A 121,896-nucleotide genomic window follows, 5' to 3' on the forward strand; every position below is an offset into this window, starting at 1 on the left:
AGTTTTTTTAAAATTAAAGACAAATGGCAAACTGTCCCCCAACATCTTCCACGACAACGTGAGTCATGTGACACCTGCACTGGTGCTGTGCTCTGGATTTGGGTCATTGTAATGGCTTTGCAGTGCTAAGTCATGGCTAGGTCATGGCTATGTCATGGCTAGGTCATGACTAGGTCATGGCTAGGTCATGGCTTGCATCCCCCAAGGCTGTACAATGGAGGGCACATTTTCATTTGCTTGCCTGCTGCTCATCTTCCTTGTTGAGGTATTGTTCTGTCTTTTGCTTGATTTTTAAATTGGGTCATTCATCTCCTCAGTGTTAATTTGTATACATTGTGTGTTTTGGATAAAGTTATTTCCCATGAGCATCATTTGTATCTAACACAGTTTTACTCTTTGGGTGTTATACTTAAAAGCTCATCCCTGTGCCCGTGGTCATATACCCCGGGAGTTTTGTAATATCGCATCTTATATTACCTCTGTGATCCATTTTGATAAGATCTGTGTCTAAATTGATTTTTTTTAACATGGATACACAGGTGTCTCAGAGCCACTTCTGAAAGCTAATCTCTCCATCCTCTTGGTTTTGCTCCATTTTCGGGCTTTGTGGTTGATATGCAGGTGAGGGCAGGCACAAGATAAGGCAAGGTCTATCATTGGGCAGTGAACAAGATAGGTGGGAAGAGAGTTTTGGAAAGGAGGAGAGAAGCCAAGAGAGGAAGAGAAGTCAAGATGGAGGAAGAAGAGGATGACCCATCTCCACGTGGCTTTAAATAGCCACAGGTAACTAAGAATATCTGATAATGGATGGCTTATTACAGGACAATTTGTCTTACCTAGGTGGGCAGTTTGTATCAATATCAGTTGGCTCTGAGTTTATTGTGTGGACATTTTGTAGATCGAGAATTTACTGATATAAATCTGATTGATAAATTACAAGCCTCTAGAGTTTTGATTTTACTGGGTTTTTGGGAATGTGAGCAGAGTCCAGCCGTGGCTGGGACCAGAGAGTAGCTGGCAATCGACCTGGATGGAAATCTGGAGCTTAGCGAGTTGGGTAGAGAGGTTTCGAGAGCTCTGGGCCAGAATCTGTGAGTCCAGACTGAGGTGAGGTGAGAACATCCCGTAAATGCCACGTGGCTTTGTTGATTCCTCTTTTTAATATTTACTGCAACAAGGCTTTCTGTCCTGTCAAGATGATTTATCCTCTTTTCTTTCAGTTTAGTGTCACGGTGACAATAGCTTTATAATCAGACTTGAAGCTGGGCAGGGTTCGTTTTCCAACCTGTTAGGGTTAGGGTGAGGATTGTTCTGAGCTCGCAGATCAAGCTACAAAGCACCCACGCCTTGACATCATTGCCTCTCCCCATCTCTAAAAAGAGTGACTGTTTACGCTTATTTTTCTTTCATTAGGGTTCCGTAGTTGTGTTCATATAAAACTTGTATGGATTTTATTAGATTTATGCCAAGGTAGGATAAATGGTTCTGTGTTTTAAATTTCAAATTTCTTGTTTGCTGCTGGTATGTGAAAGAGCAATGTTGTGTGTGTGTGTGTGTGTGTGTGTGTGTGTGTGTGTGTGTGTGTGTGTGTGAATATACCGATGCAGATGTGCACATGTGGAGGTCAGAGGTCAACTTCCAGTGTCATCCCCTCAGGTACCTTCCATCTTTTGTTTGAGACAGAGTCTTATTGCCTAGAACCTTGCAGTATAGCTCAGGACAGCTGGTCTAGAACCTTCCAGAGATCTGACAGGATGTGCCTCCCTTCTAGCCTTCTCTGTGATTGCAGGATATACCACACCTGGGTACAGGATTGTAGGAATCCAACCTCAGGTCTCTGAGATTCCCCAGGTGAACAGTTTTACCAATTAGTCCATCGTGCTGATCTGACACAAGCTAGGGTCATCAAACAGGAGGGAACATCATAGAGTAAATGCCTCTCTAACATCTGGCTGTGAGTAGGCATCTAGGGATTTTCCTTAATTGGTGATTCATGTGGGAGAACACAGCCCATTGTGGGTGGTGCCACCCGTGGGCTGGATTGAGCCAGTAACCAGCACCATTCCATGGTCTCTGCATCAGCTCCTGCCTCCAGACTCCTGTGCTAATTTCCTTCCATGATGGTAAGCCAGGTCATAGTCATAGTAACCCTACCTAAAAGAGCCACCCCCACAGCCTAATGAAGAACTTTATAGACTGCAACTTCTGAGAACAGAGGCCGTTTTCTTCATTCCTAGTCTGTGTGCATTTTACTTCCTTTGAAAGCTGGGCTCCCAGTACCTGGTGAAACAGAAGAGGAAGTTGAGACATCTGCGTCTTCCTCCTGAGATCTATGGGAAGCCTTATACTTGCTCACCATTAAATGTGGTGTTAACTGGCAGGTTTAGTGGGACTTTTTTTTATTGTTGTTGTTTTTAATCAGAGGGACCTTCCTAGTTTATCAAAGATTTTTTTTTTATTGTGAGTGGGTTATCAAGTGCTGTTCTGAATCTTTGACAGGCTGCTGTGTTGTTGTTGTTTTTAATTTCAGCTTCATAGGTTATGTTACATCAATTAATTTTGAGGTCAACTTCATACAACCAGGTTAAATGCTTTTTGCTTCGGTCTCACTCCTTACACATTGATAAATCCAGTTTGCCAGTTGTGGTAAGGGTTTTCTACATCTCTATTCATTAGAAATATCAGTGTGCCATTTTCCTATAAGAATTATTGTGTGGTTTTATAACAGATTGGTGCTCATGAACCGGGTTAGGAAACTCCTTCTGCCTGTCCTCTGGAAGGGACTGGAGAGAATGGTGACCATTTCCTTACCAACACTGACCACAGATGTCTGGTGCTCTTTGTTTTGGGAAGTTCTTCATTAACAGACACAACTCTATCACTCTGTCTGTCTCCTCTCTGTGTGTTCTGACAGGTTTTGTTACTCTGGGGATTGGTTTGGTGCATCTAAAGTACCAGTTTCTTTGGCTCTCCAGATCGACCACTGTGATGCAGATGCAGTTATAGAGAAATTCCACATCTGACTTTAGGAGGATGATTCAAAAGCTACATAATCACCCATAAGGGATGTGGGAAAGTCTGCAGGAGCAGGGTTCAGCTGAGTTATCCACAGATCAGAAAACTGTAAGCTTATGTTGCAGTGTACTTGTTTTATAAAGTGAGGTTATATAACTTATTTATGAGTGTTTCCCTCTATTACATTGAGTAGTTGATCTAAAGTGAAAATTTCATGCCCATGCATATTAAAAATGTTTTTGTGATGTCTAAGAAAATGTTAGTATTATATATGTACAGATGTGTATTCTTTTTTTTAAGATTTATTTATTCTTTTACATTATGAGTACACTGTAGCTGTCTTCAGACACACTAGAAGAGGGCATCGGATCCTATTACAGATGGTTGTGAGCCACCATGTGGTTGCTGGGAATTGAACTCAGGACCTTCGGAAGAGTAGTCAATGCTCATAACTGCTGAGCCATCTCTCCAGCACGCAGATGTGTATTCTTGCTTGAACTCTATTAATGAACTTGATTGAGGAACTTCTTAATAAATACTTACATAAAAACATACACAGAAAAAAATGTCAATAATGGATTTAATCATAAGGAAGAAACTTGTCATGAACCTCATTTGTCTCAGCCTGGATTGTACTTGGTTGTAGAGTAAAAACTCCAGGCTGGATAGTGGGGAAACAGTTTGCAATGGGGTGGTTTAACTATATTCACCGTTGACTCTGAGTTTAAAACAATTGTTTTATTTAATTGCTTATTTTAATTGTTTTGAAGTTTTAAACTTCTTAAAGTTATTAAGGGTTATGATTAGAAAAACTTCACATCTATAGATAGTCTTAACATGGGGATATGGTTAAGGGTTGTCTTTCTCCTTCTCCACTGGCTGTTTTGTGATTGTTTGTTTGTTTTCAGAGCTACAGATTTAACCCAGGGCCTTTCATGTCTAGCCCTTCATTTTTATAGTATTCTTTAATTGTTTTGAAATATTTTACTTATAAAATCAGGCATGCCATTTTACGAGCAGTCCCATTCTGCAGACCTTGGCAGGTGCTACTTTGTGGCTGCTTGTTTGCTGCGGTTGTTACAAGGTATAAACTCAGGAGTCCTGATTGCTCTATGTATAGGTCACAGCCCACAGGAACACATCCTAGGTTCTGATGAAACATGGAGCTCCTGTGGGTTTGCTTTGATTTGTAGTACTGAGGACTCATCCTAGGGCTCTGAGGATGCCAGACAATCGATCTGCTAAAGCAGCTGCAGTCACAACTCCCCCACCCCCTTCTTGTTTGTTCCTGAGCAAAGATGCTGTGGGTTGCCAGGACTGACTCTGAATTCACTATACAGCCCAGGCCTTAAGCCCGGAAGCCCCCCACACTGCTGGTGTTACAGGACGAGCCACCAGCGTCTCATCTGGCCTCCAACAGTTTGGTAAAGTGACATGAAGAAATCCAGCACTACTCAGAAGAGCGGAGGAGAGGCTGGTTGGAGCTGACCTAGAGGGAAGTGTTCTGCTTCGTGTGTGCACAGGACTCCTCAGATACCTACTTCACAGTATTTGCTGGCCTTGGACATCCCATGGCCCTTGAAAGAGTGATCTCTGGTTCTGAAAACTTAGATATAACATAGATCTGTTCTTCTTTGGGTGCCTCTTAAATCTAAGTTATCCTTACGCTCTCTACTCAGTTGTATACCTAAATGGGAAACTTCTCTTCAGGACATCTGATTCAAATCGGGCTCCCTTCTCTTGTTGAGCTATATCCCTGTGGACCAAACACACCCTGAACTTCCATACTTCTCCCTGAGTGCCAATCAACAACATACACACACACACACACACACACACACACACACACACACCTAAGAAGAGAACTGCTTCGAGTACCGATCCCCAAAATGATCTGTCTTCAAAGAATTGAGTTGCAGTTGGCAGTTTATTTGATTGGCATTCGCCTGGCCATTTAGTTCATTTGATAGTCATTTTAGAAAGATGCTAATAAAAAACAGTTTGGAGGGCAGCAAAAGCATCAGTTAACTACTGAGCGATGGGAGGTTTTGTGCTGAACGTGAATTCTGGCCTGAATAGTTGCACATGTATACCTGGCAGCCACTGGGGCATGGTAATCATACTTCTTCTCTTCCTTTAGTGTCTGTCCTTTCCTCCCAAATGACAGTCTCTCTGTATCTGACGGGCTCTCCCAGAGCCTCACAGCTACATTATTTATGAACCAAAAATAATTCGCAAACCTTTTGTCATGGAGTTGATAGTAGATAGCAAGCCAGGAGAGTGGAGCATTGACTCCCTCCCCCCCCCCCCCAAGCCTCCACACTGGGCCAGTGTGGTGGAGAAATGCCCTGAGCCCAAGGCTCGAGGTTACTGGTTCTTCTGACTGACGGCATGGCTGGCCTCTGAGTGTGGCTGTCCTTCTTGGAGTGTTAAGAAGACGCCCCTGCCTCAGCACAGTTCCTGATCCACAGCATCTAATTATGCTGTTTTGTTTCTTGAGGACAAAAAAAAAAAAAAAAGATCTGTGAGGGATTCTTGCCTACAGCTCTGTTCTTAGGATATACTAGGACATGAGTGCTGTGGGTCTGAAGGTAAGGGAGAGAATTTTACACATCTTGCAGAATGATGCCTGTTATTCCTGCTAATTAGTAGCAAGTTTTCCTGAAGCACCAAAACCCAGGCTCCTTTAAGATCCATCCCACGCTGTACTGCAAATACCTTTCAGCCAGGGTTTATATTTTATTCATCTTATGATACAATCCCTTTCTGTCTGGTCCAGAGACAAGCTCTCATAAATTTTAAATGCTTGAATGGCCCTTGAATAAACAGTGTCAAAAAAAAAAATCCATCTATATCCTAAAAGTTGATTTTTTTCAAAATGCTTTTTTATGTATCCCTTCTGTGAAAAATAGGTTTGTTCCAGAATAATACTGGAAATAAAAATACATTGAAACTAAATATACAGTGAATCGTTTCAGCAAGTTGAAGTGTGTGTTCTTCAAACTGAATGCAGCATAGGAACAATTTAGAAAACAGACACTTTAAAAGAGCTACGTCAGCTCAACTCAGGTGCACAGACTTGAAATCTCAGCTACTCAAGAGGAGGGCTGTAAATTCAGTCCATTTCAAAAGCCAAAACTCAACTTTGAGGATATTCGCTGCACAGTGGCTAGCACATGCAAGAGGGGATGACAAATTGTGACTTTCTGTCTTAAGGGAGGTGAAACAAGGGCCACCAAGGCTGATGATAGTCCCATTGGTAGAAGAAATATATATATATATATGTATATATATATATATATATACACACACACATATATATATACATACATATATATATATGTATGTATATCAAACTAACTTAGAGATATAATATTATGCAGATAGTCCATGGGTGAGGGTGACCAGGCCAGCCTTTAAGCAGCTTGCTCTTTTGAAATTGAACTTGGTTTTATGTAAGAACTGCCCTTATGTTTTGGAATGAATTTTGTGCTTCAGGTTCTAATAGACACGTAGTAGTTTACACAAGGGTTCGAGGCACCTGAGAACACTATGTTCTTAGTGTTCAAATGTGACTGACATTGCCTAAGGAAAAACTTTTAGTAAAGCCAAGTTGTTTTATCAGCCTAACCCCTTCTGGGATTTCAAAGCAGAAAAGCAAAAGCCTAAGACCAGGGAGTGGCGTCTAAGCAGGTTTCTTCCTTAGATAATGTTAGACTGTTTGAAAATTCTTACGAAAGAGCCATCACAGACCTCCTGCCGAAGTAGATACACGTGTAAATGAACTAACTAAAAGCAACAGTGTCTGTCTGCAAGGGGATCAAAGGTCCCTCTGTGCAAGATCAGCCAGATGGTGCTGGTGATGATAAAGATAAAGATGGTATCTTTCATCCATGGGAGGAGTAGCATGCCCTATTTTTCTGTTTTGTTTTAACAGCTTTATCCAAATATTTCACATGCCATACTAGTCACCTATCTGAAGGGCACACATCAGTGGCTCTTAATACTTGGCAACCAGCCGCCATGAAAAGGGTGTTTAGCAGACCCTCCTGGTTGTCTCTCCTGCCTTCCCGTTGCCATAGGCACCCATCATGAACATTTATCATGAACACCTAATCGTCTTTTGTTTTCTGCTGTCTTTAGCCGAATACTCTCAAGATTTTTAGAGTGTACTGAACTTCATTATTTGGGCAAATCAAATTTTATTATTTGAAAATTGCACATGCTGTTCATCCCTGAGTCATTTCCATTCCTCGGCTATCATGAAATGTGGTGTTATGAACGTCTGTGTGTAAGTTTTTATGTGAACATGTATGTTCATTTCTCTTGGATGGGTGTGTGCGTGTAAAGTCACAGAGGATATGGTAGCTGTGTTTAAACATTGAGAAACAGCCAAGAGCTTCCCCAAAATACAGCAACGCTTTGCATTTCCACCAACAGCTTAAAAGGGTCCCCATTTTGTTCACATCTCAGCCGCACTTGCTGTGTGTGGTCACAGTCATCTTGGTGAGCGTGAAGTAGTATCGAAGTGTGGTTTTTGTCTGTAGTCCTCTGATGATTAAAATTGAACGTTCTTTTCTGTAACTCCATCTTGGAAGAAATCAGTATATAGAAAGCCCAGTTAAATGAATGAGCTGTATGGTCAATGGGGGGGGACCCATGACTACAGCCACACATGTAGCAGAGGATGGCATTGTCTGGCATCAATAGGAGGGGAGACCCTTGTTCCTGTAAAGGTTCATTTTCCCAGTGTAGGGGATGCCAGAGTGTTGAGGTGGGAGTGAGTGGGTGGGAGGGGGAGCATCTTCATAGAAGCAGGGGAAGGGGGGATGGGAGAGGGGGGAACCAGGAAAGAAAATAACATTTGAAATGTAAATACATAAACTATCCAATAAAAAAAAACTCTAAGCAGAGTAGTTAGTTTTAGACTTTAGTCTTGATTTGTTAGAAAAATTATGTCTAACAATGAAAAAAAAAAACCCCTACAATATTGGTCCAATGTGAATAGCTTAAATTAATAATAGGATGCATTTTATCTATTTTAATGACAGTTACTTTTGTGGAGATGTGTTTGCGGCATATGTACGCACACACTGAAGTAGTCTGCTGAGGTCAGAGGTTTTCTAGCTGCGGACAGTTGTAAGCTGCCACGCGGATGCGGAGGACGAAACCTGGGTCCCCTGAGGAGGCAGCATGTGCTCTTCATTGCTCAGCCATCTCTTAGGTCCCCATAGGACAATGTGACACACAGTGGGGTTCCAGGGGCACGAAGTGGCTGAAGGGAGAACAGGTAAGACAGTTGCTGCCACAGGTTGCAGAATGAACCTCACAATTACTACTTGGAATGGGGAACTTGAGCTAAGAGGGATTGAAAAACCACAGTAGTAAGACCAGCCGAGCTGCAATAAGAAATAAATATCTAGTTTTTATACCTTCAAACTGCAGCATGCTATCAAAGATAGTATCTGGAAACCATATAATTCAATAGTTTTATATTAATTTTAATTAATTAATTTAACATGTTAATTTTAATTAAACAGATACATAGTTCCCCTTTAGTCCTAAATCATATCATCCCCTGGCTAAGACTGCGTTTTTCAAACATCGATAATAAAAGTCCCGTGTTTTAAACAACCCAACAATTCTCATGTCTTGAGAATGATCGTCCAAGAAACCGCTTCTTGTTCTAAGAGACAACTCTGAAACTGTTTATATTAGGACCTCTATACTCAGTCCAGATCATGAAATTTATTCATACCTATTAAAATTTCTGACAAGTTTTTGACAAAGAGCTGGTAAGAAAAGCCAGTCAGTGCAGTTCAGGGGCCAGCGTTTGAAACCCCGCCCCCGACGGAGGGAACAAGTGGATTTGGATACATTGTCCTTCCTGGGCAACATAAACAACTGGGGACATTAAATACCCTCCAAGTACAGATCTGCTTCTAGGCTGGGAGTACCCTGAGCAGCACGCACAGCCTTTTCAACTGCTCCGTATATAATAGCAGAAGTTGAAAAAATTTAACATCTAGTGTTCAGAACAGTTAGCCAGCACCGTCACTGAGTGGTTTTCTGGGCTCATTTAGGAAACGTTTGCTTTGGGCTGGTTGTGTAAAGACACTATGGACAGAGGTCAGATTCCTTAGGGAGAGCCTCGGGAACAAGGCAGCTTTTGAGACAGACTGTAAATGGACTGTAAGTGTACAGTTAGGACATTCAGAAGGGAGCAGAAAGAGCGACAGTCCTCTCTGAAACAGAAAAACAGAGGTGGAGGCGAATAGATCCTTTCCAGGAAAAAGTTGTTAGTACCCATGTGTCCTGGAAATAGTTAAATGTCCGCTAAGGTAACTCAAGCAATGTCAGGAGATACTGGAACACAGACACCAGCCTTGGAAGAGCCAATAGGATAACCAAAGAAGTAAAGGGGAAAACCCTAGGCCCCTCAGGAGAAAAGGCTGTAGGGGAGGGGTGCTGTCAGTGAAGAGTGGGCGGGAGAGAGCAGAGTCTTATTAAATCAAAGCCACCCCATGGTCTTCTGCTGCGGAGTCACATTTTTTGAAAATGAAACTTGACCAGGATGTATTGAGAGTATTTTTCATCTTTCCTGTTCCTTACTCAAAAATGTCAAACAGGAGGTGCATTTTCAATATGTATTACAAGGTCAAAGTTACTTTCAAAGCTTCTTCAGCAAGGTGCTAATGGAATTTGTTACAATGCCGGAGGGATCGTATTAATTTTTCTCCATTCTATCCTAAGAGTCATCAGTGTGATGGTAAAGTTATAAAAGAGATGAACGGGCTTGCAAGGGTCAGGTGATTAGTAATCATTATCATTGGATAAGAACTCCAGCCAAATTTTGAAAGGGCAATGAAAAAAGCAAAAAACAAAAGAACCCTAAAACTGGTTGGAGTGTCTGCTAGCTGTGTGTTTGAATGTGTGATTACATAAGGGAAAAGTGACAGACACTCATGAGAGGCAGTCTTCACACAGCATCCGGCCCTGTAATGACGGTATCTGCAGACTCGGATACTGTATGCGGCCATGAGTTTAATGATATAAAGTAAGAACTGGTCACTAATACCGGTAAGGACCAGAGAAACGGTAGATAGGGAAGAGAGGTCCCACTGGTGCCCTGTTGAAAGTTCTTTCACGCCTTCCAGTTGCAATAGAAATAAACATTAGGTCCCCTGCTCTGGGGAGATGGCTCAGTGGGTAGAGCACTAACCATGTAAAAGGGAGGACCGGAGTTCAGCTCTCCGGAGCTCACGTGAAAGCGGAAGCTACAACACACATCTGCAACTCCAGCCTTCCTACAGGGTGACGGAGGCAGGAGAATCCCCACAAGTTCAGGGGCCAGCTAGCTTGATGTCTACATTGGGGATGAGACCCTGCCTGTCTCCAAATGGAAGGAGAAAGGACAGCTGCGGCTTCTCTTTGATCCCCGCATGCGCTCTGAGGCACCAATGTGTCCGCGCACAGGTACAGGAGCATGTGCTCAAGTACACGGACAAAACTATGCCCTGCTCATATCCCCGCGGCCTCCTTTACCTTCCCTTTGGCGATGCCCATGCTTGCTGTCCTGACTCGTGTGTGCCTGCTCCATCGCCTCTCCGGCACCCCTGGGTGTGTAAGGTCTCAAGTAACGGGGCTGACCTTGAATTCGCTTGTTGAGGTTGACCTTGAATTCCAGCCTCTTCCCAAAGTGCTGCAACTACCAACAAGCCCAAATTATTCCTCTTCTTTAAACAGTTTTCTTTTCCAACTTCATCAAGGATTTTATCGTTAATCTTTCTTCCACATAAATGTTATTTTGATAGGCTATGAATTGGCCCCTGATCTCACAGGAAGAGAGTTTCAGCTCAGTGCCCAGAGTAGACACTGCATTTCAAGTTTCTCTTACGGCTTAGTGCATCAGTGTGACTAGGGTCTGCCCAAAAAGAGCACAAGTTGAGACATTTCTGAGTTGGCATCCGTACAGAAAAGCATGTCCTCCTGCCCCGCTGCCATTCTTCGTACTGTTTGGAACTTCATGCTCAGGTGGCCGGGCTTTTCCAGACAGGAAGCTTAGTCATAAGAAGGTAGAAGGGGCTTGGGGCCAGATAGGCTGTCCTGAGGCTACTGTAAGAAGCAAAACTCGAAGTTCATTTGCAAATCCACTCTTGTAAGGCCTTAGTTACCCAGATCCAGACCTTACTCCAATGCACAGCGCTTCCTTCTGCCCAAGGGGTTCACAATGGAGACCCTCTTCAGCACATAGGACTCAGCTGTCACCTCAGAAAGTCAGTTTTGTTTTTAATCACTGTTTTCCCCCCATATTACTCAGTGGCTCACTTTTTCAATTGCTGTGTCTTCTAGACTTAAGATTTCATGAATCAAATGACCTTGTCTATCCTGCTCATCGCTAGATCTGTAATCCTGGAACAGTGCCTGGCACGTGGTGGGGGAGCAGTATTTATCTGTTGAATGATTAACTGTATCATACTGGGAAGTTAGCAGACAAAGTGTAAGTGAGTCTTAAGAGTTAGCACGCACATGCTGTTTGGAAACATAGAGATAAAGTAGAAGAAAAGGTATTTTAAATGCTCTTAAACAGCTACTCCTGGGAACCAGATGTGAAATGGGGACAGGCGGGATCATGCTGGTTTTTATTTTTTGTCCCTTTGATAATATTTGATCTTTAGCCTGGGTACATGTGGCTTTGGAAAATATCACGCTTCAAGGTAAATATTGTGTCATTCAAATGACGCGTTAGAAGCTTACTTAATGAGACAGGAAGAATATCCACAATATGAAAATTAAAAGAGGCTACAAAGTGTGCCATTATGCAGAGCAAAATATCATTTCATGAAGTGTAGAGTACATGTATGAAAAGATGTAAAAACATAGTTATGCAGAATGATTTCAATTATGTGATCTAAATGGATATTCCAGTTTTGAAAGCAGAATGAATGCTTGTTGATTCATTATGATGGGGGGTATTTGAAGACCGAGTTTGAAGGGCACAGCAGCAGCTTCCAGAGTTTCAATAGGCCTTGGGCCATCCCTTCCTTTGAGCCATTTAATGGGGTAAGTGAGGCACTACTAGGGTGCGTTAAGCAGAGAGGGTTCGACCAAACTGGTTTCAAGTAGACTTGTGAACAAGTTGGCGGAGAAGCTATGGAGCTAACGAAGCACCGGACCATGGAGACCTGAATTAGAAAGCAACAAAAGAGTTGGAAGGAAGGAGGCCGTCCCAAAACACAACCCAAAGCCTTTGCAGGATTAGCCAGAGTCAGCCAGCAGCCAGGGCCCCGCTCCAAGAGGGCAAAGACAGTTTGACCCTGTTTCCTGTTTCCTCCCCGGCTCTGTCTGGCACAGCTGATTGACATTCAGTAACTGCTTCCTAAGAGAGAAGAATGAAGGCTGATGCTTTCAAGGCCAGCTCACAGGCCTGTGCAAACTCTGCGGTGCAGCAGGAGGGCTACAGTGGAGGGTGTTAGGGGAAGGATGAAGAGAGTGGGGGGCATATGGCCCATGGAGGAGCAGCAAGACCTGGGGGCAAGGGAGATGCCTCTGGGGGGCCCATGTTGGGAATCCCTTCCCCCTGAGGGACCAGCCACACGACAGTATAGAACAGAATAGAGTTTATTCAGATCATGGGAGAGTTCAGAGGGTGGTAGAGGCAGAGAGAGAGAGAGAGAGAGAGAGAGAGAGAGAGAGAGAGAGAGAGAGAAAGAGAGAGAAGTAGAGGCCAGCCATGAGCACGTGGAGGGAGAGGAGGGAGGGGAAGAGGAGGGGTGGGGGTGGGAGAGCACGGCTGCAAGAGGCCAAGAGGCCTAGAGAGGCAAGAGAGAGAGGACGGGGCTAGCAGCCCCTTTTATAGTGTCAGGTCATTGGAACGGAGCATACCTGGCTACTGCCAGGTAATTGAGGGGTGGGGTTTACAGAATCCCAACAGAGGGGCCACTGAGCTCGGTCTAGATGTATCCAGTTACGACGCCAGTGTTGTTCCAAAGTGAAGATCCTGGCTTCAGACAGATGCGTGGGCCATGGACACACAAAAGGTCCTTGTCAACAGTGAACAACACTGGGCTGGAACTCTGAAGAAAGAAGGCAGCACAGACTCCAGGCACCTCCCAAGCAGCTGATGGGAAGGTGGGGGTAGCTGAGGTCACAAAAGCAAAGAGGACAGTAAGGAATGCTGTCAGAACAGCTGTAAGATTAGTTCCAAGATGGTTGGGGATTTAGCTCATTGGTAGAGCGTTTGCCTAGCAAGCGAAAGACCCTGGGTTTGGTAGTCAGCTCTGGAAACAAACAAACAAAGACAACAACAACAGCAGAAACAAGATTAATTCCAATATGGGCTGGAGGATGGCTCAGTGGTTAGAGCACTGACGGCTCTTCCAGAGGTCATGAGTTCAATTCCCAGCAACCACATGGTGGCTCACAACCATCTGTAATTGGGTCCCATGCCCTCTTCTGGTGCGTCTGAAGACAGAATGTTCATATATATTAAATAAATAAATAAATACATCTTTAAAAAAAAGATTAGTTCTGAAACTACCATGGGTTTAGAAGTAGCAATTGTTGATGGGGCAGGGCAAGATACACAGGGACACTGGAAATTGGGAGTTTCTGTGTTAGGGACACTGATTGGCTGTATACCACATTTTCTTTCTTTTGAGTTTCTTTTTTAATCTCTTCTTACTTCAATAGGTCTCTCACTTGTACCCACCACTAAACTGTCACCTTCTTATCGGATGTTCAGTGGCTGTTTTGACAGTGGGGAGGTTTTTCCACTTGGTCACATCTGTGCTCAGTTCACTATCAGCTGACAGAGACTCTTTGTACTGCTTTCGTGAAGCCAGGCCACCACATGCTTGGCTTTCCTGCCTTCGGGTCACACCCAGGTCCTGCGTGTTCGTTTTGTTTGCCGGGGATAGACACACGTGCTTTCTCTCCGTGTAGAAGAGGGTAAGAGGTTTCATAACATTAAAATTAAAAGTTATGTCTTCACTGTGCTTTTCCTTAGTCATTGATATTTGGATCACATATTTTTCCAAATTTTCTTTGCCAAGGATATTCTCAGCACAGAGTTATTTCCTGAGCACGAATACTTTTTTTTTGTCTTTTCTTTCTTCTTTCAATTCATTATATTTTAAAAATCACTTTGTGTGTGTGTGTGTGTGTGAGTATGTGTGTGCGTGCGTGTACATTTGTAAGAATGTGTTTCTGTATGTGTGAACATGTATGTGCATGTTCACGTGTGCAGTAAGTACTGTGAGCTGTCTTTATCACTTTCTCTCTTATGTTTTTCGAGAGAGTCTCTCGCTGAACTTTGAACTCAGCAGTCAGCTAGCCCAGCTGTGCAGTGACACTCCGCCTCTTTGTCCCTGTCCCCAGTGCTGCGCTGACAGACACACACCTTAGCAGGCAGTGTACAGGTCCAACACTTGGAGCTGCTTGTTCTTCAGGATTAAAGTAGGTTGTTGTTGTTGTTTGTTGGATGGTTGGTTGGTTAGTGTTTTTAGGGGAAGAACGGTTTAGAGACAGAGTTTGTCTGTGTAGCCTTGGCTATCCTGGAACTCACCCTGTAGACCAGGCTGTACTCACAGAGCTCTGCCTGCCTCTGGCTCCCAAGTGCAGGGATCAAAGGCCTGTGCCACCACTGCCTGGCGAGAGTCCATCTTCTCCCCCAGGATTGTGGGGATCACCCTGTCCACAGCAAGGAAGTGAGGACACAGGCCTGCCACCGCTGCCAACACTGCCACAGTTCAAACTCCACTGTGGCCCCACCATTTTCCATCCTAACAGCTAAATGCCTAAGGACAATTACTTTTCTTGTTTGTTTCTAAAGCATCCCTGGAGACTTCATCGTATCTTGGATGGGGGGGGGGAGCATGTCGGGGTGGGGGGATGGGAGAGGATGCTGCCAACCCATTGCTACCACACATCAGATTACAGCGTCAAACCTAATAGGGCAGCTGGTTTGCTTCTCCGATAAAAGGGTGGAAGACTTTGCTTGTAAATAGTTTAGCTGCGTTCACAAATCCAAAATAGTCGTCCTGCCCTGGCTTTCCCCAGACACGCTTCAAAGGCCCGGTTTCCTTCCTAGGATGTGAGTTATCCTGCTTGCTGATATCGATAATCAATTTCTGGAGCTTTCCACTCTGGCTCCCTCAGTCTTGTGGCAGCTTCTTCCTTGTGCTGGGGACTGTGAAACTGAGAGGGCTGCAGTCTGCAGTCTGCATGCCTGTTTCTGCCACGGGGGCGGAGTGGGTTGGGGAGAGCGCTTCCTTGCCAAGATCTGAGCTGTGGTGTGGTATTGAATTTCTCCACTGTTTTACATCATGCACACCACACTTATCTCTAAAAGCAAGAAGGATAATATATTCTCAACCTGTGCTACGGCTGGAGACAGTGTAGCTTTTCTGAACTGCCAGCATCTGCTACGTGGATGCTTCATCTTCAAAACAGCTTCTGGATGGACCGCACAGCAACCCCTGAGAAAGAGTTGAGCAGTGTGACAGGGAAAGAGAAAATATACAGGAATGAACCAAAAGGAGAGGAGAAGAGAGTGGAGTGGGAGGAAGGAGCAACTAGAGAGAAGAAGGAGAGAAAGAAGAAAGACAGAAAGGGGCAGGGAAACGAGCAAAGGGCTGTCATGTGATGAAACAAAGTCTTAAAGTGTTGCCTTTATCTAGTCCTAAGGACATCCACAATCCCTTTCAGAATCCATCTCAGGATTACCAGGGGTAACCTCATTTAAAGATGAGAAAGAGGGGAAAGGAAAAAGAGGAGGGAGAGGAGCAAAAGAAAGAGGGAGAGGAGAAAGAAGAGGAGCAGGAGGAGGGGGAGGAGCAGGAGGAGGATGAAGAGAAGGAGAAGGAGGGGGAGAGGGAGAAGAACAGGAGCAGGAGGGAGAGAAGGAAGAGGAGGGAGAGAAGGAGAAGGAGGGAGAGGAGGAGGAGGAGGGAGAGGAGGAGGAGGGAGAGAAGGAGGAGGGAGAGGAGGAGGAGGGAGAGAAGGAGGAGAAGGGAGAGAAGGAGAAGGAGGGAGAGAAGGAGAAGGAGGGAGAGGAGGAGGAGGAGGGAGAGAAGGAGGAGGGAGAGGAGGAGGAGGAGGGGAGAAGGAGGAGAAGGGAGAGGAGGAGGAGGGAGAGGAGGAGGGGGAGAGAAGGAGGAGGGAGAGAAGGAGGAGGGCAGCAAACAGGTCAGTGTTTGCAGAGTCAGATTGGAAATTTGCAGTCTTAAATAAAAAAGAAATCTGCAGTCTTCTGGAATCTTTCTCCTTGTCTTTATAATGGAAGGGCAACAGATGATTCTAGGGAGTGGGGACAATACCAGTCCACAAAGCTCACAGCTTTTTTCCCCTGAAAAAAAGGTAAAACGCAGCCATTTTGTAGTGCTGGAGTCACCAGGAAAGAAACGTGGGCGTGTTGCCTAGCTCTAAGCAACTGGAATAAAACATCGTGGGTGCACACACACGCGGACAGAAGGGAGAGTCTGCTGCGCTCCGCAGACTGCATAGCAGGTGAGCCGCTGAAGGAAGGTAGGCTCCTCAGCCCCCAGGAGCTGAAGCATCCAGGTAAGTTTAAAAAGAAAGACACGCCCACGATTAAAGCAGTGAAGGCTTTGTCTGGGTATCTCAGGACTCTGCAGCCCAGTGAACAACTGTCCACACTCAAAAGCACATTTCCTGCCCCGCTTAAGGCCACAGCTCAAGACCTTTGGTGCAAATGCTCTGGGGCCATGAAACAAAAGGACCTTTGATGTTTCATGATCCATAAAGTCTTCCAGCCCTAGAGTCTAGTTGGGTGGCTGACACCACGCCTCTGTGCAACAGGGTATGACAGCTTGTTTCAGATCCAGAGTGAAAAGTTTGAAGTAGTCAGCAAGACACCTTGAATATTTAAGGAGGATAAATGAGAAAAACAAGCTCTGTTCTTAGTAAGTTTATATTGACAAATTAGGGAGTTTCCCATTTACTGAAGCCCAGGTCTTGATACATACTGTGTGTACTGACCTGACACTCTTTCTTTAAATGCACTTCTGGCTACTTTATTGGGTTCTTTTTCTCCCACCCTTCTCCCACCTTCCCAACACCCAGACACTAGGTAGGAGAGAAAGGTTAGAGGGGAAGAGGGCTGTTAATCTTGTTAGACTCCTGCTGACGATTAAGGAAGTTGAGTTTCTTGGGCAAGTTTGATCTTTGTCATCAGGATAGCTCCAGCAACCAGAAAACAGCAAACAGTAGTAGCTTCCCCTCTCTTGGAGCGCTGGCAATTTATAACCTCTAAAGAGTCCCCAGAATTCCAAACATAAACTATGTGCACCTGGCAAAATCACACCCCTGCTAGAGCAGGAGACAAATTATAGTCAGCTTCTGTGGACAATCTGAAACAGCCCCATATCCCACACCTGGGATTAAAACAAAAACCTATTCACACATAACATTTCTGTGTCTTCAAAGAAACTAAAATCCTCACATTTACTGACTTACATTTTTTTGTTTTGTTTTGTTTTTGTTTTTTAAAGAGCTGTTAGGTAAGAAAGGTTCAGCTGAGGGAAGAATGCTGGTCAAAAGGAAGAAAGACCACATGCAGAAACCTTGCTGAGGGAGAGACTTGGCGCCATTGAGGTGGAATGTGGGCCCTCAGCACACATGTGCTGTCAAGGGCCTGGCTGTGTGCGGTCTAGACAGTCTAGCCGTATGCCGAGGGGATGGGTCAATAGCTCAGGACCCTGGCAGTGGCTCAAATGCATCCACCAAACTTTGCAATGAATAAAGACAGAGAAAAACAAACAGCCATCTATACTTTATTGTTATTTTGATGTTTTGATTTGACTTCTTATGGTGCTAATTAGTTGAGTAGCTGATATACTGCTTGGAAAGATAAATATCTGAAACAATGACCACACTTTGAGGACGACTAAAAATGTAACCAGCTTCTAGGATAGGACTCCATCATCAAAGATGCTTAAAGATGCTGCTAACAGGAAGGACCAACAGTGCCTGCTGCTCTTTAGTAGAGGGCCACCCAAGGAGAAGGATGTGCCAACAGTGGAAGAAAAGAACGGTAAGCAAACTCCTAGAATAGCTAAATGGTTTTGCACTCAGGAACCCCTAAAAGACAGTTTTCCCAATTAGGCTAGCCAGTAATCATCCAGTATGAGGGTGACCTTGAGGGTTAATATTGAGGGATGCCACTCCAAGGCTGTGTCACTTCTAGGAGATAAGAACTGTCCCTCCGACATGGCCATTGCTCCCCTGTTCATTAGATGGATCACCAAAGGCAGCTTTCCTGGGCACACCCTTGTTTTCAGACTATTATAGCTCCTGGTGGGACGAAGGATCTCGGATTTTATAAGACACCCAGAAACAGATTTTTCTTGAATTTTATTCCTTTGAATTCTGCTGTCAAAATATTGTCACTTCCTACTCTCTCCATCTCCATCCAAGCGTGTGGCTTACTCTTTCTTTCTGGGAGGCATTGTAAGTAAAACGGGGAGTGACCTCAGAACTTCTGTACTCCTAAGAGATAGGGAACCCAGAGAAGAGAACACAGGGAGGGGGAAGAGATCGCAGAAAGGGGAGGCACTACCAGGAAAAAAAATCAAAGATGGGCTCTGTTTACAATAGCTGTAAGGACTCCCCAGAAGAAACCATAGCAAAATGTTGTAAAACCCAAAAGAAAATCAGCATAGCCAAGTCAGAACCTTGGGACTCCAACAACAGCCTTGGTGGGGTGCTTGCCTCTCAGCGGAGAGGTGTTTAGACAGCCTCCTGAAGCCTGGGCTCCTTCTGTAAGTAGATTGATAATCTTCATTTCTTGGGGTGACAGTCAATAATCAGTGAGAAATCCCTGTATGGTGTGTACCTCATACAGAGCGGTACCCCAGATTACCACACTTCCCGTTCCAGGCCACATTCTTCAGAGTATCATGTCAAAACCCTTAGCTCTTCGCTAGTGGGTCTCAATGCATGCCCATTGGACTGGGCCTGTTAGTGTTTGGGAGCCTGGCTCGAGTGGCCCTTCCTGAGGACACGGCATTTATTTGTTGGCAGTGGTGTTCACCTGCAGTCCTCTGAGTTCCCACTTTCAGAGAAGCCCGCTGAGCCAATGGGGTGTACGTGGTCTTTGGGCCCCGTGATCATTTGAGCATGATTTCTTTTATTCTTTCTCCGTACACTGAAACTGTCTACTTCCTTTCCGGCTGCTTTCAGAACTCAGCCAGCTGGTCTACCATGTATTATGTTAACATCTGCTCCTGAGAGAGAAACCCAGCTTGATCTCGAAGCTTGACGATTTCAGTTCTGGATCACTTACCTAATTCTAGCACAGTTGCTCAACAATCCATGTGTGAAGTTTCCACTCAAAGAAGGTTCATCTATGAACCCTTAGTCTCTGATCACATTCTCCCTTCCTCTGGTCTGGACTGGCTCTTCTTTTCCAGGTGTGAAACCTGTTGTTCTGAAATAATTCACCTATTAGCTTTGGGCGGGCATTCTTTCTTACCTAAGATTTTACCTTTGCACAATCAGGATTTGGACCCGAGAGCCATGAGTAGGACTCAGCAAAACCCTCAGCACAGAGAAACTGCCCACTCTGACCCCCAAGAGCACTCCCACTTTAGCCCAGCTGTTGCATGGACTCTTCTCACTCATCCTGTACACGAGGCAAACACACACATGCAGAATTCACACATGAGCCTCAATCCTAATTGCCTTACTGTCTTTGTTACTTCAGAGATGGCTTATCGTGAATGACACATGTTGCTGGAGTTGATAGTAAAGGGAGTACTCAGTTAGTTCTTCTGTTCTGCATTTAACAGCTACATGCATGTATACACACACACATATACACACATACACACACTGGCACACATATACACACACATACACATACACACACACTTGCACACACATACACACACACACACATACACACACATACATACACACACTTGGACTGGTCACTCAGTGTTCCTCCTTCATCAGGAACCTTTCTGGGGACACAGAGAGAAGACTGCCTTTCAACCCTCTTCAGTGGCAGCCATTCAGATGGATCTCCTGCGAAGGCCTTAATTTTTCCGTCTGATCTGTTCAAGTGACCTGGGAGACAGAAGTCCTAGGAAAATGTTCCTCTTCTCGATGCAGTGACTTTGGGCAAGTCTTTCAGTGTCTTGGGTCTGTGAGGCTCACTCCATGACTGAGAACGTTAGGTCGCATAACCTCCAATACTTCTTCCTACCCCAATACTTCTCATATTACAAAATCTCTGTGTGTGTGTGTGTGTGTGTGAGAGAGAGAGAGAGAGAGAGAGAGAGAGAGAGAGAGAGAGAGAGAGAGAGAGAGAGAGAGAGAGAGAGAGGATGGGAAGGCATTCTCAATTGCTTTTCCCCTTTATTCTTGACACAGGGTCTCACTGAGCCCAGAGCTCTCTGCTTTGAAGGGTTACCTGTGGAAGAGCTGGCCAGCAGTCCCAGGTATCCTCCTGTCTCTGCCTCCCCTGTGCTGGGGTTACAGCTGCATGGTGCTGTGCCTCTTTTTCATGTGGATTTGGGGGACCTACACTCAGGTTCTCGTGCCTGCTCAGCAAGCCCTCTCCGAACAACCACTTCCCAAGCCCCATCATCAGATAACCATGGAGAACTGCTTAGGGCTGACTGGGGCCTGATCTTCAAGGACACTGGTAGAGTTGTGGAGTTAATGCACACAAGAGTCAAGTTTCAGTAGTGATGAAATGCCCAGGCAGCTGACTGCTGAAGCTCACACTTCTGATGGCAAAGCTTGAAAATAAGGCAGAACATAGTTGATAAACAAATCTGTGAGCTCTCAAGAGGCCAAATATCACCAACAGCCTTTTGCAATTTGTTGGAGTGGGGACAGGCATCTGAAAATTGCTGATATTTACATAGATAAAACACAGTGCTCTAAGGGGATTATACTGTATCCTGGCTAAAAAACAAAACACAACAAAAATGTCCAGTCACCATATTATAAATTTAATTCCTCCAAAATTCTTATTTAGTGTCTTGGAGAAGGAGGACACGATATATAAACATTTTAAAATTCGGCTGCTCTCCAGAAGCCAGACTCCGAGGTACAGAACATCTTCCAGCTGCTGGGGGGATAACGTCCCACGTGAGGCACATTGATGTAACTAAGTGAACCATTAACTCCTTAGGAGCCAATAACGGAAACAGTCAGAGAAACCAGTCTACACAGCACCACAGGTATTTAGGCCGACGGCCACGGTTTGGGTGAGTGCTCTTGACTCTGACTCTGCTGGACGACACCTCAGACCTTACTGTCTATGCTACACACTGTAGACTGTCCAAAAGTTGCTGAAGGTTTGACCTTGAAATTCAAATATAACCCAACACAAACCTTAATTTGTTTTTAATTTTTTCATATATATTTACTTTGTTTTTACCCTTCTCTCTCCCCTTCCAAGCCCCCATTTCCTCTAAAACTCATGATGGTTTCTATAATTATTATTGATCACACACACACACACACACACACACACACACACACACACAAACCTACTCTGTTGACTTAGTATTTCTTTCTTTCTTTTTTCTTTTCTTTTTTCAGTTTATTGCATGAAGGAGTTACACTAGCCCAGATGATTACGTTATACAAACTGTGAGGTTGTTAAACTTGTGACAAGGGGCAGAAGGGAAATTCTACTCATTGCAAGGAAATCCTCACTTAAGCTTCAGAGAGCCACATGCACTTAGAACCCACGAACCTTCAGCTGGTCGTCCTTAGCCGGTCCGATCTCTATCAGGAGCTGGCATGTGTTCTTGCGCTGGTCACCCTGCAGCTGAATTACTTCTCCATATTCTGGATGCTCGGTTACAGGACCACTGCAGACACATTTCTTAAATGCCTTCCCTGGTTGCTTTCTATCATAATCATCAGCGATCCCTTGGACAGTTGTAAGGGTCTTCCTGCCGTTTCTCTGTTGAATTCTTATATGGATATAATCCTCAGTGCCAGCAGGAAGCAGGTCATCACCTTTACCTGCATCAGCAAAGGGGTCGAAAGAGTGGAGGATATGGATATTAGAGATAGGATACGATTCCTTTTCCTCGGTGGAAACGGCCTGCGGAAGGCGGCTGTGGGAGAAGGCGGGCGGGGCTTGGTGTGACCGCATCAGGAAGCAAGGTGGTTTGAGGGGAGGCAGTTGAGTCCTCTGGTGGAGAATCAGTGACTGGGGCTTGGTATTTCTTATGCACACATATGTTTAAAGCTGATCACTCGGTACTGTCAGGGACTCATACCTGAAAACAACTTCCCTATCAGCATCCATTGCTTGTCTGTAGCCCTTCATTTAGAGATGGAACCCTGTGGAATTTTTCCCATTCACACTGGCAAGTCAACTGGTGTTGCCCTTACATAGGTCTTGTTTGGGCTACCATATTGTTGAGATCCCGTGACTGCTGCATCCCTGCCATGCTAGGAGACACGATCTAGCGTTAGGAATCCGGGTTCCCCGACTCTTCCAGTCTTTCCTTTTCTTCTTCGATGATGTCCCCTGAGTCTGAGCTGTAGAGGTTGAGTTCTGGATGTCCCGGTTGGGGCTGAGCCCCAAATGGACACTCATTCTCCGCATTTGTTGTAGATCTTGGCAATAGTTTCTGCTACAGATTAAGTTTCTTTGATGTGGAACGAGGGCTCCTCTTACCCACGGGTGTAAGGATAAGCACTTGGAACATAGTAGAAACTGTACTGATTGAAGGAGATAAAAAGAGTAGCTTCCAACGCAAACTTTAAAGATGATAACGCTGTGTATCTAAACATTCTGAAAGAGATGTGGGTTTCTATTATGTTTCCTTCTTAATTCCCCTGGAGCTGATGTGTATCAACCCCAAGATCATATATTTCGTGCATTAATACATGTACATGCATCTGCATATGTCTGTGGAAGTGAACCTCACATGTGTGCAGTACCCATGGAGGCCAGAAGAGGGCATCAGATTTCCTGGAGCCTTTTCAACCCAACGATTCTTTTAACGTCATAATCATGAGAGCATGAAGACTTGAGAAGGACTAGATCTAGTGGGCTGAATGTGCTAAAGAACACAAAGGTTCAGACGGACAAGACCAGCAGCTTTGGAGACCGGTGAGCTCAGTTGTTAAACACGCGTCGCAGACTAGGTCGCCAGCGGTAGATTTAAGATGTTCTTACCACAGGAAAGACAGCGGTGCGAGCTGAGCGGTTATTAATTGATCCGTTCATTGCATCGTGTATTCGTGTATCAAAACATCACATGGAAGGCAGACAGATGACAGTCAGGCAGACAGACTGATGGCAGATAAAGGAATCGATGTTTCCATAGAGTCACAGATTTTTTGGAGGAAAAAGAAGTTGTTGAAGAAGAATGATTTTTTTTTTTTTTTTTAATTCTGGGATTTCCTCCTTTCCTGCCCTTTCTGGGGTTTCAAACACTTTTCCTTGGTCACAGTCACTGAGAATTCCAAATATTAGACCCAAGTCTCAGGAGAGAGCCAAACCCTGTGGCATTAGAATAGCTTTAACCAGCTCTTTAATCCTTAAAGGTTCTTTGGAGCGTTCACCGTGTGTAGACGGCTTCACCTGGTGCCTGGCCTGCTCTTCTTCCCTCCTCTACTGCTATCTGCTGGTGGTAGAGATGCAATGTCAGAGCCACATCTAGTGTGTGCGCGTGCCTGTGTGTGCACCTCCATCACTTTCTAGCTTGTCCTTTGAGACAGTCTCTGGCTGAACAGAGATTCCACTGAGTGAGCCCCAGGGCTCTTGTCTCCCCAGCACTTCTGAACTCAAGGCTTCTTTTAAACGGGTGTCATGGATCCAGACTCGGGCCCTCATGCCTGTGCCTCAGGCGCATTGCCAACTGAAAAGTCTCTGCAGCCTCTGATTAATTCCACGTCTGAAACAGGACGCTGCAAACGGATTCTCGACCCTGGCTAGGTGTGAGGCTCACACGGGGCATTGCAAATGCTGATGGTGAGTTACCGCTCTAGAGATCTAATTTGTTCTGGTCTGAGGAGGGCCACTGGTGTTCTTTGTGGAAGAATTCTAATATGCAGCATGGCTTGAGACCCCTGACCTCACCAATCAAGTCTCACCAGAACACACAATGTGTTGGTATATATAACTGAGAAAAATCTGCATTCAGTTTTTCTGTATCTACACCAGGGCTCCAATTCATTTCATGCACTTAATACAGTCTATTTCAGCTCTATGTGGTTTTTATGGCTTGAGAAGAATTGAAATCAATTATTTTCTCTGCACGCTTTCAGGGTTTCCTCAGACTAACCAGGAATCCAGCCCAAACTAAGCCAATGTTATTATTTTTATCATGTTTCATATTATATAAACAAATTCTAAAAATAAAATGAGCTATAAAAATTCATAATTCAAAAGGTGGGTTTTCCCTTTAATGTTCTTATAAACTTAGCATTCCTTTGCCATGAGTTCTAACAGTCCCAGAGACCAGAGGCCTGTTTTCTTAGCTGGTGAAATGAAAGGCAATTCATTTGAGATTTGATTGCTGTCCCATCATGAGAAAAACAGAAAATGCTCAAAATAAGAAAATAATATAAGCTTTACACACACAAACACACTCATACACTCACATACACACTCACCTACACTCACACAAACTCACATTCACACACACTCATACACACACACACTCACACACACACATCCCCCACACACTCACTCACACATACTCACACTCACACACACTTACTCATACAACACACACACACACTCACACACACCCCCACAGACACTCACACACCTACTGACACACATACACACTCACTCACTTACCCACACTCACCCAAACTCACACTCACACACACACACTTACACAATACACTCACACTCACACTCACTCACACACATACTCACACACACTCACACACACATTCACACACATATTGTGTGTAAGTCATATGCATTTTCACATACAGTATTACAAATGGGTAGTAAAAGGGTTTGTTTTCTTGGAAGTGAATTTTAAAAGATGGTTAAAGAACATCAATTAAAAGGGGTAAGCATTTATTCAGTTTTACCAAGAGATTTCCCACAAGTCTGTGGGTCAAGAGGCTTACCCTGGCAAATGACAACCAGATGATCATGTGATATGTTTATTCTTGGGATTGTTGGCATGTTTCTTAACCTGTTGATGGATATTTTTTCATCAACAGATGTCCCTGTGAGACTCTGTCTCTGTGGCCTGCTAGAGTCTCTCAGGTTAAGGAAACAGTGCTCTTTATTGAGAAAACAAAATTCAAAACAAACTTCACCAAAAGTCAAAGCAAGTAAGCAGAAGAGGAACCTAATGTTGTTGTCCCCCTTGCTGTGTTTGTTGTGGTGGTGGTGGTAATGGTGGTTGTTATTGTAGCATTTGTTGTTGTTATGGTGGTGGTAGTTGTAGTGGTTGTCATTATTGTGGTATTTGTTGATTTTTGCCTCTTATTTTGAATTTTAAAAATGTTATACACATATACACACACATACATACATACACACACACATACACACATCCACATGCTTGCTAAGAAGTAATGGTTTCGCAGAATTATGTGTGAGGAAGGAGCATTGCTGATTTCTATTGAGAGAACAGAAAAGCCACCTTTTTAAATAATGGAATATAAGCCATTCCTGAGCAGATCGATTGAAGATTTACTGATCTTAAAAAGAATCCCCATAAATACAGCTCTTACAAAAGGGAAGGAATGTATTCTTCAAAAAATTAAAAATGGAACTACCAAATAACGGAGCCATCCGGGGCTGGGCACACAGCCAAGAGAAAGTAAGTCACCATGTCAAGGGGACATCTGCGTGTCCATGTGTACAGCCAAGAGATGGACATACTATGTGTCCGTCCATCAGTTGGTGAATGTGTAAAGAAAATGTGAGGGCTAGAGAGATGGCTCAGTGGCTAAGAGCTCTTAACCGCTGCTCTTTACCAGAGGAACCAGGTTCAATTCCCAGCACTCAAACAAACAAGCAAACAAACAAACAAAACTGTCTGTGAAGAAAATGTGGTATGAAGTTAAATACTTACTCGGCTACACAGAAGAATGAAATTGTGGCAACATGAATGGAACTGGAGACCATTGAGTTAAATGAAGCAAGTAAGACACAGAAAGACAGACGCTGCACTTTCTCGCTCCTGGTGAATCTGCAAGAGCAGATCTCTTGAGAGTAGTCTGGTGATTAGCAGACACTGGGAAGGAGAGGAGGGTGGAGGAGGGGGAGGATAGGAGAGGAGAGAGGAGAGGAAGGAGGGGGAGGGGGAGTGGAGTTTATGAAAGAGTTCCTGGGGACAGCCAGGTAAGAATAGGAAGCTTCTGGGTACTGAGTACTGAACATTTAAATAGCTAGAAGAAAGGGTTTTGAAACATAATAAAACAAAACCAGGAAGAGTTGTTAAATGTTTGAGAGATAAGTGCATTGATGTAAATCTTATACAAGATATACAATGTATCAACCATTACATGGTTCCTAATTAGCATGTACAGCTGTATAAATCTTTGTGTGTCAATTAAAAATCTAAACAGGAGATGGCTCAGTGGTTAAGAGTACTGGCTGCTCTTCCAGAGGTCTTGAATTCAATTCCCAATAACCACATGGTGACTCACAACCATCTGTCATGGGATCTGGCGCCCTCTTCTGGTGTGTCTGAAAAAAGCTACAGTCTACTCATAAAAAAAAAAAAAAAACCTAAACAAAAAGAAATTCAAAGAAGAAGCAGCTTGGGCTCACTTTGTCTTTTTACTCTTGTCACCCGACTTCAGGTCAGAAAGTTCTGTGTGCTCATTTATTTCCATGGCTCAAGCTATGCACTGCAAAACTAGAGAGATGTGGTCTTGAAATAATTTGCAAACACCCCCTCCCTCGTTCAGTCTCTTGGCTTTGTTTGATCTAGAAGATTAAATTATTGTCCTGTGAAATTAGAAATATTGTGATGTTGAGCTTAACCAATCATTCAGGGCAGAGCTAGGGAGGGATGACGTGGCTTAAATTTTTCTGTTCAAATTGTTTTGCACATGGAAGGAAATCATTTTAATGCCCTCTGATACTGAAGAGTAAACACCTGGTACACGATTCCTGATTGGTGGTGGTATCAAGCAAAAAATGTATCATTTAAATGCACCGGCGCACCTGGGTTCTATTTAAGACTAAGCAGGATTACTCACAGAGACCCAGTGTACTGAATTTAAGTATCACCAAATTGTCTGAGAGGGAGAGCTAAATTTGGAGAGCAGAATTAAAGCTCAGAGTGAGGGGGTGACGTAGAGAACCTGCCTGCATGTACAGTGAGTCACCCAGGGGGACTGGACTGGGTCTAGATGTTAGCTTGCTGGTCACCAATATCTTATTAGGTTGAACTCACTGGCGACATTACCTTCTCTGTCATTCTTTTTGTAAATGTCACCCTCTGAAAAATTTCCCCAATGTCTTGCCTTTTCTAAGCAATGCACTTTAATTATTCGAAATGTTAAATTCCAGAGCGGCTGACAGCCGAAAGACGTTGCTAGGGAATGTCTAATCCATTCCAATTACCTTGCAGACATGAAGTAGAATTATGAAGTGAAAAATATTTGGGACCTTCATAAGAGTTACACATATGGGACTGCTATTTCTCGGGACAAAAAAAACCAAGTTAGTCAAGAGATTGCATTTGTCAGAAAATGAAAGCCAAGATAATTCCGGCAAAAGCACACTCTAGAGTTCAGGAACAACAGCAAACTCTCAGGAGGTTATGATGTCTGTTAAATGCGTTCAGACTCTTTTGTTTGCTTTTGTGGTCTGGTGTCATTTAGTTCAGGCTAGCCTCAAACTTGCTATGTAGCTAAGGCCGGCCTTGAATCCCTTGTTTTGGGATTATGGGCACAAGCCACCACGCCCTGCACATTTGAACTTTATGGGTAATTTAAATGCCTGCATTTAACCCAGGGTACACTAGATTTTCCAATTACGTTTTAAGACAATGATATGCTAAGCAGTATGCATATTGTTGAAGAATTATTTTCAACTCAGAAGGCCGCTCAATTAAAAATTCACTAAAAATTTAGCAGAGAACATACTCTTGTGCAGAAATATGGAAAACAGATCTGTCGTAATTCCTGTGCCTGTGTTGATGATTACCGACCTAAGTGCTCCGTGAGAGCAGAAAGCTTGCTCCTTCCATCCACTGCTGATTGCTCTGCTGTTCCGTCTAGTACAGGGGGCAGCAGGCATTGGAAACAGGCTGGAGTGAAGAGCTTTCCTCAGATATCCCAAGTCAGCAAACCCAAAGCTATAAAGACTTTATCCTGAATAAGTCTGAGTGTTTAGAGCTTCGATTTTATTTCCAGCTTCAGGTACAGGTTGGGCATCAATTTGGAAGTCTGAAAGGGACTTTTCGATGTCTTTTTTATTTGCATTTGTATCACATGTGCACACACACACCTGTGTGTGTGAGTTCAGTGTAGGTACTGGGTACCAAACTCGGATCCTCTTCAAGAGCAGCAAGCATCCTAATCCACAAAGCCATCACTCCAAGCCCCTAGGAAGGGATTTTAGTTTTGATGCTCATTGATTAGTGATTTCAAACCTTCAGACTGCCAGAACTGACAATATTCAGAAGGGTGGTGTTTTCCGTATGTCTTCAGCGTGGCTTGTATATAGCTGGTATGTACATTTGCAGGGGAGCCGACAACTTAAGTTTCTATTTTTCTGGAACGATGGGCATCTGGACAAGGAAAGACATAAGGACTGAATAGATCGACATACTGTTACTCAGTCCTGTTGCGCTGATTAAGTTTGGTTTGATTTCTGGACCCGAGGGGAAAATAGTTAGCATATGGAAAATTTCTGGGCAATGCCTTCCAGCCTCCAGGCATTTTCAAATAAAACACTGCATAATTTCTCATGTAGTTTTAAGCTTGTTTCATGTGTGCTCTATCAAGAAACTATGGCTGCTAAGCATTTTAATACCAAGACCCTTCAAGGACCATATAGGGTGATGGTTATTAGCTAAACTTGCACCATTCTGGTACCCACAGGGCTGAATTCTCACAGGAAGGCAGCAGAGAGAGGCAGCCAGGGGGAGGAAACCAGTGCAGGGAATATACTTCCAGATTCCTCAACACTCCTTCCTCAAACACACTTTTCAGATCTGACTTTCAACTCTTCCTTTCCAAGTAGGGCTCTCCATATCTAGAGCCTGGGGGTCAGAATTTCCCTGTTTAAGAAGATGTGGAAGTGTAAGCTGAATTAACCCTTTCCTCCCCAACTGGCTTCTCGGTCATGATGTTTTGTGCAGGAATAGAAACCCTGACTGAGACAACCACTGACAGAGTAACACCAAAGCCTCTCTCCTAAAACTTTTTGATAGGATAGCAGATGACATTGTATTATTATCAAAAGGGCTTAAAGAGATTGGCAAAGGAATAAAAATCTGAGAGAAAGAAACAGGGTGGGGGGTATTAATAAGTAAAAGAGGAAGTGAATCCAAAATAGCGGCAGAATTTGGAACTGTGGGAATGAAATTAAAATAAAATTTCACCATAAAGCAAAACAAACAAACAAACTAAAACCATCTTTTCCCAAAGACCCTGGAAAGCACTTTTTCAGAAACATGACTGGAATGTGCTCTCTCCTGGCTTCCATTTGTCTGTTGAATTAAGGAAACAGACCTCACTAATCAGTCAAAATCCGTCTTCTTCTTCTTTCCCGTGTGTCACAATAGGTAGATTGTTAATTGTAGGAGTTTTTCCATATTAGCCCAGAAAGAGGAAGAAAAGATAAACTTACAAGGGGGAAGTAAAGGAGGCTCTGGAAACCACCTTGATTTTATGCTGGTATCAGAGTAAAACAAAGAAAGTGTGACCTCTACTGAGGATGCCCAAATGAAGAACCCTGGTGGCTTTCCAAAAAAGACCCAGGGACAGGAGCCAGATGTGTTTTTCTGGGGGCTGAGGGGGGAGGGGCGGCGGGTGGAGATGGGACGTAGCTTTTCAAGCTTGGGGGTGAGTAGCCTTAAGATACTCCCTGTCATGGCTCAGTTAGCCCTGCTTGCTTTTGTGGCCTTCAGAGGACCCTTAGGTCAGTTGCCCGCAACAATGTCATCTGGCTTGCAACTTTCTTTAACAATGTAATTTCTTAGTTGCTTAGTTGAAGCAACTAAGTGTCAGGTCAGTGAGACCCTCAAAGGCTAAGTCACCAAGCAGTGCGTGAAGTCTGGAGACAATGCGGGAGCTCTGACCTCTCTCTGACCTCTCTCTGACCTCTCTCTGACCTCTCTCTGACCTCTCTCTGACCACTCTCTGACCTCTCTCTGACCTCTCTCTGACCACTCTCTGACCTCTCTCTGACCTCTCTCTGACCTCTCTCTGACCTCTCTCTGACCTCTCTCGTTTTTCTCTCCTATAAAATGGTGCTGATATTACTCACCTTGAAAGGGATGAGAAGATGAAAGGAAATGAAATTTTTCTTCTAGTCCAGCAGATGCTTACACAGACCCCCACCAGCCTCCTATACTTAGAGGTGCTGAGCCTCATCTGTCTGTGGCTTGAACCCAACAGAAGACCTTCCTGTTGAACCTGTGCACCAAGCACTTCCTGTGCATGACACAGCACTGTGGGATTGTGGCGTCCAACTTCAGCTTCATAGACAACTATCATTATTCTTAGCCATACTTCAAGAGCCTTCAATTTAAAAAGTGTCCCTAAAATGTGGCTTTCCAAATCATAAAGGCTCTACAGATTTGCTCGGGGTAACAGAGTTTACCCTCCGTGTCCAATGGCTCCACATCTGTGCAACTACAGATTGAAAATATTTTTTGGGAAAAAACTATGTCTGTGTTAAACACATGCACTTTTTAAATATGTCATTATTCTCTAACAAAACAGTGTAAGTATTCATACAGCACTGACATTGAATTTAGTATTATAGTGACCCAGAGGAGATCCAAAACATATGCGTGTGGGCTATATGCAAATGCCGCATTGTTCTATAAAAGGGACTTGCGTGTCTTGGATTTGGGTGTTTCCGGGGACTCCTGGACCAATTCCACAGGGAGGAGAGGCATAGAAACATAGATGGGCGATTTGCTCTGCCTGGATGGGGAAGCGTGACGTGTGAGCTGGACTCGTGAGCTCGGTGTTTGCCAAATAAATTAATTCTGAATTTAAAATGTCCTCAGCATGGCAGTGATGTTCCCGTCACTTCTCCTTTGATGTCTGATGCAGAGAGTTCTAGAGTTCTCTGTCGCCTATATTCTTAAACCTAGCAAGCTGGGAGAGAGGGATTGCAGGAAAGAGGATGTAAGTACGCACACTTTTTTGGCAATTGTGAGTAAGGTGTGAATCTCTAACAGCCAACGTGAGCTCTACTAAGGAGGCCTCATCCTCTGACTAATGGTGACATCAGTAGCAGGTCTGTGTATACAGCACAGCAACTATAGATCCCATCAAATGTTCACAACACTAATAAATCCCCAGCCTCGCTCCAGCAGGGCTTATGTAAGCTGGGAGGGATTTGGCAGAGTCCCTCGCAGTTTCACACACTTTGTTTGGAAGTGTAAGATATTAATTACAGACAAAACTGGATGGCATCACCCATCCGCGTGACAGCATCATGCCAACCATCTGCGGCGGTGGAGACCAGTTTCTTCCTGAAGCTCCCCCGTCCTTGCCTCAGAGTCTCCACCTTCCACTTAGCTCATGCCAGGGTTTCTGGTTTCTTAGGGCGAGCTCTGAGATCTTCTAAACAGTGTTAACTGGGTGGTTAAGACAGTAGAACTAAAAGATTGCTTATGAGAATTGATTAGCAAGTTGCCTTCCCTTGGGACCCAGGAAAATCCTAGTGGTCTGAACTGTGCAAAGCTGAAGTCACTGGCCTCTCAGCGGCCTCTAGAGCAGGGGTTCTCAGCCTGTTGGGACCTTTTAGGAGGTCACATAAGAAATATCGTGCATAGCAGATATTTACATTAGAATTCATAACAGTGACAAGATCACAGATATGAAATAGCAATGACAATAATTCTATGGCTGGGGTCACCACAGCATAAAAAACTATAATGAACCGTCACAGCATTAGGAAGGTTGGGAACCATTGCTACAGAGGACCATGTCTGAGGAGACACCTTGGAACAGCAGAGCTTTATCTCAAGTCATCTGTGCCCAGATCTGGAGGAGTGGAGGGACACGTTATCTCAGGAACTTCTTTTGTGGTTTTTCTACTTTCTCTGTGATGTAGCTCTGTGCATCCTGCTTTCTAGACTTGGAGGAGCTGTGGTTTGAATTCTACCTCTGCTATGCTCTCCCCATCCATAGCCTTAAGTAAGTTAGGATTTCACATCTCTGTGCTTCAGGGGTAATCAGTCTTGACATCATAAAATGGGTGAAGGGTTCTGTACAGTGTACGTATGATTAGTGCCCCGCATGCATGCATAGTGTCCTACATGCATGGATAGTGCCTCGCATGCATGGATAGTGCCCTACATACATGGATAGTGTCCTGCATGCATGGATAGTGCCCCGCATGCATGGATAGTGCCTTACATGCATGGATAGTGTCCTACATGCATGGGTAGTGTCCTACATGCATGGATAGTGCTCTGCGTGCATGGATAGTGCCCCGCGTGCATGGATAGTGTCCTACATGCATGGATAATGCCCTGCATGCATGGATAGTGCCCTACATGCATGGATAGTGTCCTGCATGCATGGACAGTGCCCTACATGCATGGATAGTACCCCACGTGCATGGATAGTGCCCCATGTGCATGGATAGTGCCCCACGTGCATGGATAGTGCCCCACGTGCATGGATAGTGCCCCGCGTGCATGGATAGTGCCCCGCGTGCATGGATAGTGTCCTGCATGCATGGATAGTGCTCTGCGTGCATGGATAGTGCCCCGCGTGCATGGATAGTGTCCTGCACACTGAGGGCACCCAGCAGCATGAGTTCTGATTGCCACCTGTTGATCATGGCCTTCTTCCTTTCTAGAATCTAGTGTGTTGTTTTCTAATTATTCTTGGAGTAGTTTTATCCCCAGTCTTATTTCCGGTGCTCCCATCTATCACATAAGAGACAAGAGGCCAAGATCAAATACACAACAATAATAGTACTCTGCCACCATCTAGGCAACTGAGCCCCAATTCAGCACCCCAGAACACCCCACCCCAAATTAAACATGGATAAAATAAATACATTAAAAACCTCTCACACTGTGCACTGCAGATTCTTGGCATATTCGCAGATGTAACAAGCCCCAAGATCTGCTTTATAAACCCACCCTTAAACAGAGAAGCGCTAAGAATGTCAGAAAAATGTTAAATTTGGGAACAATGGTTATCATAATCTAAGAACTAGACTTAGACTCTGATGGTTCTCAAGTGACAATGACATTGGAGCTGACTGTGGTAGGAGCAGTGTCCCATGCTACCAGACAGAAAAACTGGTAAGTCTTTCTGTTCAGAACTCCCGGTTGATCTCATAATTGAGACCGACAGAAGTTCAGACTAGCTACCTACCAGGTTCCTGTTCTGGAGCACATGACCACGACACCCCACTAAGAGGACTGTGACAACCAGTCAGCATAAAAACCTACATTTAGAGGGGCTGGAAGAGAGCCTTCTACAGGAGACTTGGGTGCAGCTCTGTATGGTGAACCATTCCCCCCAATTCCAGCCCGTTGGTCCTTGATGAAGGACCACGCTAATGAGGTATCTAGATGGAACTGAGTCTTTAGCCAATGAACTTCTCTTCCTAGGCACCTCTTCCTGCAAAAATATATTTAATTTCTGGTTTACCCTGAGCAAGAGGTATGCATCCTCATCTCCCATGAATAAAAGTTTGGACATCTGGTCCTTCAACAACTGGTCCTTCATCAAGGACCGACTGGGAGGGGCCTGGGCTGGCTTGCCACATAGAGCTGCGCCTAAGTCTCCATAGAAGACTCTCATCCAGCCCCTCCATGCTCCTGGCACTCCCTGGAAGCTCAGCCACATCCTCCCCTCCTCCCAGGCCCAGGCCTATAGGGTTTATTGAGCTTAACTTGGCCTGTAGGCTCCTGTTCCTAATACCTCGGAAGTCCCTAGCGGATGGTGTCTGGGTGCACAGGAGTCTGAGAACCAAGACATTCGTCCTCTCACCCCCTCATCAACTTCCGACCCGCACCTTTCTCACCCTGAGAAACATGGGCTGGGACCCCATCTTAGACTGTGTTTCAAATACTCAGCCCTCCGGCATCCCATCATGGAGACAGAAACACAGGACACAGGACACACCTTGGTCAGCAATTCGCTGCCGAGTTGTACACCCTGTGACTTCCTGTTTTCCTAACAGCTCCTAAGTGTGCTGCCAGAAACTTTTTAATTGTTGAGAAAACAAGTTACATGGACAAGTCCCATAGCTTGGTTTTCAAATTGATTATATGATTCCAGAAAGAAGCAAGATAAAACAAAGCCAACGTTACCAGAGTTATGGATGTGAACATTTTATTTGAAAACACTCTCAAAACTGAATAATGTTTATGAATGATCACTTAACACAAGTTGTAGTGATGGTTTTGTTTTTTTTTTTTTCCTTTAACATGTGTTTTATCAAGCACCGTATTTATGGACTGGGAGTATGGTGGTGAATAAGATGTAATTGTTCTCCTCTTGGGACGTACGATAGGGAAAGTCTGTCTAGTAGACCCTTCTATGAAGAGGGAAAAAGTTTGTTTCTGTGCATTCAACACTATTACCAGTTCCCATAGAAGGTTATCAAATACTCCATGTGTGACCAACATGGTTAAAATGGAATTTTACATTTATTTAATTTTGATCTAACCTAAATAAAGCCAAATAGCACATGTGGCTGGTGGTGATCATATCAGGCAGATCAGTCCCAGGGTCAAGCATTGGGAATGTAAGGTTTGCCAGAACCATCTAGTCAGAGTGATTCAGAGAAGGGTCCCAAGGTCCTATGATTATTAGACAAAGATTTCATTAACTCAGACATTTTAAAGAGCTTTCTCACTGAAACACACGTGTTGCTCAGCCACAAATCCGACATCAGCAAAGAAGGCTGATTTGATCCAGCCAAGTCTGAAAGCCCTGAGGCCTGTTTACTGCTGAATATTCTTCTCATCATCCCAAAGGAGAGTCATTTGGCACAGCCCTGAAGTGGGGGAGAGGGGGATGGTGGCAGAGTCACTATGACTCCCTCACATCTTCATTCCTTGCTGGACACGTGTGTATACAGTACACACAAACATACAACTGTGTGGTAAGTGGTAACCTGCTTTCCACACAGGAAAGGATGCAGAAATGCCAACAGCTTTGAGTGTGATTACATGTACTTGGGCCCGCACATTCATTCTCTCTCTTACCAGATGTTCTTTGGAATTCATTTTGAATGGTTTGCATCCCCAGCAGGGAAAACCAAATGGAAACCTCCAGATACCCTTGAGGTATGTTTGGAGGATGTGGGGAGGTGGTACTCCAACATCCTACTGCAGGCTGTGAAGTGGGGAAGGTTGAGGAGCTGGGGGTCCAGCATGGAGTTTGGGGGTGGAGGTATATTATAGTAAGTCTTTCCACATTTCTGAGCTCTGGCTTCTTCCTCAGCCAGACTAAGGAGCCACATCAACTCAGGCTTCTCCTAGTTTCCTTTCTGTTTCTCTGATAAAAACACTTTGACTAACAGCAATTTAGGGGAGCAAATGGTTTGTTTTGGCATGCCGACCACAATCTATCACTGGGGAAACTCTGGGAAAACTACTGTTTTCTAGTTCACTCACAAGCTCATACTTTCTTACATAGCCCAGGACCACCTACCTAGGGAATGGTGCTGCCCACAGTGGGCAGGGACTCCTACACCAATGAGCAATTAAGACAAAGACAATCTCTAAGGGCATACTCACAAACCAATCTATGCCCTGAGATTCTGTTCTCATGTGACTCTAATCTATGCCAAGTTGACAGTTAAAGCTAACTAGAAAAAGGCCAAAGATGAGACAGCCAAGCATGCCTCCAAGGCGTTCTTATTTTCTCCTTACTGTTTATGTGGATCCAAGACAGGGCTATGTTTCCTAGCGATGACTGAACCAGGCTCTTGCCAGCATCCACGAGGTTACATACCTGGAAAGTGTCAATATGGATATCAGTGAAAAAGATCACAGATGGGGTGTTCACCGCGGATGTGTCCATGGGTAGCAAAGAGTATGGGAATGGTGTGGTTCATTTTGGTGAAATTGTACGGCACAAGACACAACCTTTGCCAGGACAAGCCTGTGTAACGGTCTTTCATCAGGTTCTTAGGTTGTACTCTCATCTTGATGACAGATAAAGACAAAAATCTCCATTCCCAGGTCTGGCATTGTCCTGTGGTTACAGAGGAAGTGAGGATAGTCTCTGAGGAACAGCACAGAGAACAGTGAAGTGGTGGTTGGTCCTGTCAATCAGGAAGTAACCCTCCAGGCCCGGGTTGTGTTGCACTCCACAGAGGAGGAAGCAAGGGGAGAAGCAGAGCTGTTTTCCTCAGAACCAGCTCCCACTTGGAGGTGGGTGGGGCTCCCTGTTGGAGGTGGGTGGGGCTCCCTGTTGGAGGTGGGTGGGGCTCCCAGTTGGAGGTGGGTGGGGCTCCCTGTTGGAGGTGGGTGGGGCTCCCAGTTGGAGGTGGGTGGGGCTCCCTGTTGGAGGTGGGTGGGGCTCCCTGTTGGAGGTGGGTGGGGCTCCCTGTTGGAGGTGGGTGGGGCTCCCTGTTGGAGGTGGGTGGGGCTCCCTGTTGGAGGTGGGTGGGGCTCCCTGTTGGAGGTGGGTGGGGCTCCCTGTTGGAGGTGGGTGGGTCTCCCTGTTGGAGGTGGCACATCATCCTCTGCCTCCTTCAGCACTGTTGAAAACTTGATCCTCCTCAAGAAGAGCAAGTTCTAAACCTGCCTCTCCACTGAGGCCCTGGGATGATTCATCAAGGAACTGTGTTCCTTTGGGACACATCCCTTGGGAGTGTATTAAGATGCAGATTCCAGACTCCTACACGAGTGCTGCCATATTGGAATTTTGGGTTTGGAGTCTGCCCTGCAATTTCATTTTGAAAGCAAACATTTTGAATAGGAGAAGCACCCAGAGTGTGATCCTCACAACAAGACCTTCTCACTCCATGGCAGGAAGGAAGTTCTGGGGTTGGGGGAGGGTGGCAGGCTGACAGCGTGCTAGGATGACCAGCAGTCATGTTTATGTGGATGGTCAGCCCTTGAGGGCACACAGAGAACAGAACCCGTAAATCCATCCCCACAGTTGGTTTCAAGCAGTTTTACCTTGATGCTTATTGATTTTCTGACTGAAGTGGCTTGATTTATTATTTATGAGATTGGAAGTAGTCATACATGCACATTATTTGTTTTCCACGTTTTATATCCATATACACATTTTACACTGGCAATAATCTAGATAGCAGAAAATAAGCCGAGTTCAACGTCTCCTCTGTGCCAAAGGTCTTTACTAATCTAAACCCACACACAAGGCAAAGGTCAGGGAATTTTCTTTCTAAGGCTGGTATCAGATTTGTGGCTCTGACCCCGGACTGCTCGGAACTCGGAGTCATGACGACTGAGTATCAGGATCTTTCAAAACCCCCATTTCTTTTCCCGTGAGGACAGCCTGCTAAGATGCATTTTCTAAATCCCTCTTCGAACCAGCGGTCCCCAGCGGTCCCCAAGACGATTAGTGTTCAGCCCACTGTTCCTTTTTCCTGATTACTAACAGGCCTTTGACTCATTTGGCTTTGCAGAATTGATTTGGCAACAAACCAATCAATTAAGAGTGTCCAAACATAGTTTCCTATCTATTTTTAGAGCAATCACATTTTGGCTGGATAGAGCTCCGACCTTCCTCAGCTTCCCAAATAGTTAGTGTGTCTTTAGGAGAGCAGGTATACTGGGTGAGACTGAGGCCACTTGGCCTGCCTGATGGCTCCTGGGTTGCTCAGCTGCAAGTGTCTGGGAGGCCTGCTATAGACTTTCAGTCTTGGCATCCCTGAAATGATATGGCTGACGAACAGCCAGTTGTGTGGACTGTGACCTCAGGATCACGCAGCTATTGATTAGACCAGGGATTTCCTGATATGGTGTGTGCAGTGTTTGGGGCAGAGTTTCAGATATGAAGCCCTCCTGTTTTGACTCTCTACTCCTTAATTGTTATTTCATGAGACGTTCCCAATGCAAAAGCCAAAGAGGGCCAGTGACCATCCCTCTGCTAAGTGGGGATGAGAAGGATCTCGCCGCACAGTGGCGAGAGAAGGAGAGTCTTGCCTCCAGTTGCAGGGCCGTGCCTGGCCCGGGGCTCCGTCCTTCCGTGTCCGGGTGTCCAGGGCCAGCAGCAGCCTACTCCCCAGTAGCTTCCTCTGGGCTCTTTTTGATGGCAGGACTCCTCTTTGGTGTCCTCTTCAGTCCTGGCAAATCCTGCTGGACAGACCCAGCCAGCTGGCGGTGTAAGGAGCACGCACAGGGGGAAGCGTGGAGCTTCTCTGAGTTAGGGATCCGGCCAATGGAGAGTTTCACTTTCTAAGAGAAACCGTGGGAAATAGTTACGTGACCGAAGATTATCTTTAGGCTCCCTGACTCTACAGCAATCATCCTTCCTACCCCTCGCATTAGCTCTCGAAGGAAATCCTATGATGCGCTCCGACAAGCCTAAGGCAGCCGCAAATGATCCACTCATTCAAGTAGAGCTCGGACTTTCATTTGCTGACATCAGCTGGCCTAAGCCCCTAGGCTTAAAAGTGGCGATGGCCCGCAGTACTGGCTAGTATTGCTATCGAGACACAAGGTAGAGTTGTTTTGGAAGAGGAAACCTGAATTAGAAAATGTCCCCATAGATTGGCCTACGGATAAGTCTGTGATACTTTTTTTTTTTGAGTTGGTAACTGATGTGAAAAAGCCCAGCTCACTGTGAGTAGTGCCAACCCAGGGAAAATGGCCCTGGTGCCACAGGAAAGCAGACCGAGTTAACCACTAAGAGCCTTTTGCCAACAGCACTCCTCCATGGCCTACGCGTCATTTCTTGCACTAACTTCCTTCGGTGATTGGCTATGGTGAGGAGGTATAAGAGAAATTAACCCTTTGTTCCCAAAATTGCTTTTGGCCATGGTGTTTTCTGATAGGAATCGAAGTCTAAGCCACAGAGATAAACCTAGTTCCTCCAAGAACTCAAAGGGGCTCTGGAACCCTGTGCATACAAAGGAGACCGACGTATGAGAAAAGCCAGACAAAAGCAGAAAGAACACACGCCATCTTTTCTGCCTCCTAAATGTTGTCACGCTTTCTTCTCCCTGTCACTAGCCTGTCCCTCCACCTCCCTAAGACTGCGCTAAGACTCTCAAGCCAAGCTCTGCTCTGCCTCAGAGACTGAAATCTCTAGCCAAGTACCAAATCCTCTGAGAAAGCCTCCTGTCCTCCCTCTAAAGATCTGTCCATTCTCTTACACTTTCTGTTGATGTCTTAAGCACACACCATACTCTAAGAAGTACCTACTGTACTTGTTTTGATTCACTGATCAGTGAGTTACTTAAGTACAAGCTGAGGCCACTTTTATAGCCTTAGAACAAATACACCATCCAGGATAGCATACTTGGAGGTTCAGTAAATGATGAGGAAATGAATGAATGAATGAATGAATGAATGAATGAATCCTTGCTCTGCTCCTCACTTTAGAGAGACATTAAATGTAGAGAAAATGGTGCCCGTCCAAAGGTCTCTGGGCTAGAAATCAAAGTGGACTAAGAAGGGATGAACACCGTGGAGACTGAACTAGCCGGTGAGACCGTGTAATACACATACTATGTTGAATTTTAGTAATAACTCCATGCAGAAGGCACTGTGGTGTCAGACTGTATGGAACACATGCTCCCTGCTAGAAACACAGCAAGTGTGTCACGGCGTGCTATACCGCTTGATTCTCCAACAGCAGAACAACTTTACAGATTTTACAGAAAACCAAGGAACAGACTGTCTAAAGGGGGATACAGCCCGAGACTCCACCTGAGGCCCTGATCTTGTCCCTCCTGTCACCGGGTTGATCTGGCCAGCGCTGAACCATGGGACTCACCTCCTTCTGAATACATCGGGTAAGAAACAAGGACACCTCCTCCAGACTTTGTGGCTTCAGGTCATTCACGGCCAGGACATGATCCCCATGGTAGAATAAGCATCCTAGTCGGGGAGGGCCTTCCCAGCGAGCCACACTGCAGGGGGAGCACAGCATCCAAGAGGGAGTCAAGCAGAGCTCATTGGAGGAGCGGGGAGGAGCCGTGCTCACCCTGAGCTCACTCTGAGCTGGGTCAGCTGAGTTGTCCCACAGAGAAGTTGTCTCCTTTCTCTGTCTGACTGACTTCTTTCCCTTTTCAACCCCCCTCAATCTTTCTCTCCCTCCCCCTCCCTCCCTCTCTGCCCCCCACTCAAGCCCTGCTCCAAGTAAAGCACCCTTTCCTGACCAGTCCCTTGTTTTGCTTGTAGTTAATCGCTCCTGTCTCAGGACTTGCAATTATGCACAGTGGGAACACTTTAATTGTAGTTTTGAATAAGATGTACTTTTTCTACTTACTTATGCATGTGGCTATCCCTTTTGCCTGGCTTTGTGACCCTGGGAATACAGATCTACCCTTTTTGTTTCCTTAGCTGGTGTTTAAAAATTTATAACTCCATAGTTCTAAGGAAAACAGGATGCTCAATAAATGTCTGACAGAGGGGAGCACACAGCACCCCGCAATTACTATCTAGTAGTAAATCATGAACGGGCAATCTGTGAGCTTGGCCGTAGACAAGTCTTAGATTGCAAAAAATCTGGAAAATGAAAAGTTGTGACATTGTGGCACAGTCTTTACATTAAAGAATTATCTTGTAAAACTCCAGTCTTCCAGGGCTGGAGAGATGGCTCAGTGACTAAGCACTGGCTTCTCTTTCAGAGGACCCCCCCAGGGGGTTCAGTTCCCAGCATCCACTGTCTGGAACTGGAGTTGTAGGGGGTCCATGGCACAGGCACACACGTGGTGAGCATATCTGTGCATGCGGGCAAAATAGCCATACACATAAAATAAACAAATATTTTTGATCTTCCACTGAAATGAATTTGACAGGCTTATTTATTTGGAGATGCGAGGAAAGAGTCTCACTATGTAGTTAAAGCTGGCCTTGAACCCTCTATGAAGCTCAGGTCGGCCTTGAACTCTTCATCTAAAGAACTAAGATTACTGGCCTGTGTCAACATGCTCAGCCACCGTCTACAAGGATATCAAATCAGAAATATAGCAATTATGCTTTTAAAAAAATGTCTGCCACACAGACCTGTGTTGAATGTTTTGGAGTAGAGGTTCTCACTGGGGTATGGGATTTGCAGAGCCTTCTTTTAGACCCTATTAACTTCGCTCTCTTTTCGTTCCTTAAATATTCATTCTGCCTTGCCTGGGGAAGGCATGCTTGATATCCACAGTCCTGTGGATCAAAACATTCTGGCTGCTGGGCTTTTTGGTCCCTTAAATGTATGGCCGAAAAAGTTGACCTTGTATAGAACAGTATGCCTTTGCCTCCAGGTCCCCTCTGTGGCGACACTGTAGTCTGGTCCAACATCATTTTTTGTCAAATGTGGTGTTTCAGAATATGGGTCCCCCACCCTTGACTCCTGTCATTCGCGGCCCCCACCTACCATATCCGTCCCGCTGCTTCTACCAGAGCCAGATAGTCGATGACATCCCGAGGAGAAAGGAACATGTCCAGAGTCTCCACTTGACTCTCATTCGGCATATTGCTGAGACAGACAAACATCTGTGTAAGTCACTTCAAACAGCCACTTGTCCCTGGCTGAACTATCCTTTCAGAGTACTCTTTTGGGCTTCTGTTTCTGAGAAAACATTTTCCAGCTAAACCTTGTCAGGACCATATGAAGGAAGAAATACTGAATTTAGGGCCCTGAATGTCATTCTTCATATCCTGACCTGCCCATCTTGGGATGTGGTGGTGGGTGGCAGACCATGAGGAAGGAGTGAAACTGGACCACGTGGGTTTATTGCCATGTCTATCAGGTTCGTTTGTGTATTTGTCTTCCGGAAATTATTCTGTACAGAAGGACGTGTAAAGTAGCTAAGATTACAACTATCTCATCGAGGACCTACTCGGAACCTCAGGAGACTTGCCAGCCCATGGGATGTTAAGGAGAAAGGCTGGAAATGCACTAGACAGTTCAGCCTGGGCCAGGTGCTAAGGCTCAAAAGACTGGCCAAGGGGGATATGTCACCATAGTTGGAAATGCCACCCTCCACCCCAGGGACCACTCCTTTCCCCTCTATCAGTCACTGCCTGTGTTCACAACATCAGTGACACTGAAGCCTGTTAGGTTCTTAGCTGACTTAGAGGAACTATCTTGAAATTTGAATATGAATTCTTTAAGGCATCTGCCTCGCTCTCAGGGCCCACAGAGTTTTAGAAACTGGAGCTTTACTTGAGTAATATAGACAATTTCACAACAGTTAGGGAGGCGGACCCCTTTTGGTCATCTGTGGTTTGTGCTTCCGAATCAGCGGGTGAAAGACACGGGTTGCTTCCTGTGCCGTGTTCTTGGAGGGGAGGCCCCAGCTCTGACGTCTCGGGAGAGACCTGGAATTCGGCGTGGCAGTCGGCTGGTGCGGAGGTTGGTTCTTCAGGGAGACTGGAATATAAGAAAGTAGATAAGGCCCTCTGCTTAAACCTCTGCAGTTTTTCTCTGTATCCATCAAATACAAACATCCAACAGGCATTAACAGCCATGTGAGAATTCACAGTCCTGAAGTCTACGCAAGCATCTGAACCCCAGCATGGACAGAACCTAACACGCTCTAAAAGTTCTAAAAGTGGAAGTGGAATCAGAATGACTATTTACAGGGTCAGGAGGACACAGGGAGAGGGACATGATATCCAGAAGACTTCTGCAGACAGAGAAGTCCTGAGGCTGTCCCAAGTGCCCTCTGTGGGTGGAGAAACCTCATCTTCTTTTAAGTCAGCAGAAATCTGGAATGTTCAGTGACAGAATGATGCTGAAAATGGAGAACTCCACACCATCAGACTCTCCTTCACGAACAAAGCAATCTCAAACCATGGTTTGCATAAGATTATTGTCAAGTACATATACTGATATCTATGTATATATGTACATATGAAAATATGAAGCATGTGTATATTTCATGCTTAGATGAGTTCTATTCCTCAAGAGATATAATTATAAATATGCAGATATTCCAAAAACTAAAACAAACAAAAACCACAAAAACCTGAATCCCAAAACAGTTATGATCCTATGCATTTCAAATGAAAGATACCCAACCTGTATAAATCAATTAATAGTATGTGTGAGGACTGGAGAGATGGCTCAGCAGTTAAGAACACTGACTGCTCTTCCAGAGGTCCTGAGTTTAAATCTCAGCAACCACATGGTGGCTCACAACCATCTGTAATGAAATCTGATGCCCTCTTCTGGTATGTCTGAAGACAGCTACAGTGTGCTTATAATAAATAAATAAATAAATCCTTAAAAAATAGTGTGTGATGAAACAGTCCTTGGTGATGTTTTGCAGCAATTTGTCAACAGTTAAACAAATGAACTGGGGGTCAGAGTGGGTGAAGTGTTTGCCATGTAAGCAGTTGGACCTCACCAGAGTCGACGTAAGCCAGGGCATGGTTGTGTGCCTCTGAAATCCCGGTGCTTCTGTGGCAAGATGGGATGCGGAGAATCCTGGAAAGCCTATGGGCCAGCTTACGTGGCATGTCCAGTGGAAACAAGAGGCCCTGACTTAAGCAAAGCAGACGGTGAGGGCAGCATCCAAGGTGCCCTCTGACCTTCACATGTGCTTTATGTCGTATGTGTACATCTCTCTCTCTCTCTCTCTCTCTCTCACACACACACACACACACACATACACCTCACATACAATTCACCTATATAAATATACACACACACCCTCACGCGAAGGAACTGGTGTGGTGGAGATTGTTCCACTAAAGCAGGTTAGCTGAAAGCAGTATTTAAGAGGGCCTTTCCACTCACCAGGATCTCATTGATCTCATGGACATGTAATTGCTGTCAGTTCTCTTGAAACCTTGGTCTGGACTACTGGATTCAAGGGAGTCTCCAGAATCATTGGATCCATCAGTATTCTCTAACTGAAGACAAGAGGGACAGATGTAAGGATACAGGTCTGCTGCTGGCCAGGCACCTCCTCACCGCGCCTCACGCTTCTCTGCATCTGGAATAACACATCTTCCATTGCAGGGAGAGGGCTTCTTGAGAGAATACCAGCAGGCCTTGAGCACAGGACACTGAGCCACCAGTGTCTGGCAGATTCGAAGTCTGCCATAGCCCACTCCAGATACACGTATTCTACTGAGCAGTGTAGATTTTCCTTTCTGCTTCATTCTGAGCCATTGGATGCCGTGAACCTTTCCCCTAGAAGGTTGAGTCTATGAGTCCTGGGAGATGACCGGGCCAAAGACTAGACGCAATGGTTGTTCACAAACACTGACATCTCACGTGTGCACTGCCTTCCAGTCAAACCGTCTTCTGCACAGTGGCCTCACCGAAGGCTCTTCCAGACTTCACGTTCACACACTCTTCCCCATCTGAGACGCTATTCTCTTCTCTCGACAGTGAAGACTGTTCAGTCGTCCCTGGTTCTTGAATCACCTCAGCCCTCCTGATGACATTTATACAGTTTCATCTACTTCCCCAGATACCAAACTCCACAGAGCTTGTCCTTACTACACACCTGACGGCTTGGTTGTCCTACAGAAGTGTTTTTTGGGGAAAGAAGTGTTCTATGGTTAAGAAACATTGGGCAACACCTCTGCTACCCACTTGGCTACTTACAGTGCAGGACACCATACCAAGGACTCTGAGGACTTTGCTCGTCAGATAGCTTGTTTAAACCACTTGTGATTTAGCACATCCATGACCACCCTTACTCCTGAATCCACCCTTAAGTGGATGTGTCACTGCCTAGTAGAAAACCTTCAATGTCAGAGATGCTTCAACCCTTTGGCCACCATTTTGTTTTCCTACCATGCCTTCCTCCCACATCCTCTATCCGTGAGTACCACAGATAGGCTTCATGGCCGATGTCCCTAAAAGTCATGTTTCAGCACTTCCCAGCTTAGAAGACCTTTGCTCATACACTGCCCACAGCATCCGGTCAACTTGGAATTCACTTCCTGTCATGGGCTAGCTCTTTTGTACTGTCGATTTTCTACTCTGCCATTCACACACTCTGAACTGTGGCCGACCTAAGCAATTGACCAGACGTGCATGTCAATGGTCTCTGAAGCCTGCTTTGAGTCAAGAGAAAAGAGCAGTCCTGCCCTGTATCCGATGCCTCCCTGTGCGGCATTATCTTTGGTAACTGAGGCTTCAGGCTCTGGAAGCAAGAGGACCAGGCTGAGCACAGTGTGGGGACTAGCACTCAGAAGAATTTCTAGCTAGCAGCAGGCTGTCCTGTATACACCCACACCTGATAACCCAAGGACTCTTTTCCTTTCAGTCAAGAAAACCAGAAAGACTACTACGTTCCAAATTTAACCCGCCAAGTAGTCAAATGTTCTCTTCTTCATAGAACCTTCTCTGATCTTCTGCCTGGAAACCAGCTCCCTCTTCCCACCGCTGTTACAACCCAGACATCGTATAAGCATATGTCTCATGCTATGGTTGGCTCCTGGCTCCTATTCATGTGCCAGCACGGCGAGCCAGCCATCTGCCTCTACCAGCTTTACCTTTGTGCCTCCTGATCTCAGTCTGTTGGCTCAGCAGCATCATGTGACAGAGGCTGGGCACACATGTTGAAGGGATGAGTGCTTAATGGGGCAGGGCAGGTTGGAGTAGGGTGGGGCGGGGCGGGGCAGTTTGTAGCAGGGTGGGGAGGGGCGGGGCAGGTTGGAGTAGGGTTGGGGGCGGGGCAGGGGGCTTACTTCTAAACAGCTTCGAGGAGTGAGATAGTATTCCTCTTCTTCTGTATCTTGAGTGGGTTCTGAGTGGAACTCATGCTCATGATTATGATGAACTTGCCTGAATCTCTGGAGACTTTTTTGTATTAAATGCTGAATAAGGAAGATACAGAAGAAACTAATGAGTTCCTCCCTCCTCCCCTTTTTCTCAGTAGAATTAAACCAATACTTTATAGGAAAAAAATGTGATAGATTAGTTGGGTTGATCAGAGGCTGTGTGAGTGTGACATGCAGAAACCCAGGGGACTTGAACTTACTCTTCATTTTGGGTCCTTCTAATGTGTGACTACATACACATAGCTAATATTTGAATTTTTTTCTCAGCTCTGAAGAATTGCAGTTCTGAAGGAGAAGTTTTCTACCGTGGGTGGGTGGCAGTCTAAGTCATGGAGCTTTGCCATGGTGCCTCTGCCCCCATCTCTTCCCAGTTCTCTCTCTGCAGCTTCTGAGGAAGTAATTACCCGGAGTCACTGAACCTCCTTCTGGCTCAGGATTCCTCTTTTGTGTTTTGTTCACAGCCTTGTCTGTTTCCACAGCAGTGTAATTAGGTAGTGTTGGCTACACGACAGTCTGAATTATACGCTTCCAGGTGACATAGACGCAAGCAATTAATTACTGCCTTCCCTCCCCTAAGTGACTCCAGGTAATCTCCTGATGTAGCTGCTATACATGGTATAGGAATTGTGGAGTGTGACTTAATTATCCCAAGAACAATGCCTGATGGCTGGGGACTTTCCTAAGACCCCCAAATGTTTGCTGGGGATTTTTAGCTCCTTCCCCTTCTGTGTGTGTATGTGAGAAAGACAGACAGACAGACAGACAAGAGACAGAGAGCACCCTGAGTTGTGATGGTTCAACTTTCAGGTTTTGTTATGGTTTTTGTTGTTGTTGTTCTATCTTCTTCTTCTTCTTTTTTTTTCTCTCATAAGGAAGTGCAAAAGCAAGATGCATTCACTAGAAACTGTATTTCAGATTTTGAATGTTAGCCTTGGTGTGGGTCACCAATAAGGGTATGAGAACTTTCTCATGAATCTGTTGGCAGCAATGAGCCTCAGCTCCTCGACAGCCTGGCAGTTAGACTCTAGTGTGCATTGCTAGGCTGTGGTGTTGAATAAGGCAGGAGTGTTAAATGAACTTCAGCTTGCGGTGGTTTGAATATGCTTGGCCATAGGAAGTAGCACTATTAGGAGGTGGGATCTTATTGGAGGAGCCTTTTTTAGAGGAAGTGGGTCACTGTGGAGGCAGGGCTTTGAGGTCTCACAGTCTGACCAGTGTTATACAGAGCCTCTTCCCGGCTTCCCCTTTTGCTGCCTGGATCAAGATGTAGAACTCTTTCAGCTCCTCCAGCACCATGTCTGCCTGCACGTCATATCTGAGAGGAAGGCTGAGTTCATCCCGGCTGCCCTCTGCCTTGCTTGCTTGCCTGTCTGTGACTTGGGTTCACTGGGCAGTCAGCCTAACCTACGTGGTGAGTTCCTGGCCAGTGGGGCAGAGGAACCAATGGCAGGTACTTCTGAGGAACAACTGAGGTTGTCCTCTGACCTTCTCATGCCTGCGCGCGCACACACACACGCGCACACACTCACAGAACGATTCCTTAATAGTTATGCACATATGCCCATTTCTTATTCTACAGGTAGGCTTTAGCACTTTTAGCACTTGCCTAGATGACTTTAGACCTCGTTGAGTTTGGAGGCTCTAGCCCGAGGTTCCTCCACGAAGCTTAGCCAGCAGCCCTTCTTCCCCTCTTTCCACACACAGGGCACAAAAATCCCTTGTGCCCCTTGATCTCCTGCTGTGCTGTTCACACCCTCGGCCACACGGGGTTTCCTCCTGCTCCCCTTCACTCATCCAGTCAGTCTTGCTTCCCGTTCTGTTTATCACCTCCTTTCCCTTGAGTGCAACCTGTCCTGAGGAAGTAGAACAGCCAGCCCACAGCTGGAAGGGGCGTGCCTGCGGCTGGATGGGGCGTGCCTTCCACCGGAAGGGGCGTATCTGTAGGTGGATGGGGCGGGGCTTTCACCGGAAGGGGCGTGCTTGTGTCTGGTAGGGGGCACCTTCCACCGGAAGGGGCGTGCCTGCTGCTGGAAGGCCGCAGGATTGCGCCCTCACCGGTCTACGCTTCATGGGCACTAGAGTTAGTTGGTGGTACCACCTGAGTTCTGGGGAACCAAATCAGGTCTTTGTGTTTACAATGCTGTTCTGAGACCGGGGAATGACTCTGATGGGCAAGGTCAGTGTGAGCTGATAGCCAGGGGGACATTCAGCAGTGGCTGATTCCCTGAGGCAGTGGGGACTATTCAGCAATGGCTGAATCCTGAGATAGAAGGAAGAGAATTCGATTACCACCTCTGGGAGACTGGCCCTCGGTGATGCAAGGCCGATAGCCTCTGGTAAGCTGCAGAGACCCAAGAAAGGACTAGGGTCGGAAATTGGCCTTCTGTCATTCAGGGAAGTCTTCTCCTGCTTAGAAAAAAAGTAGTTTTATAATTAGAGCACAATTGCTCCCCTATTGCTGTCAGTACCCCTTCCACCATGCCACTACCTTAACCTGGACTCGCTGACCCCAGGGCCCCTCCATGGCCTTGACACTGGGCTGTTTATTAGCCAGTGTCTTCACTAAGACAAGGGCTGATCTTGTCGGCGCGACTTCCTCCCACTTCCAAATTTCCGAAGACACTCAGCCTGGCCTTGCCCGGCACCCGGAGTGGCCCCCCAGCCTGTCCTCTCTGTGCTGCCTCCCTTCACACCCTGTCCTCTCTGCTTTCAGGACTGAATCTGCCTTGCTGTCTCTGCGACATTTGCTCCAAGCATGGAACAGCCTGGAAAAATACATCCTTAAATGTACCTACAGCCAAGCTCCCTCTGTGACAGCCTCTGAGAAAGGACTGGGGGAAATTCACAAAACTGCTTAGGAAGTCAGTTAAAACCCTTCAGCTGCTTACCTGACACAGGAGACATTATATTAAAACGCAAGGCAGATGAAAATAATGTTTTATAGATGCCTCCCCTAGACTTAGTCATTCAACGGGAAGCCGGTTATGTACCAGGAATCACAATGGTGGAAAATAGCATACTCTGAGCTGCTCTGAAAAATTGCCACCATTAACGCTCACTTCCCCTACCACAAACAATGACAATCTAATTTAGCCCTCGTACAAAACACAAAAAGTATTTTCTCCTTTTGTTGATCGTAAAAATAATAAGGGCATGTTTCCTTGCTCATTGATTCTTTGTATTAATGGCAGCTGCTGAGGAGAAAGAAAGGGACACTATTGTTTGTAAGGAAAGGGGGCCGTGTTCAGGTGCCCCGAACATCATTAGCTACATAGAGTCACCTCTGCACTCTGATGGGTTGCTTTTACACCCCGGCAATATGGTGTCATGAAGGAGACCCAGTCTTTAATCTTCTCCCTGGGGAGAGGAAGAGAGTTTCAGTTGGCATTGGTAGCTCCCACACTCACTCTGAATCTAGAATGTTCTTTGATTATATTCAGAACAGGCTTTGGGATCAGCTGCCAACGAAATAAAACTCCGTCTCCAAGTAGTTGAAATGGTCCACTCTACCTCAAAAATCTCTGCATCTGCACAGCTGAATCAATTCTGTTGATGCTTCTGGTAGGGGAACTCAGAAAAAGGGGAGGTCAGAAATAGCAGGAAAAACTGAGGGTCCAGAGATCCTGCCAGCCCCAGTCCCTGTACTTTCCAGTCCTCTCTTGCCTGTCTTAGGAAACACATGTTTTAGAAAGAATGTGTTGCTTAGGGTGTTTTGTTTTGTCAACTCTACACAAACTGGGGTCATAGGATGAAGGAGCCCCAATTGAGGAAATTCCTCTATCAGATTGGACTGCAGGCAAGTCTGTGAGAGTGTTTTCTTGATGAAATATTAATGTACTGAGACTCAGTTTATTGTGGGGCATACCAGCCTTGGGCAGGTGAGCCTAGTTGCTATAAGAAAGCTAAGCCAAGATGAGAAAACCAGTGAGCAACCCTGCCTCTGCATAGCTCCTCCTCCGGGTTCACTCCTCAATTCCCTACTTTGACTTCCCTCAGTGACGGACTGTAATAAGGTAAACTAAATAGAGACTTTCCTAAGGAGTAGCTTTTTCTCAGCGTCTGATCACAGCAAATAGAAAAGTAAACAAAGACAGGATGAATTAAGACACTCGCTGTCTTCTTTTTCCTAGTCTTACGTGACAATTTGAAAGAAAACTTTGGGGCTCTGGGTCACGCTAAGGCTTCAGCATCTGTGGCCTCCTCAGCACAGCCTCCTCCCATACCACAATCTCTCCCAGCAGCAGACAAATGGGTGTGAGAATCTACTTGGGCCCTTCTGTTAGCACCAGGCGCCCCTCTTAAAAACTGCAGAAGCCTTCGGGGCGAGCACAGTCTCTCCTGCCCAGTGTGGCTCCTACAGATATTTTTGGCTGAGCTGTTTTTCACAGAAGGCCTTGGATAATGACTACTGTTGGAGATTACTTTGTGACCCTCTCCTCATCTACTTCTGTCCCAGTTCTAGCTCCTGGTCCTCAGATGTCACCTTATTGGGAAAGGGACCCAATGCAGAAGTAACTGGTTGAATTTATAGTTTGATAGAGGTGCCTCCTAAACTACTAAGACTGGCATTTGTCAGGGGGATAGAGGGAAATTTGACTCAGAGATACGTGCATGTGGGGGATGCCATGTGATAGCTAGGGCTTGATTGTCATAGCCAAGGGACCACCAGAAGTTTCCCAAAGAGGCTTGAGATAAAGCCTTTCTTCTGAGGTGTTTTACGGGAGTGTGGTCCTGCCCTCACTGAATTCCTGATTTCAGCCTTCAAAAGAATGATGAGGTTAAAACCTCTGCTGTTTTAAACACTGTTACAACATTCTTAGGCAGCTAATATAATGATTCTTAAAATGATTTTTAAAAGCTTGGGAGATATTTTAGTTGGCACGTCCCAAGCAAAACCTAAGGATCTGAATGTCATCCTTGGCACCCACGGAAATGCCAGGCATGCTGGAGTGTGTCTGCCATTCCGGCTGAGGAGACAGAGACAGGTAGATCCTTGCAGCTTTCTGGTGAGCCAGCCTAGCCTAACCCAAGTCCCAGTAAGGGACCCTGTATCAAAAAAAAACCAAAAAAAAAAAAACAAAAACAAAAAAACAAAAAAAAAAAAAAACATGGTAGATGGCTCCCGAGGAATGACAGCTAAGGTTGTCCTCTGTGCACGTGTGCACATACATGCACACATGTACAACCACCCACACAACTATTTTAGCCTGCCATGCAGACGGCTCTTTGTTTGCAGCCTGTTTAATGTCCGTAGGCTTCTAACGCTTTTGTTAAACACACTGTCAACAAGCTTTCGCCCGCCATCCTGCTTACCTGTCATGGCCAATAAGGAAGTAGTCCCTGTTTACGGTTCTGATGGTTATCACCTCATCCTGGTGGCACTTGAACATCTTCTGCACAGTTTGCATCTTTTCCTGGTTATTTATACCGACTTCTACAGTGGCGCTGCTGAGACGGAGACAAAGTAAGTAAAGCGATAAAGATCGCTACTTAAGATGAAACTAGACTCCTATTTTAAATTAGGAGCGAAGCTGCAGACTTCATTGACCCACATTTTAAAGATTGTCTAATTCACATAATGAATCTCATTTGAATTCTTTCTATTTTAAAAAAATAACTAAGACTCTGGATCTAGTTCATCAGTAATTGAAAATACTCTGTTCAGCTTGCAATTCAATTCAGAGGTTTGTATTTGAGCTAAATTCCTGAGTCCACAAATCACTATATTTTCCAATATTTCTGGTATATGATTTCTGAAGAAAAGACAAAAAATATATTTTTTCATCTAAATAGTTCTTAAACTCCACTTTGGCTCTATGAAGTTGGATTTCAGGAGCTCTCTGTCAGCAAAAAGTTAAGTGAAACCAAGTCCTCAACCAAATGTTTAGGAAATAGAGACCTGCCCCCAACAGCAGCATTGAGAAAACTTTTCACTGCCTTCGCCTACTCCGTTCATTACTTCAGCTCTTTTAGAACCACAAACATCATGGCAGGTCTGAAACACTGTTTCTTTTTTTTTTGGTGGGAGACTCAGGTTTAAGCTTCTGTGGGTCTTATGGTTTGGTGACCGCCTTGGCCTCATTAGCTGATACACAAATTTCCTGGTCTGGATACGCACCCATCAATTTCGATGGAACCCCGATGTTGATGGTCTTTGTAATAGGAAAGACTAAGACCCTTTCCCCGACTCTGGGACAGAATAAAAAGACGCTTTTTCCAGGAGGTCTGAAAAATGAAAGGGTTTTGCAGTTCAGTTAAAGCTCAGAAGAGCAAGGACTCTTCGGGTGCTCATGAGGCTGGTGGGAGGCTACTTACTGCGGAAAAGAAGAGCTGAGGGGGTGGCGACTTAATGAAGTAATCTCGTTTATGGACTTCATTTTCATAATCAAATGTAAATTGTTTGCCTAATAAAAGAAAGTGAAGAGGATTTAGTTTGTTCTCTCATAAATTTCGGGAAAGAACTACCTCCTTTGGAAAACATTGTTTCTCTTCAAATTATTCAGTTATTCAAGAGAACATACACAATAGCTGCTCCCGCCCCACCCTCACCACAAGGACCAAATGAGAGAACAACAGCTGTGGCCACCATTCCCTGAGGTGGGAGCCTCTATAGGCGGGTGTCTCTATAGGTGGGAACATCTATAGGCGGGAGCCTCTATAGGTGGTGCCTCTATAGGTGGTGCCTCTATAGGTGGGAGCCTCTATAGGTGGTGCCTCTATAGGTGAGAGCCTCTATAGGTGGTGCCTCTATAGGTGGGAGCCTCTATAGGTGAGTGTCTCTATAGGCGGTGCCTCTATAGGTGGGAGCCTCTATAGGTGGATGTGTCTATAGGCGGGAGCCTCTATAGGCAGTGCCTCTATAGGCAGGTGTCTCTATAGGCGGTACCTCTATAGGTGGGTGCCTTTAGAGGCAGCTACATTCACTCACGCCTGCCTGGCTCTGTTGCTGCATTTTGGCCCTGGGTCCCTAGGGAAAAAGCAAAGGTTTGTTTCTATCTCCATTACTGGAGTAAGAAACAGGAGGGGTGTTTTCTCTCTGTTGGGGAAACAGGTAGCGTGGCCACGAAGGACAGGAAAGGATGTTCAGAAAAACAGTCTCATGAGCGTGACGGACACAGGGGTCTCAACTGCTGAATTACACAACCCTGATTTCACAGACCCTCACCAGGCTAAAACCGCCTTTCCTGAACCAAAGGGAAGAGAGACCCGCAGCTGTGATGTGAGGGTAAAACAAAGCCCTTCAAGACGGTTTTAACAGCACTGTTTTCCTAAGTGAAAGTTGTCTGCATTTCATTTAGACGATTTGGAAACAACAAAATAATAATCAGTAATAACAACTGTCTTTAATACCACCAATTACAATGAAATGTTTAATAATTAGGAGCTTCTGCCATTTCCACAGCAGGCGTTGTGGCTTTTATTTGTTTAACTGTGTGAATGTGTTTATTGAGCGTGCTCGAACACACACACACACACACACACACACACACTTCTCTTATGAACCAGCATACTGGGACTGTTTATCTACGAATCTGCATGCCACAGAAGATTTAAAAAGATTAGGATGCCCACATAGGGCCAAGAAAAGAGCTTGTTCCCCCGAGCTGTTCTGGAAAAGCTGTAATTCATGGGACATTAGGTGCAGTTGGAGTCCTCACACTAGTTAGCCCTAGATTCCAGGAGTGTGCCAGACTCACCTAACAAATATTACACAAGCAATTTCAGATTTTCAAGAATGAAAAATGTCCAGTACCCAATAAGGTAAAATGTGTAATGTCTGGCTACGACTCAAAGGTGACCAGGCATAGCAAAGAGTCAGAGAAATGGGCGGTGTAATGAAGAGGATAACCGATCAATCAAGATGGAGCTGCTGCAGATGTTAGACGTGTCAGAGATTTACTGTTACTGTCAAAATCTTAGGCGATAAATGAGACAGAAAAGACCCAAGATGAACTTTTAGAGATCAAACAATGGCTTTTGGGGGTAGGGAGGGTTACCCCTGCAGACTCTTAGAGACGGCTGAATACTGTAGAAGAAAATCACAGGGCTGGAGAGAAGGCTCAGCGGTTAGAGCACTGGCTCCTCTTCCAAAGGTCCTGAGTTCAGTCCCCAGCAACCACATGGTGGCTCACAACCATCTGTAATGGGATCAGATGCTCTCTTCTGGTGTGTCTGAAGATGGCTACAGTGTACTCATATAAAGTAAATAAATTTTTAAAAAAAGAGAATTACAGAATACAGGAAGGTGTATCAACAAGAACTATTAAAATAAAGTAAAAACAGACAAACAAACAAAAAGTCCAAAGTGTGAAAGAGCATCCGTACACTGGAGCAGCCTCAACTGGTCCACTATGCAAGGAGCTGTGATGCCTTAAAGGAGGGGAAAAGGCAGAAAAGAATATTCGAACAAATAGTTCAAAAAATTTCACAAAATTAAAACTATAAAGCAAGACCCAAGCAATTTGATGGACCCCATGAAACACAAGATGTAGGGAAAACGCATACTCCTAAGTTCCTCAAAATCAAGATTCTCAAAAACAGAGAGTGGAGAAGAGGCAGCCCCTACCGAACAAAGATCAGCAACAAAGGTGGTTTGCTTCTTTTTAAAACTCTAGTTATGTGTGCAGATGGTCTGTCTGCATACATGTCTGAGCACCGCATGCATGCATGCTTGGTTCCAGAGAGGGCCAGAAGAGGGTATTGTATGCCCTAAAACTGGAGTCACAGATGACTGGGAGCCTTCACATGGGTGCTGTCAATCAAACCCAAGTCCTCTGGAATAGCCAGAGCTCTTTCCTGCTGAGCCATCTCTCCAGCCCCAACTGTTTCAATTCTTGCTGGAAGAATAATCGAGGAAGCGTAGATCATTATCAGCGCTGAAAAAATCCTGCCATTTGAAAGTCTATAAGCAGCAAATGTGGCTTTTAAATATGGAGCAATCTGGAGACATTTTCAGATATGCAAATTCTGAAAAAATTTCACCAACAGGAAGTGTCCACTATCAGAAACTACGCTAAAGGAAACCCTCCAGAATGTACTGGAGGTGCACAGAGCACATATACAGAATCTACAAGGCTAAATGTGCGGTGATTTTTTCATTATTTAAAGCATTCAATAATTCAACCAGCTAAACAAAAATAGCAATGCATTGTTCAAGTTATAATGATGTATGCATAGCAGGAGCTCCAACAGCAGTGTAAATGCTTGGGAAGGAAGCCAAGATCACATCTCAGCAATGAGCCTAGATTATTTGTGAATTAGTATGCCATTACTTGGGGTCAGGCTGTTGTATATTTAAAAATATATAAACCCGGAAGTAATGACTAAAATAATACAGCACAGTGTAATAAGCTAATGACAGATGAAGTAAAATCATAAAAGCAGAAAAGGTGGTGGTGGGGTGGAAGTGAATGGGGCAGGTGGCAGATGGGGCTTGTGGGGCAGGTGTGGGGGGCAGGTGTGGGGGGCAGGTGTGGGTGGGTATGGCAGGTGGGGGGCAGGTGAGGGCAGGTGGGGCAGGTGGGGGCAGGTGTGTGTGGGTGTGGCAGGTGGGGCAGATGGCAGATGAGGCAGGTGACAGAAGGAGCGGGTGGGGCAGGTGGGGGCAGGTGTGGGTGGGTGTGTCAGGTGGGGGCAGGTGGAGCAGGTGACAGAAGGGGCAGGTGGGGCAGGTGGGGGTGGGGCGAGTGGGAGTGGGTACAGGTGCATGGGGCAAAGGCCAAATGAGAAGGACACAGACCAGCAACAGGTTACACTCAAGCCTGAACAGAACAACAGTCACATAAAATAGAAATACTCTGAACACCTGAATTAAAAAGAAGACATTGTCAGCTTGGATAAAATTGCAAGATCCAACTAGATGTTACTTATAAGAAACACATTAAAAGTATAAAAGGCACAGATTTTAAAAAAAAGAAGAAGAAGCATGTCTTAGGAATTCTACTGCTGAGATAAAACACCACAAGGGAAAGCGACTCCAGGAGAGAGGGATCTGTTCTGTTTACTCATCATATATCTGTCTGTCACTGAGGTGAGTCAGGCCAGGATCTCAAAGCAGGAGCCTGAAGGCAGGAAGGGAAGCAGAAGCCATGGAGGGATGCTGCTTACAGGTCTGCTCCTCCTGGCTTGCTCTGCCCCTTTCTTATACAACTCAAGGCTGGACCCTCCCTTGTCAGTCAAGAAAATGCCCCCAAAGGCCAATCTGGTAGGGTCATTCTCTCAATCGAGTTTCCTTCTTCTCAGATGACTCCAGCTTGGGTCATGTAGAAAACAGCAGAGCAGAACAAACAAACAAACAAACAAAGCCTAGGCAGTAGGGTAGACTGTTAATGCTAGTCACAAGAAAGCAGAGAAGCTACAGTACACCATGCAGATCCCAAAGCGAGAAATAGCACCAGGAATTAAAGAAAGCCATTTTATAATAATACAGGACTCAATCCTAGGACAATATAATAATACTAAACATATATGCATGCAGCAGCGGGGTTTCAAAACATGAAGCAAAACCTAATAGAATTACAACAAAAAATAGACATATTCAAAGATTTTTTAAATCTCTTAATAATAGAGAAAAAAAACCCAAGAAAACTAAAAAGGGAAAAATCAGCACGGACTGTAGGCTTGAACACCATCACCAACAGCTTACCCAGCTTGGTGTTTATAGAGAGCATCACAGCCAGCCGGCTGGCCCTGTTCTCCCGTGTTCTCTTTGTGATAGAAACTTCTGTCAACTAGAAAGAGAAGGAAGTTCCTTCAACTAAGATATCCATGTTTTCAGATCTTTAAATGACAAACAGCAGAGATTTATGACCTTTTCTCTAAGCTTGAGAGTAAGAGAGAGTGTTCATGTTTGTCCTGTGCAGAGCAACTGAGCAAAGACAAGAAATGGAGTGCAGATGGCGTGATCCTGGGGGTAGGAAACCTTAAACAGCTTACAGGAAATTATAAGCTAATGGACAAATTCCATGGTGTGTGAAGTTAAAAAACACATCGTTTTTAAAACTGCTATGAAGTAGCAACAGGTAATCCAAAAGTGAAAATAAGAAAGTCTGTGAAGGAGCTGAAAGGGGTTTGCAATCTCATGGGAAGAACAACATTATCAACCAACCAAATCCTCCACAGACCCATGGACTAAAACACCAACCATTGAGCACACATGGAGAGACCCATGGCTCCAGTTGCATATGTAGCAGAGGATAGCAGTGTCTGGCATCAATGTGAGAAGAGACCTTTGGTCCTGTGAAGGCTCATCTTCCCGGTGTACGGGAATGCCAAAGTGCTGAGGTGGAGAGGGTGGTTGGGAGAGGGAGCACCTTCTTGGAAGCAATGGGAGGGGGAGGGGGGAATGAGACAGGGGGAGGGGATAGCATTTGAAATGTAAATACAGAAAATATCTAATAAAAGAATTTTAAAAAAATAAGAAAATCTGTTTTTTTATTATAGCACCTCCTCAAACAAAATCCATAAAAGTAAATTTAACCCAAGTGGTAAAAGCTAGTATCCTGAAAGTTACCATAAGAATTTAAAGACAATATAAAAAAATGGAGATATATCCCATATTCATAGATTGAAAGACAATAGTTCTAATAATGACATAATAGAAATTACTCCAAAGCAATCTGCAGATTTAATGCAAATATTAATCTGAATTCTCTAGCATTTTCCATAAACGGAAAAGCACATTTATATTGTCATATAGATTATTTGATAGCCTTGAATAGCCAAAACAACTCTGAAAAGCAGAGTATTCAGATATCCCTTAAACAAACAAACCCTACTGGGCTGGAGTCATGGTTTATCAGTTAGGCATACTTGCTGCTCTTGCAGAGGGCACAAGTTCAATTCCCAGCACCTCCATGACAGCTCACAAGTGGCTGTCACCCCACTTTCAGGGTTCCAGTCTTCATTTCTGGCCTCACTGTTTACCAGGCATGTATAAGGTGCACGTACATACATGTATAAGGTGCACGTACACACACACATACACACATACACACACACACACACAAACACACTGGTAAAACACTCATACACATAAAAGAAAAATAAATACATATTTAGAAAACAATCTCATAGTGTAAAGACAGATGCACAGACAAAGAATCAAGACAGAAGGGAGAATCCAGAAAGAAATCCACACATCAGTGGCCAAGGCCCTTCTGTGGACAGAGTAAAATGCCCTTAAAAAAAATCCTTCTAGAATCATATGCCCAGACCTTGGGAAATGGAGGCAGGAGAACCAGGAGGTTATCTATTGCTCCATAGCAAAGTTGAGTCCAGCCTGGGCTACATGAAACCCTTCCACCAAGGGAAAAGGGTGAAGAAAGAACCCGGACAAAGAGTACTCATACTTCATGATTTTGTTCATGGAAATGAGCTTTATACTGAGAGAGAGAGAGAGAGAGAGAGAGAGAGAGAGAGAGCAGGTGACAGTTTACAGTATTTACTTATTTAAATTTGACAATATTTCGAATTTAGCCTAAGGCATCATGAATACTAGGCACGAGCTCTGTTCTGGTCTACAGTACCACCCGTAGGATTTCTACCCGAAAAATCCTATCTACAAGTAGAGTTAAACACAGGGGCCTGCTGCTTGTCAAGTCATGCCTCTTAAGATTTCTGAAACATCAAATCCATTTGATAGCAGTGAAACATAGTTCTACAACATGACCCAGTTACTTCTATTCCTAGGTCAATCAGAAGCATACAAAGAAAACACCTGATGACAACTTCTGGGCTCAGCACATACATGTGTGTACATTCACATATGCACATATCCACATGAACATGTAGGTAAGCCACACACACACACACACACACACACACACACACACACACACATTTATATAAATGTTCATATAATCTTTTTATAATAGACAAAGATGGGAGAAGACCAAACGTTTCCAGAAGGTCAATGAATCATCCATCATGACACATCCATATAATGGAAAAGGGAAAGGGCCGGCCCACACCGTATCCGACAACTAGAGAATTGTTCGAGTAGAAGTCAAATGAGAGTGTCCGACTGTTTGCTCACAAAACTCGAGAGCCAGGCATTGGGACAAAAGGAGGAAAGGATTATGACAAAGCATAGCAAAGCTTGAGGTAAGGGAACATTCTCTGTGAGACTGCGGTGAAGCTTGCCCTGGTGAAGGCATCTACTGACACTTATCAGATGGTCCACCTCAGGGAGATGCGCCATACTGCTGAATGCTACAGGCAGTTAAAAATGTGTGGTCATGCCAAGCCCATGTGCAAAGTGCTGCTAGTCATGAGTCAGGGTCTGGTCTCCTCAGTGTCTCTTCTCTCCATCCTACCTTAGGACACTGCCCTGCTCCTCACATCCTGCCTCTGTACCTCTGTATCCAGTGCCAATGCTTCTGACCGGATACTAGAAGTGTATCTGCCCCACCCAGGAGGCTAGTAGGCTCATGAGCCGTAGAAGAGAACCCCCACTCCCTAATTCATAACTGCATTCCAAACCTTGTTCTTAAAACCACAGATAAGAGTAACTCTCTCTTCACCAAAAAGCTTTTCTTTGCAGCAAAGGGAAGGCGGTCCAGAAAACGGCAACTGGATACAATGTAGAAATCAATGGATTGTTGTAATCTCAGCCCCAGTAGATACATCTACAATCTGACTCTTATACCTAGGGCTGAGGAAACAGCCAGGGAGAGTGGGGAGGAAGATTGTAAGAGCCGGAGGACCAGGAAGTCCACAGTGAAACAGTGTCTCCTAGAAGCAGCAGTCTGAATAAGGTCTGAAGGAAGGTAATATCCACTGACAGGCTAATCCTGAAGGGGGAATCACTGAGGGAGAGTTAGCCTCTCACAGGGATGAACCCCTAACTGGTTACCCAGTACCAGGTGACTAGCCCTGAAATTATATTCACATAGACAACAAAAATGGACTCAGCAGGTTGTATGTATGTGTTTCTGCATCTCTCTCTCTGTGTACATACATAATACATGTGTGCATATACGAACACATGTGTTTTTAACAGAAATAATGAAGACAAGGCCGTCAATTTGAGAAAGCAGGGGTTGGAGGGAAGAAATGAAAGCAGGAAGTAATGTGGTTATCTTTTATATTAAAAAAAATACGTAGAAATTTTTAAATCCTCCCAAAACCCTCCACAGAGGAGTGGGGAGATGGTTCAGTTTATGACATAAGTATGAGGATCCAAGCTTGGATCTCCCACACCCACACGAATCCCATGTGTCGCCATGGATCCGTAGCCTCAGCGCTGAGGATGGAGAGGCGGAGAACAGCAGATCTCTGGGGCCCATTGGCCAGTCACAGAACTGAATCACAGGGATGCAGGTTCAGTGGCAGGGTCTGACTTCACAGTAAGGTGGACAATGATTAAGGAAGACTTTCAGCTCTAATCTCTGGATTCCACCTGCCCACGTACATATAGACACACACATCCTTGATTCCACCTGCCCACGTACATATACACACACATCCTTGATTCCACCTGCCCACGTACATATACACACACATCCTTGAGAACACGTATGTACATTGCACATAGGCATTCAGATAAAAGTAAAAACACAAGCTCCGAGCACACCCTAAGATTCCACGTAGATAACCTCTTCCCGGGATTCCCCGGACAGTCTCAGCCTCTCCTTTGGATTCCTCAACACATTGTTCCTATTCCATGGTTACACTCATTGCGTGTGCTGAGCTAAAGTTCTTGATACAGTTACTTGCCTGTGTTTCTCTCCACTTCTCCGTGAGATTAGAAATCCCGTGAGCACAATGACTCTTCTAAAACCAAGAACTTTATACAAAATTAAGGAAATATATTTCAGTCTTTGCTAGGCTGTGATTTACTAAAGGCCTTGTCTTCAAGCCCCAACTGGAAACTACTTAGCCAATGAAAAACCAGGAACCACTAAATTTCTAGAAAGTTCAGCCTTTACAAATGATTAACTGACCCAGACAGCCTCTACTTTCTCTAGACCAAGAGTCACTGTCCCAGAATGGTACCTGTTGTCCCTACACATGGAAACTAATGTCTGCTCCTTGGCAGCTGGAGGACCTGGCTCAGGATTGTTGGTAAACAGCTGTTTCCTTCTGCCACCATGCCCTTAGGTACCTGGGCCCTTTGGAGGTCTGGCTTCCATCTGGCTGGTTCTTCTCATCTGTCAGAAAGAGGAGTTAGGCAACAGTTAGCATCCAGACTTAAATGTCCAAGCTGACTAGCTATGGGACCATCAGGGGTCAGGACAGGAATAGCGATTCTGGTTCCTGCCTTTTCTGTCTTTATCCTGTGTGTGTGGAATCCAGAGGTCGACCTCGGGTATAGTTCCTCAGGTGGCGTTCATCTTGTTTTTTTTTTTTTTTTTTTTTTTTTTTAGGCAGGGTTTCGAATTGGTGTGAGCTCACCTGCTTCCTCTGCCTCTTCTACTGCTCCTGCAAGCCTGCTACCATATCCCACTTTTTAGTGTGGATTCTGTGGAGGGAAGTCAGGTTCTTATGCTCGAACAGCAAATGCTTTACTGACTCAACCAACTCTGCACTAATGTGTTCCTCCACTGTGCCCCAAAGACGAGGGTAGCCATGGTGATGAAGATCATCCAGGGACCCCGTGCTCACCCAATAGGTGATGTGGGGAGAAGCTATGAAGGAGACTGCAAGGGGAGTCCTCGATGTCCCTGCCACATGTGGCTGCAGGAGGAGAGCCCCAGGGAGGCAGGTGACAGCAAAGAGAGATACAAGCAACACAGGGGGCAGAAGATGGTTAAGAAGCAGCTGTGATGAGCCCCTTTCACATCTGGGGCCTTGCTCTCTCCAGAGAGAACTGCATGAGTAAGAACCAGAGACCCCTGTTCTTCAAGTGCCTCTGCTACCTGTATGGGCATTCTCAAGATTTCCTGATGCAGAGGTTCTAGGCTGACCCAAGAGAGATGAATCTGTCTTGTCCTATAACATCTGTCATCCAGGATCATCTAAGACAGTGGCCCTCAGCCTGCCGGTTGAGACCCCCTGGGGTGGGGTGTCACACATCAGATGTTGGCATTGTGATTCATAACAGCAGCAAGAATAGCAATGGAAGTAATTTTATGGTTGGGGGTCACCACATCATGAAGAGCTGTATTAAAGGGTCACAGCACTAGGAAGGTTGAGAACCACTGATCTAGGGGGTTGGGGGGTGGACGTCCACAGGGTGACGGCTGCAGGGCTGATGGGATCTTGAGAACTAGGACTATGTCCATGGCCAACCTCTGCCTTAATTAGTAACACCTCAAAATGGAAGACCTGAAAAAGGAGGCTCCAGCAACCTGGAGCAATTAGAGAAGAGAGGGCTATTGCCTTCCAACTGTCCTGGTGTGAACGCCCTCCTCCTGACCTGTGCCTGGTGTGAACTCTCCCCTCCTGACCTGTGCCTGGTGTGAACTCTCCCCTCCTGACCTGTGCCTTTAATTAGCATCAACCCATTCAGTCCTCTCCCTTGCTGGCTTGTAAGAAGCATGCCAGAGTTATTTGAAGACCGGTGTGAGTTTTTCCAGACTTCTTTTCAATGTGAGAGTGCCCTGGCCTGGAGAAGTAATTAAGAAGGGGTGCTTTTCAGCAGCCCGTTTTGTCTGGCTTCTGCATATGTGAGACTTGGCCATCCATGCATGTAGCATTTAGCCCAGCATGTAATGGTGCAGAAAACCCAGATAAGGCTGTTCTTTGATTTTTTAAAAAAGGATGTTCCTGATAAAATACTTATTTGTTTTTAAGGCCTTTATCGTATGTAAAGGGAGGGATACAATCTTCCTGATAGTACTGGTTTGAGAACATCCTGCTGTTTCCTGGTTTGCATAGAATCCATGCTTAATCCTCCCGCAGCACCCGAGCTCTGACTGGTGCCAAGGAGAGTGTAAGTGTGCCTGACCCTGAGCACGGGAGGCATGTAGGTTCGCGCACTCTGACGGTTGGGTCTCAGAGCTAGCCTGTGATGAAGGGGCTTACTTCACAAATGGAGACCTGCACGCTCGAGAGAAAGCTACGGCGTGGATCTAGCTCCCTAAGCAGACTTGTGGGGCTCCACACAGATGCTCACAGAGACTTCTGCATCATTCTCTTAGTGCACTAAGCCCAGTAAAGTGTGCTCTGGGCGGCAGCTCTGGCCTTACGATGCCCACAAAGGGCTCCAGTGTGGCCTATGGGGACAGCTGTTGTGCCTTCTCCCCACCCACCACACAGGTACAGTGTAGAGCACGCCAGCTTAGTGTGCTAACTGTGGAGTCTGTTTTTAATTTTTTTCCCTATCAGTGAGGAAAGACAGGATCTTGAGTCCAGTCCTGAGTACAGTATCCCTCTATGGTCTACCCGCAGGACTGTGAGTGCTGTGAGCGTCAGTAGAACTCAAGAGACCTCAGCATATAATAGGTGCTTGTTACCAAGAACGCTGGTTACCAGGTCCTCTCTGCCTCACATATTCTATGCTTTGTGGCTCAGTGATAGCTACTAGCATTTATGGTACACATAATTCATCCCAGTGTGCACCGGGAGTTTAAATTATTTTTACGGTTCTGTAACATCCAGCCACAGACAAGGAAACAACCATGAGAAAGATTAAGCAACTAATCTCTGCAGAGTTAAGAATCCAAAACAGGAGCCAAATTCTAACTCGAAAGTCACTTAGGACTGTGTACTTCTGCCCGGTCAACAAAGGAGACTGTGGGGCACGGTGGCACATGGCTTTAATTCCAGCACTTGATGGGTAGAGGCTGGTAATCTCCAAGAGTTGTAGGCCGGCCAGGGCTACCTTGTGAGGCTCTATCTCAAAAACTGACAGACAGACATACAGACAAACAGACAGATGGACAGACAGATAGATAGATGGATGGATAGGTAGATGGCAGACAGACAGACAAGAAACGGAGAATGTGATCTCTTTATAGTGTTCTTGTAGTTCTTGTCACTGGCCTCAAATAAGCAGACAGGCTCTATGCCCTGGCACATCTGTTCAATTTAGCTCTTCAGTCTCAGCCTGGAAGAGCTCACATCTGTTCCGTGGCCTGGTTACTGTCATGCCAGTAGGGAGTTTATAAGTCAGATGCCAAGAGGTCCCATTTCCCTCTGGTTCTACAGCCAGAGAAGATTAGAAAGAAAAAGCCCAAAATAGCAAGACTGCTCAATTGGAAGTTTTCCAGTTTTCCAATTTGCAATTGCTCAGTCGTGAAAAAGCTCCCAGATCACCATAAACTTGGGAATCCAAACCCGTCACAGTCCAGCAGTACTTACTAGGTCACCTGGTAGGTCTCCGACAGGCACAGTTCCTTGGCTCCGGAACTCTGGCTACTCTGCTCTCAGTGTGACTGTGGGGATTAAGTACAGGCTCTGCTTGAAATGTGAACCAGCAGGAAGTGCTCAGTGAGGCTCGGGAAGATTTTACTTTTGTCCCAGGGGGAAGTCCTGAGCTCCCATTCTTCTTGTGACTTGGCACAGAATTACACCTAATGTTCCAGGTACCTGGTTAAAAAAAAAAAAAAAGCAAACAAATTTTAAAAATTCCTGCAAGACTTTGGACCATAGTAACAATGACTCTTATTGAGGACAATGTCCACCGAGCCTTGACCTTCTGCAGTGACTACCACTGAAACAATTCTCTGCTTCCCACCCAGCTCTATCTCACCAACACATCTTCCCTAGGAAGAATTGCTTGGTACCTGACCAGGAAACAAAAACCTGGCTTCTCTAATACACTCATTCCTTCGAGTAGTTTCCTGGAAGATTGGCTAATTTATGCATGATGGAGTAGTTCCATTGTTGTGGGGAGGGGCTGGGATGCTGTCCAGCACAAGGCCTCTTCAAAGCAAGAACTGTACACAGTTGCCATTTCAGTAGTATTGGCCAGCTAAGGGGCCTGCAGGTATTTCTAACTCATATTATAGAGGGTGCATAGAGTGCACGGGAGTTATGTCATCATTACGTCACCTTTAGAGACAAAAGGACGTGGTATTTACTTTAATCTTTGTCACTCTTGCTGAGGTGGCTCAGCTCCTGTCAGCTTTGCCACATATTCATTAACAGTGTAGTCTTTCAGACTTTGGATTTAGTTATTCATCTGCATGATAGGGTGGATAATTCTCCCCACCCCCTCTCGTTTGAAACAAAGTCTCTCTGTTTCCGAGGCTAACCTAGAACTCACCAGGTAGACAAGGCTGGTCTTGAATTCACAGTGTTCCCTGGTCTCAGCCTACTGAGTCCTGGAACTATAGGAGTGTGTCACCATGTTCAGCTTTGGATAGACAATCCTGACTTCACAGACTCTTTCCTAAAGTGTAAGACTTCACTTTCGGGCTGGAGAGATGGCTCAGCCATTAAGAGCACTGACTGCTCTTCCAGAGGTCCTGAGTTCAATTCCCAGCAACCACATGGTGGCTCACAACCATCTATAATAGGATGCTCTCTTCTGAAGTGTCTAAAGACAGCTACAGTGACCTCACCTATAAATAAAATAAAAATAAATCTTAAAAACAAAAAAGACTTCACTTGAAAAGCAGCTGCACCGTGCTGGTTAGCCTTCAGCTAGGGTTCTTTCTCCATTGTTTACTTTTGCACCATAGGGAGGGGCCGACCTTGTTCAGTCTCCTTTTGGCAACTCTGTGGGCTCCAGGTATGTAGAAGTAATCAGTTTGTTCTCCTGCACAGAACTGGCTTTGCTTGTTTTAGGAGAAACCATTTCTTGAAATATATTTCCTGATATAAAGTCAACCTTGGACCTGAAAGCTCTCTGGCTTCACAGCTGGTCTTTGTCCAGATGTTAGAGTCTTCCACAGCTGTGCTGGTCTCCACTGTGAACTGCAGAGCTACTGATAGCCTGTCAAGCCCTAACCAACAGGGAAAGAGGAAATTACATTATGATTTGTATTCCTTTATATCAATAAAACAGATGGGCTGGAGAGATGGCTCAGCAGTTAAGAGCACTGGCTGCTCTTCCAGAGGTCCTGAGTTCAATTCCCAGCAACTACATGGTGGCTCACAACCACCTGTCATGGGATCTGATGCCTTCTTCTAGTGTGTCTGAAGACAGCTACAGTGTACTCATATACATGAAATAAACCTTTAAAAAAAAAACCCTAAAACCAATGAAACAAATGACAGACCCAGAAACCTGCCAGGAGATAGAAGTATGGCTTCTTTTCCTTAATCATCACCAACAGCACGGGCAAGGCTGTCAGTCAAACATCTTTTCAAGTAAACAGCTTCTTTGAAATTCCAGACAACTAACCTGCTAATTACACGACAGACAGGCCTCTGTCTTGAAATTACTCTTTAATTTCCTGTTCCTCCTTCACCAGAACAGAGCTCAGCAGTGTGTACGGCGTGGAAATACCCAGTGTTTACAGGGGCTTTTTTCACTCAGAGTCTCATTTAGTCCCAACAACTCTACAAAGTGAGAATGACCTCTTAATCCCCAAAAGAGGAAACTGCAATTGAGAGACGACATAGTTTGCTAAAGGTCACACAGCTGGGGACAGAGATGAAACTCCAGCCTATGTTGCCTTTGTGGCTAGCAGGTGCTCCTTTGTAGCCTGTCATTTGTGAGATCTAGGTTAGGACCAGTTACTCTGAGCTCTCACCCTGCTCTGCGACTGACTGGTAAGGTTAGCTGGGCAGGTTGCCAGATCAGGGGTCCTCATGGTCTCGTTTCTCTCCTTGTTCAAAGCACCCTCAGTACCCATTCAGGCCACAGTGTGATCCTGCCCTTGGTCCAAAGCCAAAGGCTCACCAGTGTGCAAGCTGACGAGACACATGTGTGCTCACTGACCCAGACACCACAATAAGTAGTGACATCAGCCACACTGTAGGCCATCTTTACTGCATCTCTTTTCTAAAACAAAGAATTAAAAGAGGCAAGACAAGAAAAAGCTCTACACATAGTGTCCTACAGACACTGTAAACACAGAACCGTGCAAAAACTCGTCCCCTGTCCCATTCAGTGACTTCCTAATCACCCTACGTTTGTGAAGACACAATATGAAGTCCTTTCATGACTTTATGAGTCTAGTGACCAAGCTGTGGGCATTATGGGTAAGACTGTTTCTACCTGTACATTTAAAGGAAAAAACAAAGTGGCCCATACCTTATTTGTCAGACCGTGCTGAATGTCTGAGTGAAGTGGTCCAGAGTCACTTGGTGATTTTCTAACACTGGCTTGGTAGCTCTGATTGTTTGGGTCATGGTTGTCAGTCATTGTACCATGTTTTCCAAAAACAGCACCCAAGTCGCAGGGAAGGGATGTATGGGAAATGAACATCCCTGTAAGTCCTTTTCACATCAAGGAGAAACAGTTTTCCTACAGACCCGAGGAAGGTTTCCTGTTGCATCTGATTGGGCTGGTCATGTCACCTTAAGACCAGTCTCTGAACCAAGAGGAAATGGAGTCTCTTTGGCTTAGACCTGTGCTGGTGCTTCCTACTGCCATCTGAACAAAGTCAGGGTTCAGCCAGAGAGGTGGGGAATGGTCTCTGTGCATCAGTCCCGGCCTCTCTAGGAAGGACCACAGAAGCAAAGCCTCTCCCCTTGATTTCTGGACTCTGGCCATCGTGGTCTTTGTCCACGACACCCCCGCTCTCTAGCTTACTCTTCCTAAACTCCTCCCCTGGCTAGCTTTCTACCAATCTTCCCGGTGTCACTCAAGCCCCACTTCCCACGGACCTCTTCTCTTTCAAGAAGAGCCAGAGTCTCGGGACACCATCTGAGCCTACGTAAACTCGGGGGGAAGATTCACTCTTACCATGTTGTACGCATTTGTCTGATCCTGTATTCGACGACTGTTTCATCCTCCACATGACTGCGCACTCCGTTGGCGGTCACCCCACAGCTGGCTGTGTCTAGGGCCTCTCACACTATAATTCTATGACTGCTGGGTGCCAGTCACTGTGTCATGGACACACAAACAATGAAAAACTTGGAGAACTCATCCTTGGGCCAGAGAGGCCAGGAGACCATTAGGTCTAACACCACAATGATAGCGTTCATCTCTACATCCCTTTCCTTCCTCCCTCCGTGGCTAACCCCGGGCCATTGCAATGACCTATGTCTGTGTGACCCTTACAAACTGCTGGCCTCCCTTTGTCACTGCAACTCCATATCTTGGTTCTTCTTCTCATCACCTCATTTCTTCTTTTTTTTTTAAACCTTTAGCTGTCTCATTTATGTGTGATGATACCTTTTTGTAGATTGTATCTCCTTTTTTTTTTTTTTAAAGATTTATTCATTTTACGTATATAAATACACTGTAGCTGTCAGACACACCAGAAGAGGACATCAGACCCCATTACAGATGGTTGTGAGCCACCATGTGGTTGCTGGGATTTGAACTCAGGACCTCTGGAAGAGCAGTTAGTGTTCTTAACTGCTGAGCCATCTCTCCAGCCCCCATCCCCTCACCTCATTTCAACCCGATCATCTATCTCTTTATCCTCTCTGAGGTATCAAAGCTCTTGGCCTTCCTCATTCCTTCGGAGCACCAGTTATGCTAACTGACCTTTTGTAGCTGAAGCTGCCATTTTCTTACCCCTGTAAAAGTTGACGGGCTAGGCTGGACTTTGCACAAGAAAACCACTGAAGGGAGGGACTGGGCAAGCAGCAAACCCTGCTACTGTCCTCCCACTGGCTGGTAACATATATAGTCGCCTGATACCAAAGTCTTTGCTGAGAAAAGGCAATGGCAGCCAGCCAAGCCTTGCTGACAGCCTCTGTGCTTTGTTTCTAGGTTGCTCTCATCTGGTTCTCATCCACAAGGGTCACTTCTCTTTGTCCCTTACACTTACTTCTCTCTTCAGATTCGATCACCACATTTCAGGACTCTCGGAAGTTCTTCAGAAATGTCCTTCTTCTCTCTTTCCCAATGCTAGATCCACCACAGGTCCACTGAGGGTCACTATGGTAAGTGGCAAGGTTTAGGTTTGTCTGATGTGTGGCAATCTTTGGTTCAGGAGCAGAGACAGGGAATTCATGGGGGTGGGGTGACTCCAATCTGGGCTAGTGTTTCCTAGGGAGATGTCACAAAAGGGAAAAAAAAAAGAGGCAAGGAGTTAAGTATACTTACCAAAGAGTGCTCAAATGACCCCAGAATCAAAGGGGATTAAAGAGGGAAGATATAAAGAGATGAATGGATGAATGAAATGGGAATGGGCTCCTTGGGGTGGGAGTCCTGGTGAGGTCAGAGACGGATGGTCCAAGCTGGGTGGATGAGAAGGCAGCTCTTGGAAAGAACGTGCTTGAGAGAATCTTGAAAGTACAGCAGCATGGGGGGTGGGGGAGGAAGGTGGTAGATTGTGTGCAGTGTGCAAGGCCCTGGACTCAGCTTCTACCACTTATCCCCATGGTGGGGGAGGGGAGGAAGGTGGTAGATTGTGTGCAAGGCCGTGGACTCAGCTCCTAGCTCTTATCCCCACAAAGCAGAAGAGCTGCAGGAACTGGGTGGTCCAGGCAAGATCACTGATAATGGGAAGATCATGGGACTGGACTGAGGTGTCTCATCCTCCACGTGGGTGTCCAGATGATGGAACAAAATCCTTCTGAAGCTTCCTAAAAGAGCATTCATTTGTTTGTTCCCTAATAGGGTTGTGGATGAGCCTTGGCTGTAGCCTATAAAGGTTTTAGAGACAGAAAGAAATATAAGGTAACAGTATCCTTCCCCATTAAACACCACACCAACACACTCACATTCACACATACACGTGCACACACACACACACACACACACACACACACGCACACACACATTTTAATATTAGATTCATTTGTGAATGCAAAGACAGAGAGATGCAGAAGACAACTCTTAGACTGACAGAGTGCTAAAGCCATGTTTCTCTTTTGGGTCCACGACAAGAGTAGAGGATGGAGATAGGTGATAAAGGGTGAACCAAAGAGTTCAGACTCAGGAAGCTGCTGTGGTAGTGATGCTAGGAGGTGGGAGGAATGCAGGAGGTGGGAGGGATGCAGGAGGCAGGAGGGATGCAGGAGGCAGGAGGGATGCAGGAGGCAGGAGGGATGCAGGAGGTAGGAGGGATGCAGGAGGTAGGAGGGGTGCAGGAGGTAAGAGGGAGGCAGGAGGCAGGAGGGAGGCAGGAGGCAGGAGGGAGGCAGGAGGCAGGAGGGAGGCAGGAGGGATGCAGGAAGTAGGAGGGATGCAGGAGGCAGGAGGGAGGCAGGAGGCAGGAGGGATGCAGGAAGTAGGAGGGATGCAGGAGGCAGGAGGGAGGCAGGAGGGATGCAAGAAGTAGGAGGGATGCAGGAAGTAGGAGGGATGCAAGAGGCAGGAGGCAGGAGGGATGCAGGAAGTAGGAGGGATGCAGGAAGTAGGAGGGATGCAGGAGGCAGGAGGGAGGCAGGAGGGAGGCAGGAGGGAGGCAGGAGGCAGGAGGGATGCAGGAGGCAGGAGGGATGCAGGAGGCAGGAGGGATGCAGGAAGTAGGAGGGATGCAGGAGGCAGGAGGGAGGCAGGAGGGATGCAGGAGGCTTGAGGGATGTTAGAAGCCTCCTGTTTTGACTCCCTTCCTTTTCCTTGTCCTAACTCTTTTTATATTGTCACTGGTTGACCCTGAGCTGTGGGGTCTTGGTGGACAGTAGAAGGGGTGGGTCACAATACAGAGGAAAGAGAAAGAGAGGAGGAAGCAGCCCGCCACCCCAGCAGTAGTCTCCACACAGAAATGTAGTTTCACCTGCTTGTTACGATGTCCCGGATGTAAAATGACTTCTGGTTCTTCTGAGTCAGGGATGGGATTTTCCTACAGCTCAGGATGTGAGTGGCCCAGTTTATTTGTTTTCAACTTTAAACATAACGAAAGTAGCCATTTTCATTTCTGGGACCCGTGGAAGAGAGAATAGGCTGTATATGAAATTACATAAATCATAAATTTGAGGAGCCAGACAAATCCCCATAAAATAAGATTATATTCCAGTTGGTACTCTGTTCTGTCTTTTTTGTATTGGGAAATGTGTTTTATTTTTTCAATGTTTTAATCTCTGTCACGCTCTGCTCTAGACTACTTTCTGTTGCTGTAATGAACACCATGACCTAAAGCAACTTGAGGGAAGGGTTTACTTTGGTTTAAGGGTCACAGTCTGTCACTGAGGAAGTGGAGACAGGAACTCCAGCAGGAACGGAAGCAGAAACCATGGAGAGCTGCTGCCCCCTCCCTGTCTTGGTGAGAGGCTTAAATTCAGCTACTTTTCTTGTGTAATAGCTCAGGCCCACCTGCCTAGGGACTGTACCCTCCTCTATCAATGCAGCAAGAAAATGCCCCACACACATGCTCACAGGCCAATCTGATGGAGGCAGTTTTGCACTTAAGGGTCCCTCTTCTCAAGTATGTCAGGTTGACAACCAAAATTAGCCATCATAATCTATTTCAGTTGATTATATTTAAAAGGAAGAAATACTTAATTTTAACATTTATTGGTATGGTTGCGTAACAGGCAACGTGGGAAGAGATAAAGAAATTAGGCATATAATTCTTTATTGACGAATATGAGGGATACATGCATAGAAAAAACAAATAAACAAACAACAAAACCAACCCAGTGTGTTTGTCAAGACCTCTGGGCTCAGAGTAGACTCAGGAGAGAGTTACTAAGTGGGTATTTACAGATACGTTAATTGAGTTTCAGGGGCCGGTCAGATATATGATGAAACACCAGGGCCCACTAGCTACAAGCCTTTACCATTTCTAGGTCTGGTAAAATCTGAGAGAGGAGGTTCTGAGGAGATTTGTAGCCATGGAAGAAGTACCACACTGTGGCAGCAGAAGCTCTAGAAAGCTCTAATGTCACTGTCAAGCCATGATCAGAACGGAGAAAGCAGAGATCGGCAGGGGTGGGAAGGATGGGGAGACGTCACTAGATGAGCAGATATGGAAGAGCCAGCGGCAGGACTTCAGTTAGAAGCAGTATTTGGGGAGGAGGTCAGCTATGACCTCTGCCATCAAAATGAGGACAGAGGCGAGAATGAGATTAGACTCCTGGATTCGGTACGACTACATCCTGGTGACTTTAGGAGAACCATTTGTGAAGGGGTGTTGAAATGAGAGTCTGTTTGGAGCGGGCCAATCAGAGGGAAGACTCATCTATCTTCTGAGGGCTATTGCAGGAGGGAAGATGAAGATTCTGGAGGGTCAAATGAAAATTTCTAGAGGGACAATGATCTGGGGGAGGCAAATACTAGAGCTAGTTCAAACCGGATTGAGGGAGCTGGGGTGTTTTTATACATGGTCTCCAGCCAACGTCATCAGTAAGACAGCTATTCACTGGCACAGATAGCTGTTGGCTTTGGAGGGCAGAGGCATCCCCCACACAGAAGCACATCGCTACTGACAGATGGGCAGAGGGCACTGGCTCATATGATTGGCTGTCTTGTCACCATGAACCACACACAGGGCTGCACAAGGAGCTTGGATTGGGCACATGACCAGTCTGCACTGGGTTTTGAGGCTAAGGACATTGGTACAACAGGGGCTTAGTATTAACAACACCCCTTTCTTTGTTGTTCCTAGACCTTACTTGCTCTTCCTCCCTCTCCACCCCGCTTCCTGCTCACACAATAATCTCCCCGGAGAAGCCTTTCCTGCCCATTCTTCCCCAGCCTCCCACCTCACTGTTGATAGATTCTATATCGTATTGATCTTGCTACTCAGTACTTCCTGGTACATGGAATTGTATTAACTGTCAGTGTTCTTGACCCAATACAAAATCTTCAAGGGCTAAGACTATTGTATTTTCTGCTCTTTCCTCAGTAACAGAAGAATTCTCTGTAGATCGTCCAAAGAATCCTTGAAATATACACACACAGATAGGTCACTACATATATGGTCATTTCTTTTCAAGTGTCACGGCTAGTTAAGGACAACTGGTGAATTCTCATGGAACGGTGGTTTGCTGAGAACAAGCTGGGTACATTTTTTATGTAACCACCCACATCTCCTGTCTTTATTCCTGAAAGAGAAATTGGTCTTCGGCCCCCACAAGCCTTGTCAAGATAGGAAAGAAATTAGAAGCTAGCTGCTTGAGTTGAAAGTAAACCTTTCAACACATTAATTTTCAGTCACAAATTGGTCTTTTTTGTACACTCAAGTGAGAGTGAACTTTGCTCCCACTGGGTGTGAGGCTGTAGAAACATAGGCTGATGGATTACAGGATTTCTTACCTTGTGTTTTTAACCTAACCCACCACTTGTAGCTCAGTTCCAAGTCTGCTTTGAACATGGCCATGAGGCTTTGTCTTTGTTTGTATTAGTTGCTTTCCCCATAGCTGACAAAATGCCCAACCAACGCAACTCCAGGCTTTATTCTGGCCATTGGGGTGCAGTTGACCGTGGAGGGGAGGCTTGGGGGCAGGAGCCTTCAGCAGCTGGTCGCATTCTGTCTAGTCAGGAAGCAGAGGCAGATGAAGGGGATCCCTGGCTGTGGAACTGTGATGGTTGTCATAGTAAGGGGTCTGTCCACCTGCCCCCATGAACCTAGTCTACAGAACCCCTTACAGACCCCCTGTCACGTGACTCCTTGGCAGTTCTGGATCTGCTGAGTTGGTCAAGTGTTAGTCACCATACCTACGTTGTTTGACAAGACTAACTTATTTTTTTTAATTAAAATATAATTATGTCATTTTCCTCTTTCCCGTTTCTCCTCACAAACCTTCCCACACTCCCTCATTCCTGCTCATTGTTTGCAATCCCCATAACATTACTAATATGTATATGACTTCGAAGCTGGCCAGTTAGTATTGGAGGACACGTTTTTCTCTCCATTTTTTCCCTCCCACTCTCAGCATCCCTTAGTTGCCTGTGGTTCTTTGTCTGAGGTTAGCCCCACACAAGTTTCCCCTTCCAAGAGGGCTTGTCGCTCATGTTGTTGAGGCTTCATGGGTATAGATTCCTGATGTTCGAGGAGATACAGCTTCTGCCTCTCTGCCTCTCCTCATCTTTCTGCACCTCTTCCTCATGGTCCCCTGAGTCTTAGGTGTAAATCCTACCTACCCTGTAAATAAGAAGAGCTGTTGAAGGGATCTAGTATCTCTCCTCCCATCTCCCTTTATCCAGACTCCCTGGAGGGCAGAGCCTCTTTAGGTTCCAATTTCTATCTAGCCCCTCTCCCCAGGCATCCACCTCCTGGCCCAGCAGATTCCTGAGTGCAGCCCCAAGCTCAGCTGGGAGGAAGTGCTGCTTAGTACCCACACCAGAGAGGCTCCCTGATGACGCTAAGGTGGACAGTTATCACATCAAGTCCCCGCCTTGTGGTCTATAGAAGCCTAACTAGGCATTTTCAACCCCCTCCTAACCACACAAGGATCTGCCTTTTGCTTCATGAGTCAGAATCCTCACAAAAACACCCACCAATGGAAATGAGTCCTTTCTTTCTGGTGCACACCTCCGTGGAGCTTGAAAACCCTTCAAGTTCCCTGGCTCCTCCCAGCATCCCTGAGAGAGACAATGATGGTAGAGCAACGCTCTGTGGTGTTAGCTCCAGGCTACCAGAATCAGCTAAACAAACCCAGAAACAAACCAGTAACAACAGCAGCAACAGCAACAACAAACAAACAAACCAAAAACACACGAAACTCAGATCATGGAAAATTCCACACAATATTCAGTGTGTATTTACCCTAAAATAAAATTTTATCTGAAATTCAGATTTATTTGGTGTTGACTTGTTTGGCAGAAAGTGCTTCCCCAAAGACAATGAAGTTGTTTTGGAAATGAATCTCGCAGTGAAGTTATACATCCACAGGTAAGCACGGATGTCTGTAGGGAAGCAAAGGGGTGCAATGAAATGCTAAGAGGTACATTAGCATCATGAGACAATTATTCATGGCTGAGTGATCCAAAAGCAAGTGGTGCCCATTCTCGGTTGGACATGTGGTCACTGGGTTGGAGTGTAAGACTGTGATAAAAGCCTTTGTGTAAAGCTGCTCATAGATCCTCTTGTGGTAGTTCTTGATTTCAGAAATATGTGCGTGAGACTTCCAGTCCTATGCAGTTGCTGTTTTGACACGTCTCTGATCTGACTTTGACAAAAATGACTCAGTGTTGATTACGACGACTTTCTTCCTAGGCATCTTGCATTGTGCCTGGAAGCTCTATTGGAGGTTTCTCCCACATTTCAGGTAGGTGCTGAATGTCCTGTGCCATCTCCACAGCCTTTCTCTTCTTGCATGGACAATCATTATCCTTAGAAAGTGCCTCCTCTGCATGTCCAAATCTCCCCCGCCCCATGTTCCGTTCTCCACCTCCTTTCCCACAATCCTTTGCGCACCACACATTGCTATATGGCCTGTTGTCAACCACACTGATTGAATGCTTTGGTTCTATGCAGTGTGCTGTGTGCTTCACTTCCTAATCTCATGTACTCTTCACAAGACCCATGGAAAGAGGTCATACACGGAATATTTCTACTCTAAGATGGAGAAGCAGGTTTGGGATAACTACAAGTCCTCTGGGTTATCTGACATGGGAACGGGGCAGTGAGGACTTGAAGCTGAGGTTGTCTGACACCACGACCTTTCCTTGCTTATACACTTAACCAGGTGGGGACACTCACAGCCATGTGACTTTACCAGTCTAGTTTTATACCTTGCTTGCCTTAGCTTCCTGGAGCTCCAGGGCTCTGGAACAACCAGAGTAGACTCTCTCTCCATTCCACGTGGGAGGCATGGAAGATTAAAAGGGTTTTCAATATAGCAATCCTTAAGATGTACATATATCCTTGGAAACCTTATTTTTAACCATGAAAAAGAAAAGTGTCACCACAGAGCTTTTGAAGAAAGGCATTGCAGTCACTGGCAGCATGCTAAACTCTAAATTAACTCAGGCACAGTGTTCTTAAAACACATTGGCTGAAATTGAGGGGTAAGTAATTTATAGTTGATTCCAGATAATAGGACATCACTCTGTAGCAAGAAGCTGTGTCCTCTCTCATATCTTTTTTTGGGGATAAGCTACTTTTGTGTTTTGGTCTGCAGATATTCGTATAATCCACGCGTGCTCAAGAAGAAAGCTGGCGTCTTCACGTCAAGCAAAATCACAACCAGCCGCCCCAAATCAAAAGAATTCATCTCCTTCATCATAGACTTAACAACTGTCAATACTTAACTCAGCCCAGGAGCAGGGTAACCTTCGGGAGCCGAGAGGGTTTTCCCAAGCATCTAAGAATAAGTTCTAAACCCTCAGAAAAACATGATTGAGAATAGTTTGTTTCCTTTCCTACTTAACATTAATCTAATTAATTATGAAAGCCATCTCAGGAAGGAGAAATTCTTTAAAAAAACATATCAGTCATGGGGGCTGAAGAGATGGCCCAGTTATTGACAGTGCACGTGGTTCTTGTACAAGAGTTTGGTTCCCTGAACCCATGTTGGTATCTTCTAACTTACTGAGACTCCAGCTCCAGGGGATCTGACGCCCTCTTCTGGCCTCCTCAGAACCTGCACCCAAGTGCACACATTCTCCTGCTTCATGCAGACAGTTTAAAAAGTTAAACATCAGTATGCATTGTGGAGACGAATGGCCCCTCTTGTCTAGCAGGAACTGCCAAAGGGATTTCTTTCTGGAGAGGCAGTGCACCTGGGCTAATCTGCTGAAGGCTGCTGGTCTGTGTCTGTCTTAGGCTCTTCGTAGTAAATTGCCCTGAGCTTAAAATTCCTGGCAGACTCTCAAAATTCCTGGGCAAGGGCACCCCAGCCCTGAGCGTATTAATTCCCTGAATCCTTTGCCAGTCAGTCTGGGGAGAGGATACTGTGTTGGTTACTTTTCTCATCACCGTAACAACATAGCTGAGAAGCAACTGAAGACAGGAGAGGTTGGCTTGGCTCCCTCTTGCTGTCTAAAGCCATGTGGCAGGAAAGGCAGAGTAGAGCTCACAGCAGTGGGAACACAGAGCAGGTCCTGTTACCCTGGCAGCTCACGAAAGCATGCAGCTAAAGCCAGCGTCTCTTCTTAAATGTTAGCACTTAGTGTCCCTCCTCTGCTCGCTAGACTTCACGTCCCAAAGGTTCCCTCGGAACCAGCACCACTAGCTAGAGTCCAGGCGTTCACATACAAGAGTCTGTGGGCCATCTCGTATCCAAAACACAACCCAACAGACAAATACCAGGTCTCAACACAGCCAACACAGCACTAAATTCATTTCAGTGCCTATAGGAAGTTTGTTGTCCTCAGAGGGCGGGATCAGAACCTCCAGTAAACAGATTCCTGATTTTCATCCCAGACCTTCAGAGCTGTAGTGTAAGTGGTGCAGACTAAGAAACTACTGCATAAACCAGGCCTCTAAGGGTATTCAGACACCCCAAAGCTCGGGATCACTAAAGGAGGAATCTTCTATTTGCCAGTGCTGACCTCCTCCCCCTTCCTGTTCCCTCCATTTTGCTAGAGGCCAGAATGGAAAGTATTTCTGGCATCCTGTCCCTGAGTCTGCGGGCAGATGGGCAGCTCCCTTTTGTACTTAGAGTTGGATACATACAGCTCTCCCAACTAGTTTATGGGGATGACTTGCTAATTTCTTCTGGGGGCAGGCATCATCTCTGGTTGCATTTGAAAGCACCCGACATGACATTGGACAGTGAGTTGTGTTCAGTAAGCACTGACCCCTTCAGTCAGTCATTTAAGGAAGACTTCAATTTAACAGCACAGATCAGAGGCCATGATCGGATCAGAAGTTTGGGGGCAGAAGAAGCCAGAGGACGTTTACGACCAGCAGCAGCAGCATCCTCAGCATCTTCATAGCACCACTGTCGTGGGTGTCACTCTATGGATCTTGGTCAGGGTCTCACTAAATCTCCCACTGACCTCATTCTCTTGCCTCTCCGTATCACCTTTTATACAGATGGTGCAACAGACGGATCACATGAGCCTCCCGTGGTCAGACAGAACAGCTGGAATCAGATCATGAGTCCAACTTAGAGTCCAATTTTATATATTTGTTTGTTTAATTTATATGAGCACACTGTAGCTGTCTTCAGACACACCAGAAGAGGGCATCGGACCCCGTTACAGATGGTTGTGACCACCATGTGGTTGCTGGGATTTGAACTCAGGACCTCTGGAAGAGCAGAGTCCTTAACCATTGAGCCATCTCTCTGGCCCCAGAGTCCAATCTGTAAGCATTTCAAAGCTTCTCCACTAAACATAAAATAAAATAAAATTATAAATATAAATAAATGCTCTGCTGACTGAGATGCATTTTACACAACTGGAGCTAAAACTAGACTTAGACCAAACCCATCTTATGTGTATACATGATATGTTTAGCATTGGCCCCCATATGTCTGAACAAGCCTATGGGGGACAGGGAGTGGCATGCAATGGTTTATATACACTAGCCCCAGGGAGTGGCACTATTACAAGGTGTGGCCTGTAGGAGAAAGTATGTCACTGTGGGGGGTGGGCTTAGAGGCCCTCCTCCTAGCTGCCTGAGGATGCTGAGTCTATTCCTAGGCTTCCTTTGGATGAAGTTGTAGACCTCTCAGCTCCTCCTGCACCATGCCTGCCTGGACGCTGCCATGCTCCCACCCTGATGATACTGAACTTAACCTCTGAACCTGTAAGCCAGCCCAAATTAATTGTTGTCCTTTATAAGACTTGCCTTGGTCATGGTATCTGTTCACAACAGTAAAACTCTAACTATCCTATCATTAACCCTTCCTTCTCCAGCCCCTTCACAACCTCCATGCTCTTTGCTCAGGTTAGACCATCAGAGCTGGAGAAGTCCCTGGACTTGTGTATCTGGAGCCATAACCCTTCTAAATTCACACTCTGTTGCCACCATTTGGCTTTAAATTGGGAGATAAGTTTGCTGAAAGCTGTGGGGGCATAAATATTTGCAAAACCATTATAAACTAAAAGTCATAACACCCCAGGCAGCTCATTGCATTGGACCATGTATTTTCAGATGTTGGTTGATTGAATGCTGTAGAGGGCTCTTCCTGCATGGACCTGTAAGCTAATGAGGTTTCCTTGTCCATATCAGTGGTGAGGTGTCGGCTGGGACTTTCCAAAATATGTCCTTAGCGTGTTTGCATTCATGATTTATGAACCCAAAAGAGCAGCATAACATCTGATCCTGAGCAAGCCCGGAGGCCCATCAAGAAAGCAATCTATGGCCTAAGGGCACAGCAGGGAGGAGAAAGCATCCCTCTCTGGGAGGCCCCAAGGGCAGGATAGGAGGTGAGAATGGAGGAACATGCCCTGGTCTCCATACAACAGTTATTTCCTCTAGTGAGAGCATGCAGTCCAACACCTTTTTACTTAGGAAGACGTCTCACAGCCTGCACATCACATCTGCAGACACTTTGAGATCATGCAAGTGACCCGATCTCAGCCCTCAGCAGATTCTCAGAATGGAGACAGCCATGAACTTAGGTACACAGACCATAGGGGCTGGGGGCTGGGCAGCACTATGGGTTGTGACCTTAAAAGCTCAGATACTGCTTAATTTCCAGATTCACATGCTAATTGTACTTGGAGGTGGGGCCTTAGGGAGGTAAACTAGTGACTTTTCTAGTTGCTCCGGTAACATGCCTGGCAAGCAACTGAAGAAAGTATGAGGGTTGGTTTTGATTGTCAACTTGATACAATCGTTGAGAAGGGCATCTCCATGTGAGGTTGTCATGGTGAGACTGGCTCCTGGATATGACTGTGGAGGGCTATCTTCCACATTTTAATTGGGGGGGGGGGTTAGAATCCTAGAAAAGGGAGTTTTCTGAACTGTGCAAGATTTGGGGAAAGGACCAAGCTAAGAACTAGTATGCATTAAGTCCATGCTTTCTTGACTAATAGAAAGTGACTAGTTTTTTCAAGTTCCCACAGCCTTGACTTCCACACAGTGACAGTCTCTGTCCTGAAATCATGAGCCCCATGAACCTTTCTTTCTTAAGTTGCTTCAGTCTCGGCATTTAATCACAGCAACAGGGAATGAAAGGATTTATCCTAGCTCACGATTTGAGGGTCTATCATGGCATGGAGCCAGAAGCCTGAGGTGAATCCTTCCGTTAACTCAGGAGTCAGCAAGAGGGAGGAATGCTGTTACTCAGCAGCTGTCTCCTCTGTTTCAAGTCTGTCCTGGTGTCCTTCTAGCCAGTGAGGTAACTCCAAATCCAGTTAGGCTGACAACGAGGTTCAGCCACCACAGAAGGCATGTGTCCCCTGTAGCAGGACAGTGCAGAGGACCAACTACATAAGTACGTGATTCTTCAAACCGAGGAGCACACATTTAAAACCAGACCTGTCAAGGAAGTCTGAGGGGATCCAGGAAGTATCCCCGAGATGCTGGGACACTGCTCTTTGCCTTCCTGGCTCATTTCAGCCTTTTGCCATTTCTGCATTTGCAGATCCGACTAAACAACGATTAAACATATGTGGTAAAAACCTGCATCTGTACCAAACATGAACAGATGGTTTTTCTCATCATCTCCCTAAACAATACAGTACTATGACATTTACAGAGCATTCATGTTGTGTCAGATGTTATGAGTAATCTAGAGATGATTTAAAATAGACAGAAGGGAGTGGAGAGGTGGTTCGGCAGGTATGGCACCCAGTCCACAAGCATGTCCAGACTGCCAATGCCCAGCACCCTAGCAAATTCTGGGTGGGGATGATGTTCTGTCTGTGACTCGACTGCCTGAAAGACTGGATAGCTAGTCACTAAATGACCCGTGAATTCCAGGCTCAGCTGAGAGACACTGCCTTTCTGACAGGAAGCTTTTGACACCAGGCCTGCATGTGAACTTGACCACACATGGGTACTAACACATATGAACAGGTGCACATAAATAGACATGCATGCATGCACACCATATATGAATATAGAAAAATGAGAGTATGCAGGAGATTATGCACAGGATTTATCTGGATAAACCCACAGATCCTGGTATCCTGGGAGCAGAAACTAGTTCTGAAAAAAGACGAGCTGCCTCTGGAAACTGAGGACCACCACAGCTACTCACCAGCCATTGTTTTTTGGGAAAGGTCCCAAAAGATGAAAAGCGGGACGGAAGGGTGTGCACCTAGGACACCAACAGGCAACCCTTGGTCATCGGAGAACCTGCGAGCTAATATGGCAGGTTCCAGACCGGACCAGAGGTCAGTGAGAGCCGAGACCTTTTGGGAGACGTCACGCCCTTTCTCGCAGAGGACTTTATCTGCCCAAGGTTTCAAATGACACATGTACAACAAATCCCACCACTTTATCCTGAAATCTGTTTTAAGCAATTCATAAACATAATGGGCTTATGACGGTTTACAGCAATGTGCTCAGGAATAAAGCCGAGGACAATCTGTGAATGTATAAATAGCCGATCCCTTAAATAGGCTGGTGGCACCCTGAGGAAGAGGACCAGGCGGAAAGCCAGATCTGCGTGCACGATGCCCACGGACACCACACAGAACATCGCCTCCCCCGTGTGATGCAATAGTAACCACGCTGCCGGAGCGCCCTTCCTCGCGCGGTGAACACAGCAATCTGTTCCTCCTGCAGGGCACGCTTGGGTTCTCACTACCAATGAGAACTGGGAAGGAATAATCCCCAGGACTGGGTTCTACCACCTCCCAGCAGCTTGCGTCTGCAGGCTAGATATATAGAAGGACAAGGAGTAGCAGACAAAGATGCCTGCTAGAAGCCTGGCAACCAGCGCTTGATCCTTGGTACCCAAATAAGGGCTGAGAGAATCGACCCCACAGAGCTGTCCTCGGACTGTCACATGCACAGTGTGGCATGTGCACAACTCCCACACAAATAATAAATAAGTTAAATAGATGAATAAGCAAAGTGTAACCGCAGATGCATGAATGAACATGGGTGCCACGTGGATAAGATTTCTGGTCTTGACAGGCACGGTCCGTGTGAGTACCCAACGATGAAGATACTTTCCCGGAGGGGCTTAAGGAATACAGACTGCAGGCTGTGTATTCCCGACACCTGAAGTGTTTCAGATTTCAGAACTTTAGTTTGGGATTATTTGGATGGGATTATTTGGATGGATTTCATTGGCTGGGCGTTCTTAATCCAAAATATCTCTAATCTAACACTTCCTGAGTCCATGAACCCATTTGAGTTTGTTTTTTGCTAGGTGCTCAACTTGTAACACCCAAAGGGAGGGGTAGATCCCACCACAGCAGGGAAGGCATGACCATAGGCGCCAGAAGCAGAGAGATCTCAGAAGAGAGAGAGACAGAAAGGGAGGGAGGGGGGCAGAGGAACAGGAGGGAGGGGAGACAGAGTGGGAAATGCGAACAGGAAGTGGGCAACAGTATACCCCTCCAAAGCTGGACCCCTGTGACATACTTCTTTAGCACCAAGTCTCTGTCTCCTAAGGTCCCACAGCCTCCCCCAAACAGCACCACCGACTGGAAACCAAGAGTTTAAATACGTGAATCCTTGGGCCATTTTTTCACTTAGACCACAGCACTTGGAAAAACCAAATTCACTCACTTCCGCTGTTTCTGAGAACCAACTGGCATTTCTGCCTGCAATAAATGGGAGGAGTCTGTGCTAACGCTGGCGTGAGGAAGCCAGTTAAATACCCCTACGTGCACATGGAGGATGTCCTACAGAAAACACAGCAGGATCCGGAGATCCAACCAGATGCAGGCAATACAGATACAGAATTTCCACATAGAAGAGAAGCAGGCTTGGTAGTTGTGTTGCTTAATGAAACGGGGTTCAGGGGTGTCCCCATCTGAGAGTGCCGATCTCCTCTCAGGGTTACATAGCTTTTGATTTGGCATACTCATGAATGCAGCTGCAAATGTAAACTTCCATCTTAGATATGAGGTTTATTTTAATATTTTGTATAAATAGGGTTTTGGTTCACTAAGTAAACCAACAAAATCTAACACCTGGGACCACTGCTTTCCATTTGGCAGAACTTACAGAGCTGATAGCTGGGCCCTCAGGGCTCTGCCAGCAAGGCCACCGTGTCTTTATTTCTACCCTGGGGACCTTTGAAGCCAGCCCACTTTGCTTACAACAGTCTGTGGATTCTGGGAGCTGAGGGTCCCAGAGTGCTTGAGTTATGGTCTCCGATCATCATTTTGGATGGCAAAGACCAGGTCAAGCCCAACAAACTGATCTTAAATGATTCTTTGCGAGAAGTCTACTTTTACACTATTTTTTTTTTCTCAAATTAACAGGAGGTTGTCCATCCCAAACCACTTCACAGGTTGATTGACCCTTTTTATAAAATGCTTCCAGACTTCCAAGTGATTGTGTACTTACTATGTTCTTGCTTCAGAATAAAATTGTTTGTGGTTCCTTTGGTCCTCTTTCTAATTTCTTACTGCCCTGAACAACTTCAAGAAGAGACTGGACTGGACCAGTCAGGAGTCTCTGAAACACATTTTAATCAATAAATAGGAACATCTGCCAAACATTTATTAGGCGGGAAAAACAGGAATGTATAACAAATCCCAAAAGGGAGAAAATCTCCAAAAGAAAGTGCCAAGATCTTTGCCTAAAGCGTCATTTGTAGAACCAGAGGTAACCAAAGATTATTCAGAAAAACAAAACAAAAAAGGAATATTTGAAAGAATTCCAGATGTGTACAAAATACGTTATTCTGTATACAAAGTAAAATTGGTTACCCTTTAGCACCTGTGTGGATGACCCCATGGATCAGTGAAGAATGAATATATTGTAGCACACCAGAGGACATGATCATTTAATTCACATTTTGGGCCAAGTTCACCCCTACCACCACCCCTGCCTTGCTATCTTTTCCTTTGCTCTGCATCACAGGATAGCACGGTCCCCAGGGCCTCCTTAGCAGGCTTCCAGGCACCTTGGGATGGTAAGGCCTGGAGGATATGGGCACAGGCCTGGGGAGGCCTGGGCATGTCTAGGTATCCGACTCAGTTGTCTTGGTTTCCATCTCAGTGGCTTGTCCTGGGTACAGCTCCCATCACCATAGCCCCCCATGGTCCTAGCTTCTAAAAGGTGGTCCTGCCTCAGTTCTTACTGATGACAAGGGAATGGAACCCCTCTGACAGTGGCATGTGAGGTAACAGACTCCTGTTTGTCTCTCTCTTAACTACCTGCTTCAGTGGATTCCCACTGAAATACCTAGAATGGCTTGTTTTCTGTATTGGGTCCTATATACTAGAATATTAGCTGTCTTTTCCTCTTACCTACCTGGGAAGGTCTGGTTAAGGCCCTGTCCTAGCCACTGAAAACAAACATTCAAACTACTCAACAGCCACCTTTTCCCAGTGGAGACTGACGAGTGTCTCGGCCGTGTTCTTTCATCAAGAGCTGGAATTCTCTGACCTTCCATTCATCTCATCACTAATATCTTCTCCAACGGTCATGCTCATAGCATGACCTCAAGGAGAGGACAAGAAAAAAAATAGAAACAGGAAATTAACCTTAAAGGAAGAGTGTAAAGTCATCAGATGAACAAAGCTATTAAACAAACAAACAAACAAAAAAAACACCCCTGGGAACCCAGAATATCAGACATCACCAGAGAACTTCCTCCTAGCAGAATCAATATACTTTCCTGAAATTAAATCTCCTTAACATTTCTGGATATTTTGAGAGCCATCGAAACAAGATAAAATAAAAGCCGGGTCCACCGTTGAACAACGGCAGGCTCTCCGCGGAAGGGCGGTCAACGGCTGAAGTACAGCTCCTTCGTGAGCATGGACACCACGCACGGGATCTGCTTCTTCTCGTTGAAGCGCGGGTCTTCAGACTGGGACTCGAAGTGCCTGGCCACCCTGTCGTTCACCCTGGTCAGGATCTGCATGATCTCCAGGTCCCTACCGTGTTCGTTCAGGACAGAGCAGAGAGCCTGCACAAACCAGGAGCCTTTTCCTGGGTTCCTCCATGAGTAATAGCCTTCAGCCGGAGAGGGGGAGGGGAGGGAGGGAGGGAGAGAGAGAGAGAGAGAGAGAGAGAGAGAGAGAGAGAGAGAGAGAGAGATGCATTAACCAACCCTGATAGCTATAGGAAGAAAACACCTGTAGGACTGTATAGCACGGGAATCTGGAGATCATCTCCCTCTCCTCTGCGTCCAAGTACCAACGAGAAGGCGGTGAGAAAAACGCACACCTCAGGTGTGTGAAGAAGCACTCTCTGAAGATGCTCAGGATGCTTTGGGTGTTCCAGCACAGATGACGTCACTTAAGACCAGCGATGGCAGGCTACAGCCAGCCAGAGGACCTGCATCTGGGATACCTGAGATACCTAACAGACCACGAGGTACCTGCAGAGACCCCTAGGGAGGGGAGCATACTCCATCGCTTTGCAGGACCTCACCACCCTTCTGGGGTGAGCGCATCTTTCTGGCCCAGGCCCAGGGAACAGAGTTAGAAAAAAACAGAAGAGATTTTCTGGGTGTGTTTACTGTCAGGAGACACAGAACGAGGGGTGGAGCTTGCTGAAGAGATGCAGAGTCAAGTGTTGCTGGTGGCTTTAGGGGCAGATGCAGGAGAGGCTCCTGATCTAGGATAGCAGGCATTGTTAGGCAAGAGGCGTGCTTCTCATGGGCCATAAAAGATGTCTGGTTAAAAAAGCCGATGTGTGAGTTTGCCTGGATCACCTGACCCAAATGTCTTAAAAGGTCAGGAACACCTCAGCTGACCTAGGCACTGAGGATGAAATGGCTGACACAGAGGAGCAGGTCCCAGGGAACCCAGGGACTTACAACAGCAGCTAGCCATGCGGAGTGCCATTCATTATCTTGGGATAGACATTTTGGGGAAAGGACTGCTTTTGTTTGTGACTTTTAATGGTGGCCTCTGTGCTGTCTGTTGTCTTTGCCTGAGCAGCAAAGCTGAAGACCCCGGGGGCCATTTCACTTGGTTCGATGGCAGCAAGAGCCAACACAAAGCTGTATTCAGTTCCCATGGTAAGCTGCTTCATCCTGCTGGTGGAGGGTGAGAACTGGACCAGCATCTCTGGGTTCAGTCAGCAGTGGCCAACTGTACGCTTCAGTATCCACAGAATTCTTGCCTGCCATGCACACACTAGCAGCCACAAGCCCAAGCCAGGGGCTGATGGGTAGTGAGTCACACAACAATGCACTGTCTGCAGACGGGGTATCCTTCAGCCCAGTGGCCTGACTGCTTGTGCTTGTTGACCTCTGACCTCTAGGGCCCCCGGAAGTAACCCTCGCAGATACCATCCCATGACTCCCCACTTGGAAAGAGATTCCTCGTATTTCTTTATCAGGGCAAACTTCAGGCTGCTTGGCAGCACACACTGCCCACGATAACCGGCTCCTTTGTACAGTCGAGTCTGTGCTGGGCCTTTCTTTGTGCCGTCACATGCTGAGATGTTGACTGAATTGTGCCCCACCCCCCACCCGCAAGTTTACATGTTGAGGTCCTAGTCTCCAGGATGACCACCTTCATGGAGTTAGTGAGGTCAGAGGGGTGGGTCTTTATGAGAAGGCATGTCAGGTCACTTGCTCTGCTTTTTCCCTGTGTTTTCTCTGCCATGTGAGGACAGAGGAAGAAGGCGGCCATTTATTAAGAAGGAAGAGAGTCCTCTTCTGAGACCAGTCAGCCGAGAAACAGATGTCTGTTGGCCCAAGACAACTGACACATCTGGGATCTACTCGGTCTTGTCCAGCAGATGCACTGAGCATTACACCTACTTCAGACTGATGACTGAATTCAGGGGTGACTTTTAAAGAAAGCTTTCTCATTGGCCCCTACAGAGGAGTTTGCCTTCCTCCCTGACTTCCTCCAGGCCTTCTCTGAGCAGCGACAGCTCCATACTGGCTTTAGCCACACTGATATCTGCCAGTGTTTGCACTGCCAAAGAGCAGGAAGACCTTACTTTCTACCCTTACAGGTGACTTTAGCATACTCACAGAGCCTGTCTGTAGAGCCAGCCAGAGCTGTTGTTTTTTGTTTTGTGTTTTCCAAACACACTGACTCACTGACTGGAACTAACACCCGTGTACCACGCCTTTGCCAGTCCTACAGCTGGGGGAATTCTCACTCAACGAGGGGTTTGTGCCCAACAAAGGCAAGGCTTGTACTGAGCAGACTCAGGCACAGGGCTTGGTAAATAACAAGAAACCAACTCCTTCCGGGCACTGCATGGTACCTGCCACGGTCACAGCCTGAAGGCTCCTGCTCTATGATGCAAAGCAGAGTCTAGGCGCTGAAATTTGACCCTCAACACATTTCTGAAGCCCACCCAAGTTCAATTAATTTTTCAGCTGTAAAAGCAACAATGGTTTTCTCCATCACCGACACAATTATTATGAGGATGATGGGAGAGACAGTTTATAATTATTTAACATGACATGATTTTTAGAGTCATGTGTAATTATTGCTTATTGTGAAAGTCTTGCCATTATTGCTAATCTAAGTGAAACAAAGGGGGAGAATTCTGTTTCCTCAGGGAGAGGAGTGGGTTCTGTGGCAGTGGAGTAGTGATCCCCAGGACAGACACACCCAACTCTGGAATCTGTGACATTACTTTTCATGACAAAAAGAACTTTTCAGATGCCTTTAAAATTAGGGAAGAGGGAGAACCGAGTTTTCGGGTTGACAGGGAAGTGACGGAGAGAGCGAAGAAGGGTTTTAATGGGGTGGGGCCACAAGCCAAGAGATCTAGATCTAAGGTGCTGGGAAAAAGGTGCTGGGAAAAAGAGGGAACAGATTTCTCTATGTGCTTCCAACAGAGAGGCTGCCCTCCCTGCTCTTCCCTCTAGACACCAAGACAGTATGTTTGTGTGACTTCAGCCACTCTGTAGGGTGGCCTGGGCATCCGTGATCTGCAACACTTGGTCATGAGTACAGGAAGCTCAGACTTTAGAATGGCTACATAGGTTGTACTGCTTGGACAGTGTGTGTGTTTGTGTGTGTGTGTGTGTGTGTGTGTGTGTGTCTGTGCTTGTGCACAATGGAGCGCAAGGACCTAGGTCCATGTTGGGTGTCTTCCTGAATTGATCTTCACTTTAGTTTTGAGACAGTCTGTCAGTGAATTCGAAGCTTGCCAACCCGAGTCGAGTAGCAGGCCAGCAAGCCTCCTGGGTTCTCCTTTATCTAAACACCCGGTGCTGCGGTTACGGGCACATGAGCCATGTTTGGCTCTTACAAAGACGCCGGGGATTCAGTCTTGGGTCCGAATGCTTGAACTGCAAGCAGCTTACCCACCGAGCCAAGTCCTCTTGGTTGGGCATTTCTAGCAAGGAAATATGATATCTGAAATGCTCCAGAACAGAAACTTTTGAGTGGGATGCCTACACTCAGTTTCACATCTTGAAATGGGTTTGAGTTAGGGGTGCTAAAGACTATATAATTACTGTAGCAACAGGAGGCTGACACAGCCCTCACACCTGCATGATGGTGGAGGAATGTGGGTTGGAAAGGTCTGCAGGCAGTGGACACAGTACCTGGCACTGTGGAATAAGCGAAGAGAAAGTCGGCTTCCACGGGGATCTTGTACCGGGGACTGGCATCGGTGTCGTTGATAGGCCCCGAGTCGGCCTGGATCCCATCGTCCAGCTCCGTCCCTCGGCATGCCTGAAACAGATCAAAGTAGAGATCGAACGGACTGGAAGAGAAGCTGCCTGTGCCGTTCTGCCTGGCACACAGGGAGCTCAGTGACCAGCTGATGGGGAAGATAAGTGCCCGGACCGACCGAGTCAAATTACAAAGCGGAGCCTTACAGAAATGCACAAGTGCCCGTGCCAACCACTTCTGGGCAGGAAGCCCCGGCCCCAGTTTGCACACCACAGGGAAACAACGCGGTTACTTAGCCCACACGCAATCCCACTGGCCTTCAGAAGCACCTGGATGAAGAAGAGCTTGGGTTTCTCTAGCAGGGTTTTGCATCGGTCCCCCCTAAAATGAGCTGTCAGATCCTTTATCGGCGTCACGCCGTCTTTCCCGTAAATGAGATTCTCCTCTCCGTGACTCAGCAGGACACAGGCGAAGCAGGCCGAGTTGCTGTGGTCCTCCTCAGAGGCTGGAAGGAAGCAATCAACACTGAATGTTCAGGGATGGACTCCAGAGCCATGATCGTTTGGGGCCAGGGAGGAGCATGGAATGGGGCCCTTTCAAAGGCCTGGGCTGAGCCACCTCTCTGCAGAGACTATGGACCATCGGTGGAGAATTCTAGAATTTCTCTCAGATGGAACCCAGGAACAACAGCCACTAGAGGACAGTGGGGCACAGAGGAACACAACCATTCTGTGGGCTGGTTCTGTGACAGCGGAGAGGTTAGTTAACCTCCATTCTCTCTCTCTCTATATATAAAGAGGGGGTTGCAGTAACTGTTAAATATATATAAACAAACATAGAACTTGCTATGAAGGCTGGGCTGCTCTCAAACTCAGCCTGCCTCCGCTTCCTGAGTGCTGGGGTTAAAGGTGGGCTCCACCACGCCCAGCAACTGTTGCTGCTTTTTAAGTGAGATATGTAAGAGGCATCGTGCAAGCATTTGTTGAAGAAAAGAAAGTGTTAGGCCATGAGGAATAAGCTGGTCACAAATAAGGGCAAATGGTGTAAGATTTCACTCTGGTGGCACAGAAAACAAGTTCACAAAGGAAAAGAGGTGGGGTGGGGGAGGGGAAAAAGATTAGGAGCTCCGGTCATTTTGGTTATGGAAGACAAAGAATTATAACAAGCTGAGTTTGTTTAACTCCGCTGAACTCTTTAAACTGATTAAGACCATGGCTTTGTATTACATGTAACTTATCACAATAGGAAACTGAATGCGCACAGGCAGGACCCTAAGTCGGCATGCCAAGGACACACATGCACATTCATGTCTATTGTTGTATGAGTCACAGCAGCCAGGGGGCAGAACGGGCTATCAACAGAAACTAGATACAGGAAGTGTGTGCGTTCTGTGTGGCCATGAAGAGAACTGCAATCGTGACATGGTTGGGAAACCGACAACTGGAGATTGTGTGTTAAAGGAAACTGGCTAGTTCAAACACAAAGACCCACTTTCCTCACGTGTGCAGATCCTAGTGTTAGAGGTATGCAAGCGTGCGTGTGTGCTCACGTTGGCTATAGAACTTGAAAGGGTATTGGGGGGGCAGAGACATTGATGGGGGATGGGTGGGACATATATGACACAAAAGAAGGAGGGAACACAGCAGAGAGGGGCAGCGGGACCGTGGAGCAGAGCGGAGGTCGTGAGGACGAAGTACAGTGACACACAGATCTGAAACCCATTACCCTGCATGTTCACAGGAAAAAGCATCCGGATGGCTGTCACTACAGCAATTAGGAGAGGAGTCACGGAGAACACAGCTGACTGGTCTGACGTCAGAAGCCAGAAGAAGACATCTGATCTTCTGGAGCCAGAGTTATAGGTGGTAAGCCATCCAACATGGCTGCTGAGAACCAGACTCAGACCTCTGCAGAGCATTCAGTTCATACTCTTACTCAGTGAGCCATCTCTTGGGCACATAAAATCTTCCTTTATAGATCTGTAGTCAAGGGAAGCTGAAGCCTTCCTGTCTGTAGGTCTCTGTCCAATGAGCAGGTAGGATTCTACTTTCAGGCACTTGCCCCAGGCATGAGTACCCCAGTGGCATCCTTTAGGGCACATCCAACTCTTGGTTCTGGGCAGCCTGTACCACAGGGCAGCTATGGACTCAGGCTCCATACAAAGTGGGAAAATGTGGGTTGATGTCTATATGCAGGTGAGGGGCGGGCACAAGATAAGACAAGGCCTTTGATTGGCTGGTGAAAAAGAAAGGCAGGGGCAGAGTTTTTGAGAGGCAGGAGGGATAGGAAAGAGGGGGAAGAAACTAAGATGAAGGAGGAGAAGGATGAACCAGCCCCGTGTGGCTTTTAATAGCCACAGGTAGCTAAGAATATGGATTATTACAGGAAATTTGTCTTTTCCAGGTGGGCAGTTTATAGCAATGTCAGTTGGCTCTGAGTTTATTATGTGGATGTTTTGTGGGGCAAGAATTTACTGATATAAATCTGATTGATAAATTACAAGCTTCTAGAGTTTTGATTTTATTGGGTTACTGGGAATTGTGACTGTAAAAAGGGGGTGGATGCTGGGAATGTGAGCAGAGTCCAAAAGCCGCAAGAGAGGTGATCTGTACTTGGGGCTGGTATGGCAGCGATCGGCCATGGGAACTAGATGGATGGGCGCTGATGGGGTTATCCATGGAGGCGGAGAAACCACCGGGGACAGAGAGGAGCAGGAGGAAACGTGCTGTGGTGACTTTTCTTTTTAAATATTTACTACTACAAGAAACGCACCTAATTCTTTTAGGATCGACTTTGTAACTTTACGAGGCGCATGGGCACAAGCTGTGCAGGCGTCAATGGACCGTCACTGTGTTCAAAGGTTGGATAGGCCTGGTACACAGCAAACACATCTCTTTGGGAGGTGGGCAAAGCTCTCGGAGTCTGGTCCCTAATTTACTCTCTAGTCTTTCTCTCACCCTGTCCAAAGTCCATCCAAACAATTACAATGTGGTCTGTCCACAGCCAACATTCTAGAGCCTAGACCCCGTCCCACTAGGTGCCTGGGGTGGGACCGACAAGGACAGCTCACCCTTACCTTGTCTAAGCAGATTTTCCATCTTTGCACAGGAGCAGTCATTGTAGACGGTCACGTCAAAACCCAGGCTTCGGAAGCACTTGAAGAGAGCCTCCGCATCTTTGTCTGTCCCATTCCGGACGTCCATACCTGTGGGGGCAAAGCATGGAGTGGGGTGAACAGCGCTGAGAACAGGCTCCAGTCAGGCAGGTGCCGTGTGGGCTGTAGCAACAATCCCTGAAGCAGAAACAACGTCTTTCAGCGTTTAACAGTCCATGTGAGAGCGGAGTCAAACTCCAAAGGACCCATCCTCCACACAAGGTGAGCTTCCTCATGGTCTTGGGATGGCCGGTACTGGCTGCCAATAAAAAGGCCATTTTATCCCAGCAACAGGAAAGAAACTGAGACAGGCTCACACAGTATGTGGCGGGGCCTCAGGCTGAAAATTCTCTGCAGCCCTCTGTCCTGGACATGCAAAGCTGCCGGTGCAGCCGCTCTCTGATGAATGTCTGGCATAGCGTGGGTAAAGTGGGAGGGTCAGGAGAGGTGGCCCGGCCCCGCACCCACCTGTGGCTTTGTCGAAGTTCTTGTTATTTATGATGATGCATTTGCCCATCTTCTCGAAATCCATGCGGTACAGGTAAGTGGGCACTCGGTCCCGGGGCATCCTGACTGGGCGCATAGAGGCACTTTTCTTCTTTTTCCTTGGGTGACAGAAAGTCAGTTAGAGGCTGTGGCAGCAGTCTGGGCAGCTGTGTACTCAGGGAAGCCAGGGTATTTGTGAACTGAAGATCCAAGGTGGACAGATGGTTCTGTGTAACTGTTACGTTTCAATGGAATAAGGCTCAGGGTAAATCTCACTAGAAGTCAGAAAATGGAAATCAGTTGCAATGTGCTGGCCCAGTACACTGCCCTGAGTGGCCGCACTGAGAGGAATGGATGGCTCAGCATCCGCCATGAACTTGTAGTGCTGGTGAGGATCTACTGGGGTATCCACTGTGTAAGGCTGGCAGGACACACCAAGCTTACACAAACACAAACCCCACGGCAGAACCAATGTCTTGGGTCAGGCAAAGGTTCTGACCCAAAAAGACGGGCTACACTGTTCATCATGTCCCAGAGAGGAAATGTCCTGTAGTGCTGTCTACAGTAAGTGGCTGAATAGAGGAATATTCATGTAACAGGGAAAGCAGAGACTGAATGAACCAAGACAGCGTGAAGCCCGTGAGCAAACATCACTAACAGAACACAGCCAAGAGCTGATACAGAAATGAGTGCACAACTTAGGCATCTGCACTGAAAGTCTGGAGAAACCAGAGAAATGCCAACCGTATTTCTTTTTCATTTATTAAAAAAATGTGGTATGTGTGTGTATGTGATGCTTACATGTGTACATGCATGTGTATGAGTGTGCTCAGCGTGTGTACATGTAGATACCATCAACACCAGATGTCTTCTGTATGCTTTTCACCAACACAGGGTCTCTCTAGTAACATGGACGGAGCTTGCAGTTTCAGCTACACGGGCCAGCAAGCCACCTGGATTCAACCAGTGCTTAGACACTGGCTGCTGTGTCTAACTTTTATGTGGGTGCTGGGACCAGAGCTCAGATCCTTAGGCTTGCAAGTAAGCTCTTTACCCACTGAGCCATCTCTCCCACCCCGACATGATTTTATATGGATTACTGATGCTTACAAACATATGTCAGCAAAAATTCCCATGTGTACATACCTTCTCTATAGATGAATATTTTAATGGTGCTTGTATTAATGGGGAGAAGCAGTGATTTTTAAAAGAACATTAACTTTTCCCCATCCCCAAAACAACAACAGTACTATTGAGCAAAGGCATGCAGGGGCTTCGTAGGGCCAGTGTGCACTGCCAAGGCCAAGGCCAAGTTCAGATCTGGCTGGGATGTGACTCTCTGGAGCCATCTTCCTTTACAAACCACCTTGTTTGGACACTGCCATTAATACTGAAATCAGGGCAGGGCTCCCTCACCTCTCAACTTAAGTTGGGGAAGCTGGTGCACAATCCCAGACCTTTGATAAAATGGTCCCTGACCCTGTAACCCTCAACAAAGGCGGCTCGAGACTGGCGTTAGCTGGCATTCTGCTAGGCCTTGGAAAGAGCCAGGATGTGGAGAAAACGAGAGAAACCTCACGGCAGGCGGGAATCTCAGTGCTTCAGCTTCATTTTAGGACACAGTTCCTGTACCTTATAGCTAACTGAAGGCATCCAGGGACTGTGCGGTTGGCAGGATGCCCCACGGGCTGGAGAACACTTTTCAACCCCCAGCTTCTGTGGTGAGAATTCTACGGTGAGGGGCTAGCCAGGTGGCTCAGCGGTGTGACCCGAGTTTCACCCCTGGACTCCAAGTGGTGGAAGGCAAAAACTGACTCTAGAAAGGTGTCCTCTGATCTCTATGCACACACCACGGCATGTGTACGTATGCACGCAATGCGCCCCTCCCCCGACAGGATGGAGGGATCCCCCCCATATATTAAATGCAGTTTTTAAACCCCACAATATCTAGGATGACAGCCATGTCTCAGACACTCCGTAGCTCTTACTTCGTGCAAAACAAAACCAGCAAGCGTCTTTTGCAAGAATAAGGTGCTGGAGAAAATCAAAGGCCTCTGCTTTCCTAAGAACAGAACCTGGATCATTACCTCATCATTTAATAAAATAGTTATGAATTCATTTTGTTTTTAGAAAAAGGGAACAAGACTGGGGAATAAAGACACACATACTTAAACACAATAACACAGGTTACAAAAAGTACCTAAACACTGAGCTGCAGGTGATGTCCAGTTCTAATCCCTGGCAAATATCTCAGAAGGGAGACAGGGACAATTTCCCTTTAAGAGCACTGTGGTTTGGGGCACCTTCTTTTCTGGATTTTTCTCCCTTCCACACCCACCCACTATCCCTTCGGAACGGTGGGGAGAGCTGCCATATTAGTACAAATTAAGTTTCTCAGCTGTCCCCTGGCCACTTAGCAAAGGTCACAGTGTCAGTCTCCCACAAGTGGTTAAATGACAACTTCTGGTGCCCGTGTTTCCACATGTGGCGTGGGAAGTCCAGATAACAGGCTGGCAGAGGGAGTGAGCCAAGCCAGAGGAAGGGTGAGCAAATATGGGTACCATATAAACCGGAGGTCCTATTGCTTCAGTGTTCCCCCAAAAATAATGACCAGGAGGCTGTTCAACTTCGGTTCCCACACCCAAGTCAGATGGCTCACAACCATCTGTAAGTTCTGTTCCCGGGAAACCTGATGCCCTCTTCTGGACTATGCTATCCAGTACACATGTAATCACGTGCAATCACAGAGACATGCATGTATACACACAAATAAAAACAGAAAATTTTAAAGAGTCAGGTCTCAACATGTCTGATCCTGTTCGGAGCTCTTTTCACAGGAAGGCACTGACCGCTCATGAGGCTCTTGGGGCACGGGCAGAGCCATGAGAGCCACAGGGGCTCATGCCTTGTCCATCTGTCCAGCATTCTTGTGCCTCTGTACACAGCAACCCTGACAGCTGGCCACAGCCCAGGTCACACCGTCTCCCAATCTGATGCCTTGTCACCTCCTCATTGGCCTTTAGGTTCTAGATACCCCTTCCTACACTCTTCCTCCGGCAGAGCTTTAAACAATTAAGACCAAACAAAAGCTAAATCCAAGGGTGTTTGCTCCCTGCCCAGAGCTACCCAGCGTGCTTCCGCTGCTGAGAGATGCCAACATCCTGGCCTCCACTACATGCATGGCGGTGCCACATCCTCACCCTGTTCTTCCTCTCAATCATCCCATCATAGACAACCAGGAACTGGTCTAGCCTGTGCTCACCGCAGGCCCTTGCTGTTGCTTTTTGCTTTGCATGGCATCTCATGGTGCCGTAGATCACACACTGCCTTTCTTCGGATCACTGGGAGCCCCCACCCCTTTCACCACCAGTCTGGGTCTTGTCTCTGATTTACAGTGTGCATCGCATGTCACCTGACCTCAACGACAGAGTCACCATCTGTCCTGCTAGAAGGCAAACACATCTTTTTTCCCTCTCTCCCAAACCCTACCTCTGTCTGGATTCGACATCACCATACGTTGTCTAGGCTGGCCCTGAACCCCGGGGCACATCCCAGCACTCACAAACGCCCAGGGCTTGACTAGGCAAGCACCCCATTCACGTTGGGCCAGCTGCGCACTTGAGGTGAGCTGAGGGAGAGGCTCTCACACTCCCCACCCCAGTGCTACATGTCCAAAGGGAACTGATTTCAGAGATGGGAATGTTTCTGAAGTCCTGGTAAGCCAGGGGCGGTTGGTTTTCCCGGGTCTTTCCTCTGTGTTTGAAATCTTGCCACTTGAAAAGGTGTTCAGACAGAGATACTTTCCCTTCATCCCTTCTCTTCTTCCATTTCCAAATTTTAAAAAGATTTATTTATTTATTATATATGAATATACTGTAGCTGTCTTCAGACACCAGAAGAGGGCGTCAGATCTCATGGAGGTTGTGAGCCACCATGTGGTTGCTGGGATTTGAACTCAGGAATTCTGGAAGAGCAGTAAGTGCTCTTAACCACTGAGCTCTCCAGCTCCCATTTCCAATTTTTAATCTTCAGGATATGAGGGCAAAGCAGTTGCCAGGTACGCAGCCATTTTTACCTGGTTTGCAGCCAGCAGGGCCGGCACGTGTCATCAGCTGGCTTAACCTCAAAGGAGGGATTTTTAAAAATTATGTTTATGTGTATGGGTGTTTTTCCTGCATGTGTGTCTGTGCAGCACACATGTGGAGTGCCTCTGGAGGCCACAAGAGGGCATCGGACTCCCTGGAAGTAGAGTTACAGATGGCTGTGAGCTGCCATGTTGTGTGGGCACCAAGACTGAAACCCAGGTCCTCTGGAAGAGCAGCCAGTGCTCTTAACCACTGAGCCCACCGATTCGGCTCTAAAGGGAGAATCTTCAATCACAGTCACACTTTCTGCAAAGAACAACGCTCCCGTGTGGACCAGGTCCAGCAAGAGGGATGAAGCATGGGTCAAAACAGAGGCAGGTATCCACGAGACTAGTATCCTCCCTAGCAATGAGAGGAGAATAAAGAACTCTAGATTGGATTGTTCGTATCTTCACAAGCAGTCTTGAAGATGCTGCTATAGAAAAATCCATAGATTCTGAGGCCACACTGGTGGCTTGAATCCCTGCTCTACCGTGGAGATGTGTGATCTTGGATACAAGTTGCTTCATCTCTTCCTTTGCAAAGAGAACTGAACAGCATCTAGCTCAGAGCTCGTGGACAAATCAGTATTCAGAAGACACAAACTGGTGTGGTATTTGGTTTCAGGTAAGTTGCCATGGTTTTTCACTAAAAGGGTCTCGCTGTGCTGTGGCATCAAGGCAGTGAGGGGAGACACTGTTCACGTTCCTGGTGGCCATCTATGCTCTTCTGTGTGACAGAACACTGGTATGCTGCTCTGAATGGTCATCTTTCTACATGGCCCCATCTTTCACCCCATTCATCTGGAAACACGGCCGCCTGGGGGGTGTCTCTCAGCATCGACACAGGTGAAATTCACTAGTGAAGTTCCTCAGCATGGTCAGAAAACTGGGCATCAGGTCACTTTAATATCACCGTCAAGAGTCTCAGGACAAGCCACTCTGCTGATGTCATCTCTGAGTCCCCCTGTCTTTAATAAACCATCTAGGGATTCCTCCTGTGAGCAGAAGTCCCTGACCTGGGTTCAATCAGAGGTGTTCTTTGTGCCCTAGTCCTAACAGCTGAAAAGGAGCCACGGTTAACTCCCTGGACATCAGCAGCTGTAGCCAAGCAGATTATTAGACAGACAGATATCTCGGGACTTCTGGGAGACCATGCTAATTAATTAGCTCCCTGAAGAAGGCAGCAGGTCCTCAGCAGGAACAGGGGAGGAATAAGAAGCTTTGAAAGATCCAGATTAGCTACCGTCCTGAGTGGGCCATCACCCGTAGAGTCAGGACTGTCTAAATGTGGTTCGTATCCTTGCCCTGGGTACTTGGAGTTTTTTCTATATAGGGACTTACACCATGAGGGCTGCAGTCATATGGACCGGACCCCACATAGTAGTGCTGGGCACATCCCAAAGCTGGGCCAAGGGACAAGAGTCTTTCTCTGAATCTGAAAAAGGCACAGAGAGTCCAAGGGCAACTCGAGGTACTCACAATAAGTGCACAGGTATTTCTTTAATATGAACACGTGCACAGGTATTTCTTTAATATGAACACGTGCACAGGTATTTCTTTAGTTTCCAACTTCACAGTCAGCAGTCATTGCCTCAGGAAGTCTGAGGGACAAAGACAGACACAGTATAAAACTGGCCACTGGCTTTCTTTCGCATATGTGTATGAAGGGTGGGCATGTCCTGCTGCCTTCACCCATGCATGCACACATGCAAGCTACAGGTCTGTCTGCTGCCTTTCTTCATGGCATTCCACACACCTACCTACCCGCCCATCCGCCCACCCATCAACTCACCCACCCAACCACCTATACACCTACCTATACACCTACCTACCCACCCCCACCTTCCACTGAGACCACATCTCTCACTGACCCTGCAGCTTGCCCTTTCAGCTAGGCTGGCTGACCAGCAAGGCCCAAGGATATCTGCCTGTTTCCTCCCCCAGTGCTGCAGTTACCAACATAAGCCAATGGCCCCAGACTGTATATAGGTACAGGAACCTATGCTTGAGCAGCAAGCACTTTACCCACTAAGCCATCTCCCTAGACCCTGACTGAGGATTTCCTAAGCCAGCTTCTGTCATTTTCCATTCTATTAATCACACACACACACACACTCACACACACACACACATCCCTCTTCTTCTCCCTTTGTCAATTTTCTGCTGACAGAGCTAGCTGTTCCTTGGCCCCCTTTTACACACAAGAAGACTTTCTCAGGATACACAGGACTCTTGTTTGGTGGCTGTCATATTTAAGTGCAAAATCCAGGATAAACCAGACTAGTGAATTAAAAGTTCTAAATCCTCTTAAAAGCTTGAGTGTTCCACAATTGGCTGCAGATTAGAAGTAATAATAAATCTGGCCACTATATCACTGTACTTAGGGCCAGACAAGCGAGAGACTGTAACCCACAATGGTGTCCTATAGATAGACCCAAGAAAGACCTGAAGGGTGTGCTGAGACACCAAGGAAGGGGCAAGTCACACTGGGTGGTGGTGGACCATCCTTCCTGAATGGTGGTTTTCCAGGGACACAGCCAAGTACCACTTTCCTCAGAGGCCAGACAGCCACAGATAAAACCAGCATCGGTTACTAGGAAGGAACTGGATTATCCTGGCTTCTCAGGCAGAAAACCATTTCTTGCAGCCTCAGATTTCAGTGTGAGGCCAACTTAGTCATTTCTATGAGTTTAAAGAAGAGGAGGAGGAAGAGGAGGAAAAAGACAGCAAAAACCTGCAGGTTACTTCTATAAAAGGGGCTGCATGAAGGAGCAGCTAACTGTTAACCAGATAACATTATGGAATCCAAAAACTATTCTGCCTACTTGACTAGGGAGTGAGAAACCCCAGAGAGCTCGTGGACTTGTACAATCCACGCCGAGTGCCAGTACGATTTTCCCCATCCCTGGAGTAGATAAATACAGGCTTTATCCTCTTACAGATCCCCTGAGCTGCTTGAAACGTGAATTATGCCTTTCTACATTTGGAGGGGAACAGAAGCACACAAACCTATGCCTATTTATTTTTTGAAGTGCTTGCTTCCCTGAACAGGATTCCCAGTAGCCTGTCCTGCAGACATTCCACAGCACACAGTAACCACAGCAGTGCGCACACAGCTCCCTGCTGCTGCTGCATTTGGAACCGAGGCTCTGGCTTTTGTAGCTGCTTTGTCTAAATATTTTGGGGATGGTTCGGTCACAGTTTGAACATTCCAGCAGAGGGGCTTCCCCCAGAATCTTTTCATACCACAGTGAAGGGTGCTGAACGGGGAGAGCGGAGAGGGAGGTACCTGGTGTCTCCATCTGGTAGCAGTCCCCTCTGCAGGACCAGGCTTCCTCCTGAGACCACCGGGAGTGAGTTGCCTTCTTCTCGGTAGTAGTAAAAACTCAACATGGTTGGCGCTCAGAGGGCGACCGGAGGCTGGCACAGGCAGCAGCCCTGAAGGCCCCGGCCTGAATCAGCAGTGAGCTGCCTGCTGGAGTTTTCCATAGGACATTCAGGCTGGGGCTGGGAAGGTCACACTGGCCTCCTGCTTCCCTGCTGACAGGCAGAAATGACCAGCCTTCACACTGAGGCCCCCACCCCATCCCACGTACAGTGACTGAATGACGAGTATTGGATCCAAAGGGGGAAGGGACGACGGGGTCTGTGTTGGAGGACCAGACTTCCACACACATGCAGCCAGCAGGCCATCTTCGGAAACGAACACTGAGCAGCAAGGGGATGGATGGCTGAACGAACGGCGGCCATCAGTGTCCCCAGAGGAAAGCGTGACTGAGCTCTGGGAAGGGACTAGCAAGCCTGCCTAAGCACGTTCATGCACGAGGACAGTTGGTCCACCCCACTGCCAGTCTGCAATGGGCTGCAAGCAACACAGGTTTCTAAATGAGCAAAAATAGGCAGAGCATTCCTGGGGAATCCACCAGTCTGTCCAGGCTCAAGAGGTTGGCTTTCTTTTAAAGGCAGTCCGGCCAGGGTTAGGACGAACAGACAGGCTCTACAGAGTCCCTTCATCTTCAGAGGAGACCGGTTGCGGGGGTGGGGGTGGGGTTGCTGAAAAGGAACGGTCCAGAGGCCATCATGTTTGTTCTCGGTTTCTACCTTGCAAAGGCAACTGAGAAAAGGCGGACATGGAAGGCGCAGGGGGATTCAGTGAGTGCTGCAGGCACTGAAAGGGGAAGCGGGTGAGGGGTAGTGGCCATGGTGTCCCCTTGGTCACCTGCCATCCTCTGCTGTAAACAAGGCAATCAGCTCTTTACAACCTTCCCACAGTGTGCAAAGACAGTTGCAGGGAGGCCACGGGCAATCAGAGTTAAGGGCGAAGAATGAGTTCCTTTCTCCAAACATGTCTCTCTCCTTCCTTTCTCCTGACCAAAACAGGATGGGGAGACAGGCCAATGACAATAAAAATCATCAAAGGACTTCAGGAACAATCATTCGGGGACACAGCTCCGAGAACTGTCTTCAAAAACAGGCAGGCATGTGTGGATGACTACAGGACCCGGAAGGGCTCACCATCTTTTAGTCCGTGCACACGCATGTGTGTGTGTGTGTGTGTGCCAGTGTGCCACACTATACTTGTGGAGGCCAGAGAACAATTTACAGGGGTCAGTTCTTTCCTTCCACCATATGGGGTTCAGGGCATTAATTCTGGTCCTCTGCTAAGCCCTATCTTTCTCCTACTAGTGACGTTTTAAGTTTCTGTCCCCATGCAGATGTGTTTTGTCCTGGCCCACACCAACTCTCAACAGCGGGATTACTCAGAGGTGGTAGGACCTCCAAGAGCTGACGGCCCAGTTCTTGTGATGCCCAGAGCAGCACTATGTCCTTACGTAGACTGGGCAGATGGATGCCACCATCCAGGATCACAGACCCTGCTCTGTATTAATTACCCTGTCTCAGGCACCGTTAGAGTAATGGAAAACAGACGAAGGTAATTTGAAACCCAATTTCCTTTCCCTTTATGTTTCTTACGATGGATGAACATGAACCTAAGGTTCCTGTGTAAGCACCACGTGCACAGGTGCCTCACACCTTGTGGACTTTGGGACTACGTTTCAGTGATTTGTGGCACTACTCCTGACAGGTGACCTTGGTTCTCTTTACTGGAGGGTCACTGTCAGCCTCACCATAGGAGCTGTCCACACACCATCCCTTAACCGCTCCGTCTGCAGCCCTGGGTGACACTTGCCGTGTGGTTGATGTATGGGTTGGCACATGCTTAATGTAGAGTCAGGCACACGGTGCTCCGAGTTGGGCGACCTACTGGTGATGGTGGGTAATACTCAACCTCACTGACGTCCCTTTCGTTCTTCACTCAGCAATGAGTCTGACAAATCACCTCATAAGGGGTCTTTCTTCCAGAGCCCATCTCTTTCTCATCAGGTTCTTTCGGGAACTTAAGAAGCTGAGCCGCCTTATTAAGTTCTCGATTCAGTGCTTATGAAGAATATGAAGAAATGGAGGTTAAGCTGACCGTGTGGTTTCCAGTCTCTCAACTACTGATCCCACCAAACCTCCACTGGCATTTTTGGGAGACCCGTGAGCGTCCAACCCAGCGGCAAACGTGTATAACTTTCAAATAAAACTGGGATGCAGGCTCCTCGTACTCTAGAGCTCAGCAGAAAGGTTTTTATATTGAAGACTAAATGCTGTGGCTTTAATTTAAAGTTCCCATCTTTTAGGGTGCTCAGTCCTGGCATTTTTTGGTCAGTGGGTGCCTCTGCCTTCACAGGAACATGCTCTAACATGCTTGATTTAGCACATAGTCTTCAGAATGGGGGGGCAGTTTCGCCTCTTCTTTCTTGTCTATTAATTACAAGTACTGTTCCCTCTGAACTCCCCCCCACTCCCCACCCAGTGAAGGCAGCAGCCACCTGATCGTTCTTATAATTACACAAGCAACACATTTTTAAATAGGGAGTTGTTTATATATAACGCAAGCTAGTGGAGAAACCCAGACCACAGGATGGGAAAAGAATTATAACCAAGTGGCATTCGCTAAACGTTCCCCGGGGGACAGAGGCTGGAAGAGCCACGTGACTCTCAAGTCTGCAGAAAGGGGAGTTTTATCAGATTCAGAGAGGCAGCCTTTGTTCCTGTCCTCTGCCTCAGATGGGCCTGGAGACTCTCAGCCAGGCACGTGGGAGGGCCAGAGAAGCCTAGGGGACTGACAACTGGGTGACGTCTGTTCACTGCTCTGCAGTATTTTCCTGAATTCTGACTTGTGTGACCTTCACTCAAGCTTCTGATTTTGCAGGTGACATGTTACAATAAGTATTCCAGGGGTGGGTAGACTGCCCTAAGGTGTGGACCCCAATGGCCCTCAGAGCTCATCCCATGCTCTGTGGTGGCTTACCCACTGTCCAGACAGACCTATCACTGGCCTGGCCTGACCATTTTATCTCGCCTGCCCTCCAGCGCCCCCTGGTGATGCCCTGGAAACTCAAACTCCAGTTCCTCCTCAGGCCTCCCTTCCCCAACCTCTCAGGGCCCCTAGTCATGGGGCTCAGTAGTTACAGTTTATTTTCTGTGGATATGCCCAAGCATTTTACGGAAATTTAACTCACAGCCAAGGCAGAGACTGCATGGCTCAAAGACTGTGGCTGCTGGCCTCCAGATGCAGGGTCACTGTTGCATTCAGAGAGGGCTCCGTTCAGGACCTTGAGGACACCAGGCCTTGTGCTATCAACTGTGATTCATATTTAATGTAAACTCCCTTAGCGATTTCTTCTGGAGCACTTAAGGGATGTACTTCAGGAGTCCTAAAACCATCTTTGGTATTTTTTTCCTATCATGTTTTTTTTTTCTGTGTTTCGTAAATGCCTTTTGATAATCCAAGAGTCAGAGAAACATCTTAATATATGAACTTTAAGGGACTCTTTGGATCATTAAAGGCCAGTGGCACCGAAATAGAATTAAACAATGTGGTTCTGCCATCTAGTGGCCACAACACAAAAGGCCAAGAGGATGTGAAGGCCTTAACTCTGGGGACACTAGGCATTTGGGGGAATGGATGTTTCTCCCAGCATGGATCCTGAGAATTCATCCAGCCTTCCAGGGAAGATGGGTGGGTAATTCGGTTCTCAATTAGGGACAGCTGTGGAGTGCTACTGTGTGCTGCCACTGTCCCACCTGGTGACAATCCTGAGATGAGAAATGGATGGGGAGAGAAGGCACCTGTATGGCTAGGGACATTTGGGGAGCCAGCCACTCTCTTCAGACACCCGCACCCAGCGATGATGGGCTTCCAAATTCCCTGAGACTGTAGGGCAGTGGTGGTGCACACCTTTGACTCCAGCACTCAGGAGGCAGAGGCAGATGGATTTCTGAGTTAAAAACCAGCCTGGAACTACAAAGTGAGTTCAAGGACATCCTGGACTACACAGAGAAACCCTGTCTTGAAAAGCAGACAAAAAATTCCCAAGACTGTTGACAGAGAAGGTAGCAAGGAGTCCCTGTCCCTCTGATCTGTGCACAGATCCAGGCCACAGGACGGTCCCCACAGTTACATTTTAATAAAACAGAGACAGAGACTCGAGTTAAAGAGAAGGGTGGGTGTCAGGACCCCAGGGTACTCTGCTTCAAATACCTCTACCATCCATCCACCCGTCTGTCCATCTGCCCACTTACCATCCATCTGTGGTGACCTGAATGGGAATTACCCCATAATCTCATCTATCTGTTGGAACTGTTTGGGAAGGACTGGGAAGTGCAGCCTTGCTGAAAGGGTGTCACTGCGGGTGGAGCTCAAAGTCCACGTTCCCAGTTAGGCCTCTCTCTGCATCATGGCTGCTGTCAACATGTATGCTTTCCGCTGCTGTTCCAACACCACGTCTGCCTGCTGCGACGGTCACTGTCAGGACCATCTCTGACTTCCCTACACTCTGGAACTGTCAGTCCCAGTCCCAACAAACCTTTTCTTCTATGAGTTGCCCTGGTCAGGGTTTTTCTTCACAGCAGTAAACAGTAGCTAAGGCTCTATCTATCACCTATATATCTATGATTTATTTTCTATCAATTTGCAAGCTACCTTTCCATTGCCTTTCACCTATCACTGACAAACACCCACAGTCTATTGCTGTGTACGAAAATGCTAAATTCTGTACCACAAGGTCCCGGCCTACAAGAGAATTCTCACATTTGCAAGCTTTTGTTGTGCAAACCTTGTTCCTTGATTTAAAATTTAGTTAAATAAAATTGGCTACCAATTGCTGGAGCGATTACAAGTGGGTTTGGGGGGCTGGAGAGATGGCTCAATGGTTAAGAGCACTGACTATTCTTCCAAAGGTCCTGAGTTCAATTCCCAGCAACCACATGGTGGCTCACAACCATCGGTAATGGGATCTGATGCCCTCTTCTGGTGTGTCTGAAGAGAGTGACAGTGATGTGTGTGTGTGTGTGTGTATTAATTACTAAAAAAAAAAAAAAAGTGGGTCTTAAGCAACCTGATTGGGGGTGAACAGAGGAGAGACCAGGAAGAGGAGGAGGAAAAGGGAGAGGAGAGGATGAAGCCCTCCTGTGGGGAGACAGATCATGAGCACATGGCCAGGGGACACAGTAAATATCAGGGGTGCACCGCAGGGGAGGTAGCCGGGCCAGCAGTTAGAGGAATAGATTAAAGGCTACCTCCTCAGTCACTGTCGTACCCAAATAAATAATCATTATCAGAGTCTCAGTTATTTGTAAGCTAGTAAGGGATAAGTTTAAAATAGGTGTACTTACTACGCTCCCTCCCTCCCTTTCATTCCCCATAGCATAACTGTCTCTGAGGATCAGACTCAGCTTCCCTCAAGTTCACTCTCATCAACAGTGCTTTTGTGGCCACACAGAAGTGAAGGCGCAGGCTTGGTACCAAAAGCTGCCTACCAGGCACCTGGCATATGGCCGCCTGTCTCACCCACCTGACCTCTATGTCAGGCACTCCAACTTTTGACCAACTTTATACCTAAAGAGTTCACAATCAGAAGCATGTGGTCCAATCAACTTAAAAGAGTTGCTAAAACAAACCCCCAAACCTCAGTGTTTTAAGTACACTGCTGGGACACTGCTGGGTCACCCTCACAGATGTTCTTAGCCGCACGAGGCTGGAGAGCTGGACATTGTACGCACCTGACCCTGGATGCACACCCCAGCTTGCTACCTCTCGGCTGCAGGCTAGCTCTCTCCAGCAATCAGATGGATGCAGCCTGAGGCAGCTCTGGGGCTCTGGTATTTTCTTTAAAGTTGTGACTGATCCAATTACCTGACCAAATTCCTGAAATGACTTCCTGGTCATAGGACCAATTCCTCCAGCACCTCAGCTTGGCTCCACCTTGCAGTGGTCCCTACCATGACCTTGCTTCCCACCATAGCCCCAAGGCACTCACAGAAGCTAGCACAGGAGTGGTCAGGTTTGAGAGGAGAATGGCAACTGAATGGCAACCGCTTCAAATCCTGGCTAGGCCTCTTTGGCACTGAGGGTTAGGAACAGTGATGAACACCTGTATCCCGGGATCTGGGGGGTTGAGGGAGGAAGAATGGAATCTAGGGGCTAGCCTGAGCTACAAAGTAAGACCATCTCAAAGAACAAAAACAATGGAACTATGACACTTGTTAAAAGAGACTTCCCTGTTCCCTGTCACTCTATAAATACTTAAGACACAAACATAGAAATATAATAAATCATAGGACCTGAAGTATAACTTTAAAGTCAAGGAAACTTTAACAAATTAAAAAATTTTCCCATCTTGAGTTAAAAAAAACATAGCAAAGAGTTTCTGAACTTTTGGGAAGTTACAGATCCTAAGTGCATTTTATTTACATAGATTTCCTTCTGGTAAGAGAACAGTGTTTTATCTAACACCCAGTTCTTGGGAGTCACAGGCCCCTTTATATGCAGTTGTGTCCCCAGGGAGTGGGGAGAGAAACATTTTGACAACGGTAGAAGGTTTCTCACAGAGACCAGTGGACAGTCAAAAGCATGGTGGATCCGAGAAGCTTTGGGCAGTGTCTTGCTGGGGGTGTACTTTGCACTCTGCAGAAAAGCCAACGTACAAAGAGACCCTTGGGCTCAGGTTCAAGATTGCCTTGTGTGGGAAACCACAGTGTCCCCGTGTACACAGGAAACTTTCCGCCTTATGGAAACATAAGGGCTTAATTACAGAAAACAGAGTGCTTATAGAGACAGAGGGGGGTGTTTTATGGGGAGTGTGGTGAGGTGTGGGAAAGGGGGGCCTCTGTGAGCCCATGCTGAGGCATCCCTTCCCTGAGGGACCAGTCACTCAGTATAGCAAAGGATAGAGTTTAGTCAGAAAATGGGTAGGGGAGTCAAGAGGGTAGTAGGGGCACAGAAAAGCAGAGAGAGAGAGACAGACAGACAGACAGAGGGAGAGGAGGGAGGGAGAGAGAGAGAGTGAAGTAGAGAGGTAGAGGCTGGCCATGAGCAAGTGGAGGGGGGGAAGAAATGGGGAGAGAAGGGACAAAGGGGGAAGAGGGTAAGAGTAAGAGAGCAAGAGAGAGAGGAGGGGGCAAGCAGCCCCTTTTATAGTGAGTCAGACACACCTAGCTATTGCCAGGTAACTGTGGGGGTGGCGCTTAGACAAAATGCTATCACAGACTTCACAAATATTTTTTTCTTACTCTCAGCCAGGTGTGGCGGGGCATGCCTCTAATCCTAACACTTCCAGAGGCAAAGCAGATGAATCTAAATTCAAGGTCAGACCGATCTGCAAGTGTCAGGACAGCCAAGGCTAAATAGAAGGATCCTGCTTCAATAAATAAATAAAACTAAATAAAAACAAAAACTAATGAAAACCCTAATAAACCCAGTAAAAGAGAATAATAGAAAGCAAATATATTCTTATTCTCATCCACACACAAAAGTATTCAATAGGGGTAGCTTTAGACTGGCTTGTCTTGGAATGTTTGAAACTGCAAGGCGACTTACTGATGTGAGTCCCATAAAAGAATCTTTAGCTTGGGATTACAACAGAATTTCCAACCATTTCTACTACTGCTGTAAGACACAAATTGAGTCTTATCTATTTGAGAATCTCACAAATGAGACCAGAGATCAGGAATCAATGCAAGAGGTTTATTAGTTCAGTGCACTGGGGTGGCCTACATCCAGTGGAGAGGCAACCCCCCCCCAAAGGCTGTTATGATTTAAATTCATCGGCTAAGCATATTAGCCTTTGAATCTACTGGCTAGCAAGCATGTGACAGGCCATGGAATCAGAGGGTCAGATGACTATCAGTCAGTACATTCTTCGGATTTTCAAGAATGTTACTGCTCCTCCCAAGAACTGTGGGTGGAGAATGAACTTGGCCCAGCCTTGACCTGAGGCGGTGGGTGTAAGGCTGGCGAAAGCCCCTTGGGGCCTTCACATACACACACACACACACACACACACACACACACACACACACACACACACACACACACAGTCCAAGACATGCACTTACTCATAAGTTAAAAGAATTTACTTAAAATAAGTCCTTGTCAGACGTGTAACTTTGCCAGGTGTCAAAGCTGGAGGTGAGTGTGCACTAATGAGACACATGTGCTTGATGATTTTTACTTTGAGGAATCTCCGCTGAACAGGGCAAATACAGGCAGATCCCTGAGGTCAAGGCCAGCCCTGTCTACAGAGAGAAACCCTGTATTAAAAAACAAAACAAAACAAACAACAGCAAAAACAAAACGAAATCTTAGATGAGCATTGGATACTACAGGACCTAAAAGGTCTTCAAATTCCTCAGAGTTGCTGTGTTGATTTTAAAATTCTCAAGGATAACAATACCCTAGTGCAAAGTTGCCCCAGGGTACGTAGGACAGAGAAGGCCCCGAGGGTCTTTCACCAGCCTTACACCCACCGCCTCAGGTCAAGGCTGGGCCAAGTTCCATTCTCCTCCCACAGTTCTTGGGAGGAGCAGGAACATTCTTGAAAAACCACAGAATATACTGACAGTCACCTGACCCTCTGATTCCATGGCCTGTCACATGCTTGTGACGCTTAGTCAATGAATTTAAATCATAACCTTGCTGATGTAACCTGTACCCCTAGAGAGTATAAAAACTGCTTGCAACAGCCTTTTGGAGTTGCCTCTCCTCTAGGCCACCCCAGTGCACTGGATGAATAAACCTCTTGCTTTTGCATCGATCCCCGATCTCTGTCTCATTCATGGGAGCCTCAAATAGATAAGAATCAGTCTGGGTCTTACATATGTAAGTGCATGTGTATACAGGTGACTGTGTGTGTAACTCATTAAGTAGGCTGGACACTGGCCAGTGAGCCCCAGAGACCTGCCTGTCGCCACCTCTCTAGACCCAAGACTGTATGTCCTGACACCCTATCTGGCAAATCCTACCTGCTTTTGTTTACATGGATCTACATTGCATTTACACGGTACCGGCAACAGAAGAGCTCAGGTCTTCATGCTTATATCACAAGCACCTCAAGACTGGGCTGTGTCCCCAGCCTTACATTTCTTGATCACTTACTATTAGTGAGCATTTACTTTTTATATATCTATATAAATATATAAGTATACACACAGCAAGCACATGCATACACAGACACACTCACACACATTAGGAAAATCTCTTGTACCTCTTGTGCAGTGTATAAAAGTAATTTTCCTATTATTATTTCCTGATTCCTGTAAGGACAGAGAGTTGAGTACATGGACTTCGGTACTGTTATTCTTTATGAAGCATCACTGGTCTCAGTATTTTGTAAACTTCCTCTCCATCCCCCTCCTATTAGTTTAGCAGAAGCAGGAGCGGACAGGCAAAACTTCCTGTCAGAGACAGAACTCTGGAAAAGAGAGTAGATATCCCAGCCAGCCAGAGGAAATGGGATTTAAGGAGAGCTAACTAATAGGTCATGTGCCAGAACTTAGGTCAGAATAAATGGGTTAATGAAGTCGTATGAGCTAGATGAAAAGTAGCCTAAGCTCTCACAAATAAATACAAGTCTCTGCATCATTATCTGGGAGCTGGTGGGTCAAGCCAGTACGGCAAAACACACACACACACACACACACACACACACTTGGAGACATAGAAATCCTTGGGCCATGGATGAAAAGACTTTAAGAAGCCCGGACTTAAACAGTCAGGTACCCAAAAAAGGCTGAGAAAATAGACTAACATTTCACAACCTAGGAGAATATGACATGAAATCGTGGTTCATTTTACCAGTACTGTGGGTTCCCCCCTTTCCCACCCTCCCATCTCCACTGTGTAGTTGAGAGAACCATTACTTACACATGCGCTGCAGAGGGCCCAGTCACCCCACAAGGGACAAGTAGGGTTTCCTATTACATATGAGAAGGAGGAAGTTCGTATCTGGGACCCAGTTTTGTACTGTGCCAAATCCAATTAGGCACTGGAAAAACAACTCGAAAAAATCCGTTCATTTAGGATTCCAGATGGAATGGGACCAGCTTAGTGACAAGGTGCCTGTCAGCGCCACTACCCCACCCATTTCCTCGTTGTAGAACTAGAGTCTCAGGACGGTGGAGCAAGCACCAAATCTGGAAACAGAGCTGAGCTCCATGCTCTCCTTCCCTCCCTAGCCCTGCCCCACCTATCTAGTTATAATTGAGAGCGTGGAAACATGAAGACTGTCCTAGGATGCCCAGTGAGACATTTACTTTAGTAAAAATGATTTCGGAGCGCCATTGAGGGAGCCTATGTGTGGGTAACTACTTGACAGGCTGGCTTCATGAAATATATATATATTACATTGTCGTCTGCACGAGCGAATATGCTCTAGGAGCAGCTTGGCGTTCCCGAGGCAGCCCACATGCGCACATCCGTAAACTTGGTGTTCCAGAGGCAGCCCGCATGCGCACATCCGTAAACTTGGCGTTCCCGAGGCAGCCCGCATGCGCACATCCGTAAACTTGGTGTTCCAGAGGCAGCCCGCATGCGCACATCCATAAACTTGGTGTTCCAGAGGCAGCCCGCATGCGCACATCCGTAAACTTGGTGTGCCTGAGGCAGCCCGCATGTGCACATACATAAATCTACTGCAGAGAAGAGTTGCAAACCTTTATACGTACTTCTTTTGCAAACACTCTTGAGTTAAACGTATTTGCTCCGAAGTAAAAGGTAAACAGCCCTGGAAACAACTCCTGGAGAAGTTTTGGTATAGACTTCTGATGACCCTCCTAGAAACTGGGGAAAGGAGGGGTCCCTAAAGGTTGAACAAGAAGCCAAGGCGATTTCAGATTCTTGACTCTGGACGTGAGGAAGCATCTGAGTTGTCACTTTCAGTACAGAACGCAGAAGGAATTCAAGAATTAAACGGCACTACCATTGCAAAGTTCTTCCGTCTCATGAATTTATCCATGACTCTTTGGTGATTCCATGTCTAAAACTGGAGAATAAGCTAAGAGACACTGGTCCCCTTACCCAGCACCGAGAGTATTTCTTCATCATTAGGAACCATTTTTAAAGCCTGCAATTCCTACTTAATCATCCAGATGACTAGCAAGGTAATAATCTAATGACTTATTTATTTGGAGCAATAACGGAAACAGCTTAGTTGAGGATGAATTCCTTGTAGCACTCAGAAAAACTGAACACTCCTTCAAATGCGTGCAAACACAAACATGGCAGTATGGACAGCTGCATGCTTGGGTGAGGAACAGAAGACTTTCCAGTAACTCAGTCTGAGAGAATAAAATACAAAGGGACAAGAGAGGATTGAAAAATATGGCAGTTTAAGGGTAAGAAGTAAGGGGCTGGAGAGATGGCTCAGAGGTTCTGAGTTTAATTCCCAGCAACCACGTGGTGGCTCACAACCATCTGCAATGTATTTGATGACCTCTTCTGGTGTGTCTCACAGCTGCAGTGTACTCATATAAGTTAAAGAAAATAAAAATAAGAAATAAGATAAAAACCTGTCCACAAAAGTGGTTTCTGTACTTTCAATGAAACATGGATGGCTAAAGTCACTTCCTATTTGTACCCATTGAATGTACTTAAAGACAAAGTGCTCAAATGTCACTTCCTTTTCCCATCTTCTGAGAAGTACAGTGCTCCAAAGACTATACAGACTGTTAAACAATTCCTAATTGCATTCCCCAGAACAATGAAAACTGAGCAGTCCTTGGCAATTGTCTCCTCGGGTTGGTCAGCGGCTGACAAGTATTCACATACACTAAATTCCGCCTCAAGACACTCAAAGTCAAACAGCTTTTGTTGTGCAAACCTTGCTCCTCAAGTTAAAGATAGAGTCTGTTAATTGGACAGTAGAGAGAGGGAAGGCGGGACTTCCTGAGAGGGAGAGATGAATTCTGGGAAGAAGGGAGAAGGCCCTTTTACCAGGAGACAGAAGATAAAAGAGTCACATGACTATTGCCCTGGAAGGTAAAGTGGCCTGAGAGGCTGGATGGGGCTAAGTGGTCAGCTTAACCTAGGTGACCTTGTTGAGAGCTACGGCCTAAGCTCTGAAATGTTAAAGGTCTCTGTGTGGTTATTTGGGGCAACTAGCTGGTTAAGGAACCACTGCTGTTGTACTAATTTCCAGCATTAATTAATATATATATATAGAATATTATAAACTGCCACCACATTAATTTCCAGAATTAATATGTAGAGGATTTTAATAATCACTTTCACATTGTCTAAACAGTCATGCCAGCTTGTGCTGTACAAGGGGGCAGTGTCAGAGCATGGCGTTCAGCACTTGAGGGCCACTCGCTCCTCTAAGGTTAGCCTGGCCCAAGTCACCAGGCTGTTCAAAGTGTCCAGAAGTTGGGGCTGTGTTATTTCGAACTCCAGTGAATTATTCCTGAACTCAGGTGACACCCGCTGAAATTCAAGCCTGATGCACTGGGGACTGCTCTCCCGAGTCCTATTTTCGTCTGGGACGGTATGGCCTGCAGCTGTCTTTGGAGGGTTTTGGGGGAAGCCTCGTGAGTCAGCTCTCCCCTTCCCAAGCTCGGCCTGTCCAGGGTTCAGCCATCACGCCCTTGCTGTCTGCGTCAAGTGAGGATAGCTTAGGAAGCTCTGCGGTCCCTTCTTACCCGTGGGGCAGGCACTCAGGACCCCTGATGAGCCCACCAAACTACACGCAACTCCAACCCTATTGTTCTGTACCGGTTGGGGTCTATATGCAGGTGCGGGCAGACACAAGATAAGGCAAAGCCTGTGATGGGGCAGTGAAAAAGAAAGGCAGGGGCAGTTTCTGAGAGACTGGATAGGACAGAGGGAGAAGAAGCCAAGATGGAGGAGGAAGATGCCCCAGACCTGTGTGGCTTTAAGTAGCCACAGGTAGCTATGACTGTCTTATAAGGGATGGATAATTACAGGACATTTGTCTTATCCAGGGGGACAGTTTATAGCGATATCAATTGAGTTTATTGTATGGACGTTTTGTCAGGCGAGAATTTACCGATACGAATCTGATTGATAAATTACAAGCCTCTAGAGTTTTCATTTTACCCGGTTACTGGGAATTGTGACACTAATCACAGAGCAGTTGCTGGGACTGTGAGCAGAGTCCGGAAGAAGAAAGCCGAGAGATAGGTGGTCTCTACATGGGGCTAGACATGGAGGCAACGAAACTGCTGGGGCCAGAATACCCGGGATTAGAGTTATTATGGTGCCTTTTCCTTTTTTTAAATTGTTTAACATGAGTCCTGTGCCTTTTCCACCATGATGAGGTCACCAGCATAGTGGACAGGCTTGCAGTGTGAGTGACACAGCATCCTAGTTCATCTCCTTTCTTTACAACTTCACAACAGGGGGCTGGAGAGATGGCTCAGCAGTTAAGAGCACTGACTGTTCTTCCAGAGGTCCTGAGTTCAATTCCCAGCAACTACATGATGGCTCACAAATGAGATCTGATGCCCTCTTCTGGTGTGTCTGAAGATAGCTACAGTGTGCTCATATATAATATATAAATCTTAAAAACACTTCAATAGAAGATCCTCTCTTTTTCCCTTTCCGTTTTCGTACAGTGTGTGCGTGCATGCATGTTTACATGTTTACATGGGTTGATAGCAGATGCACACTGGTGTGTGTGTGTTGCAGCCCTAGGCTGATGCCAGGAATTAGCCTCCACAGCTCTTCCGCCTTCTTCAATGGGGCAGAATGTCTCATTCACCTCCAAAGCTCACACTACTGCTAGTCTGGACAGTCAGCTTGCTCTGTGGGTTCCTCTGCCCCAGCCCAGGCGGCTGTAACTAGGAGCGGGCCACCACCCACCTACATGAGTTCTGGGAATTTGAATTCTGGCCGTCATGCTTTTGCACGGTTAGTGAGTAATCACACAGGCATCTCTGAAGGCCCCTGAAAAGTCCACTCTTGCAGGAGAGTTCAACAACACAGGCCTTTGTTTCCTCACTGACTGAGAACCCCCTTAAAGAAAGAACCCTGTGCGCCCTCCTTTGGGCATGGAGGAGCTGCAGCACTGAGAACTGGCGGTTTGGGACATTTTTAAGCAAAATGGCATGACTGGAACACAGTGCTGTCAGAGATGACACATCCCACACGGGACAGCGGCAAAACATCTGTCACACCCTGTGGGATGAGCAGTGTGCCACTTAAAAACCAATGAGTTCTTATTTCTGGAGTCTTCCATTTAACATTTTCAGACCATGGTTGAAGAGTAATTGAAACCTCAGAAGGTGAAGTCATGGATGGGGGCGGGGAATTACCATATAGAGCAGACAGGTGTGCCTGACCCTCGGGAACTGCTTTACGTGTCCAGGATCTAAAAGTAGGTACGAGGGTCCTGCAACCCTCCTCTTCAATTACATTACTTATTTAACTGTGTACATGTGGCGGTCAAAGTTTTCGGGGGAAGTCAGTTCTTTCCAGCATGTGGGTTCAGGGGATAAATTCCGGTCAGCCAACAGGCTTGAAAACTGGGTCAATTGTTGGTCCAGTCGTCTTTTTAAATAGAAATCCCTTTACATGAGAAACGCTGGTACTGTCTGGACACTAGTTTCAGCACAGCCATCCATTGACCAGTCACGAAAATGATAAAACCTTAGTGCCTCGGTTTCCCAAACTGCCAGATGGTATCAATGAGGGACCCCCCCCCTCCGGGATATACATGAATAAATGAATGAAGGTGTCAGATGTATGTGAACTCACGAAAGGTAGGGACCTGAGAACAGGCAGCTCCAACTTCACCCCAGGAGCAAGTTGCACTGGTATCTGCTATTCCTAGGACCTAAACTGCCACTCAGCAGCCATGTTCTTTGCCAACACGTATCAGCACTCCCAGCCTTGCTCTGGTTTCCACTTCTGGGGACTGTCCCTCACACACAGCTGTGAGAAGGAGCCCCACAGCACAGTGCTGCCTGCCTGGACTTCCCTACAACACAAACCACCTTCCTCTGGTCTGGTATGAAGTAGGTCTAAGTGGCTAGAGGGTAATGAGTCCAGCAAAGAAGAGAACTTACCAGAGAATGTTTGAGATGAAGGAGGAGCGGTCCGGCTTAGCGTCAACTCCATCTTCACTGGACGAATCCAACTCTGCCAGCTCCGCTGCCAGCTCCGCTGCGTCCAGCTTCGACGCTTCCAGATCCGGTACTTTCAGCACCAGCTGCGACACATAGTCCTGTTCATCTTCCATCTAGGAGGGAAATCAAACCAGAAAAACAGAGACGCAAAATGGCGTCTTAGCCTTGTGATTGTGTGTGCGCAAGTTCGTGCATGCCACAGGTCCACCATGGGCGTCATTCCCTAGACACCGTCTCCTTATGTCTTCAGCCAGGCTCCCTCACTGGCCTGGATCTCCCCGTTAGGGTAGGCTGGCCGGTCAGTGAGCCCCAAGGACCCAGCAGTGTGAGCCAAGGCTCCTGGCTCTGCATGTGTGTCAGGAACTGAATGTAGGTCTTCACGCTTGAGCAGCACTTCTACAAACTGTGGCCCTCTGCTTTTTAGCATTTTTAGGTGACATAGCTCTTAATGAATTAAATGTAGTAGTTTTGCATATTTAAACTCTGGAGCTGCTGCACCATCAATGTAATGGTGGAATCCAATGCATGTGTGCCAACTACATGACAGCCTCCTTCCAGAGACCAAGTAACCAACATGAAGAAACCAAAGCCCTTGACCTCAGACTTTGCTCCAGCTCCCATGACTTTGTTAAACCTGTGCACAATAAACTGGGCAAGGATCTGTAACAATCAGCCCCCTAGATTCCTGACAGGTCACAGACAATCATACCTAACGTGGCGTCACTTGGTACACGTCAACAACAGCAGTAACTGAGTCACAGAGCTCTCTTCACTGCAGGTGTGTGTGTTTGCGTGTGTATGTACAAATATGATCTTCACTGGGCACAACCTGACCAAGTGGACCGCTGGCAAATGAGCTTCCTGCTCAGGAACTTTCAAGCGGCTTATGGGGAGAGCTCAGCGGTTCAAGGGGGAGTGAGGGTTTGGGTCTGAACCCAGAATGGTGAAACATGCTTGTAACCCAAGTCCAGGTCCCAGACATGTAAATCCCCAAGTTTCACTGACAAGCCAACCTAGCTAAACCAGGAGTTCCAGGGCAGAGTGACACATAGTAGGACAACTCCTGGAGTGACACCTGAGGTTGACCTCTAGTCCGTAGTCACACATACACACATGCACCCATATACACCGTACGCACAGACACACACCTGCAACTGATCCTCACCATATACAACATTCAGTTTTTAACCCGCCTCCTTGGATTTGAAGGCCCTTCACACTCTAGGACAGGTGTCAGGAGACTGGCCCACTTGTCTTTGTGAATAAAGCCTGCTTGTTACTTACTGTCTCTACCTGTTTTCTCTCTGCGAGCAGACACAAACATTCACTACCTGCCTATTTATCCTACTTGGCTCTCATATTCTCTTCTGTTTATTTGGGCTCTGCTAATTGCTTGGCTCCCACAGGACAATGTAAACTCACTGTGGTAGAGGCATCTGGCACACAGAAGGTGCTTATTAAATAAATATTAATTGTGTGGAAGGCTGGCGATGAATACCCCCATGGGAATAGAATCAGCTAAACAAGATACAGCTGGTCCAAGGAGACTCCATATTGGAATCATTGTTCACAAATCAAACCCTCCTTCATGCTCAGTAACCAAAGGCAACTGGCAAGCTTTCTGTGGTCTCAGACCTGAGCACGAGGGTAGAAGGCCTCAGCCTTTGGGGGACAGCATGTGCACACCCATTAGGGCTGGCCTAGGGATGTTTGTACTTGGTTGGGGAACGTTTTATATTCTATAAAACGACTATCCTTCCTTCCGGAATGGAACAATGAATGACATGTAGAATTGGAAATCTGGCCTCTGGACTGTGGCTATAAAGTGCCACTGATATTACCTTCCAGCAGATGACAGAGAGGTGGACAGAGGGGCAGAGAGGAGGGGAGGAGAGGGTGGCTTCTGAGCAGTGGAGAAAGAACCAAGTCAGGAAGAAACCTGCGGCCACATCCGCCGTGGCCAGGAGAACACAGATGGCCACCACGTTTCTCTGCATGTCACAAGCCTCCTTATCACAGTCACCATGTTTCTGGTCAGGACATGGATATTTCAGATCAGGCCCCAAATGTTTCCTACGACAGTACAGAGGAAAAGCAGAGGCAGAGCATGGAAGACACCCGGCAGTTTGTGCTCCGTCGTCATGTACACTTCATCCGTGCAGGATCACCAGCAAGGCACGTGTCCAAGTGTCTTTCAAAATTAACAAGCCAGCGTTTTGTTAAAACCTACCAGAAAATGGTACTACCTTCCATGTGGTCTTAAACCTTGACTCTTTTGCCAAGTTCACTCTTAAGGGTTAAACCTAAGTTCCATAAAACAGAGAACAGGAGAGGAGAGGAGAGAAGGAGAGAGGGAGGGGAGAGAAAGAAAGAGAATATGTCCTTGTGACTCCAGAACAGTTGGTTCCAGCTCTGATCCTGCCCTAGAAACTACAACTCTGGCTACTCCCAACAGACCAGACTTCAACCCGGAAATGTAGGTACCAGCAGACTCCAGCGCCAACAGAAGTGTGCACAGCAGGGAACCTGTGACGGCTCAACTCCCTTCTCCTCTAAGGAGACACAACAGACTACATAGGACATTTTAAGAGCAATTAAGGATTTCTTCATTCTTAAGAACAAAGAGAACGTGTACATCAAAGAACTAACCCCCGGATACCGAAGAAACACCTCCATAGCAAAATTAGTTTAAAAAGAAATGCTCAAGGGGACTGTTCTTCCAGAGGCCAAGAGTTCAAATCCCCGCAACCACATGGTGGCTCACAACCACCTGTAATGAGATCTGATGCCTTCTTCTCGTATGTCTGAGGACAGCTACAGTGCACACATAAAAATAAACAAATCTTTTTAAAAAATGCACAAAAGGTCTGGCACGCCCCTTTCCCCAAAACTCCCCAGCACCCTCCTGCTAGAAGGCACTGGAACCCAAAGTGAGGCCTCCTGGGAAGCTTCCTGTTGCTGATGGGCCCTTGTAGGAAACAATGAGACCCACTTCCTCCTCCTTTTTACTGCAAGCCGTAAAGCAAATACCCTACTGTTGTGACTCAAAGTGAAATGGGCCTCTGAGTGTTGAACTCAGGCTTGCTTGGTCTCCAGCTGGTGGTGCATTGGAAGCTTCTGGAGGTGTGGCCTCCCTGGAGGAAGAGAGGCTTTGGGAGAGCTTCCTGGAAGGGTGCTGTGTACCTGGATCTTCCCCGAAGCCTCTCCCTGCTTTCTGGCTGCCACTAGGAGGGCAACTGTGTTGAATCAACGCCTCGTTGCTATGGTGCTCTGCCACAGGTGGACTGAGACTTCTGAACCAGGAGCCAAAAACCACTCTAAAGCGGTGGTTCTCAAGGAACCCCTTGTGGGTCGCGTATCAAATGTTTACAGTATGATTCATAACAGTGGCAAAATTAAAGTTACGACGTATGGGCAAAATAATTCTATGGTGGAGGGTCACCTAAGGTCACCACGACATGAGGATCTGTACTAAAGGGCTGCAGCGTTAGGAAGGTTGAGAGCCGCTGCTCGAAAGGGAGAAAGAAATCTCTTTAGGTTGCCCTCTCAGATTTTGATCACCTTGAGGAAAAACTGTATGTACCAGGTTGTGCTCCATCACTACAGTTCCCATAGCAACGGGCCCAGGTAATCATGGGCTGGAGGCTCTAAAACAGACCTGTTACTCTTGCTAAATGGATTACCTCAGGTACTTATGCTAACAGAGAGTTGGCACAGGCAGGAAGACAGAAGGAACCCATTTCCTCCCCCACGACCCCCCCCCTATTGACTGCTAGGGGAGGAAGAGTCTGCTCCTTAGGAACAAACACTGACTGCACCTGAAGGCCTCACACCCACACACCAATGGTCAGCCCTAACTGGTGTCAGTGGGAGACCTCTCCAGGTGTCTTCTTCACAATGCCTATACCACCAGATCGGAAGCTTAAAGCAACCTCCTGTTGTCCGGAGGTGAACAACTTTGCTCCACCCTAGACCCTCACTACCAGGACACCCTGCCTCCGTCACCAGACCCCACAGGACCAGGACAAGGAGACCAGAGAAAGAGACGCCGGAAATCAGGAGTCAAAGTCTTAATCCTTCCTGCTCACAGCCTACATCAGCAGCAGTGGGCCTGACTCTTCAATCAGGAAGGCTAAGCACCCAGGAGCTTCCTCAGCCCTGTGCCCTGTGCTGATCCGGTTTGAGTCTTAGAAACATTCAAAGATCTCAGGTAGTGACCAAGTGGGGTGCTTAACCTCAGTGACGTCACACAGCCAGGCGGACGCTTGGTTTTGAGTCCTGGCTTTATCTCCAATCCCTCCGGAAAAGCCATCTCATCTAGGCTCAAGATGCATGAGGGACTTTCCTAGCATGACTCTCTGTACCTGTCCCTTCTTTTCAGGGGCTGCCAAGAGCAGCCATTACAGACACAGCACGTGTCTGCTGTAAAGAGGCATGGAACATCTCCTTTAAATGATGAAAGATGTGTGGCACCTACTGTTATAGTTTGGCTGTAATGGGTCCCCCAGAGGCCAGCCCCCCACATGAGGTGTGGAGATGGGGTCTACTAAGAAGTCACTGGGGCTCTGTTTGTATTAGTTCTCAAGATGTTGCTCAGAAAATAATATGTCCAGCACTCCCTGGCTACCCTTACAAATGTGGCTGCTCCTATCCGCAAGCACTCTGGCCGCTGGGATGCCACCTGCCCTGAGAGACTCCCCAGCCCCATACTGATTGTTGTGGTGTCTGGTTTTTTACTGCCAAGTTCACAGTCTAGAGTCACCTGGGCCCGGGAAACCTCACTCGAGGAAATGCCCAGATCAGATTGGCCCGTGGCTATGGGGAAGTGTCTTGACTGACGGCTGCCTTGGGAGGGCCCAATGCACTGTAGGGATACCAACCACAGGTGGCTGGGTCTGTGTAAGAGTGCTAGTTAGAGTTCCTGCTTCAATTTCCCTCTGTGACAACTTGTGATCTGAAATAGTCAAATGAAAGAAAGCCTTTCCTCTCCATGGCCATGGTCTTTACCCCGCAACAGAAAGCTGACTAGAACAGGTGTGAAGCAGGTCGTACTGAGGGTCTGGAAAGTGCCTGAACTTACATATCCCTAAGGAAACAGGCTGCCTGCTCCCTAGCATGGTGACATCAAACAGACTCACCTCCTGACCAAATACATTCTTCCTTAAGTGAAAAGGTCCTGAGGCCACCACACTACCCGCCAGTGTCACCTGAGGTTCACCCGGTTAGGTAACCAGAGACTTTGCCCATGACCTGCAGGAGGCTGCACAGTGGCAGATTGTAAAGTTCGATCTTAACAGTATGGAGGGGTGGGGGGTGGGGAGCGGGGTGTAAGGTCAGGCTGGCCAAACTCTGGGAACAAACAGCTTGTCAAAAGAAAACCTGGGCCTCGTCAGTAAGCTCAGCTCAAGGGAAAGGCCTGCGAACACCCCGCCCGCACCTCCTAGTAAACTTCTTTTCCCCACAAACCCGAAAGCCCAAGGAGTAAAGCTGAGGTGTCCCCTGGGACCCATACTGCCAAGTGTCGCCTGCCAGCTTTCCCCCATAGCAAGTCATTGTAAGAGTCCCGATGCCAGAGTTCCCGACAAGAAAGAGTAGTTCAAGCACACTTTGCTTTGCTCAAAGACCTGCACAAGTGAGCACAAGTCACCAGGACCGCCCAAGATTCCCATTGAAAGGCCCCGGCGTCGCCTAAGCGCCCCGGCCTGTCTGACAAGGGGAGTCCTTGCGGGTTCAAACAACCACATCTACCGCCCTAAGCCGGCTCTTTCTTCCCCGTTACAAACGAGTGGCACCGGCTGTCGCGAGACCCCGGGCCAGGAGGCCATGGGACGCCATGCCAAGCAAAACCATCGCTGGCTGGGGGGCGTGGAGAGGCCGCCCGGCCTTCTGAGCCACCTCGCCGATCAAGCCGGTTCTGCGAGCCTGCGGGAGGGAGGGGGACCCGGGGCGGGGACGCGCGGGAGGAGGGAGCGCGCGGAAGAAGGGCGGGAAAGCCGCGATGGCGGCCCAAGTTACCGTTCCCACGGCGGCGACCGGCAGCCCACGGCGGTGTGCGTCCTTCCGCCAGGGTCAAGTGCAGCTTTAGGGAAACTGAAAGTAAAAGCCCCGGAGGCCGAGGGGGGAGGAGCGGGCGGGCCGGGCGGGGCGGTGCGTACAGCCCGGGAGAGCCGGGAGCGCGCGCGCCGGAGCCCGCCGCGGGAGATGCTCGCACGGGAACCTCGCGCGGGAAGCCCTCGCCGCCCACGTGCTGCGACCCGCCTCCTGCGAGCTTTGGGCGACCCCTGCGGCAGCCGGAACCGGGCGGGTAGAGCGCTCTCTGCAGAGCTGGCGGGCCGCAGGCTCTGCAAAACTACTCTCCAGAAAAGTGACCCCAGGCAATCCTCTGCAAATCTGTCAGGTGCTCTGAAAATCTGTCCAGACCTCTGTAAACTTGTCCAGAGCGGCCCTGCAAATCGGGGCCAGCCCTCTTGCCTGTTGTGTGCTACATATGCAAATTTCTCTGCGCTCACCCGAGAGAATGCCCAAGATTCTAAAACTGTAAACGTCAAAAGTCCCACACTGAAAGAGCATTCTACAAAACCGTCTATACAGCAGATTGACCAAAACATCTGACTTGCCCTCAACGACTGGGCTCCTGTCTTATCTTTTTCACTTTATTCCTAACGCAACCTGCTTCTGGACCGGATACTGTGCACCAACAGTCGCTTTAGTCTGATGTCTTTCCAGATGTTGTTGTGAAGGGGGACGCTAGGGACCCCAGCTTGCATGGATAATGCACCAAAACCATGCATGTGAGCTCCCTCCTGAGTCAGGCGCTAGGTATGAGGAAGCAGACAGTAAACTAACATGTTAGACGTTCATGTAACCTCCAACACAGACGACAGACACATTTCTGGGCTTCCATATGTAGACGCTTCCAGTTCCTCCCCTCCACCGAGAGTCCTCAGAACACTCGAGAGAGCTAGCTATGTGAGAGAACTGGTTATTGACTACCGGAGATACTTGATTCATAGACCTACAGGACTTCGAAGCAATAAGAGCTATTTTATTTGCTAGTGTGCTTTTCCTTAAAGCCCAGAGTTTTGCCACTATTTCTAAAATCTCAGCCAGTCTGGGCACTTTCTGGATGTCAAGACACCCCAGGCATAATTAAAACGAGCAATTCTTAATATGCCCA

At 46.6% G+C, this 121,896-nt stretch overlaps 3 protein-coding genes and 1 long non-coding RNA gene across 5 annotated transcripts; 1 reads left to right on the forward strand and 3 right to left on the reverse strand.

Moving 5' to 3' along the window:
• Nucleotides 1-21,736: 21,736 nt before the first annotated feature.
• Nucleotides 21,737-22,159, reverse strand: LOC308416980 (eukaryotic translation initiation factor 1-like; the record flags this gene model as incomplete). Its single annotated transcript, XM_080912072.1, has 1 exon — nucleotides 21,737-22,159. The coding sequence occupies one exon, from the start codon at nucleotides 22,157-22,159 to the stop codon at nucleotides 21,737-21,739; it is 423 nt and encodes a 140-aa protein (XP_080768198.1).
• A 16,207-nt stretch (nucleotides 22,160-38,366) lies between these two features.
• Nucleotides 38,367-61,189, reverse strand: PLEKHS1 (pleckstrin homology domain containing S1; the record flags this gene model as incomplete). Of its 2 annotated transcripts, none has more annotated exons than XM_080913108.1 (12): nucleotides 38,367-38,546; nucleotides 40,090-40,225; nucleotides 41,683-41,784; nucleotides 42,475-42,681; nucleotides 44,053-44,168; nucleotides 45,963-46,091; nucleotides 48,348-48,464; nucleotides 49,337-49,412; nucleotides 51,369-51,500; nucleotides 52,174-52,280; nucleotides 52,371-52,459; nucleotides 61,162-61,189. In XM_080913108.1, the coding sequence occupies 12 exons, from the start codon at nucleotides 61,187-61,189 to the stop codon at nucleotides 38,367-38,369; spliced, it is 1,419 nt and encodes a 472-aa protein (XP_080769234.1). The 2 variants fall into 2 exon arrangements, with proteins under 2 accessions (XP_080769234.1, XP_080769233.1); XM_080913107.1 differs by having other exon boundaries at nucleotides 48,348-48,461; nucleotides 51,369-51,503.
• Nucleotides 61,190-83,446: 22,257 nt separating this feature from the next.
• CASP7 (caspase 7) lies at nucleotides 83,447-120,787 on the reverse strand. Its single transcript, XM_080911018.1, has 7 exons — nucleotides 120,735-120,787; nucleotides 114,660-114,832; nucleotides 92,105-92,241; nucleotides 91,559-91,687; nucleotides 88,812-88,987; nucleotides 88,413-88,542; nucleotides 83,447-84,895 (listed from the first exon to the last, which is right to left on the reverse strand). The coding sequence occupies exons 2-7, from the start codon at nucleotides 114,830-114,832 to the stop codon at nucleotides 84,666-84,668; spliced, it is 975 nt and encodes a 324-aa protein (XP_080767144.1). The 5' UTR covers nucleotides 120,735-120,787; the 3' UTR covers nucleotides 83,447-84,665.
• Nucleotides 111,567-113,122, forward strand: LOC308417983. Its single transcript, XR_013974954.1, has 3 exons — nucleotides 111,567-111,612; nucleotides 112,047-112,117; nucleotides 112,992-113,122. It is a non-coding gene; the product is annotated as an uncharacterized lncRNA (long non-coding RNA).
• Nucleotides 120,788-121,896: the final 1,109 nt, after the last annotated feature.

The sequence above is a fragment of the Micromys minutus genome (genome assembly GCF_963924665.1).
Source record: "Micromys minutus genome assembly, chromosome: 2".
Lineage (NCBI taxonomy): Eukaryota > Metazoa > Chordata > Mammalia > Rodentia > Muridae > Micromys > Micromys minutus.

Coding starts and splice junctions, on each gene's coding strand:
- CASP7 (XM_080911018.1), bottom strand. CDS start 114,832: ATGGAAGATGAACAGGACTATGTGTCGCAGCTGGTGCTGAAAGTACCG. Junction 92,242..114,659: donor TTCATCTCAAACATTCTCTG/GTAAGTTCTCTT, acceptor CTGTCACCCAAG/GAAAAAGAAGAAAAGTGCCT. Junction 88,543..88,811: donor CCAAGCTCTTCTTCATCCAG/GTGCTTCTGAAG, acceptor GATCTGTTTCAG/GCATGCCGAGGGACGGAGCT.